Genomic DNA, 144,179 nt, shown 5'->3' with positions numbered 1-144,179 from the left:
AGATGATACCAAGATAGGTGGATTAGCAGATAATTTGGAATCCGTTATATCATTACAGAAGGACTTGGATAGCATACAGGCTTGGGCAGATTTGTGGCAGATGAAATTTAATGTCAGTAAATGTAAAGTATTACACATAGGAAGTAAAAATATTAGGTTTGAATACACAATGGGCAGTCGGAAAATCGAGAGTACACCTTATGAGGAGGATTTAGGAGTCATAGTGGACTCTAAGCTATCAACTTCCCAACAGTGTTCAGAAGCCATTAAGAAGGCTAACAGAATGTTAGGTTATATAGCACGATCTGTGGAGTAGAAGTCCAAGGAGGTTCTGCTCAACCTTTATAATGCACTGGTGAGGCCTCATCTTGAGTACTGTGTGCAGTTTTGGTCTCCAGGCTACAAAAAGGACATAGCAGTACTAGAAAAGGTCCAGAGAAAGTGACTAGGCTGATTCCAGGTCTACAGGGGTTGAATTATGAGGAAAGATTAAAACAGCTGAGCCTTTACAGTTTAAGAAAAAGAAGATTAAGAGGTGACATGATTGAAGTGTTTAAAATTATGAAGAGAATTAGTACAGTGGATCGAGACTGTTATTTTAAAATGAGTTCATCAAGAACACGGGGACACAGTTGGAAAGTGAGTAACCCAACTTCAAGTGTAAAAGAGAGAGACAATTGTAACATTGTCTGCTACAACTGCCGACAAAAAGGACATATAGCAAGAGTGTGTTCAAACAGCCAAAGTGAAGGGTAGTCACTATGGTGTAGCTGTTGTAAGATCTCGACACACAAAGACACAACATGTAGGTGTATAAAGAGAGACAACACAAAACAAGAAGTAGATGACAACGGACACACATTCCCTTTAAAAATAAGCGATGGCCAATTGAATGGGTTAATACCAAAAGGACTAATGGTTGATACTGAAGCGACATACCGTATAATTACGGACATCAGAAAGTTCAAAGGTTTTCCATTAAAGCCACAGAAACATTTCATGGATGACAACGCTGAGGAATGCACTGTACATACCTTCATACCCTCAGGACATCTTCTCTGTGTAAGTGGTGACAAACAGTGGAACATCAGTCAACTTCCAAAAAGGCAAGAATGAACTCACTCATAAGAATGGTACCAAGTTCATCATTAACAAATACAATAGACTTTACTACCTGAGCTCTTTTGTTGAGAATTTTAATAGTTTAATGGATGTTATGATTTTCAAACTTGGCATGACATCCTGGGACACTGTAATTACGATGATATTTTAAAACTACAAGATGTAGTAAAAGGGATGAAAATTAAGGGTAATGTTGACAAATCTAACTTAAACTGTGAAGTTTGTATTCAGGGCAGGGAAAATTTGCTCAAAGCAGAAACAGAGAGCCTGATGCCCGAGTCACAGCTACTTTAGAGCTGGTACACAGATTTGGCAGGTCCCATAGAACCAGAAGCTAAAGAAGGTTTCAGATATTCTGTGTTATTCGATTACCGTATTTATGTATTTTCTGAAAAACAAGTGAAAATAAACTGAAAAGTTTATTTCAGACACAACCCCATATGGAGATGTAAAGTGTATTAGATCTGAAAATGAGTTTATGGCAAAGAATTTTCAGTCACTGCTTATTAAGAAAGGCATTAGACATGAGATCTCAGAACCTTACTCACCATCAAAATGGGAAAGCCGAGAGAAACCGGAGAACATTATTTGAAATGGCATGGTACAAGTTGTTTGAAAGAAAGCTGCAACAGAGTTATGGACCTGCGCAGTAATGAATGCTGCTCAGATCCAAAACAGGTGCTTTAACAACCATTTAGCACAGACTCCATACTACATAAAGGAAACCTGATCTTTGTAAGATGATAGTTTTTGGGTCAGAATATTTAGCAAATGAATATGACAGGAAGAAGTTAGATTCAAAATAAGAAAAAGGGATTCTTGTTGGTCATGACAAGAACAGCCCATCTTACTCTATGTTTTATTCAGACACTTGAAAGGTCCTTAAACAAAGGCTTGTAAAATGTGTTACTAAGAGTGTTGTTAAAAAACAAATGCCGACTGATCTGTTAAATGATGATGAGGATTTGCACAGGAAAAGGTGTGCACTCCCTATATCAAAAACCAATCAGACTATAAATGAGTGTCCAGAGAAAGTCCAGATTCCTGAAATAGAAACTTTGGAGTGTGAGAACAAAGGTCATGATCATCTCAATGAAAATGGGTTTGAACAAAACCCAGAAGACAATTGTGTGTATGTCGAACAATCTGGAATTGACAAAGTGATACTCATAATATGAGTCGATGATCTCATCATCGGTACCAATGATGAAACATTACTCAATGATGTGAAGCAAATGCTCACAGCAAAATTTAAGATGAAAGATCTTGGGATAATTAAACATTTCTTGAGTACTGAATTTAAACAAATCAATGGGATGGTAAAGATGAGTCAAAGAGGTACATATCAAAAATCCTACAGAAGCTTGTGTCACACATGTGCGAGTAGAAGGCAGCTAAAGGACCAGAGTGATTGTAATACCACAACAGACCAGGGGGTGGCAAGCTGCGCTGACTGTCTTTCTCAGTTCTTTGCAGACCATTCTCGGGAAATCCTGCCAGGTTCCGGCGCCTTCGAAGACGTTACTTCCAGGCCAGATGGCATCATTTCCATTTCCACCCAATAATGACATTACTTCTGGTCCCGACGGCATCACTTCTGGCTCTGCAGGCCCAATGATGATGTCACTTCCGGTCCCCGACATCACTTCCGGTTCGGAGGCCAAAGATGACGTCACTTCCTGTAAGGGTCTTTAAAGCCGCCATCTTGCTTACATCTAGTCAGTTCTGTCTTGGACTCAAACCAGTGAACATCGTGTTCAATTTACAACCTATTTTCCACCCATGGAATAATATATGGGTGGCTGACCCAAATCTTTATGATGTCTGTGTCTCATGCTTATCACGCTTGGAATGACAGATTATAAACCAAGGTCAACGTCATGTGAACAGAAACTGGAGTATAATAATCATAATGAAACTGTAGATTCTAAGAGGTATCTGCAGGTAGTACGTGGCTTGATTTATGTGATGACATGTACAAAACCAGATTTCAGGTGCTTGCTCAGCAAACTTTTATCAGGGCGAAATGAACAACATTTAACCACATCTAAGCATGTTATGGGGTACTTGAAGGGTACTATTGATTACGAGTTGTTCTGCAAGAAATGTGGTGAAAACCTGGAACTTGAAGGGTGATGCTGATTAGACCTCTGATGTGACTGACAGAAGGAGTACAACAGGGTACTGCTTTAGTCTAACTACTAATGGTCCTTTGAATTCATGGAAGTCAAAGAAACAGTCCACAGGAGCTTTGTCTTCATGTCAAGCTGAATACATGGCACTGGCTGTGACTGCACAAGAGAGTATGTACCTTGTACAGTTACTAAAAGGGATGGACAATGAATGCCAATTTGAACCAGTAACAATCTTTGGAGACAATCAAGGGGCAATAGCTCTCTCCAAGAATCCATTTTGCCGTCAGAGATGGAAACATGTTGATAATAGATTTCACTTCATTCAATCTGTAGTCATTGAAGGTAAAATAGTTCTTGAGTATTGTCCAACAGATAAAATGATAGCAGATGCAATGGTTAAACCTGCAACGAAGTTTAAGTTGACAGAGTTTGTCAGTTTTATGTTTGGAATTTAAAGTCATAATATTTGAATACTAGCCATGTGTGCCCAACTATGTTGCACGTGTTAAAGTTGTCTGTGAAGGGCGCCTTTCATCGCACAGCATTATGATTTTTTATAAGGGAAACAAAATTAAAAAAGAAAACCCTTGGACATTGATTCGATAGGAAGGGCCTACTCAGAATCACTGTCCGAATAGTAATTATGTGGTGGTGTAGGAGCATTTCTGCTTCTGTCCGTTCACAGTCTGTGTCGTTTTCATGAGGCTATCGTTTCCTCTCACGATGTCTTCTCAACCTTTCTCCAATCTCACAGGTTGCTTTGTGGCAATTCAAAGAGTAAGGCAATATACACGGAGCAATGGTTATAAAAGAGGGACGACGTGATGGCAGAAACCCTCTGAACTTCACAATGATGCGTATTATTTGGTGCGATGTACTGTTTTCCTTCTCATTTTTATCGCTTAATTTCTGAACGGGTCCTTCACCCGACGTTACTTTCTGGGCTTTGCCGAGACCTGCTGAAACTTTCCAAAAGTAATTTTACAAAGTCAGTCCTGAAACGAAGGTGACATCACTCCCGGGTCTGTAACTGCGGGTCTACAACTGCGGTGACGTATGGTGCTGTGGCTCTGCAAGTAGATGCTTCTCGGATGGCCTGCTCTCGATACAGTAGCTGCAGAGCTGTGCCATACTCATTCAAGTTGTTAATGACTGGTTTAACTGGACTTTGGAGGATATTCAGTGACTTGCATATTTTCATGTCTCTATCCCCTGACTTGTATTCTAAATCATCCTATTTATTGAGATACTTGGAGTGCTCTTTTGTCTTCATTCGGTGTATAGGTCAGGCCACCATACTGATTTACCACAATGTGGACCTTCAAGATTCAGGGGCATTTATACTACAGTCAGTTGAAGCCCCTTGACTACAGATGGGTGATCTCCATCAATCTAATTATGTGACATCTAAACCAACTGACTGCCCACTGATGATTTAGGTGGGTCATATTAAATGGGTGAATACTTAATGTATGTGATCAATTATTTTCGTAATTTACTGTATATTTGCAATGAATTTAGTTCATTTTGCAGGTTAGTTTTGTAGTAAAGGGTCAGGCACCTGTGCTTTACAGACAGCTACACAATAAGCCAGGAGAAGTTTATGAAGTTTCACTTGCAAACACTATGCAGCTTCTCTGAGCATATCCCAATACCCCACATTTTGTCCTTAGAACAGCTTGGTCCATCTTAGTCCAGAAGTGCTCAGTTGGGTTAAGATCGGGTCAGGATCAGGAAGGCTCATGTCCCTGGGATCATATTATTTTCTTTGTTGTTGAGCCATATTGTCATGATGGAAATGACCATCTTCAGACAGGTAGACATCAGCCTCGATGGGATGCACCTGGTCAATTGCAACGTCATGTTGAATTAAAATAATGCCTAACCTCGCTGTTCTCACAAAGAGATGGCACTAGCTGTGAAAGAGGCTCTGTAACAGTAAGAAGGATTAAATGACTTTGTATGGACAAGCCACCACATTGAACAAATCACTGACATTTTATTGTTTTGAAAAGAATATTTTTTAAAACATTGAAAGCAACAAGGTTATAAAAAATGTCTTATTTCCAAAGACATGAAAACACCTAGATTACTCGAATGTACTTTTCTCCATTGAAAAGAATTAGAAAGCATCCTACAGAAACATGTCTACTACCAGCAGACGGAATTTGAACCCACAGTCCCTGTGCTTCACTCTTAAAAGTTCTTTAAAGGCACTTTATGGTTCTTTACTGAGTTGGGTGGTTCATTTCATTCTGGGACGGTGCTTTAAAAACTTCAAATATGTGAAAAAAAACCTGAAATCTTTAATGTATGGCAGGCTACCTAGCAGGGCACTAACAGAGTAAGAAATCTTGGACTTAGCCTGTGGTATTTTATACAGCAAAAGTCCTTTAGAAATCAGGGTCTATCATTATTTAAAAAATCTGTTACCATCTATTCATGGTTAATTATTGTATGGAGCCTGTTATGGATCTACATTAATAAAGGTTCTTTCTAGAACCTTCATGGGGCTTTTGGGATCAAAAAATAGTTAACCTATGTAATCATTCTGAAGAACCACTCTGGAACCTTTAATGTTAAGAGTCCCAAAGCTTAATCTCTGAACATTCGTATTATTAGGAAAGAAGAGTAATTCAAAAGCAATAGGGAAACACTGAGAGGTTTTTAGTCCTGGTCCACCATAGTGTCTTCTTGAATGCCAATCACCACAACCCACTATGTAGCTCCTGAGGTCCCGTCCTCTGCAATGGTTTCTCCAGACCACCCTATGGATGAACAAAATAGCATAAATATAACCAGCAATAAATCTGAAAGAGCCCGGGGGCACAAAACTGATGGAGGTCAAGAAGACTTGTGTGCAAATGAATTTGCTTGTCCACAATCTCACTTAAGACGACAAGGGAAGCATCTTACCAGGCGCTGATTCCATTGGGGTCTCTCACCACTCTTTTAGCACGTTCAATGTCATCAGCAATGTCACTATTCAGCACACCTGCAGAGAGTGAGAGAGCTGTTGTCACGTGTTCACTTACTGTAACTCAACCCATTTATGAATACCAATTGTATCATATGGAACATCTTTCAGAGTAGTTGCCTGTACGGTGAAGCTATTTATTTTGTGATGAATTTGACAATGTGTTGTGGGTTTTTTTGGGGAATTTTTTTCTTGTCTTCTTAGAGAGTGAAGACTGGGGGGCTGTCAAGAAACAGGGCCTGTTAAGCCCTTTGAGGCATTCCTTGTGTGATTTTGGACTGTACAAGAAATGACTTGTTGTTCACAGGGTTGGAGCTGACCCTCCTCCTGACCCAGAAGAAGAACTATAACCCTGACTTAACAACTTGCATTTCAAATAAGTTAGTAGGTTTAACAGGTTAAAGTCACATCAGCTTGAGGAGAACATGGAAATTTCACAAACAGACAATACTAATAATCAACCGGATTAGACTCAACTTCACAAAAGAAACACAGGTACTCACGGCTGCATGGGATCCCACATCCATCTGCAGATCGGATTCTTCCGACTCTACGCCACTAGCGACTGTTAATCTGGAAGATGCCATAATCTGTGGAGCCATCTGTGTTGTGGTTTTCTGCATTGGTGTTGTAATCTAACTCCCATTTTGCTAGACAGACCCCTGTTTGGAGATGGAGACAGAGAGAAAGAGAAATGAGAATGGTCAGTCCAAAGTGCAATGAGTGAGCAACAGGATTATGAAGAGGTGGGTAGAGGATGAGATAGACCACATCTTAGGCAGGGGTGTGGAAATCAAATTTGTTTCTACTTGTCCACGGACAATAAACTTAGAAAATCCACTTGTCCGCCAGTTAAATTCACTTGCCCATAAACAAATAACAAAAGTGAAAAATAGTTTATTTTTTCTGATCTCTTTTATTGATACCAAAACTGCCTTCCATTTTAAAACTGAAAAAAGTTCTTTCAGGGAGTAGTATTTTGCCACCTTGCTCTAGAACATTATATAAAAGATTACCTTATTTTAACTGGCTAATAAACAATGCCTTCATTATAGCTACACTAGTTCTTTTTTCATATATTACAGTTACATAACAGAACACTCTCCTGATTCATTTTCTGCCATGTTCTTCAGCTTTTGTCTTGCAACATCTTCTCCCCAAGAATCTTTACTATCTCAGACAGCATGGGCTGAATGCTGTTCATTTCTGCTTGAGCTGAACTGCATGGTTCCTGGACTGATGGTCCTGCAGAAGTGGATGCTGATGACTTTTCATTTTTTATGAGTGATGTGCCTGTTGCCAGGTGACAGCCAGAATTCCACAGCTGGTCGTGGGTCAAACTCTTCTAAAGAAGCAGTATTGAACAGTCTAGCATAACGCTCAACCTCTGAGCATTCAGCTTTAGAAAACGCTTTTTCAATTGAACCAACTTTTTTCTTACTTTTAGACTCATTTCTCTATCTGACGTACTAAACCCCCAGTTCCTATCCTTTTTCTTTCTGCACATAACCAATCACCACACGATAAACGTATTTGTGAAATTAAAACTAGTTATAAGCTTAGACCTCTGAATGGATGGCATAATTAAACATGTATAACAAAATTTTTTTTAAAGTTCTGAAAACTCTGAGGTCTAGGTTTATAACTAGTTTTAATTTCACAAAGACGTTTATCGTGTGGTGGTCTAATGGCATAAAGAAAATACAGAGCGTAACACACTAATTGTGGACTTTCAGAACTACATAATTGGGCAATCTGTTCAGTATGGTTAATATTACATTGATGAATGCTGCTAGCATGAGCTGTCCAGACAGTAGTTTAAGAACTGATAACCTGTCAGCCTAGCTGGTCCAGCAGAGTATGTGTCCACTGGCTGCGTTTGTTTAGCAGAGGAACAAGCTGAGGCCACTGTGAGCACCATTTACACCTCTACACTGATCTACCAGGACATATGACAAGCAGCACTCAGGAAAGACTGGAAGGAGCAGAACCTGTTCTTCAAAAAAGAAGACAAAAAAACCAACCACTCTCTAAAAAGGGCATTCATTTAACAGTGGACAAGACTGATGCAGAATAGCCATTTACAGAAATGCCTCCAAAAAAATCTGTAAGGCCAGTGACAGTACATCACATCAAGAGTACTGAGATCAAAGTGAGATAAAACGCATTTAGGGGTCCATGGTAATGTACAGTTTTCATTAAAAACAGTGCACTTAGGCTTTGAGGGGTGTAATTGTGCATGGTAGTGTGGCGGAGGAGATAATTGGTGGAGCATCTACTCACATGCAGACGTGTGCGGTTCAGCTGATTTCCTCATTAATGCTCCGGAGTCTGTAATTAGGGCACCTGCACCCATAGGGATAATAGGAGCCTGAACAGGATATACTGAAAAAAATACAGAGTTCAGAAAACAAAGAAGGAGAAAGAAAGAGAGCTGGGGATAACAATGACATGAAAATAAGAAGAATTAGGATCGTGGCTGTGCAAGGCAGGCAAGCAGTCAGGGAGTTGCTCTGGAAGAAGCAAGCAGATGGCACTTATGTGGTAGGGTCATTTGTGCTCCTTGGGCACATTCAACCACCCTGAGCAACTGCCGCTGAAGGCAAAGGGATGGTGACAGGAGAAGGGAACAGGGCTTCTGGGGTTCCCAGGGAAATTGGCAGGAACTTGGGCCGGATAGAAGGTTGACTGCCCTTGCTGGAGGACATCTCCTCTCGTTGAAGAGAGCAAAATGGGTGAGCAGAAGAGTCTTTACCTTTAAAGGGATGCATTGAGACTCGTAAATGGTTTTCACTCAATAGATCCTGACTGTATTTTAACCTTGGATTTCAACCATTTATAGGATTATTTGTTGTTGTTTTAACCTCTGCAAACACTGTTTGTATTACGGATTATTTATTAACTTATTTTTGAAAGACTCCACTGCACTTTTTGAAAACTGTTGTGAATAAAAGAAGAGTAATATTTTGTACCTTGCTCTGCTTTTATGTGTTCTCATTGCCCAGTCCATCCTCAGTACATGAGTATCGATGTACCAGGTTTTAGTGAAATATGCCAGCTGTGGGCATCCTGGGCACAACACAGAGATGAGGTAAATAAATTTTCTCGCAAAAGGAATTTAAATTAACAAGTTTACACCGTCACCAATATCTTTTTATTTATTTATTTTATCCTACCCCACTCTGTCCTCTAAACATACTGGGATGAGCTCATTTAAATGCCAAGGTTTAATTTGCCTGCACTGCAGCTGTTACTGCCAGCATAGGTTCCACTTTCCTGTGAACCTTCAATTAAAAAGCGGGTTCAGAGAGTGAATGGCATCACTTCTGCTATCACATATTCATGCATTTTTAGTGTAGACACGCTCTATTATTCCACCTTAAAATATGTTTTAAAATAAATAAATAAATAAAATATGTCACTTGTCAAAGACAGGCTTTAATATTTGAATTAAAAAAACATTTTAAATAAAATATCAGGAAAATATACACTGATGCTTAGATATAAAACAGAAAATCTCCCCATCATGAAACCCATTTTGTCCAGTTTGGGATTTTGGGGGCTAGGGACTATGGCCAGCAGCCAAATCATCTGCACTTCTGATCAGGTCATCCACATGAAGCTAATCATGTTCGGCCCCAGCCAAGACCAACCAGGAAAGCTTAGGTTGCTGCTGAAGAGGTGTTGGCATTGGCGTCCGCAGGTTGGATCTTACCCTAGAAACATTTTGGACAATTTCAAACGAGACAGATGTGCTCGATATTTAATTTTGAGTTGAATAATTCTATGCTTTGCACACACAGAGCTTGTGTGAATTCTGTGCATTGCTACCTTCCACTCCTTTTCTGAGATGTTGAGTGACAGATCCTTTTCCCACTGTTTTCTTGGATCTTTGAAACGGAGGGACTGTAAAATGGTTTTACTGTATATACTATAGAAATGCTGTCCGAGTCCTCGAGACTGAGCAATATTTTTTCCGGTACAGAGGTAGGTGGGAGGTGAGGAAAATTGGGCAGGTTTTGTTTAACAAAGTTTCTACTTTGAAAGGAGTGAGAGAAATGTGTTGCTGGAAAGTTACATTTGGAGTGTAATTGTTCGCAGGATGCAAAGATGTTGTCTATGTACAGATCTCTAAGTAATTTAATCCTGAATGTTTTCCAAAAATTAACAACTGCATATGTTTGAGAGGGTGGAAAAAGGTGCAGAGGTGCCACAGATAAAAGCTTCTCTATCTTAAAATACTTCCTACATGGTTTCCATATTCTGAGTGAGTGAAGCACAATTGAGTAGAGACTCTTCCTTCTATCCGTCTCTCGGTTCGTCCTTCCACCTCCCCTCCCTCTAAGGCAAGCTTCATCCACCTCCTCCCAACTCTGGCTTCCTGAATGGAGTGAGGCGGCTCCTTTGATATGTTCTGTGAGTGTTCCAGGTGGCTCATCAATATTACCTGGAATCACTTCCAGCTGTGGTGGAAGTCCTCTATAGGGCTGTGTAGCTCCCTCTGGTGGCCCCCACGGAACCCAACAGGGCCTCACGACACTCCAACTCCCATGGTGCCCTGCTGGAATCTGTGGTGCCACAGCCATCCAGGAGAGCTGCCCTCTAGCATCCCAGGGGAGGTATTGCTTCACTGATGCTCTCTTCTCCAGTCCTTCCATTCTGTTGGCGACCTGGCCAGATAATGGCCATGGCCACCCGTCACAGTTGTCAAAGTCCAATTTTAATTCTGTCAGACAGCTGCTTGTATGTGAAAGAGAGGATTGAACAGAGCATGTATGTTGCAGACATTACAGGGGAACTCCTGGATCCCTCTGGGGCTGGGTGGTCTACTGTTGGGTCTAACTGCTGTCACGCACGCGCGAATAGGAGACCGCGGATGGACCTTAATACGCTTCGGAAGACGTTCGTAGGCAGGGAGAGGCGGGGTACTAACCTTTCTCCTTTGCTTACTTCCAGGAAAAAAGACGCTCCGCCACCATAAGCCTCATTCCCATGCAGTACGCTACTTTCACCCTTCCTCCGCCATCTTTCTTGACGTCATCAGTCCCATCCTCCCTCACGGTTCCTTCCCAGCATTCCTCCACTTCCAGTTCCTCCCTTATAAAATGGCCGCCGACGTCTTGCATGCCGTCGCGCATATGAACCTGTTCTCTGTTTATGTTTGACAAGTATTTTTTTGAATTGTGGATTGTTCTGCAATATACGGGGCCGGAAACCCCAAACCTTTATGCTGTTTACTTTTGCATCGTTTACACTGCTTAAAATGATTTTGCTCTTTATCATCCACTGCTTCATTTCATTTTGATATTTGCATTGAATATGATTGAAATATTTGCCATGTGGGAAGCCAAAGACTATTAAATGTGTGCAACTTTATTTTTATTCCTTCCACTGTAGGTTTATGAGGGAACTACAGTGGTTTACGCAACAGGTATCACCCAAACTTTACCCGCCCTATAATTCAACTTGAACCTTACTTATACTATACAGGGTCCCTGGAGTGCTGTGTCTATCCTGGCACCATTGGGTACAAGGCAACATGCTACCCCAGTCAGGGTGTTAGTTCATCACATGGTCTTAAATGCTACCCTTTTGATATAAATGAATAAGATGTAGAGGAAGCAAAGGAGATACTTCACTAACTGTTCAATTTCTCATGGCTGTGATATTTCCTGAATAATTAATTGATAGAGCAAAGAACTAATGGCATCAACATACAGAAAAAATGTTACATTTACATTTGCATTTATTCACTTAGCAGATGGTAACATAAGAGGTCAATATAATCAAGTAAACATTAGTCTGGGCCTGTTTGGAAACAAGTGGTACAAGACAAGGTTACAAAATTGACAATCACAAGTGAAGAGCTCTAAACCACACAGCACAAAGCAAGACTAGTTACTCTATTCTTAGCTACTAAGAACGAAGCATCAAAACCATTATCAATTAGAGAGATACTCACAGAACAAGAGAGCCTTCAAACTCTCCTAAAACACTGTGAGGGAGTCAGCAATTTGGCTGGAGGTGGGCAGCTCTTTTCACCAACTGAGAGCTACAAATGAAAAGAGTCTGGATTGAGATTTGATGCCATGTAGATATGGTATCAACAGACATCATTCACTAGCAGACCTGAGTGGGCTATGAGGAGCACATGACCTATGAGTACTTTGGGCTGACCTACTGGCTACTCTGTAGGCAAGTATTAAGGATTTGCAAGCTGCTACGGGGAGCCAGTGTTGTGACATATGCCCGTCTTGGCTGGTTCAATACAAGATGTGTCACTGCGTTTTGAATCATTTGCAGTGGCTTGGTAGTACATGCAGGTACCCCAGCCAGTAAAGACTTGGAGTAGACCAGTAGTGACAAGACCGATACCTTCACCTGAAGTTGTGCTTCATACCTTGTCAGATATGGTGTGATCTTGCGTATGTAATACAAAGTGAATCTACATTATTGATAGACAGTTAAAATGTGGTCAGTGACGGAGAGCTGGTCAACAACTATCCACCTTGGGCTGTGTACTGACTTGGTAGGCGTTGGCAATAATGAGCCAAGCTTTATAAACACAGGGTGTGAACTCGACAAACTTGCCCAACTAGCTCACCTAAACCAAGTAATAAATGCAGTCACTAGTGACTGGGCTACAGGGCAATGGCGTTCTACCGGTTCTTCCTAAATACACCCTTAAGTGAGCAACATAGACTCTGTTTTCCCAGCAAGCATCTCTTTCCTGCTACATGTTGGCAGGGGTGCTTTTGAAACAGAGGTTTAGGCACTCCCACACCTGCCAGTTTGCCCATCTTCTATCATCCTGGAATGACTTTAACTTGTTCTCTCTCCTCATGCTGTGATACCCAAGTCTATAGCCTTTTTGGGATTCTGTGCCATGTTAGTGTTTACTGCCCCCTAGTAGCCTCTACCTTTCCACACTGCCAGTGTGACCCTATTTCTTTATTTGGTTCTTCACACAGAACTGCTCTCAGGATTCTACAACTCTGTCATTTGCATTGCTCTTTGTCTTTCAGGCACCCTTCACACCAAATAAAGACAGACAAAAGTAAAGAAGGTGGGTTTAATGTCTGTGTTTTGGAATTTTATTAAATTAAAAAGGAAGAGATTAGGAATATACTCATTTATGCTAATTATAATGTTTTTGCTGTGTAGGATTGGATGTCTTCGATGCCTGTTTAATGTAATATACTCACCAACTAAATCAAACACCCCAGAAATATTATTATCATTGGATGCAGAAAAAGCATTCGACATGATTGAATGGAAATACCTTTTTACTACATTGGAGAAGTTTGGGTTTGGCCCGAACATTTGTGCATGGATCAAATTACTGCATACTAACCCAGAAGCTTCAGTTTGTATCAACAACATTTGCTCAGACTACTTAAAACTAGAACGTGGCACTAGACAAGGATGCCCCTTGTCACCGCTGCTGTTTGCGATTGCCATTGAACCACTGGCAATACATTGTCGAAATACTGATCAGATAAAGGGGATTAGCAGAGAAGGACTGGAACAGAAAATCTCATTATATGCAGATGATATGGTACTGTATATATCAGACCCAGAAAATTCTGTGCCTGCAGTCTTAACAGCACTCACAGAATTTCAAAAGATCTCTGGATTTAGAATTAATCTGAATAAAAGTGTACTCTTTCCGGTGAATTGTCAAGCATATAATATTAGATTAGATACCCTACCTTTTATCATTGCAGAACAGTTTAAATACCTCGGGGTAAACATAAAGCTCTTTATTAACAAAATTTCACCGTCTGCATGGAAAAAATTAAGCAAGACTTGCATAGATGGTCAACCCTTCATCTCACTCTAGCTGGAAGAATTAACACTGTTAAGAGGAGTATTCTTCCTAAGCTCCTTTTTTTATTTCAAAACATTCCAATATAGATTAATAAATCATTCTTTAAGCAATTAGATTCAACAGTAACCTCATTTATTTGGAATTCAAACCATCCACGCATCAAAAGAGCTACCCTACAAAGACAAAAGGCAGAAGGCGGCATGGCTCTACCTAACTTCCAGTTTTATTACTGGGCAGCAAATATATACAGGTGATAAGAACCTGGACACAAATTAAAGAACATACACAGGCTTGGTCTGCAATAGAAGTAAAATCCTGGAGTACTTCTTTGCATTCCTTGCTCTGCGCTCCAATAAACACACGTTATCAGCAATATACTAATAACCCAATTGTGCTCCACTCACTTAGAATCTGGAACCAATGTAGAAAGCATTTTAAGACGGAGAAGCTTCTATCTGTGGCACCTCTGCAAGAGAACCACCTCTTTCAACCTTCGCAAACATATGCATTTTTTAATATCTGGAAAAATTTGGAATTAACTTGCTTAGAGATCTTTATATAGACAACGTCTTTGCATCCTATGAACAATTACATTCCAAATTTAACATTCCAGCTACACATTACTTTCACTATCTTCAAATCAGGAACTTTGTTAAACAGAACCTTCCAGATTTTCCTCATCTTGCACCCTCATCCATGCTGGAAAAAATATTGCTCAATCTTAAGGACTTAGACTCCATCTCGACAATATATAAAATCATTTTACAGTCCCTCCTTTTCAAAGATCCAAGAGGACACTGGGAAAAAGATCTCTCAATTAATATATCAGAAAAGGAGTGGAAAGTAGCAATGCAGAGAATTCACTCGAGCTCCATATGCGCAAAGCATACAATTATACAACTCAAAATTATATATCGAGCACATCTGTCTCGACTAAAACTCTCCAAAATGTTTCCAGGGCATGATCCAACCTGCGAACGCTGCAACCAAGTCCCAGCCTCACTGGGTCACATGTTCTGGGCCTGCACCAAATTAACATTATTCTGGACAAAAATTTTAATTACCTCTCAGACAGCCTTGGACTCACAATCCCTCCTAACCCATTAACAGCTGTGTTTGGGGTTCTTCCAGAGGAGCTTAAAGTGGAGAAAGACAAACAAATTGTGATTGCATTCACTACACTCTTGGCACGCAGACTTATTCTGATAAACTGGAAGAACCCAAACTCTCCTCCTTTAAGTCAGTGGGAAACCGATGTGTTATATTATTTGAAATTGGAAGAAAATCAAATACTCAGTTAGAGGATCCGTACAGACTTTTTTCCAAACATGGCAGGATCTAATCAGTAATATTTTAAAATAAGCTCATAAAGCACAGAGAATTTATTAATTTAGGTATGTTTACAAGCCTTAAATTTCACGCCGTTTGGTTTGCTCTCTCTCTCAGGGTGGGGATCGATTTGTCCTTAACTCAATTTTTCTTTTTGTAAAAACTTGATTGATTTGTATGGATTGCAATAAAATGAATTAAAAAAAATAAAAAAAAAGGATTGGATGTTACTATTCCTTAGTCTCCTACCTGAGACAAACTAAACTCTGCAAGATGGTCTATGCTGTTGTAACCTTTGATGATGTAAACACTAACAGTTCCAACAGTTCCAATGTTGTTCCTCAGTGGAATCACTCCTTCAGCATATAGTTTCTGCAGGATGGTTAAATGAGTGGTGGCATATTGTGGGTTTTCAAGTGGGCACCCTCGTTCCTTGATTGTTCAGAGAATGTCTATCCCTTCCTCCCTCCATTTGCTGACCAGCTTAACCATTCAGAATCACACAAAGCAATCTATATCTACTAAATATCTCAATTATACTTTAGCCTTTATTCAATTATTAAATAAAAGGTAAAATAAAATAGGATGAATATATGAATATATATTTACCAACTCATTTGAAAACTGTTGTCAATTAACACAGATCTTAATGATTTTAATTTTGTCGACCTGTTAGATGGTTCCCAGAGACCCAAACACAACGTAAATGTTAATATTAATATTTCACAGAAACGATCCCTATTGTTTAGTTTGATGTGTGACACGACGTGATGGCAGAAACCCTCTGAACTTCACAATGATGCATATTATTTAGTTTGATGTACTGTTTTCCTTCTCATTTTTTTCGCTTAATTTCTGAACGGGTCCTTCACCCGACATTACTTTCCAGGCATTGCCGAGACCTGCCGAAACCTTCCAAAAGTAATTTTACAAAGTCAGTCCTGAAACAATAGAAACGTCACTTCCAGGTCTGCAACTGTGGGCCTACAACTGCGGTGACGTATGGAGCTGTGGCTCTGCAAGTGGATAGTATTGGGCCATCCACTAAAACTGAGCAATCATCTTCTCTATAGCATCTGGAAGGCAAATAAGAACCTGTATGTGGAGGAACCCCCCAGGAACCGAGAAGAGGTGACGTGCTGGGGAGCTAATTGAGGTGAACGTGAACAGCTTAATAATGAAGTGGAGTGGTGGCAATATGTCTCTAGATGCTCAACAGAATGGTGAACAATTATCACAAAGGCATGTGATGGTGGACAAGATGACGTGATCCCTTACTTGCCCTTTAATGTTTTGGAGGCATTGCCCATGAACTTTAACAGCAGGGAAGTTGGCTTAGACACTCTAGGGTTAGAGTTAGTAAAGCAATACATACGCCCATTCCCTACCTACTTACAAGCTGTCTTGCTTATACTCTCTAACTTTGAAGTTACCTTATGACAAACACTCCATCACCTCTAGCATCATCTCAGTGCAGCAATGAGACCCTTCACATGCCTAGTCTATATGATGCCCTGTACAATGGCACCCTTGCACATAGCTCGGGCTCTGAGCTCCTGGGGTCACACCCGAGCCACCTTGCTGAAAGAACTGAGTGGCACAGACACAGCAGTTATAGAAAAACATAAAAAAAAATATTTATTCCAATGCATGCCAACATTTCAGCCCAGTTTCATGCATTAAATTCTCAACAAAAACAGTCTGCTCAAGTAAACACTCCAAAATAAGGTGTAAAGAAAAGAATAATAAATAAAAACAGCTGAAACCTAATCTGACTCCTTTCCCCTTACTTAAGGAAAAAGGATCTCCACTCTGCACAATGAAGAACAGACAAATATCTCATCACATCATTGCCTGTTTCTGCCTCCACTTTATTTAATATTAAGATAAGATTTAAAAAAAAAAAAAAACTTCACTTGTCCCCAGGGGGAAATTTGGCTTTTTACAGAAGCTCTTTAAATAAATAAATACATAAATAGATAGTGTGGCAGATGGCTGGGGCTCATGTTGAGGAGGTTGAGAGTGTGTCTCATAACAGACCCTGCCCTTTTAATTAGCTTGTTGATTCGGTAGGCCTCTTTTAAACTGTTACCATCCTGGCACACCACAGAGTAGAAAAATCACTCTGTCCATCACAGAGTTGTAGAATATGTGAAGGCTGTCTCTTCCTACAGTCTTTTAAAAAAAATAGCCAGCTCTGCCCTTTCTTATATAGATCTTATATAGATATATATATGTGTTGTGTGACCAGTCCATCCTGTCATTGATGTGGACCCCCAAGTACATGTAGGAGTGGACCACCTCTACGTAGAAGCTCTTTGCTGCGGCAAAAAATAATAACCAGTTTGTTGGTGTTGCTGATGTTAAGATGCTGAGAATTGTCTTTGCACCAAGAAACAAACTTCTCCACTTGACTCCTACATTCTTTCTCATCCCCCTTTATCAATATAACCCTTTGCATCCATTTTGGGGATGTGCCCTCCCTGAGAATATGGTTATTAGAAATTGCAGCTTTTCCTAAACCAAATATATATATATGCAGTATATCACATTATAAAATAAAATATTGCATCCATTGCTAATGGGATGAAGAAACAAATTAATAATAAATTAAAGAAAGATTACTCTTAGCTTCTTTTAATATTAGCTGGACATTCAAAATAATGCAATTTTGAAGGAAAGCCATGTCAGTCATGGGGTTTCTGCAGATAGCATTGGCTACTTTGAGAGTCAGTTTTTGTCTTATATCCATCCTTAGGTGAATGCTAATGTTCTCATGGTCTTTGGTTCCAAAATCAGAACATGCTCTTGCCAAACATGGACTACAATCTTTTGCTGGCATAAGTTAAATGGAGTTAACAAACAGTAACTGTTTCTTTTTCCTTAATTAGCAGCCAAACAATAATGAGATACAAAATGAGCCAAAACAACTGGTGACCATCACACAATATCTGAAAATAAAGAAAGGTGAAGGTCTCAGGAATGTCGATCTGCTCAGGTCCACAAAACATTTTAACAGAGATCTTAGAAAAGAGAAAATCAACAAGCCAAAGAATGAAAGAACGGGTTTAATTAACAACAAGAATCCGCACCTCATTAAGCATCTGGTTTAGCCCTGACTTAGTTGGTCTTCTCTTGGCTCCCTCATTTCACATTTCATTTCTCTTTGGGTGCCATTTATGGAAAGAAATTAAGCAATTCAGAGGAATGATGCAGAAATTCAGGGAAACAATTAAATTAAAATGAATTCATAAGAAGTTAATTAGCAGCACAAACAGGGCACTCGTTATAAAAAAGGGTTAGAATGAAAACCTGCAGCTACGGTGGTCCTCCAGGACTACAGCTGGTGACCCCTGGTACAGACAATGATAGTCAGTTTGTCCTTCTCCACTTTAAGCCCATCTGGCAGTGCACCAACCACAGCCTTTAATGACTTAGGAGTGATGGGACACCAAGGCTGTCTGATAGGCAAAGACTTTTGTCCAGAATGATGTTAGTTTGGTGCATGAGCAAAACATGAGGCTCAGTGAGAAGGAGCTCGATAACAACATTCACAGGTTAAATCTTGGCCTGGATATATTTTGGACAATTTTAAACAAGACAAATGTGCTCGATAAAGGATTTTAAGTTGATAATTGAGTGCTTTGTGCATATGGCGCTGGAGTGTATTCTGTGCATGGCTGCCTTCCACTCCTTTTCTGAAATTTTAAGTAAAAGATCCTTTAACCACCGTACCCTGGGATCTTTAAAATGAAGGGGCTTTAAAATGTTTTATATATTACTAAGACGCTGTCTTCAAGACTGATTAATATTTTTTTCTGGAATAGAAGTGGGTAGGAGGTGAGGAAATTTGGGCCCGTTCCTTATAGCAAAGTTTCCATTTTAAAAGTAGTGTTAAATTTGAAGCATAATTGTTCATAACATGCAGAGACATTATCTATATACAATTTCCTAAATGTTTTAATTCTGGACGTTTTCCAAACTTTAAATACTGTGTAGGATTGAGAGGGTAGAAAAGGTTGATTATCATTAAGAGGTGCAGCAGATAAAGCTTCTCTGCCTTGAAGTGCTTCCTGCAATGCTTTCTGTTGGATAGGACTTCTTTGTTGTTTTTGCCTTTTATAAGAGGGAATTTTATTTTTGCCACCTACACAAAGGTTTCAACTCCCAAGGTTTCAACTTTTCTTCTAAATGGTGGCACATTTCAATCACCCATTCTGTGCCTGCTGTGCAGTGCTGTTAGGATGACAGAACTTGGAAGTCAAAAGCTGCCCTTTTGATGGAGACGGGACAGAACTTGAGGTGGGTGCAGAAGCAAAGGTATAGGTTGGTCTGTAGGAGTCTGAAGTGGGCTGACTGAATTTCTTTTTTTGTGGTTTCTACATTGTCTATGTCATGGTAAGCAAAGTTTTAAACCTTATATTCAGGAAGGTGCTGGCAGCAAGACTGTGAAATGTTTCAGTGCCAAGAAATCTCCTTTTACATTGCAATTCCATTTGCTCCGAGCTCAGTAGCACCAGTTGCTCTGTGAAGCAGTGACACAAGTGAAATCCCTTTTGACAATGTCACATGTTTTTCACTTGACACTTCATCTGTTGTCTCTTCAGAGGGTCTCAGAGCCACAGCTGTCAGGTGGATCATGGGATGTTCTTCCTCAGTTAAGCAGAGATAAGCTGAATTCCACCTAGCTTTGACTGACTGAATTCATTTATGCCCTGCCAGCTTCAGTTGCATTTGAATTTGTTTAAGTTTTTATGTAGCTTTTCTGCCATAATGGCATCGCATTTGTCCACAAGCTGCAGAACCTCATTAACAACTTTAATGGCATCTTTAACAACTAAGTTTAAGATGTGGGCAAAACAAGGATAAAGCTTCCAGCCAGCCTTGTGCACTGCAGATACCATATTTGCTCCATTGTCTATGACAACGCCTTAAACTTTCTGAGTTATGCACCATTCACTTGTGAGTCTTTTATGCTCTTCACTAATGTTATCAGCAGTATGCTCTTCATGAAAACTACTGGTCTCTAAAACAAACTCTTTCATTTGCCAGTTGTCAATGAAATGACAGGAGACAGTCAAATATGCCTCTGTAGACCATGATGTCCACGTGTTTGTTGTAAGAACCACACTGTGTGCACTGCAAAGCTGCCCGTACTTTTCCTTGACACTCTTTATACATATCAGCAGTTGTATGTTTCATTAAGTGCTTATGGCTTGGAATTTTGTCGCAGGGATCTAAAGTATTGACAAAAGCTTTGAAACCGTTATCTTCTACAATGGAGGCTGGCTGGAGGTCCTTCACAATCATCTTTCCTTGTAATCTCTGCAGCTCTTGGGGAGATATCTGAATGAAATATAGAAAACACATATGTAACTTCTTCATTTCTCAGAGGGTTCTAGTACACTTTTATTTTAATTGCTGTTCAAATTGTTTTTTATTTTACCTGTTTAACAACTTTACTTATGCCACAGTAAAGTATTATTAAATGTTCACGTACTGCCATTTACTACGTGTTTATATAAGGCAACGATAGTTATGAAACTCACATCTATAAAGCTTTTACTTTAAAACACTTCCTTTTAAGGCAGAATTAAAGGATGCACTCAGAATTAAACCACTGTGCTCCCCTATTAGGAGATCTGTACAGGGGATTCAAAAATGTTGCCAAATGTGTCTGTGTTGTAACTTTGTGCTAAAATCATTTAAATTATTTTATTTCCTCATTTTTATCTTTCATTTTATGTTGTGGATTTTGTTATACTCCAAGATGATTTCTGCTATTAGTTTTGTTTTAGGGATCCTAAAAACATTTTGAGTCTTCTTTAAATGCCATTTTGTTTTCTAATTGATGCCACCATTTTGTACAGTTTTGTAGTAGTGGTTGCTGTGACGTTGACATGATCGACATCTGGGGTTACTCTGCATGTATCATTAAGGGTCCAGGGCATGATGGTCAGCTCCATACACTTCCTGGTATCCCAGACTGGATAACAAATGCTTCCTTGTTAGTACGGGTTTTCATATTTGATTTTCTGCTTCAATAAAATCCTTGCTTTAATCTCGAAATGTCCACTTTAACCTCGTAGTTTACTTTATCATTAAAGCAGATGATCGTAAACGTCATCCCAGTTTTAAATTGCTACGAGTTTCTTGGACCTGTCAGCAGCGGTAAACAGCAATTGATCACCACACAGAACAAATTAAATGTATGATATTCCAACTCTCTGCATATTTAGAATCTTTAGATTTATACTTGATATCGCTTTCATGATGAAATGCATTAAAGTGTGTATGTTACATTTTACATATAATTTCGTTTAAATAATGAATACTGCTAATTACACACATGGTGGTGGAGTGGTAGCACTGCTGTCTCGCAGGGAGTTATGTTGTATTTCCTGCTTGTATTCCACACTGTGCTCCGGTTTCCTTCCAAAGATATGCAGATTTGGGGATTTGGTGCCGCTAAAATGACGCTAGTGTATGTGAGTGCTTGTATTCACCTTGCGATGAGCTGAGGCCTCGTCTATGGACTGTTTCTCACTCGTGCCCAATATCCCTGGATTGATGGATTTAATCAATAAACATCCTTTTCAGTGATATTGTGGTAAGGTGTCATCGGAATTTAATAGGTGTTCTAGGCAATTCACAAAGGAGCGGAGAATGTCAGAGAGAGAGTAAAGTAAACAAGGAAAAATCAATAGGGCTGTTGAGCTTTTAAGTATGCAAGCACCGCGATAAAGCAGCGGCAATGAAGGGATCAATGCGAAGGTAGCCTTTCAGCATTTTTACAGGAGCGTCCATTATCTTCTAAGCAAACAGCCTCTGTGCAAAAAGCCCTCTGCTCACATCTCCTCCGTCAAGCGCCCAGAGAGCGTCAGAGAGAGAGAGAGAGAGAGCGCGAGATTAAAACAAACAATCAAAAATCAATAAGTGTGCTTTTGGACGCACCTCGATAAAGCGGCATTTCTTAGAGGAGCGTCTGTATCCACTGTGCAAACAGCACCTCTGCTCACACCCCCTCCGTCAGGCGCAGAGAATGTCAGAGAGCATATCTTATAGCATTGAGGAGTTTTAGTTAATATGTAATACGTGCTCTGATTGGGTAGCTTTTAAGCCATCCGCCAATAAGCGTCCCTTGTATGAAATCAACTGGGCAAACAAACTTACACAGAAGCCGAAAATGTTCTCACCATGATAATATCTCGCACTGCCACCTGGTGGATTCCTCCAGATTTACGTAAAGTACGCGCGCAAGTATGAACACTACAACGCTTGCGTGGCCGGAGCGTCTGCTGCAGCATGCGTCGCGTGAAGTATAACTCCGGCCTTAGGGTGCGTTCACCCCCCCTTTTCACAACAAGAGTGGCAGAGATGCGAACTGGTTGGCCCCTAGTATTTTTAATAAATTCAATAAAAAAAATAAAAATAAAAAAAAAGTTGTGTTTCTCTGATCATGTGAACAGAGGATGGGAAGTTATTATTCTTATATATAAACATCTACATGTGGAAGTGTGTGTGTCTGGTGGAGTCAGAGTAAGGGCTCCACCTGCGAGGAAATAGAAAACTCGCTTAGCCACTAATGACACAAGTGAGGCCAGCATGTCAGCAAAACAAAACCTCAGAAGAAAGACAAAGTCGCTTAGCCACTGACATCGGCAAAATGGTATCCGTTTTACTTCTCCTCCTGCCGCTAATGCATAAGCAATTTTGAGCACGTTGGCAAAATGAATCCTCCTAGGAGAGAGATGCCCAGAGCAGTTCCTTTCAATTACCTGACATCTCTACATTTCAGTTTTCTTTCCTGACAATTTCAATAGTTTCTAGGACCCTGGGCTTTTTACAGGATGGGCTTACACAGCTAGTATGGTATATTTAACTGATGAGAACAGGGCACTGTTCTGCTTAGTGGAGATGAGACACAAGTAGTTTAGGTGGACCGTCTCCGGAAATGATGGTTTGGTATCCCTTTCATCTGCAAGTTTCTAATGTAGCTTACTAATTTTACAGCACGTCCACTGGCCTCTTTATCTTTTAGTTTGTTTCTATATCACCTTTCACAAGAAAAAGGACCTGTGGGGCATTTCCTGTTGTTATGAAAATGCACAAGCCAGAAACTTCTAAGACCTCCAGCAAAAGAAGGAATTTGTGTAAATGTTAAACCTGAAGGTGAAGTACATCTGCACCATTCTCAAAAAGAAATCTATATTTCAGTAAAGTAGAGGTGTGGATTGGCCACTGAAGAGGACTACTGTGGCTAGCCTTCTCACATCCAAGGACCTCGGGTCATTATGGCTTATTGATTGCAGAGTAATGGGCAATAATGGAAAAAGTATTCAAATAAAAATGAAATCAATAACACAACAAAGAATGCAGAAATGGAACGGTGTCTGAATACTTTCAGAATCCACTGTATATAACCTGTATATCACTTACAACTAAATCCAAAGAGTTTAAAATTATATCATCATCTTCTAAATGAGACCCCTAGTTTGCATCAGGCTTTTAGTAGCGACTGAAAGGTTTGGTCAGCAATGTGCAAATTGTTAACAATAAAAGATGTGTAAAAGAGCCACAGCTACTCCGACTGTATTTGCAAAACTATGAAGATACTTTGTGCATAAACAGGTGTACTTCACTTTACTAAAATACCTGTATGCATTGGAATAATTGACAAGCATTTTTTAAATGGCTCAGGGGTTTCCCTGCATGAAGGGTGAATTTGTGACAATGCAAAATGCTTATATAATGACATTCTTCCAGACTTTGTTCCTCCTCTGCCTTTAGCCAGTAGCAGAAGGTCACATTTGGCTGGCAAATTTTTTATCCAAGATTGTCTGCAAATAAAGTCACTGCTAAACTGTACTTATCACTCCCCATCAGCTGACTTAGCGGAATAAACTAATGGAACTATTAAAAAAAACTAGCCAAACTCTGCACAGAGATGGTATGAGGCCCTCTAACGTTGTTATAATTTGTTTAATGAAGCACACTGCTTTGTCGTCTTGTCCTAGGGTGATCCTGTTGTTCTCCTTTATACTGTTTATTATTTTAACCTTAACAGAATGCCCCAAATTCCACACTCTTACCACACTGTCAGGTATAGCAGTTAATCACTACCCTTGCCTTTTACATCTGTAACCTCAACAGGCAGGAGAGAAACTTAAACATTATATAAAAGAGAGTGCTCCAAAGAAAAGAAAAATAATGTGTGAACACCATACAGCTCTGCTACTTCTTGACATTTCCAGATGGCCCATTTCTTATGATGCTTGAAGTGTCAGCAGAAAGTCAGAGGATTCTTGACTTGACTTTTCTGTTTTTCTTTCTTCTCCCTGATCAGCTTTTTTACTGATCTTCAAAGCCTCTTTTGGAATGATGTGGTCATCCTGTCTCTAAGACATCTTTGAATTTATTTTAAATTTAATTTCTTTGGTCCAGAAAAGTGTTTTCAGAGCTCATACACTTCTGCCATTAGAGTCAGGAAACTAGCATGGTGTACTTGTGTAACCGGGAACAGGGGCTATAAGAAGAGGTCTTGGGCCATCATGCAATGTTCAGACAACTAAAACAATGGTACTAAAATCAGCTGCTTTAGCTCACGCTTCTCACTTATCAACAAGAATATGCATTGCCAAGCAATATGTTAGACTCACAATATCATACAGCTAATTACACTTTTCTACTTAAACTAATTAACACCAGATTTCAGCTCGTTCTCAAGGAAACATAGAAGCATTAACAGACAAGATACAACTTTCATTAGCTAGTGTCACAGATGGCCAGGGTTCTTGTCCGGCCAAGAAGCCTCTTCATTGTATGGACCGGGGGAGCAAGCCTGGTCAGGACAGTACCTCCCCCGGAACGCTAGTTGGTGGCCCCGCTGGGTAGCATCGGGGCCACGGGCATGGGATTTTGGAACTCGACCCTGTTGGGGTCCTTGGCCACCACCACCAGGGGGCACTGCAGTGGTTCCTGAGCCCATGTGGGTGGTTCGTCTGCCACACCTGGAAGTGCAGTCAGAGGTGGGTCGTCAAACACCCGGAGCACTTCCGGGTGGGCTATAAAAGAGCAGCCACCACACTGAGAGCCAGAGTCGGGAGGAGGGAGACAAAGCTTGCCAGAGAGGAGTGGAGGAGATAAAGAAGAGAAAAGTATTGTTGTGTTTGTGCCATGTGGGAATGGGGAAGGCATTGTCCACAGGTGAAGGAAAAGAAATAAAGCATTTATTTGTTTATCAGTGCGCCTCCTGCGTCTGGCTGTGTCGGGTTGAGCGCTCATATAGCACGTTTGTCACACCAGGTACTGTAACAGATTGTTTAACATAATAGGGTGTTTCCGAATTACAAGGAAAGAATCAAACATTAAAAAGCAAAATTAGATATATTTGGAAACTTCCACTTTTTAAACATTACAGCCAAAAGAGGAAGAAGAAATAGAAGAAGAAGTAGAATTAGGATCAAAGTTATGCTCATTTCTCCAGCACATGCCTACTATAAAGACTGAAATATTATCTCGGAAAGCTCTGCTTAGTGGGAGGCATGTGACTAAAAATGTACTGTCTGAAAATGAGCATGCACATTATATTTTCCTTAAAAGATTAGTTAGCTCCTTAAAAACATGCGGACTCAAAAATGTATTTGAACAAAACAGAGTTTTTTCCAGTAAACTTTGTAGCACACCATACTAGACTAGGCATCTATCCATTCATTTTATCTACAGTCAAGACATTTGATAAGATACAATAAATATGTAGGTAAAGAAAGTGATGATAATGGATATACAGGGGAAGAGAAAACGAGGAAGGCCAAAGTGGAAGTGGATGAATAAAGTAAAAGAAGATCTGAAGGAAAAGGGTCTGACTGGAGAGGAGGTGCAGGACTGAGCTGTTTGGAGAAGGTTGATCAAGCAGATCAACACCACATAGAAGTGGGAAAAAATAAAAAGTGAAAGAATAAGAAGAAGTTTAAATATTGGGAGGAAAACATCAGAAATAATCATAAAGTTGTTTTTCAACATAATTTTTGGTAACAGCATGGAAAAAAATCAGACAAAATCTTAACAGATGGTCTACCCTTCATCTCACATTAGCAAAAGATGTAAATAATGTTGAGATTTACATCCTTCCTAAGCTTCTATTTCTATTTCAAAGCATACCTATATACTTTAAATCATTCTTTAAGAAACTAGGCTCAATTATAACCTGATTTATCTGGAATTTGAGACACCCAAACATTCAAAAGGTGACTCTACAGAGACCTACAGCAGAAGGTGGCATGGCACTACCTAACTTTCAGTTTTATTACTGGCTATTTCAGTTTTAATACAAGCTATAAAGCACTTTATACTGACACAAACTGATGAATTTACACTAGCCTAGTCAGCAATTAAAATGAAATCTTTCTGTACTTTATCCACCCTGCTTTGTGTTTCAGTAAATACTAACTTTCATCAATGTACCAATAATCCAGTTGTCCACCAAACTCTTAGAATTTGGAACTGATGCAGGAAGCACTTCCAGGCAGAAAAGCTGTTATCTGTTGCTCCTCTGCACAATAATCACCTTTTTCAACCTTTCCAAGCCTACACAGTGTTTAATTTTTGGAAGATATTTGGGACTAAGACACTTAGAAAACCGTATATAGATTACATATTAACATCTTATGAACAAATTGAACTTCCTAGCAACACAATTTTTCCACTATTTTCAAATTAGAAATGTTGTTCAAAGAAGTATACCCTATTTTCCACATTTCCCACCCATTTTTATTCTGGAGGAAATACTGATCAGTCTTGAAGACTCAGACAGAATCTCAAAATTATATGAAAACATATAAAGAATCTTCTTTTCAATTAATCATGATTATGACTTTTCAATTAACATCTCAGAAAAGCAGTGGATGTCAACCATGCATAGAATAAACTCTAGCTCTATATACGCCAAACACTCAATAATTCTACTTAAAATCCTTCATCAATCACACTTTCTTGTCTCATTTAAAATTATCTAGGAAAAGATCCAACCTGTGAATGTTGCAATCTAGCTCCAGGCTCACTAGGCACATGTTTTCTGAGTGCTCCAAATAACATAATTTTGGAGAAAACTCAGCCTTGGTGTCACAATCACTATTAACCCTTTAAAAGGTGTATTTAGTGGGCTCCCAGATGGCTTAGAGTGGAGAAGGACAAACAAACTGTAATTGCCTTTACCTCACTACTAGCAGGTAGACTTATCTTGCTCAACTGGAAGAATCCTAACTCACTTCTTTTAAGTCAGTGGATAACTGATGTTCTATACCATTTGAAATTGGATAAATCAAATTCTCGCTTAGAGGATCTGTCCAAAGCTTTTTAAAAACATGGCAAAACTTTAGTAAAAAAAATTAGACTAAGTATTAATTTAGGGGGAAACAGATGTTTTCCTTTATTTATTTACCAGTAATGGCACATTTCACTTGACTTGAGCATTCCTAGTTTTCATACTCTCTCTTTACGTTTACCATTCGTTTGCTCAGAGGTTGATACGCTTGCTGCTTCCTGAGCAGCTCTTCTTTTTTCCACCCTAGCGGCCCGCTTCTTCCCTTCTTTCGTCAGCATCTTTTTGTGTTAAAACTGATTAAGTCAGTGTTTGTGTTGCAATCACTTAGTACGTTTTTCTTTCATTTATCTCTGAAGCTGGCACTTAAGTCTTCAATCTGCCTCAAGAATGATTTAAAATATGAAGAGGTAGGGGAAGTGACTGTGAAGGTAGTAGGGAGTGAGAATGGCGCCTATATGCATTCACCACACAGCCGCCTTGCTGGCTGCTGCCGACAGTTGATTCTACAATAAAATAAAAATAAAAAGAGGAATAACCTTGGAGGTCAATCATCACCCCGAAAGCGGATAGTAGACATTACGTAATATATGTGTACCACATTTCAGGTCATTAGGTCAAACAGTTTGCGAGCTACATGTGATTTAAAATCGTGAACAGACAAATGAACAGCCACAGTAGCGTATTATATATAAACATTTATCTTATTTTAAAATTTAAATGGCTTTCCACTCTTCCTCTTGGGTAGGGGGTTTAATCCTTGCTTGTTAGGTTTTGTTGTTGTTTGTTGTAAAAGCTCTGCTAATTTTATTTGCATGATTGTATACTATACTTTCCTGAAATAAAATTATTCAATAAAAAAGGTTACTTTGTTCTTTTTCTATTCCTAAGTGAGTGCTTCTCCTCCTAACCTACCTCCAGAATCCTGTCACTTATTTTTCATATGTGACATCTACATTTAAGTTCACATGAGGAATTCTAAAGAATTTAGGAATTGTTTTGGATCAGTGGTATTCACAGCAGACCTGATCCATCCTTTAACACACCAACAAACTGACTCTGCATCCCAATTCTTCATCCATCTTTCTGGACGCTCCCTGCCAGTAAAGCTTTCTGCTCCACACTAAGAACACCTGCATGGCCATGGAGATTTAAACATTAGTCATTTTCAGCCTTTGCACATTAGGCATCTCCACTAACTAATTAAGTCCGGTGGGTCAGTATGTCCCTTGCACACAGCATGAAATGGCATCTTTTCAACACCTGCTCCACTTCGGTCAGTTGACTGTCTTGTTATATCTACAGTAGACGGATCAATTTGTCCTCATATTAGATGACAGACTTATTTATAGAGCAAAACACAATGACATGACACAGTCAAAGAAAAAAAAGAACATAGCAAGGACAATATGTTCTGAAAGCAATCCGTTAAACTGCACTCAACTCCCATCCAACTTATAGAACTATGCAACAAGAGAGTCCCATCTAATTTGGTTCTTCATAGAGAATAAAACAGCAAATAAAATAAAAAGTTTCTGCACAAGCCCAGGAAGCTCACTGTTGATGAGTAAAATCTCTACTTGGAACAATTCCTTACTGGTAGACCAGCAAAATTACTAAGCACCTCAGACAAATTTCAAGTGTCACAATAAAAGGGCCTGAAGACTCGTGGCAACGTGATATTTCAATGCTTTATTTCTAATAAGTTTGTGAAAATGCCTGAAATCCTTTTGTCATTCTGACTGTTGCTTGATGTGGGGAAAGAATGAATGTTAATTATTTTTACACAATGGTGCTACATAGAAAACTATGAAAAAAGTGAAAGCATCTAATACTTTTTGAATCCACTGAATGTGTTAAACTATTTTGCATATATACCATATGTATAGATAAATATGCAAATAATTATAAAACTCACAAAGAAAGCAAAACAGTACATGCCACTGAGTAAAGCGGTTGTAAAAAGCACACATTTGGAAGTGCTTGGACTAAAAGGTTAGCTTTAAAATTATTATTCTGTTAATTTTATATTTAGTACCTTACACATACTAATTTGTGCCAGACAGATGTTTTATTATAATAGTACTTCTTAGTACCTAATAAACACACACACAAACATATATAACAAATGAATAAAACTAGACTATAGGTACAGTATATGTAAACAGTGTCATGGATGGGCTGCAGGACAGACGTCATAGCAGCTTGTTTTGTGAAGTCTAGGATTTCTCATGAGCACCCTGTTGATACACTGAAGTCATCACTAACCTCTGATTGCGCCATATCTGCTACTGGAGCCTATTGATACACTCAACTACTCATTAATCTTTGACTAGCCCTTGTCTGATACGAAAGGCACTAATTGAGAACAGGCAACAAACAAAGACCAGTGAACCCTGAGTTATTTGGGGCTACTCTAAGAATAATTTAGTAATAATAAAATAGTTTTGTTATGTCAAAATATCCTTTTTAATGCTTTATTAATAAACATTACAAATACAATAAACAAATAACAGTAAAAAAAATAGTATTGTTTAAAACACATATGACAAATAAGACAAATAATGTAAATTCCTGCAAAACCAGGGGTGTTTAACTCATTTACATAAAGAATTTGACATAATTGAGTGTGTCAATAGTTCTTTCAGCTTGCTTATTTTAAATATTTTGAAAAGTTTTTACATAAAATTCCATTTCTATTGTAAATTGACTGCGTGGACTAAATCATTCAATTTTATAAATGTGGTATTTCTCCATAAAAAATAATACATTTATTATAAATCCCTTGTCCACATCTGGGTATGTAAAATAAAATTCATCCATCCATCCATTATCCAACCTGCTATATCCTAACTACAGGGTCAGGGGGTTCTGCTGGAGCCAATCCCAGCCAACACAGGGCGCAAGGCAGGAAACAAACCCCGGGAAGGGTGCCAGCCCACCGCAGTGTAAAATAAAATAAAACATCAAAATAATTGAAAGATATCTTAAGATTCAAAGAAATTTGTACAAAATATTCAAGGTCCTTCCATAACATTTTGGAATGAATAAATTGATAAAACAAATGCATTATACAGTAGTTTCTTTATCCATATTACAAAATATGCAGTTCTCATCTAGGCTGAATTTGAACCTGGGTAATATTTGCTTAACAGGGTAAATGTGTTTATGACACTTTCTTAATTTTATTGGTCATATAATATATACTTGATATCATCCAGCATTTTGCTAATTAACATTTACAACTTTAGTGTTCCAATAGGTTTTTGCAGGTAGAATATAAATTATTGAACATATATTTCTTATAAAATTATTGTAACATTTCTTATCTAAAAAATCAGCACCTCCCCATAATATATTACATGTCAAATGACCGGTCAACTGCCTGTCTATTCCATGACTGCCCTTTGGCAAAGTCAAATCCCCCCTGGGGATGGCATCAAACACTATTGTGTATTCTTTACGTGCAACTGGAATGTGAAAAGTTTTCAAAAACTCTTCACAAGATAATAAAAAAATCATTCTGATTTAATAATTGTCTTACCAGTATAATATTATTGTCAAACCGTGTTTGAAAAAAGATGGATTTATTTTTATATATTATATGTCTGTTATTCCAAATTAAAATAAATGTGGGGAATATTGTGTTTACAGGCCACTGTCCAAGATATAAGTGCTTTGTTATGGAAATTCAATAACTTATCAAGTGTTCTTTTAGAATCAGAAATTGCATTTTAATAAAAACTCAAGTCCACCCAGGTTCTCAAAAGCAAATCTACAGGTGATATTCAACATACTGTTTGTATTTTTTAGAAAGTTTTTTTTTTATTATTATTATTTTTATTAATTTTATTACAATCCATACAAAGCAATCAAGATTTTACAAAAAGAAAAATTATGCTAAGAACAGATCGATCCCCACCCCTGAGAGAGAGAGCAAGCCAGCGGCGTTAAATTTAAGGCTTGTAAACATACCTAATTTAAAAAAAATTCTCTGTGCTTTATGAACTTATTTTAAAATATTACTGATTAGATCCTGCCATGTTTTGAAAAAGTCTGTACAGATCCTCTAACTGAGTATTTGATTTTTCCAATTTCAAATAGTATAACACATCAGTTTTCCACTGACTTAAAAGAGGAGAGTTTGGGTTCTTCCAGTTTATCAGAATAAGTCTGCGTGCCAACAGTGTAGTGAATGCAATCACAATTTGTTTGTCTTTCTCCACTTTAAGCCCCTCTGGTAGAACCCCAAACACAGCTGTTAATGGGTTAGGAGGGATTGTGAGTCCAAGGCTGTCTGAGAGGTAATTAAAATTTTTGTCCAGAATAATGTTAATTTGGTGCAGGCCCAGAACATGTGACCTAGTGAGGCTGGGGCTTGGTTGCAACGTTCGCAGGTTGGATCATGCCCTGGAAACATTTTGGAGAGTTTTAGTCGAGACAGATGTGCTCGATATATAATTTTGAGTTGTATAATTGTATGCTTTGCATATGGAGCTTGAGTGAATTCTCTGCATTGCTACTTTCCACTCCTTTTCTGATATATTAATTGAGAGATCTTTTCCCAGTGTCCTCTTGGATCTTTGAAAGAGAAGGGATTGTAAAATGATTTTATATATTGTAGAGATGGAGTCTAACTCCTTGAAATTGAGCAATAATTTTTCCAGCATGGATGAGGGTGCAAGATGAGGAAAATCTGGAAGGTTCTGTTTAACAAAGTTCCTGATTTGAAGATAGTGAAAGAAATGTGTAGCTGGAATGTTAAATTTGGAATGTAATTGTTCATAGGATGCAAAGACGTTGTCTATATAAAGATCTCTAAGCAAGTTAATTCCAAATTTTTCCAGATATTAAAACTGCATATGTTTGTGAAGGTTGAAAGAGGTGGTTCTCTTGCAGAGGTGCCACAGAAGAAGCTTCTCCGTCTTAAAATGCTTTCTACATTGGTTCCAGATTCTAAGTGAGTGGAGCACAATTGGGTTATTAGTGTATTGCCGATAGCGTGTGTTTATTGGAGCACAGAGCAAGGAATACAAAGAAGTACTGCAGGATTTTACTTCTATTGCGGTCCAAGCCTGTGTATGTTCTTCTATTTGTGTCCAGGTTCTTATCGCCTGTATATTTGCTGCCCAGTAATAAAACTGGAAGTTAGGTAGAGCCATGCCGCCTTCTGCCTTTTGTCTTTGTAGGGTCGCTCTTTTGATGCGTGGATGTTTAGAATTCCAAATAAATGAGGTTATTGTTGAATCTAATTGCTTAAAGAATGATTTATTAATGTATATTGGGATGTTTTGAAATAAAAAGGAGCTTAGGAAGAATATTCATCTTAACAGTGTTAATTCTTCCAGCTAGTGTGAGATGAAGGGTTGACCATCTATGCAAGTCTTGTTTAATTTTTTCCATGCAGACGCGAAATTTTGTTGATAAAGAGCTTTATGTTTACTTGTGATGTTTACCCCGAGGTATTTAAACTGTTCTGCAATGATAAAAGGTAGGGTGTCTAATCTAATATTATATGCTTGAGAATTCACGGAAAGAGTACACTTTTATTCAGATTAATTCTGAGACCAGAGATCTTTTGAAATTCTGTGAGTGCTGCTAAGACTGCAGGCACAGAATTTTCTGGGTCCGATATATACAGTACCATGTCATCTGCATATAATGAGATTTTCTGTTCCAGTCCTTCTCTGCTAATCCCCTTTATCTGATCAGTATTTCGACAATGTATTGCCAGTGGTTCAATGGCAATGCAAACAGCAGCAGTGACAAGGGCATCCTTGTCTTGTGCCACGTTCTAGTTTAAAGTAGTCTGAGCAAATGTTATTGATGCAAACTGAAGCTTCTGGGTTAGTATACAGTAATTTAATCCATGCACAAATGTTCGGGCCAAACCCAAACTTCTCCAATGTAGTAAAAGGTATTTCCATTCAATCATGTCGAATGCTTTTCTGCATCCAATGATAATAATATTTCTGGGGTGTTTGATTTAGTTGGTGAGTATATTACATTAAACAGGCGTCGAAGATTTGAAGATAAGTGTCGGCCCCTAATAAATCCAGTTTGGTCTTGTGATATTACGAGGGAGCACTTTCTCCATCCTTCTAGCTATGATTTTAGAGAGTATTTTAACGTCGTTATTCAGAAGTGAAATTGGTCTGTATGATGCACATTGTAATAAGTCCTTATTTTGTTTTGGAAAGACAGTGATTAGTGCTTGGCGAAAGGTTTGTGGAAGAGATTGGTTATCTCTGGCTTCTGTAAATGTTGCTAATAGGAGGGAGCTAGCTGAGCGGAGAATTTCTTGTAAAACTCTGCAGGGTAGCCATCAGGGCCTGCTGCTTTTCCACCTTGGAGTGACTTTATAGCATCTAGTAATTCTGATAATGCAGAGGTTTATCAAGTTCCTCCACACTAAAAGCGTCAATTTGTGGTATCTGTAATGTATCCAGAAATGCATTAGATTGTATATTGTCTTCTTTAAACTCAGTAGTATATAGGGATTTATAGTAGTCTCTGAAAGTGTGCATTATATTTTTGTGTTCGATGATTTTATCTCCATTCGTGTTAGTAATTACGAGATTGCTTGCACTTCTTGCTTGTGAATTTGTTGAGCTAAAAGCTTATTAGCTTTCTCTCCATGTTCATAATAATGATGTCTGGATTTGTAAATTAGTTGTTCAGTTTCTTTAGTTGTCAAGAGGTTTAATTCTGAATGTAGAGCCTGCCTCCTCTTATGTAGAGTCTCGCTTGGTAGTCTGGCATGTTCTTCATCTATTTTAGTAATTTCGCTTTTTATCTCTGCTACTTTCTTGGCTTCGGATTTATTTCTGTGGGAAAGATATGAGATAATCTGTCCTCTTAAGAAGGCCTTAAGAGTTTCCCAGAGTATTCCTGCAGAGATCTCAGGGGATGTATTTGTCTCTAGAAAGAATTTGATTTGTTTGGATATAAATTCAGTACAATTCTCGTCAGCTAATAGAAGCGGTTGAGCGCCATCTGGGGTGAGTGTATGGGGCTTAGTAATTTCAGCTCCAAGATCATAGGTGCATGGTCAGAAATAACAATAGCATCGTATTTACAAGATTTAATCTTAGGCAAGAAGTTATTGTCTATAAAGAAGTAATCAATCCTTGAGTAGCAATGATGTACTGGTGAGTAGAAAGAATATGTTCTTGAATTTGGGTTTAAAAACCTCCAGGGATCTGATAAGTTGTGATCAGTTATAAACTTTGTAATTATCTTTGCGTGTTAGATTGTTCCCCTGTGGAGGAAGTCCTATCTAAAAGTGGATTTAGAACACAATTAAAGTCCCCAGCCATTATAACTTTATGAGTGTTCAGATTGGGAATGGATGCAAATAAATTTTGTATAAATTCCTTATCATCAACATTAGGTGCATAAACATTTATCAAAATCATTTTACAGTTAGATAAGTCTCCCATGACCATCACATATCTCCCTTCAGGATCCAATACTACATCTGATGCTACAAATGGTACTGTTCTATGTATGAGAATTCCCACACCTCTAGTTTTCTTCGTAAAACTAGAATGGAACATTTGGCCAGTCCAGTCTTTTGCAGCGGAACTGATCCTTGCTTAGTAAGTGGGTTTCCTGTAAAAATACTATTTTAGCATTTAGACCTGTTAGGTGAGAAGTACTTTCTTTCTCTTTAATTCGTGATTCAGGCCTTTAACATTCCAGCTTACGAAGTTAACTGTCCCATCATGGAGACACTGATTCTGAGTTTTTGATGTCATTTTATAGTCTTAACTGGAAGTGAGAATAGTTTAGGTCTTAATTTCCTATTTCCCCAAGAGTTGTTGCCATGCAGCTTATTATTACGTTGATAGTTATAATTATAAAGATTTCTGAGGATAGATTAGGTATAGATCAAGCCTGCTCTCTTTCTCTCCCCTTAACCCCCACCCTCCCTTTTTGCCTCCCCAAGTGAGGCTAAAACCCACTTCACAGTCCCAGTCCTCTGACATACCCAGAGACAGAGCACGTCCAAAGCAAAACAAGCCCCATGCAGTGGCGCTTTAGGTTAAAAGATAGAGATATCTGTTACCAATATAGTCTTTAAAAGAGAGAAAAAAAAAAAAAAAAGAATTTTGCACTTAAAATATATATATAGTCCTCAGCAATTTTTTAGAAAGTTTTTATCTATTTAATGCTAAAAACATAAAATTATTAAACATTAAAATATAAAACATTCAGTCCACTTTGGCCCTGTTATATTAGCAAGAATTTTTTTCAGATAGTGATATTTGTTTTTCTAGATAAAATTAGAGTATAAAGAAGTTTATGCAGATTATTTATTACAGATTGGTGGTCTCTAACAATATTGTTGTATAAACTGACCATGATGTGCCTTCCACTTTTAAAAGAAACACACAACCCTTAAAGACAGGTCTCTGATCAACTTTGTTTTTTTTTTAATATTTTCCATAATGGGAGTAAAATTTAACTTTGTTCTTTCTAAGTGATCTTTACATATCTAAATTCCTAAATGTTTTGCTTTTTGTTTTACTGAAAAGTCAGTACAAGTAAATTCAATTTTACAATTCTTTAATGGCGAAATTTCACATTTTCCAGTATTAATGGTTATTCCTGACAAAGATGAGAAGATTTTCATTCTCTAAATTGCTTTTACAACCTCCTGTTCATTTCTTTAAAAAATTGTGGCGTCATCCGCTGACAAATTTTAACTTCTCTCCAAACCGATTGATACTTTGAAAATGATACTAATATGAAGGGCCATTGTTTGCATTACCAATAAAAATAAGAGTTGGCAAAGTGGACAGCCTTGCCTAACATCTCTTTTAATATCAAATCTTGATGATGATCCATTAGAGAGTTTAATTGAACGATTGCAATCACTATATAAAGAATGGGCCAAAACCAAAAAAGCAATACCTTAAAAATAAACCTGTTGTCAATCGAATTAAACGCTTTATAAAAATGTAAAAATAATAACGCACTGTCATCCTTAACCAACAAACCGATGAAGAGCAAAAACTGTGGACGACGTTTTCCCTTGCCCGGACGCGGGTCACCGGGGCCACCCTCTGGAGCCAGGCCTGGAGGTGGGGCTCGATGGCGAGCGCCTGGTGGCCGGGCCTGCACCCATGGGGCTCGGCCGGGCACAGCCCGAAGAGGTAACGTGGGTCCTCCTCCCCATGGGCTCACCACCTATGGGAGGGGCCAAGGAGGTTGGGTGCAGTGTGAGTCGGGTGGTTGCCGAAGGCGGAGACCTTGGCGGTCTGATACTCGGCTACAGAAACTGGCTCTTGGGACGTGGAATGTCACCTCTCTGAAGGGAAGGAGCCTGAGCTAGTGCGCGAGGTCGAGAGGTTCCGGCTAGATATAGTCGGACTCACCTCGACGCACAGCTTGGACTCTGGAACCAATCTCCTTGAGAGGGGCTGGACTCTCTACCACTCTGGAGTTGCCCCCGGTGAAGGCGCCGAGCAGGTGTGGGCATACTTATTGCCCCCCGACTTGGAGCCTGTGCATTGGGGTTTACCCCGGTGGACGAGAGGGTGGCCTCCCTCCACCTTCGGGTGGGGGGAAGGGTCCTGACTGTTGTTTGTGCATATGCTAGAACAGCAGTTTGGAGTATCCACCCTTTTTGGAGTCTCTGGAGGGGTTGCAAGAGGGCATACCTTCTGGGGATTCCCTCGTTTTGCTGGGAGACTTCAATGCTCACGTGGGCAATGACAGTGAGACCTGGAAGGGCGTGAATGGGAGGAATGGCCCCCCCGATCTGAACCCGAGCGGTGTTTTGTTATTGGACTTCTGTGCTCGTCATGGATTGTCCATACGAACACCATGTTCAAGCATAAGGGTGTTAATATGTGCACTTGGCACCAGGACACCCTAGGCCTCAGGTCGATGATCGACTTTGTGGTGGTGGTCGCCGGACTTGCGCCATATGTCTTGGACACTCGGGTGAAGAGAGGCGGAGCTGTCAACTGATCACCACCTGGTGGTGAGTTGGCTTCGATGGTGGGGGAAGATGCCGGTCAGACCTGGTAGGCCCAAACGTGTTGTGAGGGTCTGCTGGGAACGGCTGACAGAGTCCCCTGTCAGAAGTAGCTTCAACTCCCACCTCCGGCAGAACTTCAACCCGCCCCGAGGGAGGTGGGGACATTGAGTCGAATGGGCCATGTTCCGTGCCTCTATTGTTGAGGCAGCTGACCGGGCTGTGGCGCAAGGTGGTCGGTGCCTGTCGTGGCGGCAATCCCCGAACCCGTTGGTGGACACCGGCAGTGAGGGATGCCGTCAAGCTGAAGAAGGAGTCCTATAGGACTTTTTTGTCCTGTGGGTCTCTGGAGGCAGCTGATAGGTACCGGCAGGCCAAGAGGAACACGGCTTCGGTTGTTGCTGAGGCAAAACTTCGGGCATGGGAGGAGTTTGGAGAGGCCATGGAGAGCGACTTTGGACGGCCGAGGAGATTCTGGTCCACCGTCCGGCGTCTCAGGAGGGGGAAGCAGTGCAGTGTCAACACCGTATATGGTGGGTCGTGTGGGAGGAGTACTTCGAAGACCTCCTCAATCCCACTAACATGCCTTCCAATGAGGAAGCAGAGCCTGGGGACTCTGAGGTGGGCTCTCCCATCTCTGGGACTGAAGTCACCAAGGTGGTCAAAAAACTTCTTGGTGGCAGGGCCCCGGGGGTGGATGAGATACGCCCGGAGTTCCTTAAGGCTCTGGATGTTGTAGGACTGTCTTGGTTGACACGTCTCTGCAACATCGCATGGACATCGAGGACAGTGCCTCTGGATTGGCAGACCGGGGTGGTGGTCCCCCTCTTTAAAAGGGGGACCGGAGGGTGTGTTCCAACTATAGAGGGATCACACTCCTCAGCCTCCCTGGAAAAGTCTATTCGGGGTTCTGGAGAGGAGGGTCCGTCGGATAGTGAACCTCGGATTCAGGAGGAACAGTGTGGTTTCCGTCCTGGCTGCGGAACAGTGGACCAGCTCTTCACCCTTAGCAGAGTCCTGGAGGGTGCATGGGAGTTTGCCCGACCGGTCTACATGTGTTTTGTGGACTTGGAAAAGGCATTCGACCGTGTCCCTCGGGAATTCTGTGGGGGTGCTCGGGAGTATGGGGTACTGGACCCCCTGATAAGAGCTGTTCGGTCTCTGTACAACCGGTGTCAGAGCTTGGTCCGCATTGCCGGCAGTAAGTTGAGCCCGTTTCCAGTGAGAGTTGGACTCCGCCAGGGCTGCTCTTTGTCACCGATTCTGTTCATAACTTTTATGGACAGAATTTCTAGCGCAACCAGGGTGTTGAAGGGTCCGGTTTGGTGGACTCAGGATTGGGTCACTGCTTTTTGCAGATGATGTTGTCCTGTTTGCTTCATCAGGCCGTGATCTTCAGCTCTCTCTGGATCGGTTAGCAGCTGACTGTGAAGCGGCTGGGGTGAGAATCAGCACCTCCAAATCCGAGCATGGTCCTCAGCGGAAAAGGGTGGAGTGCCCTCTCAGGGTTGGGGGAGAGATCCTGCCCCAAGTGGAGGAGTTCAAGTATCTCGGGGTCTTGTTCACGAGTGAGGGAAGAATGGAGCGTGAGATCGACAGGCGGATTGGTGCGGCGTCCGCAGTGATGCGGGCTCTGCATCGGTCTGTCGTGGTGAAAAAGGAGCTGAGTCGTAAGGCAAAGCTCTCAATTTACCAGTCGATCTACGCTCCTACCCTCACCTATGGTCATGAGCTATGGGTAGTGACCGAAAGAACGAGATCGCGAATACAAGTGGCTGAAATGAGTTTCCTCCGCAGGGTGTCTGGGCTTTCCCTTAAAGATAGGGTGAGAAGCTCAGTCATCCGGGAGGGGCTCAGAGTAGAGCCGCTGCTCCTCCGCATCGAGAGGAGTCAGATGAGGTGGCTCGGGCATCTGATCAGGATGCCTCCTGGACGCCTCCCTGGTGAGGTGTTCCGGGCACGTCCAACCGGGAGGAGGCCCCGGGGAAGACCCAGAACATGCTGGAGGGACTATGTCTCCTGGCTGGCCTGGGAACGCCTTGGGATTCTCCCGGAAGAGCTGGAAGAAGTGGCCGGGGAGAGGGAAGTCTGGGCCTCTCTGCTTAAGCTGCTGCCCCCGCGACCCGACCTCGGATAAGCGGAAGAGGATGGATGGATGGATGGATCCTTAACCAAAAATCCCTCGAAATGCTCTGTACACGCAATGTTGCATATTTGACTGCATTTCTTTAATTTAATTTACCTTTCAAAGATAACGGACAAGCAAAATGACACCTTTCAGTTAGCCAATAAAAGGTAGGTAGGTAGATACTTTATTAATCCCAAGCGGAAATTAATTTTGCTTGACTTTTCTCTACATTCATAAAGGCTAACACGGTACAACACCCTAGTACTAAAGATAACGGATTAAATTTGACACAAGTCCATTAATAAGTTGTGAGTGATAAATCATTACTCCAAACGAATTGTATGATTGTGATTAAGTAGATAGAGATAGTGTATCTTCGTTGATGCTGCGGATTACATACAACTGTTACGATACTGTCAGATCCGCGCTTGTTATTTTTACAACACGAGTCATCATCCGATGTGCCTCTTCTCATTCGCTCTCTGCCTATTTAACGGCGCTGGACATGTTACAGCAGCCAGGGACAAATCACTTAAAGAATGAGCTGGCATTACATTATTAATAGCAGGTGCACCTATAAAAACGGCATCTCGGCACAGTCGCACGTGCATTTCCCAACTAGTGCAGCAAGAGGCAATCAGTCCTTTTAAGGATAATGAGCCATGTAAAGAGCAGAGAACCTGTCCGTCCTGGAGCTGGGCGCCGATGCTAAGCATACTTGTCATTCTTTTCGTAACACCATATCTAGAATTTGCTGGTATGTTTTTCAAACATTTGTCCATAACGTTCGTCCTTAAATTAAACAAAATAGTGTTAACTAGGGGTCCGATTAGGAATAGAATTAGAAGTATAGGTCTGACACTGGACTGGTGTAAAGTGCTCTCAAATATGACATTGGGACATTACGCTTAAGACTTTGTACTTTTAAACCCTGCGTTTCTGGGTTCAAGTCCTGATACTGACACTGCGTGGCCATGAGCAAGTCACTTCACCTGTCTAGACGGCACGGTGAGGGATCGCTGGGTATAAGAAATGTAACCAGTAGTAACTAAATGTTATGTTGGAGAAGGGCATCAGTCGTAAATGGGAACTATTTTGAAAAAACTGTGAAAAAGTACATTCGCGGGTTGCACGCAAGCATGTAGCTAGGAGCGAATCAAAAGACGGCAGAATACGTACTTAACATCAACCTTGTGTTCATTACAAGGGTAGATTGTGTTAAATAGCAATAATTACCTCCAAGTTCTTTCGCAATGTACTGTGCGGAAAAAAATACTACGCAATTTAAACGCAGATCCTACCCACGTTTCTGCATACTCCATGACTCTATCGAGAAGGGTCCGGCTGCAGGTCAAAGACTCGGCCTTCCACAGTCCGTAAAAGAGAAGGAGAAGAGCTGCTGTACAGTTTTTCAAATTCGAAAAAGAAAAGGAACTGAAAACGTTTTCCACCACGGAACAATGGCACAACAGAACCAGGTATGGACTCACAGAATAAAAAGCTCAGTATATTTAAAGAAACTTTAGATTCATTAAATAAAACTAATGATACTCTATAGCGAATCCAAGTGTTCTCTGTTTATCGTTATTACTGACATATCCTATTTTAAAGCATATCGTTTTAATTATTTTTTACCTCTTGTATTATTTCTTTTTAATATTTGCCATATTATTTAATATATGTTAACTTTTTAACTTATTTATGAGAGGTTATGTAGCGTATCTGCAATGTTTGTGTACAATATGAAAGGTATTTATGTTTATCGTCGTCATTAATGTTTGTTAAATATCTTATTTAACTTTATTTTTCTGTAGTTAAGTTAGCTATTTGTAAAAGCACGATAGCGCCTTCTGCCAAATTAATATTACATATTATTTTTGTCTTAATTTCCACAATCACATTTCTCCATGAAGGCAGAGAATATAAAACCAACTTTGATTACATTGATTAAAATATCAAAATGAATCCAAGTGCCCTCTTTGTAAAAAGCGAAGAGACTACAGCATCCTGAGTCATGAAGGCCACATTGTCAAGTATGCAGGTAATTATGCCAGCAGTGTGTGCTTGCAAACAATACTGACGTTTAGATTTCTGAACTGGAACTTTTTTCAATAAAGTTTTAAAAGCTGACCTAATCCTGCATTTTCCGTTGTTTGGCAGGATTTTACTATTTACAGATGTAACACAGGGTGTGTAAAAAGTGGCCATTTCCATTGTTGTTTTTGTTTAAAAGTCATTGTCAACAGTTTACTGTATGTCAGTATTTAATATTTGTCTTTGATTAATTTTTTACCCCTTGTATTATGGCCTTCTAAGTCAGATGAATAGCCATGACTGTGGAATTTTCATGTTGATGGTATGACCATTTTATATTGTAACTAACTTTTTTTGTTTGTCTGTATTTAATTTTGTGTCCAGGTTTCCAAATGACCATTCTGTGGTTTCTCTGTATTTCGTCCTCGAGGACCCTTCAGTTTTAATGAGGTGTGTCTCAACTTTAGTCCTCTCTTCTTTCATTGTAGTATTTATAGAGGGAGGATTATATCTGGTTGTTGGTTCCCATTTTTGTCACCTTCTACAATTTGTGTTGGATATTTGTGTTATGTTTATTTCATTTTATTATATTTGTATTTATTTTAATTGTAGCATACTCTCCCTAGTGGTTTTGATGTTTCACAAATGCCTACCTTTTAAAATCCAGATATTTTAAATGTATATTTATAATGGTTTGCATAAATATTTTTGTAACATTAAACTCCTTTTAACACTTCACTCTGCTCAGTCCTCTTTAAAATGACATGCCGGCTTTGAGGAAGAGTTGCTGTAGATTGTCGCTTGAGAACTCCAGTCCCAAGAGGTAAATGAAATTTAAATTTCCTTTAATAACTTATTCAGTTCTGCGGTAATATGGCAAATATACTTAGCCATATTGTAAATCAAAGACAAATAGTCAAAATGTTTACCATTATAAACGTAGTGCTTCTTTTTGAAATCACTGTAGTAACTGCTCACATTGGACTGAGCGAGCAAACACCCTTCTAAATGAAGGCCAAAAACCAAACAAAAAAATTAGAAGGTACAGAAATAATGGACAGCCAGGACAGGGTCATTTTTCTGCTTATTCTTTTGGTTCTTTAACATTTCCTTAAGAAAATATTATTGTTTCTGTTTTCAGGTTTAGACTTTATTGAGCCGTTAATGAGAAGACTTGCACTATATCTGAAAGGAAAAAAAAAAGTCTTGCTATTCTGTTCCATAGCACTGTGTTCATGCAGGTTTCAGATCTTTACTTTTAGAAGAAACATTAGCCTCCCTTCTCCAACATCCAGCACAGAGCACTGATGAGCAGGTACAGACACATCATTCTATAAACTTCCATAAGAAAGATGAATTACATTTTGTTGATGCTGGCTTACAATGCCTATGGTATAGTGAATAAAATGTATAAAAAGACTTTTAATGCTTGTCTCAGATGCATACTGTTAGTCGTTAAGCAGTAGGAGTCAAAGCCTGTTCTACATCTTCTGACAAACTGTAGTGCTAGTACAACTCTTAAAACTTTTGAAATGCATTGTGTACTTTGTTAATATTAGTGTATGGTAAGAAACATTGAAGACTTGTAGAATCTGTGATCGAAAGCAGTAATGTTAATAATGTATAACAAATTCAGAATATACAGTACATTTTTTTCTTTCCTTTTCTTACATTCCTTGTAAATGTGGAGGAAAAGGCTATAAGCTTTATAATGACCATTTAAAGAATTTTCTTTTTTGTTTTTTAAAATAACATATTACAGCAACATGGAATCCTTCAGCACCTTGCCGAGGCAGAGAAGTGGTGTGCTGATAATAAACCTGTGTTCAGGGGGCACATCTCACTCCCTGCATTACTGTCAATGGACAAAGATGACATTGAGGAGGCCCTTCAGAAATTAGATTTGCTATCTGAATTTCCAGAAGAAGAGGAGACAGAATATGTCTTTAGACCCTTCATCATTCTTTTTTTCACAGATGGAAGACATGCATCTGTTTTTAGATAACGTGTGAGGAAACAGGAAAATGACTGTTTTGTGAGAAAATGTAACAAACATACGTGTCCCTCATTGTTCAGGTACAACCTACAATTCTTGTTCTACAGTGCATCCGGAAAGTATTCACAGAGCATCACTTTTTCCACATTTTGTTATGTTACAGCCTTATTCCAAAATGGATTAAATTCATTTCTTTCCGCAGAATTCTACACACAACACCCCATAATGACAACGTGAAAAAAGTTTACTTCAGGTTTTTGCAAATTTATTAAAAATAAAAATCACATGTACATAAGTATTCACAGCATTTGCTCAATACATTGTTGATGCACCTTTGGCAGCAATTACAGCCTCAAGTCTTTTTGAATATGATGCTACAAGCTTGGCACACCTATCCTTGGCCAGTTTCACCCATTCCTCTTTGCAGCACCTCTCAAGCTCCATCAGGTTGGATGGGAAGCGTCAGTGCACAACCATTTTAAGATCTCTCCAGAGATGTTCAATCAGATTCAAGTCTGAGCTCTGGATGGGCCACTCAAGGACATTCACAGAGTTGTCCTGAAGCCACTACTTTGATATCGTGGCTGTGTGCTTAGGGTTGTTGTCCTGCTGAAAGATGAACCGTCGCCCCAGTCTGAGGTCAAGAGCGCTCTGGAGCAGGTTTTCATCCAGGATGTCTCTGTACATTGCTGCAGTCATCTTTCCCTTTATCCTGACTAGTCTCCCAGTTCCTGCTGCTGAAAAACATCCCCACAGCATGATGCTGCCACCACCATGCTTCACTGTAGGGATGGTATTGGCCTGGAGATGAGCGGTGCCTGGTTTCCTCCAAACGTGACGCCTGGCATTCACACCAAAGAGTTCAATCTTTGTCTCATCAGACCAGAGAATTTTGTTTCTCATGGTCTGAGAGCCCTTGAGGTGCCTTCTGGCAAACTCCAGGCGGGCTGCCATGTGCCTTTTACTAAGGAGTGGCTTCTGTCTGGCCACTCTACCATAAAGGCCTGATTGGTGGATTGCTGCAGAGATGGTTGTCCTACTGGAAGGTTCTCCTCTCTCCACAGAGGACCTCTGGAGCTCTGACAGAGTGACCATCGGGTTCTTGGTCACCTCTCTGACTAAGGCCCTTCTCCCCCGATCGCTCAGTTTAGATGGCTGGCCAGCTCTAGGAATAGTCCTGGTGGTTTTGAACTTCTTCCGCTTCATCTTTACGGATGACGGAGGCCACTGTGCTCATTGGGACCTTCAAAGCAGCAGAACTTTTTCTGTAACCTTCCCCAGATTTGTGCCTCAAGACAATTCCTTTGACTTCATGCTTGGTTTGTCAACTGAACTGTGAACTGTAGGACCTTATATAGACAGGTGTGTGTCTTTCCAAATCATGTCCAATCAACTGAATTTACCACAGGTGGACTCCAATTAAGCTGCAGAAACATCTCAAGGATGATCAGGGGAAACAGGATGCACCTGAGCTCAATTTTGAGCTTCATGGCAAAGGCTGTGAATACTTATGTACATGTGCTTTCTCAATTGTTTTATTTTTAATAAATTTGCAAAAATCTCAAGTAAACTTTTTTCACGTTGTCATTAAGGGGTGTTGTATGTAGAATTCTGAGGAAAAAAATGAATTTAATCCATTTTGGAATAAGACTGTAACATAACAAAATGTGGAAAAAGTGATGCACTGTGAATAATTTCCGGATGCACTGTATATTATATATATTCTTTGACTTTTTTGTAATAAATGTTGCAAACCAACTTCATCTTTACAGTCCATTGTCTCAGATCTGCACTTCTTAGTATTATGTATTAAAATAATGTTTTATAAAGCAGGGTAAGGCAATTTTTATTTTTAAAGCACATTTACAACAGCCAGAACTGAACCAAAGTGCTATACAAGAAACGGTAAAAGAAGCAGCTCAAATTTACAGTATGTACACATCACAACCTGCAAACATAACCAACCATTACATAAAAGATAAACTCAAAATACCCATAAATACATATTTATAATCATGAATGTACATAAGTTATACAAACAATGTCATCCTCTTGCAGGGTCAAATGGCAGCAAGAAGAAATAAGACTGTAATGGTGACTTAAAAAATGGTCGGTGTTGGAGCAGACCTAATATAATAAGGTGAGCCATTCCAGAGAAAAGGAGCAGCCACAGAAAATGCCTAATTCCTTCTTTGCTTCAGCCTCAACCTCGGTACCACTAAGAGCATCTAGCTAGTAGACCTCAGGGCTCTTGTTGGCACGTACAAGTGAAGAGGTTCTGAGAGGCAAGATGCGGCTGATTCATTCAAACATTTGAAAACAAAAACAGAATTTTAAAATCAATTCTGAAACGGACCAGAAGCTAAAGAATGAAGCAAGGTCAGTATTGGTAAAATATGGCCACACTTACCAGAGTCATTCAATAAGAACAGCAAAGTTGTGGAATAGTTGTAGGTGTCGTAACAGGGCCCGACCAACACCTACATACAAAGAACTGCAATAGTCCAAATGAGATGTTGTAAAAGCTTAGATGGCCTTTTCAACATCACTGAAAGAAGGAAAAGCCTTAATTTTAAAAAGTCTCAAATGGAAAATGCTTCATTTAACCTCACAGTTTATCTGTTTGTCGAGTTTGAATGAGCTGTCAAAGATCACGCCTGGGCTCCTAACTGAAGCATATAATACGTATATGGCAAGGGGTCCAAGAGCAACATCAGACCTTCTGAACTTTTGGACACCACCATCACAGTTTTATTGTCATTTAGTTTAAGAAAATTAATTGCCATCTAGGGTTTAATATCATTCAAGCACACGTGGAGGGTCTGTATTTTCTCCCTTTGACTTTAGTGGAAAATAGATTTGAGTATCATCAGCATAGAAGTGAAAGGAGAAGCCATACTTCTTAACAATGGAGCCTAAAGGTGACATGCATATCAAAAAGAGAACTGGTCCAAGGATGGAACCCTGTGGAACCCCACAAGTAAGAGGAGCTACAGAGGATGAGAACTCACCCAAATGAAGAGAAAAGCTCCTATTGCTTAGATAAGATTTAAACCATTTAAAGGGCATTACACCTTGGATGCCTACTACTGTTCAAGACGGGATATAAGAATCAAAAGCTGAGGTAAGATCTAGCATTACAAGAATGGCAGAATCTCCAGCATTAGTGGTTGGGAAGAGGTCATCCTAAACTTTTAACAAGGATGTTTCACTGCTGTAAGAACATCTATATCTGGATTGGAAGTTTTCCAGAATGCTGTTTTCATCCAGAAATGTTTGAGTTGGGACAGCATTTAAGATTTTAGAATAAAAACAGTAGTTTAGAAATTTGCCTGAAATTTGACACATTAGAGGGTCCTGGCTTGTTTTTTTTAATAGGTTTCTGCATCACAGTGTGTTTCAAGGCAGCAGGAACACAAACAGATCAAGCTAGCATTTATTAAGGTAACAATACTTGGTCTGACAGAATAAAAAAAAACCCTTAACTAATAGAAGGGGACACTGTCCAGGGGGCAATTTGTAGGATTCAGGCGTTGCACCAAATCAGACAACAGAGACGATGATACAGGTTCAGAGTGGCCAAAGACAGCTGAACACACTATGGGAAGAGATGAATCCTTAGCAAGCAGTGAGACCGATGACCTAATGACGGTAATCTTATTTACAAAAAAATGATATCTCCATTTGGAGAGTAAGTTAATTGGGGTATGCGAGAAATGACAAATTCCTAATACAAGAAATTGTATATGGCGATTCAAGGATTTAAAATCACTAAAACACTGATTTGTAATTATTGCATCTACCCAAAGAAAACATTTTTAAAGTTAAGATTAAAATGTTAGTTTAGTTCCAAAATAAATAAAAAAGATGGTTTATGGAAGTGCAACTTTCAATAAGGCAAATTTTTACATTTCTTTAGAAAAACAAACGATATAATATCTATTAAGCTATTTAAGAGATTTGCTTCACTTTTTTCATAAGTACATACTTATAAGTTAGGGTCCCAGGGAGAACAATTATGCGTTGAAATTTAAAACCAGGAAAACGTTTGACAGTTTAATAACTCCACTTGAAATTTATCAACATTACAGCAGAAGCGTAGAACAAAATTAAGAAAACACAATTCAAGACAGACAATGGAAATGAAGGTACCCATGAACTGTATAGTAAGCTGGATCATTTAAAATATAATAAACAATATAAACAATTTTAAAAGTTTCTTTTACTGAGAACTCCAAAGTTTACACCTTCATTTTCATGCCTGTTGATTGTCATGTTGTGTTATTGATCATCATTTATTTTGTAACATAAAAGATTGTCATTAACGGAATTTTCCTTTATTGAACGAGGTTCCAGAAATAATGTCAGACAATGTCAGTATTGTAAAAATAATTTCAAATATTTTGAATGATAGAATTCACTATAACAGCAGTTTGAACAACCACATTCTTATTTAGTATGGTGTTTCCTTAACTAAAAATATGTTGTCCTCTTTCTTTTAACTAATGAATCCTGAGTCATAAATTATAAAACTGTTTTTTTGTTTATAAAAGTAAATACGACAGTAATACCATAAAGAGAAACTTGCATTATTTCCTCGTGAGTGGAGGAAGTCATATTAATATCGTCTTTTAGGGTTACAGGGTAAATCTATGTTACTAGTTTTTCAACGTAGAGAAAAGCCAAGCAAAATGATACGTTGCTCAACGAAACTCATTTTGCAAGGTGTCATTTTGGTTGGCTTTTCTCTACATTCATAATGGCTAACACAGTACAACACCCGAGTTTTTCAACGAAAGCGACGTGAGAGAGGACGGACGCGAATGCTGGGGGCGTGGTGTGGAAGGCAGGAGGCGTGAAAGCCAAGACTGAAACGGATATAATTGGCCCTTGAGTTCCTGTTTCTTGCCCCTCCCATTTCCGTTGAAGACTACGTAAACAACCAAAATTGTTCGCACGCAGAACCGATATATTTCGTATGAGAAACCGACATAGTACAGACATACAAACAATAGAGTTGAAGCGCAAAACCGACGTTACCCACATGAAACCAGTATAAGATGTGCATGAAACTAATACAGTGCATACACAAATATTTGCGAAAGGGGAGGTAATTATTACTATTTAACAGAGTCTACCCTTGTAATGAACACAAGGCTGAAGTTAGGTACGTATTCGGCCGTCTATTTATTCGCTCCCAGCTACATGCTTGCGTGCAACCCGCGAATGTACTTTTTCACAGTTTTTGCAAACTAGTTACTTATTCAAAAGGCAAAATATTTCACATTCACGACTGATACCCTTGTCCAACATAACATTTAGTTACTACTGGTTACATTTCTTATACCCAGCGTTCCCTCACCGTGCCACCCAGACAGGTGAAGTGACTTGCTCATGGTCACGCAGTGTCAGTATCTGGACTTGAACCCACAAACGCAGGGTTTAAAAGTGCAAAGTCTTAACCGCAATGTCCCAATGTCATATTTGAGAGCACTTTACACCAGTCCAGTGTCAGACCTATATTCCTAATTCTATTCCTAATCGGACACCTAGATTACACTATTTTGCTTAATTTAAGGACAAACATTGTGGACACGTTTACAAAAACATACCAGTAAATGCTAAATATGGTGTTACGAAAAAAGTGACATTTATGCTTAGCATTGGAGCCAAGCATCAGGACTGATTGGTTCTCTGCTCTTTACATGGCTCGTTATACTTAAAAGGGCTTCTTTCCTCTTGCAGCTCATTCTTTAAGTGATTCATCCCTGGCTGACGTAACATGTCCAGCGCCGTTAAATAGACAGAGAGCGCATGAGAAGAGGCACATCGGATGGTGACTCGTGTTGTAAAATAAGAAGCGCGGATCGGACAATATCGTAACATTTGCTGTCGTTTTTGCGGGTGAGTGTTTTTCAAGAAAATTAGAAATAAATTGAGGGTGCATATGTAATCCGTAGCATCAACGAAGATACACTATCTACATTATCACAATCATACAATTAATTTTGTTAGTTTGGAGTAATGGTTTATCAGTCACAACTTATTAATGGACTTGTGTCAAATTTAGTCTAAGGTTATCTTTTAAAGGTAAATTAAATTAAAGAAATGCAGTCAAATATGCGAAATTGCGTGTACAGAGTCCTTTAACTGAGATCATTTCGAGGGATTTTTGGTTAAGGATGACAGTGCGTTATTATTTTTACATTTTTATAAAGCGTTTAATTCGATTGACAACAGGTTTATTTTTAAGGTATTGCTTTTTTGGTTTTGGCCCATTCTTTATATAGTGGTTGCAATCGTTCAATTAAACTCCGTAATGGATCATCATCAAGATTTGATATTAAAAGAGATATTAGGCAAGGCTGTCCACTTTGCCAACTCTTTTGTTTTCATTGGTAATGCAAACAATGGCCCTTCATATTAGTATCATTTTCAAAGTATCAATCGGTTTGGAGAGAAGTTAAAATTTGTCAGCGGATGACACCACATTTTTTTTAAAGAAATGAACAGGAGGTTGTAAAAGCAATTTAGAGAATGAAAATCTTCTCATCTGTGTCAGGAATAACCCTTAATACTGGAAAATGTGAAATTTCGCCATTAAAGAATTGTAAAATTGAATTTCCTTGTACTGACTTTTCAGTAAAACAAAAAGCAAAACATTTAGGAATTTAGATATGTAAAGATCACTTAGAAAGAACAAAGTTAAATTTTACTCCCATTATGGAAAAAAAATATTTAAAAAAAAATGGTTGATCAGAGACCTGTCTTTAAGGGTTGTGTGTTTTTGTTTTAAAAGTGGAGGGCACATCATGGTCAGTTTATACAGCAATATCGTTATGACATACCAATCTGTAATAAATAATCTGCATAAACTTCTTTATACTCTAATTTTATCTGGAAAAACAGATATCATGATCTTAAAAAAATTCTTGCTAATACAACAGGGCCAAAGTGGACTGAATGTTTTATATTTTAAAATGTCAAAAGCTGTTTTTAGCATTAAATAGATAAAAACTTTCTAAAAACTACAAACAGTATGTTGAATATCACCTGTAGATTTGCTTTTGAGAACCTGGGTGGACTTGAGTTTTTATTAAAATGCAATTTCTGATTCTAAAAGAACACTTGATAAGTTATTGAATTCCCATAACAAAGCACTTATATCTTGGACAGTGGCCTGTAAACACAATATTCCCCACATTTATTTTAATTTGGAATAACAGACATATAATATATAAAAATAAATCCATCTTTTTTCAAACACGGTTTGACAATAATATTATACTGGTAAGACAATTATTAAATCAGAATGATTTTTTATTATCTTGTGAAGAGTTTTTGAAAACTTTTCACATTCCAGTTGCACGTAAAGAATACACAATAGTGTTTGATGCCATCCCCAGGGGGGATTTGACTTTGCCAAAGGGCAGTCATGGAATAGACAGGCAGTTGACCGGTCATTTGACATGTAATATATTATGGGGAGGTGCTGATTTTTTAGATAAGAAATGTTACAATAATTTTATAAGAAATATATGTTCAATAATTTATATTCTACCTGCAAAAACCTATTGGAACACTAAAGTTGTAAATGTTAATTAGCAAAATGCTGGATGATATCAAGTATATATTATATGACCAATAAAATTAAGAAAGTGTCATAAACACATTTACCCAGTTAAGCAAATATTACCCAGGTTCAAATTCAGCCTAGATGAGAACTGCATATTTTGTAATATGGATAAAGAAACTACTGTATAATGCATTTGTTTTATCAATTTATTCATTCCAAAATGTTATGGAAGGACCTTGAATATTTTGTACAAATGTCTTGGAATCTTAAGATATCTTTCCATTATTTTGATGTTTTATTTTATTTTACATACCCAGATGTGGACAAGGGATTTATAAATTTATTATTGATAATGGAGAAATACCACATCTATAAAATTGAACGATGAAGTCCACACAGTCTGTTTAAAATAGAAATGGAATTTTATGTAAAAACCTTTCAAAATATTAAAAATAAGCAAACTGAAAGAACTACTGACACACTCAATTATGTCAAATTCTTTATGTAAATGAGTTAAACACCCCTGGTTTTGCAGGAATTTGCATTATTTGCCTTATTTGTCAAATGTGTTTTAAACAATACCATTTGTTTATTGTATTTGTAATGTTTATTAATAAAGCATTAAAAATGATATTTTGACATAACAAAACTATTTTATTATTACTAAATTATTCTTAGAGTAGCCCCAAATAACTCAGGGTTCACTGGTCTTTGTTTGTTGCCTGTTCTCAATTAGTGCCTTTCGTATCAGACAAGGGCTAGTCAAAGATTAATGAGTAGTTGAGTGTATCAATAGGCTCCAGTAGCAGATATGGCGCAATCAGAGGTTAGTGATGACTTCAGTGTATCAACAGGGTGCTCATGAGAAATCCTAGACTTCACAAAACAAGCTGCTATGACGTCTGTCCTGCAGCCCATCCATGACACTGTTTACATATACTGTACCTATAGTCTAGTTTTATTAATTTGTTATAAATGTTTGTGTGTGTGTTTATTAGGTACTAAGAAGTACTATTATAATAAAACATCTGTCTGGCACAAATTAGTATGTGTAAGGTACTAAATATAAAATTAACAGAATAATAATTTTAAAGCTAACCTTTTAGTCCAAGCACTTCCAAATGTGTGCTTTTTACAACTGCTTTACTCAGTGGCATGTACTGTTTTGCTTTCTTTGTGAGCTTTTTAATTATTTGCATATTTATCTATGCATATGGTATATATGCAAAATAGTTTAACACATTCAGTGGATTCAAAAAGTATTAGATGCTTTCACTTTTTTCATAGTTTTCTATGTAGCACCATTGTGTAAAAATAATTAACATTCATTCTTTCTTCGCATCAAGCAACAGTCAGAATGACAAAAGGATTTCAGGCATTTTCACAAACTTATTAGAAATAAAGCATTGAAATATCACGTTGCCACGAGTCTCCAGGTCCTTTTATTGTGGCACTTGAAATTTGTCTGAAGTGCTTCTCATTTTATTGATCATCATTGAGGTATTTCTCACATTTTTTTTTCCAGCTATGGTTAATTCAGTCTGGATTAGCGAACAGCACACACCTGTCTATTGTCACTTGGCAAAAACCAAGTCATGAGGTCAAAGGAATTGCCTACTGGGCTTACAGGATTCGGTCAAAAAACAAATCTGGGGAAGGCCATAAAAATCTTTGCAGTATTTTTTAAGGTTCCCAGTAACACAGTTGGTTTTATTATTCTTAAAAGGAAGACATTTGGAACAACCACAACTCTTTCTAGAGCTGACAACCCAGCAAAAGTAAGCAAAAAAAGCCCATGGCAAGAGAGGTGACCAAGAACCCAATGGTCATTCTGGTTGAACTCCAGAGAACCTGTGTGGAGATGGGAGAAACTTCTAGAAGTACAACTGTTACTGCAACATTCCTTGAATGTGGGCTTTATTTGAGAGTGACCAGGCAGAAGCCTGTCCTCAGTAAAAAAAAATGCAAGAAGTTTGTTTGGAGTTTGCAAAAGGGCACCTTAAAGGCTCTCAGACTGTGAGAAGCAAGATTCTCTGATCTGATTAAACCAAGATTAGTGTTGTGTCTGAAGGAAACCAGGAGGCGTTCATTACATGTGCAATACCATTCCAACGTAGAAGCATGGTGGTGGCAGCATCATGGTGTGAGGTCGATCTTCAGCAGCTGGGACTTGGATGGGTTGAGGGAGAGCTGAACAGACCAAAGTACAGAGGTAGCATTAATGAAAACTTTCAGAATGGGCTGAAGGTTCAACTTCCAAAAGGACGATGACCCTAAGCACAAAGCAAAGACAACACTTAGCAAAATGTAAAAAAGTGAAGGGGTCTGAATACATTTTGAATTCACTGTATCAAATTAACAAAGGTTTTTAAATAGGGTCAATAATAACAATAACAATAATAATTCTAAACAGGTTTGGCACAATTGTGTAAATGTCAATGACTTCTGAATATATTTTTGCAAAAACAGTTTCAAATACTAGATATAGTTCTTTCCTAGTCATACATAACTAGCACAATTCCTCACAGAAAGACAGGCTGCATGGCTAACTGTGCTATATTGCATTATATAGTACATTTAAGGCTTGTGAATACAGGTTTGGTACAACTGAAAATAACTTTGTGGCCTGTAAATGTATTAATGCTGAAACACATTCTAACACTACTGTAGAAAAAATACTTTCCTACTAGGAAATCTCTACTTGGAACAATTCCTTACTGGTAGACCAGCTACATTACTAAAGGTACTGCATTACACTCTGCAGTGTTTCTAAGGCATATAAACACTGGTTTGATGTGATTGAGTACACAGTTGAAGTCAGAAGTTTACATATACTTTGGTTTAATTCTTTAAAACTCACTTAATAACACCTCCACAGATTTTTATATTAAACTATAAATCTGGTATATCATTTAAGACATCTATTTTGTGCAGGGCAAAATCATTTTTTTCTAATAATGTTCACAGACGATTGTTTAACTTTTTATTTTATACTGATGCTTTGTAAATGTTATTAAGGTAAAAAGAAGCCTTTGTTGAGGTCTTACTAAAGAACAGTAAATTACTAATTTTATTAATTTTAATTTTTAAGAGTTGGTCTCGTCCGATGCGAGAGATGGACATCTGAAGTGGAGCTCCGCTAGCAGCGGTGTTATTTTTCATATTATTTGCTTATTATCCTGAGATATCTTGTATTTATTCAACCCGAGAGGGACTGCTACAGTATATGTAAGCACATATAAACATGATTGCTATTACTGCATTAAGACTTGTTATGCTTATGCTGGACACATTTTTAACACCATCCCCCAGGTTTATTATCTGGGTGTATCATCTTAATGCACTAAAATTGCTGTAGACTATATATGTATATATTGTAAGTGCAAAACTTCTTTTTTTTTTTTTTTTAAGACTATATTGATAATAGATATCTCTGTCTTTTAACCCTAAAGCGCCACTGCATTGGGGCTTGTTGTGCTTTGGACGTGCTCTGTCTCTGGGTATGTCAGAGGACTGGGACTGCGTGAAGTGGGTTTTAGCCTTACTTGGGGAGGCAAAAAGGAGGTGGGGGTTAAGGGGGGGAGAGAAAGAGAGCAGGCTTGATCTATACCTAATCTATCCTCTCAATCTTTATAATTATAACTATCAACGTAATAATAAGCTGCATGGCAACAACTCTTGGGGAAATAGGAAATTAAGACCTAAACTGTCTCACTTCCAGTTAAGACTATAAAATGACATCAAAAACTCAGAATCAGTGTCTCCATGATGGGACAGTTAACTTCGTAAGCTGAAATGTTAAAGGCCTGAATCACGAATTAAAGAGAAAGAAAGTACTTTCTCACCTAACAGGTCTAAATGCTAAAATAGTATTTTTACAGGAAACCCACTTACTAAGCAAGGATCAGTTCCGGCTGCAAAAAGACTGGACTGGCCAAATGTTCCATTCTAGTTTTACAAAGAAAACTAGAGGAGGGAATTCTCATACATAGAACAGTACCATTTGTAGCATCAGATGTAGTATTGGATCCTGAAGGGAGATATGTAATGGTCATGGGAGACTTATCTAACTGTAAAATGATTTTGATAAATGTTTATGCACCTAATGTTGATGATAAGGAATTTATACAAAATTTATTTGCATCCATTCCCAATCTGAACACTCATAAAGTTATAATGGCTGGGGACTTTAATTGTGTTTTAAATCCACTTTTAGATAGGACTTCCTCCACAGGGGGAACTGCATCTAACACCGCAAAGATAATTACAAAGTTTATAACTGATCACAACTTATCAGATCCCTGGAGGTTTTTAAACCCAAATTCAAGAACATATTCTTTCTACTCACCAGTACATCATTGCTACTCAAGGATTGATTACTTCTTTATAGACAATAACTTCTTGCCTAAGATTAAATCTTGTAAATACGATGCTATTGTTATTTCGGACCATGCACCTATGATCTTGGAGCTGAAATTACTAAGCCCCATACACTCACCCGCAGATGCGCCTCAACCCTTCTATTAGCTGACGAGAATTGTACTGAATTTATATCCAAACAAATCAAATTCTTTCTAGAGACAAATACATCCCCTGAGATCTCTGCAGGAATACTCTGGGAAACTCTTAAGGCCTTCTTAAGAGGACAGATTATCTCATATCTTTCCCACAGAAATAAATCCGAAGCCAAGAAAGTAGCAGAAATAAAAGCGAAATTACTAAAATAGATGAAGAACATGCCAGACTACCAAGCGAGACTCTACATAGAGGAGGCAGGCTCTACATTCAGAATTAAACCTCTTGACAACTAAAGAAACTGAACAACTAATTTACAAATCCAGACATCATTACTATGAACATGGAGAGAAAGCTAATAAGCTTTTAGCTCAACAAATTCACAAGCAAGAAGTGCATAGCGCAATCTCGTAATCACTAACACGAACGGAGATAAAATCATGAACACAAAAATATAATGCACACTTTCAGAGACTACTATAAATCCCTATATACTACTGAGTTTAAAGAAGACAATACACAATCTAATGCATTTCTGGATACATTACAGATACCACAAATAGACGCTTTTAGTGTGGAGGAACTTGATAAACCTCGGTGTTATCAGAATTACTAGATGCTATAAAGTCACTCCAAGGTGGAAAAGCAGCAGGCCCTGATGGCTACCCTGCAGAGTTTTACAAGAAATTCTCCGCTCAGCTAGCTCCCTCCTATTAGCAACATTTACAGAAGCCAGAGATAACCAATCTCTTCCACAAACCTTTCGCCAAGCACTAATCACTGTCTTTCCAAAACAAAATAAGGACTTATTACAATGTGCATCATACAGACCAATTTCACTTCTGAATAACGACGTTAAAATACTCTCTAAAATCATAGCTAGAAGGATGGAGAAAGTGCTCCCTCGTAATATCACAAGACCAAACTGGATTTATTAGGGGCCGACACTTATCTTCAAATCTTGACGCCTGTTTAATGTAATATACTCACCAACTAAATCAAACACCCCAGAAATATTATTATCATTGGATGCAGAAAAAGCATTGACATGATTGAATGGAAATACCTTTTACTACATTGGAGAAGTTTGGGTTTGGCCCGAACATTTGTGCATGGATTAAATTACTGTATACTAACCCAGAAGCTTCAGTTTGCATCAACAACATTTGCTCAGACTACTTTAAACTAGAACGTGGCACTAGACAAGGATGCCCTTGTCACCACTGCTGTTTGCATTGCCATTGAACCACTGGCAATACATTGTCGAAATACTGATCAGATAAAGGGGATTAGCAGAGAAGGACTGGAACAGAAAATCTCATTATATGCAGATGACATGGTACTGTATATATCGGACCCAGAAAATTCTGTGCCTGCAGTCTTAGCAGCACTCACAGAATTTCAAAAGATCTCTGGTCTCAGAATTAATCTGAATAAAAGTGTACTCTTTCCAGTGAATTCTCAAGCATATAATATTAGATTAGACACCCTACCTTTTATCATTGCAGAACAGTTTAAATACCTAGGGTAAACATCACAAGTAAACATAAAGCTCTTATCAACAAAATTTTCGCGTCTGCATGGAAAAAATTAAACAAGACTTGCATAGATGGTCAACCCTTCATCTCACACTAGCTGGAAGAATTAACACTGTTAAGATGAATATTCTTCCTAAGCTCCTTTTTATTTCAAAACATCCCAATATACATTAATAAATCATTCTTTAAAGCAATTAGATTCAACAATAACCTCATTTATTTGGAATTCAAAACATCCACGCATCAAAAGAGCGACCCTACAAAGACAAAAGGCAGAAGGCGGCATGGCTCTACCTAACTTCCAGTTTTATTACTGGGGCAAATATACAGTCGATAAGAACCTGGACACAAATAGAAGAACATACACAGGCTTGGACCGCAATAGAAGTAAAATCCTGCAGTACTTCTTTGTATTCCTTGCTCTGTGCTCCAATAATAACACGTTATCGGCAATACACTAATAACCCAATTGTGCTCCACTCACTTAGAATCTGGAACCAATGTAGAAAGCATTTTAAGACGGAGAAGCTTCTATCTGTGGCACCTCTGCAAGAGAACCACCTCTTTCAACCTTCACAAACATATGCAGTTTTAATATCTGGAAAAATTTGGAATTAACTTGCTTAGAGATCTTTATATAGACAACGTCTTTGCATCCTATGAACAATTACATTCCAAATTTAACATTCCAGCTACACATTTCTTTCACTATCTTCAAATCAGGAACTTTGTTAAACAGAACCTTCCAGATTTTCCTCATCTGGCACCCTCATCCATGCTGGAAAAATATTGCTCAATCTCAAGGACTTAGACTCCATCTCTACAATATATAAAATCATTTTACAATCCCTTCCTTTCAAAGATCCAAGAGGACACTGGGAAAAGATCTCTCAATTAATATATCAGAAAGGAGTGGAAAGTAGCAATGCAGAGAATTCACTCGAGCTCCATATGCGCAAAGCATACAATTATACAACTCAAAATTATATATCGAGCACATTTGTCTCGACTAAAACTCTCCAAAATGTTTCCAGGGCATGATCCAACCTGCGAACGTTGCAACCAAGTCCCAGCCTCACTAGGTCACATGTTCTGGGCCTGCACCAAATTAACATTATTCTGGACAAAAATTTTAATTACCTTTCAGATAGCCTTGGACTCACAATCCCTCCTAACCCATTAACAGCTGTGTTTGGGGTTCTTCCAGAGGGGCTTAAAGTGGAGAAAGACAAACAAATTGTGATTGCATTCACTACACTTTTGGCACGCAGACTTACTCTGATAAACTGGAAGAACCCAAACTCTCCTCTTTTAAGTCAGTGGGAAACTGATGTGTTATATTATTTGAAATTGGAAAAATCAAATACTCAGTTAGAGGATCTGTACAGACTTTTTCAAAACATAGCAGGATCTAATCAGTAATATTTTAAAATAAGTTCATAAAGCACAGAGAATTTATTAATTTAGGTATGTTTACAAGCCTTAAATTTCATGCCGTTTGGCTTGCTCTCTCTCTCAGGGTGGGGATCGATCTGTTCTTAACTCAATTTTTCTTTTTGTAAAAACTTGATTGCTTTGTATGGATTGTAATAAAATTAATAAAAATAAAAAATAATAATTTTTAAATTTAATTTTTAATTTTAATTACTAATTTTAGGGATATATTGTATTTCATGTAAAATTGTTTATTGTATCATTAAAAATGTGGGAAATGCTTCAATTTTATGCTCTGAAGCTTTATGTATCCAGTTCATTAATGGAGGTGAATTTAATACATGATCAGTAGATGCAAATAATACTCCAAGGTTTCCTGCATTTTCATTTATAATTTTTGAAAAGTAGGACCTTCTTTCAAGTTGAACTTTTGTGTTACATTTACTTATGTGAGTCTTTAGCACTTCATAATTGACTGTCAATTTAGTTTCTGTTCGTTTTTGGTTACTATTCCTGCTGTTTCTTTTAAGTACATAAATTGAGTTTTCCGAGGTATTTTAATAAGTGACCATTTCGTAACAGTTTTTAAGGGCTACAGTATGTTAGTGTCAGCCCTCAGCTTAGTGTTCCGATTTTCCATCTTAATGTTTACATTGCTGGCTGTATTAGGATAAACATTAAATTTAGACTGACCATACAAAATATTTGCAAACCTACAATCAGATGCATCATCAGAATAATAATGTGCTGCTTTTTCATTCTAGCCACAGATACTTTTATGTTAAGTAAAATGCAGAAGTGGTCAGATATATCAATTGTCAAGAATTTGCATCACTTCAGTTTTAAAACCTTTTGAAAGAACTATATTCAGGATATGTCCTCTTGAGTGTGTGGGCTGGGTAACATGACTGAGATCAAAAGAATGCAGCAAATTAATAAACTCTCTTACATTTGGATGACATTGTTTATCTATGTAAAAATTTAAATTCTCTACTATTAGGAATCAGAATTAGTTCATATAATAGTTTACTGTATATGTTTTGAAGGATGATAAACAGTCATTAAGAGAGAATGCAGTCCACCTTGAACTATAGTACGATACTCAGTTTAAACGATTTGAGAAAATACTTGCTAAACACCAACTTACATCCTTAATTAACAGAATAAACAAATTTATAATTCAGAGGGGCTGCTTCAATTAGCCACATTTCACACTATAGCATGGAAAAGGCGCTATATAAATAAAATGTATTACATACAGTACACCCCCCAAAATTCGTGGGGTTACATTCCTAGAGCACCCGTGAATTGAGAAAAAACGTGAATTTTGGATGTGGTTAAAAAAATGCCTATTTTCATAGTTTAAACCCTAAATATGCCCCCAAAACACTTTAATTTAAAAAGCAGAATAATACAATACCTAAAATAAAGAATGTAAAGTTATACCTGTATACTGTACTGCTGTGTCTCCGGCAGTGCTAGAATGTAAAATACAGATGTTACCGCTATATGTACTGTAATTCATGCAAGCGCGTTTTTATTGCTAGAAGCCTTAGACGGTGCAGCTCGTTTCACAATTCACAAAGAAAAAGTGAAATTTTAATAGAACAATTTTTTTTCCATGCAAAGTGCATCACAATTACTGCAACACGGAGCATTTTACACACTGCTAATAAACTGTAAAAATTATTTTCAAAACTACTGGAACAATATGTACAAAGTGCAACTGACACCATGGATGTAAATCACTGAGCCAACTGCACTTAAACTGGCTGCGTGCAAGCAGACAGATAAGTGCAGATGCTTGCAGGCTAGTCTTAGGGCGGAGTTATATTTCACGCTCCTGCTACACAAGCGTTGTAGTTTTTATACTTGCGCGCGTACTTTACGTAAATCTAGAGGAATCCACCAGGTGGCAGTGCGAGATATTCTCACGGTGAGAACATGTTCGGTTTCTCTGTGTTGTGAATTGCCTAGAACACCTATTAAATTCCGATGACACCCTACCGCAATATCTCTGAAAAGGATTTTTATTGATTAAATTCATCAATCCAGGGATGAGTCCATTCCAGCAAGCACTGGGCACGAGTGAGAAACAATCCCTGGACGAGGCCTCAGCTCATCGCAAGGTGAATACATGCAGACACATACATTGGCGTCATTTTAGCGGCACCAAATCCCCAAATCTGCATATCTTTGGAAGGAAACCGGAGCACAGTGTGGAATACAAGCAGGAAATACAGGCAACATAACTCCCTGCGAGACAGCAGTGCTACCACTCCACCACCGTGTCACCCCCATGTGTGTAATTATTCCCCCCATGCAGTGGCGGTTTTTGATATGGGCGACATGGGCCGTTGCCCAGGGCGGCATCGTGGGGGGGTGGCATCGGTAAAAAAAATTTTTTGGCGCGCACCCATGCTGCCCTGACATCATGCCAGCGCATTTTTGGGATTGCATGGGCACCAATCGGTTTTCTATTGCCTATTTGCGGGGAGTAAGGGCGCCCTCCATATGCGAGGTGCGCCTGCTGCTTGCCGCACAGGGAGGAGAGGGGCTGGGTGGCGGGGATTCTCTGGCTGGCTGGAGCAGCATCTAATAACCAGCTCGCAAAATAAAACAAAATAAAAACAAACAAACACAAAAGCACCAGACATTATGATATAGACTTATAATTTGCAATGATGTGTTTTCTAAATTCTATCACACCCATATATGCGGGAAGTGAGTGTGAGGTTCCCTCGGTGCGCCTGCTTGCTGCTGCTGCTGTGCTGAAGTCTCACACACAACCTGTCGAAAGGAGAGGGGGCGGGGTGCTTCCAAATAAAGCACTTTTCATTCATAATATTGTCAATCCAAGCCCATTATGTCACAATTCATTTTTCCTGGGTTGTGCGAAATCGCAGAAACCCCCCCCCCATACTAACTGATTCTGAGCACTAAGGTGTAGGTCTATTAGTTTACGTTGTGTTGATACTGGAGTGCAAAATTAACACCGATGGAAGATGGACAAGAAAAGGTCAAAGCCATCAGGTGCTCAGTTTAGAAAAAAGAGAAAAGAAGAGGAGGAGAAACGAGCAAAAGATAAAAGTAAACAGATGTGTCATTGGATAATGGCAGGTATTATGCATGACATGTATCCTGAAACAAGATAACATTAATTAGCAGGGATAGGGAAAACTTCTGTTTACGTTTGTTAGCCACTTGGCTATGATAGTAAACAGTAGACAGACAGTAGACACTGATGTGGCTTATTGAATCTTTTGGACCGTGTTCAGCATAATATTAATTAGCCATTAATTGGAAGAGGTATATTGTTGATTTGTCTCCTATTCTCAATGTATGACGAATTATAATGGCTGTTTGTTAGCCGTTTGCATACTATGCTACGCTAAAACCGGACAATAGTATTCTGTTGTAGTCTAGCTGACTTAGCAAAAAAAAAAAAAATCCCTTACATTATTAGGCTACATTATTTAGGAAAGTTATCTTACTGTAATTACAGAGTAATGCATTACTTCCAAACACTGATGTTGTGGTAGCCTATTCAATAAAATACTTGTTATACATATAATTCTGAATATTTGATAAATTGGGCAAAATTATATGTTTGTTTTAATTATGAAAATGATGCCTGCATGTATCAGAGTTTTATATTGGGTTTCTATTCAGGGGCACTTCTGAAATATTTTGGAGCACCCTCTGCCACTGCCCAAGATGAAGAGCCGTCCACCTCCTCAGCCACATATGTGTCTCCACAAATGTCTGAACCCGAGAATGAAGACCCAATTGCGGCCACTTCAGGTGTGATTGTGTGTAGCCCGAGTGTGTGTGTGTGTGTGTTGCATAATATTTTGCAAAGACTGCTCCGCCAATATGAATGCTGTGTATTCCAAATAACTTGTGTATACTAATGCAAATGTATGCTCATAGAAATGCCTGGAGCTGAACACCCTGAGGATGAGCCCCTGCCTACGGACCCTGCAAACTGGCCTTCAGATATCACTGATAGCATTTGAATATAGCTGGTTTGCAAAGGACCAAGTAAGGTAGCACCTGACTTTGTTTTCCCTAGAAATGAGGGTGATGGAAGAAGTTGCCACCACCAGTATATTAAGAATACACTAGTTAGCGGTGAAAAGATGCCTAGAAACTGACTAGTATATTATGAGAAAAACAACAGCCTTTTTTGCTTCTGCTGCAAGCTGTTTTCTAAAAGACACATCAATTTAACAAGTTCTGAACTGACAGATTGGAAGCATGCCAGTTCTCTTCTCACCTTACATGACAATAGTCCTGAACAACATAACTCCATGAAAGCATGGAAAGAACTGGTAGTGAGGATTACAAAAGGTGAAACAATTGACAAACAAGAGATGGCACTTCTGCAGGCTGAGAAAATAAGATGGAGAGCGGTGCTGACTCACCTCAATGCTATCATTCAGTCTCTTGCAATCAGAAATTTAGCACTAAGGGGACACACAGAAACATTGTTTTCTCCATCAAATGGCAATTTTCTAAAAGAAGTTGAACTCATGGCAAGGTTTGATCCCATAATGCAAGAGCACATTAACCGTGTCCAGAAAGGCACTTGCAGTCACACCAGCTATCTCAGTCACCATGTACAAAACAAACTCATTGAGTTGTTGAGTAGCAAGATCACTTCAACAATGGTTGTTGATGTCAAGCTGGCAAAGTTTTTCTCCATAATTCTAGATTGCACTCAGCTGTCAGTTGTGATTTGGATTGTGTCATTACAAGAGAAGCCACATATTAAGGAGTATTTTATAGGTTTATTGGAAGCTAACGAATCCACAGGGAAACATTTCGCATCTATGATTTTAAACAGGCTGGAAGAGCTGAAAATTCCCTTTGAGGACTGCACAGGTCAGTCATATGACAATGGGGCCAAGATGAGGGGAACAAACAAGGGCATTCAAGCCAGGCTCCTGGAACTGTGGAGCTCATGCACTGAATTTGGTTGTGGCAGATGCTGCATAGGGATCTATTGATGCCACAAGTTACTTTGGGATTTTGCAAAAACTTTACAATTTGTTTTAAGCCTCCACTCAGAGATGGGCCATCCTGAAAAAACATGCTAACATTACACGGAAGATGTGGTCTGAAACAAGGTGGGAAAGTAAGATCAACAGTGTTGAGCCCCTGAGGTACCAAGCATCTGCAGTGAGAGAGACTTTGATTGAGGTGAGAGACCACACCAAATACTCAGTCATAAAGATTGAGGCCCAGTCTTTGTCTGAGGAGGTGAGATCATACAGATTCAGCATTTGTACAGTGGTGTGGCATGACATTCTGAACCAAACCCACCATGTGAGCAAGCTCATGCAGTCTCCCAACATGCATGTGGATGTAGCGATCAATCTCCTCAAAAAGACAGAGAGAGGTCTCCGCAACTACAGAGCAACAGGCTTTGCATCTGCACAAATGTCAGCCAAGGATATGTGTGAGGACATGAACATAGAGGCTGTTCTGCAACAAAAAAGACTGAGATCTACAAAGCGGCACTTCTCTTACGAATCATTTGATGAACCATTGAGTGATGCCCCAAAGAAGCTGGAGATGACCTTTTTTAATGTTGTTGTTGATGCTGCAGTGTCTTCCATCCAAGAGAGATTCACCACATTGGAAAATGTGGGAGAGAAATTTGGAGTACTGACATATTTTCCAAATCTCTCAAATGATGACCTCACTGAACAGTGTAAGGCCCTCAGTGCTACTTTGCTTTTTCAGGACCAATCAGACTTGCATGCCAGAGAGCTTGCACAGGAGATTAATAATTTGCCTGACTTACCATCAAAATCTATGACCTCTCTTGAGCTGCTGAACTTTGTGCATGACAGTGAACTCTCAGAAATATACCCACATTTGTGGATGGCTCTGAAAATTGCAGTTACTCTGCCTGTAATTGGGACTTCAGCAGAGAGGAGCTTTTCAAAGCTGAAGCTTGTGAAGACATATCTGAGGTCCACTATGTCTCAGGAACGCCTCACTGGCCTTACCATCATCAGCATCAATCATGCAATTGCTGACCAGATTTCAAATGATGACGTTATTGATGACTTTGCATCAAGAAAGGCAAGAAAGGTCCTGATTTAGATGACAATTATTTCATATCAGTGTGTGTTGTGCGATGTGCAATCATGTTAATTGTGCAATTTAGGAATGCCTTATTTTAATTGAATCTGCCTTTTGTACTTAATATAATAATTGTTATATGTATGTCTTATTTTGACTTCTGTGTGTGCTTGTTTTATATTTAAAGTTCTATTTCTTCCAATTTATATGTAAGTTATATATCATGTTTATCTGGTTAAATTCAGCATGGGTTCGACAACAGTGTTTACAATAAAATATGTTAATGTACAATCTTTAATATGTTGTATTTGTTTGTGGGTGTGAGGTGGGGGGTGGGTGTGGACCAGAGGGGGTGTTCACCCAGGGCACCAAACAGGCTAGGATGGCCCCTGCCCCCATGTTTGTAATTATTAACAGTATTCATTATTTAAACGAAATTATATGTAAAATGTAACATACGCACTTTAATGCATTTCATCATGAAAGTGATATCAAGTATAAATCTAAAGATTCTAATTAATTTGTTCTGTGTGGTGATATATTGCTGCTTGCCGCTGTTGTCAGGTCCAAGAAACTCGTAGCGATTAAAAACTGGGATGACATTTACGATGGTCTGCTTTAATGATAAAGTAAACTATGAGGTTAAAGTGGACATTTCGAGATTAAAGCCAAAATTTCCACTTTAATCACAAAACACATGTTTTCACCATGTCCCTTATTTTTTTCTCAGTGGCTCAAGTACAGCACTATACATTATGTTGCTGTTGTGAAGTTGCAAAAAAAAAAAAGACGGCACAAAAGATTGTATGTGAGACTTTCAAAATGTATCATTACGATCAGGAATATGCAATGCTTGGATATAAAAGCACCACGAATGCATCTGTATGTCGGCATTTTGCTTCACCACATCGAACCATTCATCAAACAGCGAAGCATGCACATCGATTCCCGTAGGATCTGCCTAGAGGCTTTCTGTCACATGTAGATAGTAAACAGAGACTCTGACGTCACGTTACGACTTTTAGCACACTGCGCCCTCCGACTTTTTGCTGGTACTGCAACTCGTGCACGCATCGCGTTAATTTCTGAGGATCTGCTCAGAGGACGCGTGAAATGAACGCTGGGAACGTGTGGCAGCCATGATGCGGGCGCGTACGCGTTCTGTTAAGTATAAACCGGCCCGTACTGCAGTTTAAACTTCATTCAAACACTTCAAACAAACATGTCTCATGCAGTTTGTTATCGATTAAACAAAAGACAAACATCATAGGGGAGCGAACAAGCGCCCCCCCCCCATGCTTGGAGGAAGAGAGAGAAATAAAGCAATCAGCCAAAAAGGACACGTGCTGCTTAGGCTTTTAAGTAAGCATAGCGTCACGCAAGAAGCCGCAATCGAGAAGACAGTGATTTATTTATTTTTATGCTGAAGATTCCAAGGACGCACCCAGCCTTGAGAGACAAAAACAAAGCAAACTGGTAATCAAACAGCAAATAAAGAATGTAAAGAAAACAAATGAAATAAGAAAACAACGATACCACCCCTGTTCCCCTTATGGCGATTACACATTAAATACAACAAAGCACAAACAAAACACACACGGTAAATCATGAAAAACAACAATGGGTGAAATGTAATGATGAAAATGGATAGTTCAGAGATCTGCGCATTGAATGTGAATGTACAGATAGTCCTACCGGTAGTTCCTGAAATGGTGAAGACGGGTTCAGGAGCGCTCCTTTCTTTGCAGGATGGCCATGAATCCACATGTGTCCTCATGTACACAGGCAGACAATCCAGACGCACAAAACAATCCAGGACAAAATGAATAAGTACAGGTAACCCAAAAGAAGGCAAACAGAGAGGAACTTGAAACACAAGTTACAAAAACTTTTTTGCTTTTGGTCACCGGCCCCCTTTTTAAAAGCCGCGCTGACATCCTTTGACCAGCACCCTCAGCAGAAGACCAATCAGAGCCACTGCAGCGACTGCTGGGAATTGCAGTTTCAAATTCTATTGGCTACTTTCACCATCCCAAGTCGGTTTTCTCTACAGCTGCTTCCTGTTCTCTCTACAGTACGGTATTGCCACGAAAAAAGCCATAAAAATTGCAGAGGATATTTGCAGTTTCTGCTAACAATTATTAGTTAGGTTCTAAGGAAAAATCCGCGAATGACTGAGGCCACGAACTCTGAACCGCGACTTTGCAGGGGACTACTGTATTATTATTATTATTATTAAAATATAAAGTCTTTTTTCCTATCACTGATAAAATCATTTATGTAAAACATCTTGCTAGTTAAAACTCTGATATTAAAAAATTTAAAGCCAAAAAAGAGTCTCAAAGGAACACAGCTGCTTCTAGGTTTTAGGACAACTTAAAGTGTCAAGTTATTCACTTTTAAACTGCTATGTCTACAAATTTTATTAAAGGAGCAATACAGTGCTTCTCTTTAGGTAAACCCACTGCAGATTTCTCATATTTCATAAGGTTAGTAGTCATTAACGTTGTATTACCTTTGAGATATTTTCTGACTCTCACACAAAATGTCCTGGGGCCGCAGGTATAAACGGTGCGTACGCACAAAAATGTTGCGTGAGAACTTTTCCACGTTCAAATTGTGATGTATAAAACCTAAACTTGGCGTAATGCCACGCACATTTCCATGGTAGCTCATACCCTGTCGTACACAAGTTCTGCGCTTAGTTTTGCAGACTGGTAGCACCCAGCGTCAAAGCAGTGCTACTGTTCCTGTGTGGTTACCATTTCTTTTTTAGATCCACATCTCTGACGCGGCTTTATAAATACACTGAAATTAACCGCATATTGTTTATTAGTTTGATGCATCTGATTGTAATTAACCAGTAACAATATAATGGTTCACAGAATGGTCAAACTATTCCAAATACCATAACTGCTTTAGTGTTGTTACTATCACTTTGCCTTCTTCTTCGTCTTTCAGCTGCTCCTGTTAGAGGTTGCCACATCAGATCATCTTTTTCCATATTACTCTCACTGCATCACTTGGAGTATTTATATCACTGTATCTGAGTGTGAATCACAGCTCTACAGCAGCTGATCGGAAAGAGAATTATCGGTATACAGCATCAAGCAAATGCTGTCTCAGCCATGCTGTCTATTGAAGTGCTCTCATAAGGCAAACGCTTCAGAGCCTTTCCTCGCGTTTCAGAAACAGTTTCATCCCAAGAACTCTAAACGCACTCAATCAGTACATCAAGTGCTCCTTGTAGAACTGTTTGGACTTATAAGTACAATTACCTCACTGTAAACTTGTGATACAGTTAATAATATTGCACAACCTGAGCCACCTTATAAAGCGCGTATTTACATATGATGATGATATTTTTAAGATGGAATGCAGCAAAATATATTTATTATATTATACAGATAAAAGTTTAACTTAATTTAAATAATCTATATTGTTATTGATTAAACATGTGAGGACACGGTACCGGAGCGCTAGTGAGCCGCTGGCGCTCCATTCACGGATTGTTCCTGCCTCGCGCTGTATTCTTGCAGGTGCTGATGCGACACTGGAAGAATAGATAGATAGAATAATTAAACACGTACTACGAAGATATTTCAATGTTCCTTAAAAGTTTTGAAGAATCAGCGTTCTAAGCTTAAAGAGCTGATTATATAGCGATTTGGTATTTGGAGAAAGAAAAGTAAGGACAAGAATTGAAGATTAGTACTTTCGACAGAGACAGTACTGCTACAATAAAGTGTTTCATCGAAGGTCGTGTATGGCGCAGCAAGCATCTTGCGTGAGATATGAACAATCACTGCGCCACCGTGTTCCCATGTTTAATAACATGCTTTTAACTCCTATCATCATGAAAATGATATCATTATACATCTCAGTATTTTAATTATTAGATTAAAGTTGACATTTCGTGCATTTTTCCCCACTGTGTGCCTTTTTTTTTGCTCTGTACCCTAATAAGCTTTCATATGAGACTCAAGACGGTGGGCTACGACTCGCCTTTTCACTGCGACTTTGATATGTGACAACTTTTTTATTTCGGGCACTGTGCAACTTTGTGAACTTGAGCTTTTGAGTTTCTCCGACACGCTGTGTCACTCGATCAACTTCCTTTAGTTGTTTATACCACTGTTTAAATCAACAAATAGTATGTTTTTCCTTGCCTCCACTTGGTATTCGCTGAAATTCTTTTTTCCCTCGTGCTTTTGCCATTGCCTTTTCACAGAGAGCTGAACTTAAGGGCTGTTTATATTGATTTGCATATTCAAAGAGGTGTAATTCTGGGAGGAGTTGGGGTGAGGCAGCAGGCACGTGCATTAATTTTCACAGTGACCGGGATTTATGTAGCAGAAGAACGTGGAAGCTGGCGTTCGCACAGATTTATGCATCTGGATTTTTGTGTGTAAGCACATTTCTGCTTTTGTGCTTACGTCATGTTATAGTGCAAATTCTATGCACAACGTTATGCATGAGGCCTCTGGTCTTCCATGTAGATGAAGTCTTGCCTCTTGCAGAGGGCTCCCGTAGGTGTTCAGGTCCAGCAATAAGCTATAGGCTTTGCCCGATCTTCTCAGAATGGAAAATGATAATTCTTGCATTCTTCATGATTTTTCAAAGATATACTTATGTGCTTTTATGGTGGTGAAATATGTTTTGAGTTTGTTTTTTTTCAGTTAAGGTGAAAACAGTCAAATTTTTATATCTGCTGCAAAAGCAAATATTATTACAAAATCATAATTTTTCAAGATGCGATTAATAATATGCCATTAGCATAATTTTTAATGATGTGTTTTAGTGTTGCTTCTGTATAAAAAAATAATTCATAAATTGATGTCTGGACTGAAGTTGTTCATATTTTTGATTTGACGTGTGTTTATGCTATTTCAGGTTGGAAAACTACTAACTTGAATTTCAGTAGCTTCAGTTTATTATGTTCCATTCAGAGTGAGGTGAATTGGTTGATGAAGAAATAAAAATAATGTTCCCTTCTTTATGCATGTATTCATTTTTATTATTATCCACGGTTTATGTTTTGTTGATTTGGAAGTAATATGTACGTTGTTTGTTACTGAATACCTCCATTGGCTTACAGTCTCATGTGTACTGAGGTAGTGGAGGTGAACCAGTGATACATAATATTCCAGTGAAATGTCAACAGTGATGTGTTGTAAGCTTGGTAATTAAAACAGCGCAGTTAAACGTATGCTTGCATCAAGTAATTGATTAGGATGGAAGGTTTTTATTGAGTTTTTATTTATAATTGATATGTTTATGTAAATAATATCTTGTAAAATACATTTTAATAAGGCATCTTTCTAACTTGCTTTCAAGTATACATCCACAAACAGTATATGTTTTAGGAAAATGTATGTTATTTTAAATTTAGGACTTTAGTTTGGATTAATTCATTTGCAGTTACTTAAAAATTCTTTAAAGGAAGATATTATATATGAAAATAGCCACATTCGTATCTTCCTTGACTTCTCTCCAGCAACAGCTATTAAACGCGCAGCCTTCTATAATATTAAACAGCGGCTACGGCAAGCCAGTGTCAAATATAGCCTCCTGTATCCAGCAAAACTGAAAGTGGAATGGCAGGGTCAATTCTATGTCTTCGCTAGCAAGGAAGAAGCAGAAAATGAATTAAGAAAGCTGATCCCGGGACTATTCTGATACATAATTGTGAGTCATGGCGGTAAATGATAATGCTAGGATTAATAATCTACTGTCTGATCTATTTGTTTTAAAATACGGGTTTTTTATCAGCATATATTCTCATATATTCTTATTATTACTTACTTATTACTTATTATTACTTAGTATTACTAGGGCGCTAAATGTTTATGTTTTATTGTGCTTAATTACGTTTTCCTCCTCTTTTTTTTTTTCTCTTTTTCTTTTCTAATTATTTCATGTGTACCCTAAATGAGACTGTTCAATATCATACCCTTGGTTTACTGTTATTGCTATTACTGCATTAAGACTTGTTATGCTTATTTTGGACACATCTTTAACACCATCACCTGGGTTTATTATCTGGGGTATCATCTTAATGCACTAAAATTGCTGAAGATTATATATATATATATTAAGTGCAAAATTCTTTTTTTTTTTCCTCTTTTAAAGACTATATTGGTAACAGATATCTCTATCTTTTAACCTTAAAGCGCCACTGCATGGGGGCTTGATGTGCTTTGGACGTGCTCTGTCTCTGGGTATGTCAGAGGACTGGGACTGCGTGAAGTGGGTTTTAGCCTCACTTGGGGAGGCAAAAAGGGAGGGGGGGTTAAGGGGGGGAGAGAAAGAGAGCAGGCTTGATCTATACCTAATCTATCATCTCAATCTTTATAATTATAACTATCAACGTAATAATAAGCTGCATGACAACAACTCTTGGGGAATAGGAAATTAAGACCTAAACTATATTCACTTCCAGTTAAGACTATAAAATGACATCAAAAACTCAGAATCAGTGTCTCCATGATGGGACAGTTAACCGTAAGCTGGAATGTTAAAGGCCTGAATCACGAATTAAAGAGAAAGAAAGTACTTTCTCACCTAACAGGTCTAAATGCTAAAATAGTATTTTTACAGGAAACCCACTTACTAAGGATCAGTTCCGGCTGCAAAAAGACTGGACTGGTCAAATGTTCCATTCTAGTTTTACAAAGAAAACTAGAAGGGTGGGAATTCTCATACATAGAACAGTACCATTTGTAGCATCAGATGTAGTATTGGATCCTGAAGGGAGATATGTGATGGTCATGGGAGACTTATCTAACTGTAAAATGATTTTGATAAATGTTTATGCACCTAATGTTGATGATAAGGAATTTATACAAAATTTATTTGCATCCATTCCCAATCTGAACACTCATAAACTTATAATGGCTGGGGACTTTAATTGTGTTCTAAATCCACTTTTAGATAAGACTTCCTCCACAGGGGGAACGGCAACTAACACCGCAAAGATAATTACAAAGTTTATAACTGATCACAACTTATCAGATCCCTGGAGGTTTTTAAACCCAAATTCAAGAACATATTCTTTCTACTCACCAGTACATCATTGCTACTCAAGGATTGATTACTTCTTTATAGATAATAACTTCTTGCCTAAGATTAAATCTTGTAAATACGATGCTATTGTTATTTCAGACCATGCTCCGATGATCTTGGAGCTGAAATTACTAAGCCCCATACACTCACCCGCAGATGGCGCTCAACCCTTCTATTAGCTGACGAGAATTGTACTGAATTTATATCCAAACAAATGAATTCTTTCTAGAGACAAATACATCCCCTGAGATCTCTGCAGGAATACTCTGGGAAACTCTTAAGGCCTTCTTAAGAGGACAGATTATCTCATATCTTTCCCACAGAAATAAATCCGAAGCGAAGAAAGTAGCAGAGATAAAAAGCGAAATTACTAAAATAGATGAAGAACATGCCAGACTACCAAGCGAGACTCTACATAAGAGGAGGCAGGCTCTACATTCAGAATTAAACCTCTTGACAACTAAAGAAACTGAACAACTAATTTACAAATCCAGACATCATTATTATGAACATGGAGAGAAAGCTAATAAGCTTTTAGCGCAACAAATTCACAAGCAAGATGTATGCAACGCAATCTCAGTAATCACTAACACGAACGGAGATAAAATCATCGAACACAAAAATATAATGTACACTTTTAGAGACTACTATAAATCCCTATATACTACTGAGTTTAAAGAAGACAATATACAATCTAATGCATTTCTGGATACATTACAGATACCACAAATTGACGCTTTTAGTGTGGAGGAACTCGATAAACCTCTGTCATTATCAGAATTACTGGATGCTATAAAGTCACTCCAAGGTGGAAAAGCAGCAGGCCCTGACGGCTACCCTGCAGAGTTTTACAAGAAATTCTCGCTCAGCTAGCTCCCTCCTATTAGCAACATTTACAGAAGCCAGAGATAACCAATCTCTTCCACAAACCTTTACCAAGCACTAATCACTGTCTTTCCAAAACAAAATAAGGACTTATTACAATGTGCATCATACAGACCAATTTCACTTCTGAATAACGACGTTAAAATACTCTCTAAAATCATAGCTAGAAGGATGGAGAAAGTGCTCCCTCGTAATATCACAAGACCAAACTGGATTTATTAGGGGCCGACACTTATCTTCAAATCTTCGACGCCTGTTTAATGTAATATACTCACCAACTAAATCAAACACCCCAGAAATATTATTATCATTGGATGCAGAAAAAGCATTCGACATGATTGAATGGAAATACCTTTTACTATTTTGGAGAAGTTTGGGTTTGGCCGAACATTTGTGCATGGATTAAATTACTGTATACTAACCCAGAAGCTTCAGTTTGCATCAATAACATTTGCTCAGACTACTTTAAACTAGAACGTGGCACAAGACAAGGATGCCCTTTGTCACCGCTGCTGTTTGCAATTGCCATTGAACCACTGGCAATACATTGTCGAAATACTGATCAGATAAAGGGGATTAGCAGAGAAGGACTGGAACAGAAAATCTCATTATATGCAGATGACATGGTACTGTATATATCGGACCCAGAAAATTCTCTGCCTGCAGTCTTAGCAGCACTCACAGAATTTCAAAAGCTCTCTGGTCTCAGAATTAATCTGAATAAAAGTGTACTCTTTCCGTGAATTCTCAAGCATATAATATTAGATTAGACACCCTACCTTTTATCATTGCAGAACAGTTTAAATACCTCGGGTAAACATCACAAGTAAACATAAAGCTCTATATCAACAAAATTTCGCGTCTGCATGGAAAAAATTAAACAAGACTTGCATAGATGGTCAACCCTTCATCTCACACTAGCTGGAAGAATTAACACTGTTAAGATGAATATTCTTCCTAAGCTCCTTTTTATTTCAAAACATACCAATATACATTAATAAATCGTTCTTTAAGCAATTAGATTCAACAATAACCTCATTTATTTGGAATTCAAAACATCCACGCATCAAAAGAGCGACCCTACAAAGACAAAAGGCAGAAGGCGGCATGGCTCTACCTAACTTCCAGTTTTATTACTGGGGCAAATATACAGTCGATAAGAACCTGGACACAAATAGAAGAACATACACAGGCATGGACCGCAATAGAAGTAAAATCCTGCAGTACTTCTTTGTATTCCTTGCTTTGTGCTCCAATAAACACACGTTATCGGCAATACACTAATAACCCAATTGTGCTCCACTCACTTAGAATCTGGAACCAATGTAGAAAGCATTTTAAGACGGAGAAGCTTCTTTCTGTGGCACCCTGCAAGAGAACCACCTCTTTCAACCTTCACAAACATATGCAGTTTTAATATCTGGAAAAATTTGGAATTAACTTGCTTAGAGATCTTTATACAGACAACGTCTTTGCATCCTATGAACAATTACATTCCAAATTTAACATTCCAGCTACAAATTTCTTTCACTATCTTCAAATCAGGAACTTTGTTAAACAGAACCTTCCAGATTTTCCTCATCTTGCACCCTCATCCACGCTGGATAAAATATTGCTCAATTTTGAGGAATTAGACTCCATCTCTACAATATATAAAATCATTTTACAATCCCTTCCTTTCAAAGATCCAAGAGGACACTGGGAAAATGATCTCTCAATTAATATATCAGAAAAGGAGTGGAAAGTAGCAATGCAGAGAATTCACTCAAGCTCCATATGCGCAAAGCATACAATTATACAACTCAAAATTATATATCGAGCACATCTGTCTCGACTAAAACTCTCAAAATGTTTCCAGGGCATGATCCAACCTGTGAACGTTGCAACCAAGCCCCAGCCTCACTGGGTCACATGTTCTGGGCCTGCACCAAATTAACATTATTCTGGACAAAAATTTTAATTACCTCTCAGACAGCCTTGGACTCACAATCCCTCCTAACCCATTAACAGCTGTGTTTGGGGTTCTTCCAGAGGGCTTAAAGTGGAGAAAGACAAACAAATTGTGATTGCATTCACTACACTGTTGGCACGCAGACTTATTCTGATAAACTGGAAGAACCCAAACTCTCCTCTTTAAGTCAGTGGGAAACTGATGTGTTATATTATTTAAAATTGGAAAAATCAAATACTCAGTTAGAGGATCTGTACAGACTTTTTCAAAACATGGCAGGATCTAATCAGTAATATTTTAAAATAAGTTTATAAAGCACAGAGAATTTATTAATTTAGGTATTTTTACAAGCCTTAAATTTTACACCATTTGGCTTGCTCTCTCTCTCAGGGTGGGGATCGATCTGTTCTTAACATAATTCTTTTTTTTGTAAAAACTTGATTGCTATGTATGGATTGTAATAAAATTAATAAATAAAATAAATAAATAAATAAATAAAATAAAAAAAAATTCTTTAAAGAAGGTAAGATGAAAAACAATCATAACTCATAAGAATCAATCAAAAATAATTACTTACTGTATATTTTTGTGTAATAATTACATAATTAAATGGAAGCTTCATTTACCAAATATAGATGTATTTAATTCTAGCTTCTTGTTGTTTTCTGTGACACTTGAAAGAAATGGGACACCAAAAAAGTAAACTTTGAACATTTTACATTAGGTAAAGAAAAAATATCTTTTTAATACTTAAATTATGCAAAAGAAAAGGGGTGTTTTAATGAATATATGTTTTCTTTCCAAATGTATACCAATTTAAAAATTTTAAGATGAATTGTAATCCTGTGTAAACTATAAAAATATTAAAATCACAGTGAACATTGTCAGATACTGTATATTCTTTCAGCATGTTTTTATGTATGTATTGATTATTGGTGGTCCATTGCACTGAGCTCAAAATGTTAAAATGCAAAATTTGGTATTTCAAAATATATTAGTAACAATCACAAAGTCATAAGGATTTCAGTTGTGAATTTAAATAAAGGTTGGTAAAAGCTACAGTTGAAATATGTTTTTACAACTATTTAAAAGTCTTTTTAGTAATTAATTTTATTTATTTTCTGATTTATATGCTGTTTTTCTCATTAGGCAAGCAACATGGGCTATGATATAGAGCGCTTTGTTGGCTATGTGAATGAGGGACTTCTGTGCTGCATTTGTCAAGATGTGCTGGAAAACCCACTTCAGGCACCTTGTGAACATGCCTTCTGCAGTACCTGCATCCACGGCTGGTTGGTGCATCACCATAACTGTCCTGAAGACAGACAATCACTTGATGTTTCAGCATTGCAGCCTTTATTCAGGTAGCTAAAACAACAAGACATAGTCTTTACATCTCAGCAATTTGAATTTTCAATTTAATACTCATTTTTCAGCCCAGTATTGCACTGTATATATATACAAAGCTAAAAACTCCCTGAGGACATAGCTTTCCTTCTGCGTAAACTTTTCTTCACCATTGCCTTCAACATTTGTATTATTTGTATTTGTATTATTAATTCAGCACACTTTTACCTTTGTTTTTTAATTTTTTTAAAATGCTCTTTTAAATAGGTATATGAAGAATGACTTGAATCAACTGCAGATCCGATGCATAAACAGAGAACATGGATGTAATATGGTTTGTTCATTTGAATCTATAGATCTGCATGAGCGGGAGTGTGAATATAGATGGATTCCATGCATCAATGCCCGTACGTATCAATAGGACATTTTCAATTACGGTCTGTACAGTATACAAATTGAGTGTCTATATAACAATGTCATTTATATAATTAATGTCATTTTATAAAGACTTTAATAGTTGTAAGCAATTAAGTATCAAAGTATAAATATCCAGATTACAGTAGTTAATACTCTTAAATATTGCACTTAGTTTTTAATTACAGCAAATGCTAATATAAGCTAAAGCTACTGAATGTCGGTCTCTAGTAATATCTAAGTAATTGTGTTTTCCTTTTAAAGGTAACAGCTTAAATTATAATACATCTGTTTTAGATTTCCCTTTTAACAAATTCTGACTTCACAAATTTCTTTTAAAAATGTTATGAAATGTTAGATTTTCCATATCACATTCTATTTTTTTCTAGATGTAAATTTGAGTACTAACTGTCACTGACAGACTGAGGAGATCGTTCCTCCCCTACACTATGCCACTCTTCAGTTCCAACCAGCGGGGTAAACGTTAACATTATACAGAGTTATAGTCTGTCTGTTATACCTGCATTGTTATCACTCTTTAATTTAATATTGTTCTTTATCAGTATGCTGCTGCTGGAATATGTGAATTTCCCCTTGGGATTAATAAAGTATCTATCTATCTATCTATCTATCTATCTATCTATCTATCTATCTATCTATCTATCTATCTATCTATCTATCTATCTATCTACCTCATACAATGAACAGATTTTTCTCATCCTATACTATTAATCTAATAATTGTACTATAATATAACCCTTACACCAGACAGGAACACTCCAAGTTATTTCATAGGCTTCTTTTTCAATATATACCATATTAATAAGGACAAGCCAGCAAAAGCATAAAATTAATAGAAAAACAAAAATAAAAAATGAAGAGCTTAATTTAGACACAGGTTTGCAGTTAAAATGTTATTTTCCACATTTGACCAACAACACTATACCTTTAATAAAAAATACAGAATAGGATATTCAGGGAGAACAACGCATATTTTAAATAAGTAACAAAATTATGATTTTTGCTAGCAAATCCATTCTGTGTTATATTTCAAGAGTGTGGTTTTCCAGTGGTATGTATACTTATATTACAATTAGTTATAGCCTTCAGGAGGTAAATTTAAAATTAAAACATTAAAAATGATTAAGTCAGTCTAATCAGCAGTTATATTGTAAACAACTGAAATGAGTTTTCAGTATTTGTGCAGTTATGTGCTGCATTTGGCAACAACATTTTCAAAAAAGTTTTTGTATAGCATGAGATCTGAAACCACTTGGACTGATTTTTCCATATCGAGACATGGAATATCTTAATTTTTACCAGATTTGTATTACATGTATAGATTCATTAAAAACAGTAATTAAAGTTTTTGATTCACACACTTTCTTAATGTCTTTTATGAATTATGCTTACCAAATGGAGTATTCAAATGCTACCTGTGTGCTGTGTATATTATGCTTATGTGTGGGTATTTCAGTTCGCTTAAATGAAGAAAATTTAAATTCACACCAGAAATAAGTTGTGTGATACTCCTTCCTCTGAAATTTGTTATAAGCACATGTTTAAATTACATGGAATATTACTGAGGCAACTTACAGAGTAATGGATTTTACAGATGTTGTAGCTCTTAGTGCATGTTAGTCAGACATGTAACTAAGGTTTTCAGTGTTTTCTGTACAAGTGACAGAACTACAGCTACTGCTGCTACTACTACATACTGATGGTTAGATATCCATTTTTTTATGTACAGCAGATATTCACATGCTACATAGTAAAATTAGGAACTATGATTAACCTTAAACATATACTGCTGTGAGCACTTATACTTTATTTGAGTGTGGTTTGAAACTGCCCTAAAAGTTATTATTGAAAACAAATGTTAGCTAACAAGGCCTCTGGCAGCTGTACTGGCAACTTATATGTTTTATATTCTAATGTTCTTATTAACTAGAGAGCTCTACATAAATGTCTCAGAATGAAATAAAGCATAAACAGTGTAACAAATGAGGAGATGTGATCAGAGATGGAAAATAACTAATATGTATTTAAATGTGCAATTACCAATTTGTATTATACACATGTAAGTATCCATAAGCCACAATCAGTTAAAACTGACTTACTCTCATAATGAAGTTATCTTAAAGGTGGACACGCCTAGGCATACACTAACATTTCATTAAGAACTAAAATTAATAAAGTGAATGTTAAACTGGATTGTAAGGGTTTGAAAATATTATATTTAACTATTATACAGTTTCATCCCTTGCAGTCTATATGAAAATGTCTTCTTTATAAGCTGGAATGAACAGATAGATCGATCGATCAATCTTTAATTGTGATTTGGGGGAAATTAGGGAAAATAAAAATACTAATATTAATAATTTGCTATATGTGACTGAAAGATTAAGTGTCTATATTTTAGTTTTTACCCCACTCTTGAAACTTATCTCTGGGTACAGGAAAAAAAAAACATTTTTCAGTTTAGGTTAGAATGCTAGTGGCAATGCAAAACAGTTTATTGACTAGGCTATGTAAAATTCAAAACGCCTAATGACTTCTAATTTAGAGGTCCCCATACATTCCTGTTTAATGAAAAATACCGGTTATTAAAATTGCAGTTGACTTCATTCAGTCTATCAGTTTTACATGACTAAAATAAAATAAAATAAATTAAATGACAGATGACACCTTGCATTCCTATGTGTTTAATGAGTGGAACAAAGTTTCAAATAGAAACAGCACTTTTGAGCTTGGAAAAAATGGACAAGAAGAGACAATGAAGAGATGTCATTGAAAAGCGTGTTCAAAACAAACACATTATGTAATAACATTACAGAAGGGAGCAGAACTATGAACTTATACTGATCGATATGCAATTGAAAATACTTTTTTTTCTAGCAATCCTAAAGTTATCTATCCTTTGCAAAGATGTGTTTTGATGTTTATTAATTTAATTAGAATTCTAATCAAAACCACTAGCTTAGAGTCAATCTTTTTAAGAATATTTAAAAGCTGCTTTGAGCTATCATGTGAGTTCAGTACCCACATTACAAGAAGTGAGGGTCAAATGCAATGCCAGTCGAGGGACAGGCAAGAGTGGGGTCGGCCCAGGCACAGTAAATATTGGAAATGAAGGCGTGGGATGTGATTTTCAGGATATCAAGTCATAGCCAAGTGTTGTTGGGTATTCAATGTGGGAATCTAAGAGGTGCATCTCTGCTGTTCACAGATTATGCTATCTTCCTGGCCTATCTGACTGATTTCCAGTGTGCTGTAGAACAGGCAACAGCTGAGTATGATGTGGTTACGATTAGAATTAGAACATACAAATCTTAAGTTATGGCCCTATTTAGAAATACTGCAAGCTCCATTGCAGGCAAGGATTGTGCATCTGACTGAAGGAAAAGACTGACTAACAACTCCATGCAGCAACAGCAGTTTTACAAATACTGTATTGGGTAATGGTGGCTGTCAATATGATGTTCAGTCTGTAGCAATGCTGTTGTCTATAGTCAAAGGCTTGGTGTAGTGACTGAAAGAATGAGATTTGGGAATACAAGCAGTTGTGTTGAGGTTCCTTTGTGGAGATTCTGGCTAACACTCTATGATGGTATTAGAAGCATGGCAGTACCATGGCTTGTCCGGAGGAAATATTTCTCTCAACTGTATACACACACGCACACACACATTACATATATATATATATATATATATATATATATATATATATATATATATATATATATATATATACATGCATACACACACACACACACACACACATACTGTACATATATATATATACATATATATATATATATATATACAGTAATCCCTCGCTATATCACGCTTCGACTTTCGCGGCTTCACTCTATGGTGGATTTTATATGTAAGCATAATTAAATATATAACTCTTTTCGCTGCTTCGCGGGTTCTGCGGACAATGGGTCTTTTTACTTCCTGTACATGCTTCCTCAGTTGGTTTGCCCAGTTGATTTCATATTGGCGGATGGCTGAGAAGCTAACCAATCGGAGCACGCAGTTAAGTTCCTGTGTGCTGAATGCGGTGTTAACCAGGAAGTCTCGTCTCGCTCATTCAGCATCTGTAAAGAGTTAACTTTTGTGCTCTTTTGTGTTTATCTTTGTGCATAGTCAAACCCTTCATTATGGCTCCAAAACGATCTGCTCCTGTTACTGCTTCAGGGGCTGTGCCCAAGCACCAACGGTAGATGTTAACGATTGCCGAAAAGGTAAATTTTTTGGATTTGTTGAAGGAAGGGAAAAGCTACACCACTGTAGGACGCCATTACAGCATCAATGAGGCTACGATTCTTTTTATTTAAAAAGTAGGAAAGGAATATAAGATCTACGGCCGCAGTGTCCTTTTAACCAGGGTGCAAAACGAGTTGTAAGTGGATATAATAAGGCAGTAGTCTGGATGGAATCTGCTTTAGGGATTTGGATTGAAGAAGAATAACGGCGGTGCTACACAGTTGCCTGAAGTGGCTCCTTTAGAAGGGCTGTAACGCTCTCCTTTGTTGTGCAGTAAAATTAAACTCATCATTATCAGACAAGTCCATCGTGTCATTGTTGGTGAGTAACCATAATTAATTTTCTACTGACAGTACTTAGTACATGTACGTACGTTTAGTGTCACTGTACACACATTTACTTTATACAATTTTTCTTGCATTGTACGTATTTATTGCTGGTGGCCTTTCTATTGTAATGGCTGTAACATATGTGATATCAGAGACACTCAATATTTAGGTTTTACTGTATATAAACAGTGTGTTTACATACATAATTTTCAATAGAGAATACAAAGGGATTATGCTGTATAACTGTGCAGGGAATATTTATAGACAGTGTGTGAGAGTTTATAAGGGCTTAAAATATATAAAAATAACCATACAAACATATGGTTTCTACTTCCGGATTTTCACCTATCGGGGGTCTGGAGCGCAACCCCGCGAGAGAAGGATTACTGTATTGTACACATGCATAGTACATTTTAAAAAATGCAATCACTTTTATTATTAACGTTTTACTAAACTCTAACGTAGCACAAACATTGTAATCTATACTAATAAAAGGCAAAGCCCTCACTCACTCACTCACTCACTCACTCACTCACTCATCACTAATTCTCCAACTTCCCGTGTAGGTAGAAGGCTGAAATTTGGCAGGCTCATTCCTTACAGCTTACTTACAAAAGTTGGGCAGGTTTCATTTCGAAATTCTACGCGTAATGGTCATAACTGGAACCTATTTTTCTCAATATACTGTAATGGACGTCACCTCCCACATAATCATGTGAACTGACTGTGACCGCAGTACGTAGAAAACAAGGAAGAGCTTCGCGATGAGAAGTAATAAGTCTCAGGGACTGAACCTAAAAAAGGTTGCCATTAATTTCAGGCAAGATTGCTTTTCTACTGGACAACTATACGTTGCATTCTCAAGAGTAAGCTCACGCAGCTTCGTCATATTACAACCAGAGTGCTGAACTGACAACGTGATATATAAAGAGAACTATAATAATCGTAATAAACGAACAATAAAACACCGGAGAACCCGTGGATTAAATAAAAAGGCAGCATCCTTGGTAAAGCAAGGAAAAAGGTTGGCTTTATATGTCGTTCGTTTATAAAACAGCGGAGAAGCTGTGTAAAGGCTACTTCACAAAAAACCAGCGGAGCGCCTTATATTGTCAGGCAGTCAGCTAAAGAAGGGAATTGGTAAATATCTATAATCGTGATAAACGAACAAAAAATAGCGTACAAGCCGCGGATTAAATAAAGGAGATGGGTACCTGAATAGTAAAGTAAGTCTCGAATAGCTATACAATAACTATAACAATCGTAATAAATGAACAATAAAACAGTACAGAACCGCGAAGCAAGGAGAAACGACGGCCTTATATGGCGTTTGTTTATAAAGCAGAGGAGAAGCTGTGTGAAGGCAGCTACAGAAAAAACCAGCAGAGTGCCACACTCTGAATGTATTCCTCGCATCACCATTATACCCTCTGATCTCCCATTTCAATTCAAATGCCTCGAATTTCCAGTAAGGCTCTGCTTCGCGATGACAATAAGTTTCAGGGAGAACTATAGTAAACGTAATAAACAAACAATAAAACAGCGGAGAACCCGTGGATTAAATAAAAAGGCAGCATCCTTGGTAAAGCTAGGAAAAAGGATGGCTTTATATGTCATTCGTTTATAAAACAGCGGAGAAGCTATGTAAAGGCTGCTTCACAAAAAACCAGCGGAGCGCCTTATCTTATATGAGCAGGCAGTCAGCTAAAGAAGGGAATCGATAAATATCTATAATCGTAATAAATGAACAAAAAATAGCGTTCAAGGAGCGGATTAAATAAAGGAGATGGGTTCCTGAACAGTAAAGTAAGTCTCGAATAGCTACACAATAACTATAACAATTGTAATAAACAAACAATAAAACAGTACAGAACCGCGAGGCAAGGAGAAACGACGGCCTTATATGGCGTTTGTTTATAAAGCAGCGGAGAAGCTGTGTGAAGGCAGCTACACAAAAAAACAGCAGAGCGCCACACTCTGAATGTATTCCTCGCATCACCGTTATACCCTCTGATCTCCCATTTCAATTCAAATGCCTCAAATTTCCAGTAAGGCTCTGCTTCGTGATGACAATTTTCTGCCACCCCCAGCAACAGCTGCTCGCATCCCAAGGGAGATATATATATATATATATATATATATATATATATAGATATAGATATATAGATTATATAGATACATATATAGATAGATATCTAGAGATACAGATATAGATATATATTTATATATATATCTATAGATATAGATATAGGTTCTTCGGGATTTTGCTATATACAGTATATCTATATATGTAGATACATATATATATGTATGTATGTATATATATATGTAGATATGTATATATGTGTATATATATATGGATATGTATATATATGTGTGTATATATGTAGATATGTATATATGTAGATCTGTATATATATGTATATATATGTGTCTGTGTGTATATGTATATATATATATATATATGTATGTGTATATCTATACTAATAAAAGGCAAAGCCCTCACTGACTGACTGACTGACTGACTGACTGACTGACTGACTCACTGACTGACTGACTGACTGACTCATCACTAATTCTCCAACTTCCCGTGTAGGTAGAAGGCTGAAATTTGGCAGGCTCATTCCTTACAGCTTACTTACAAAAGTTGGGCAGGTTTCATTTCGAAATTCTACGCGTAATGGTCATAACTGGAACCTATTTTTCTCAATATACTGTAATGGACGTCACCTCCCACATAATCATGTGAACTGACTGTGACCGCAGTACGTAGAAAACAAGGAAGAGCTTCGCAATGAGAAGTAATAAGTCTCAGGGACTGAACCTAAAAAAGGTTGCCATTAATTTCAGGCAAGATTGCTTTTCTACTGGACAACTATACGTTGCATTCTCAAGAGTAAGCTCACGCAGCTTCGTCATATTACAACCAGAGTGCTGAACTTCCTTACAAAAGTTGGGCAGGTTTCATTTCGAAATTCTATGCATAATGGTCATAACTAGAAGCTATTTTTCTCCATTTACTGTAATGGAGTTGAGCTCGAAAGCCGTGGAGGGCAGAGTTTCGTGTGACATCATCACGCCTCTCACGTAATCACGCACTACGTAGAAAACCAGGAAGAGCTACAAAAAGCGCTGAAGAAAACATGCATTATATAATTAAGAAGGCAGCGAAACAATTAGAAGCGAGCGAAAGTGACATATAAAACCATATACAGCGGCTCACGTGAACTGACGCAGTGCGCAGACAAAAAGCAACAGTTCCAAAGAGTGCTGAACAAAAACACGCTACGCTCAAATAGACAAACCACACGCCGTGGCGCAATAGTAGAGCCTTTGCCTGTGGCGCAGACGTCCGAGGTTCGATTCCTGAGAGGGGATGCACTAAGTATGTACGCGCGCTTCTTGATTCATTTTAGCCTCGCATCCCCTTGGTTTGAGACGTATGAAAACACATGCAGTTAACGCAGAAAGACAGATCACCAATTGAAGCTTTATGAATAATGGATACTTTATTCGCGATCAATGATTGTTTTGGTAAAGCCATACTCAGTGTATTCATTAGATGAACGGTAAAAAAGTAAGGGGAGGGTAACTTACTGAGGCACACAGGCAAAACCACAATAGCACGCGGGCTCGATGTACTGTAGTGCGCGTCAACTCGATCTGAATTGCATGATCACATTCGAAAAAATATTTCTTTTCAAGTTCTATTTAGTCCATATGTGTCAAACTCAAGGCCCACGGGCCACATCCGGCCCGGCGTGTAATTATATCCGGCCCAGCGAGATCATTTTATATACTGTATTATTGTTATTAATGGCCCGGGGATATGAAGCGCTGGTAACACAATAAACTACAGATCCCATAATGCAGCGCTTCAGCTGCCTTGCCGAACACTTACCGCGTAAATCAAGTCTAGCTTATGATGCTGCAAGTTATTGCGAAGCTAGCCCACACGATGCCAAAGAGAAAAGGTGATTCTGAACATAGAGCCTTTAAAAACCGATGGGAGGCTGAGTATATGTTTACTGACATTGCCGGTAAACCCGTGTGTCTCATTTGTGGAGCTAATGTGGCTGTAATTACAGAATTTTATCTAAGACGGCACTATGAGACAAAACATCTAGATAACCTGAAAGACCTGAATGCAATGCACAAGATACAGAAAGCAGAAGAGTTAAAGAAGAATCTGACACTTCAGCAGACGCGTTTTACCGTGCAAAATCACAAAGTGATTTCAAGTGAAGCTACTTTTATGGGAGACACAAATGCACCAGTGCAACTTGCCCCACTTTCCGTGTTCCAAGTAATGTTGAACCAAGTCGGCACTACGTTGTTCCCAAATACGCACTTTGCTGATAAACTGAACGCACTGCGCACTGAGTTCGCACGGCGCTTTGGTGGCTTTGAAGAACAAAAAAAGAATTTTGAGTTGTTTCGCAACCCATTTGCCATTGATGTGGAAACTGCACCTGTGCAGATTCAGATGGAGGTGATTGAGCTGCAGTGTAATGGCACACTGAAGGCAAAGTATGATACTGCACAGCCCGCACAGTTTATTCACTCCATTCCCGCACAAATGCTCCAGCTCCGTCTACATGCGGCTCGAACCTTGTGTATGTTTGGTACTACATATCTGTGTGAGAAGCTCTTCTCAGTGATGAAGACTAACAAAACAGCACACAGGAGTCGCCTCACTGATGAGCACCTGCAGTCCATCCTGAGAATCTCCACAACACAGAACCTCACACCAAACATAAACGAACTTGTTGCCAAAAAAAGATGCCAGGCTTCCAGCTCTCATAAAATGACATATGAGCAAAGACAACTGAATGATTTGATTTGTTATTGCTGAAAAGAACAAATTTTATTTATATTTCTAGGTTTTGTTATGCACCATGTTCATATTTTAATTTGTATAATTTTCACAGTATATTTTTATGGAGAGCAAAATCTTTTGGGATATTTAAAATTTAAGTTTTTTTTTATATAAAATTACATAAGAGTAAAGAAATTTGAATGTTTGTTCTTTTAACGTTTACTTTATTTCTAACTTGTATAATTTAGACAGGATATATTTGTATGGAGAGCAAAATATTATAAGTTATTTAAGGTTTGAGTTGATTTATTCCGGAATAATATTCTGTCAACTAAATAAAAATTCCTTCTATTTAAAATTTAAATAGAACTTGAACAGAAACGATAGTTCATAATATCCACGAAGACTTGCACGTAGGAGCGGGAGTCATCCGTTTTAACAAACAGCGTATTGCACTGATACGAAATAGCCTGCCCATTTAATTATTTAGGAATGGATAAATAAATTAAGATTTTGTACAAATAATGTTTTTCATTTTTCTTCCTTCATGGATTCTGGCACCCCCAGCAACAGTTGCTCGCACCCCAAAGACTGTATATATGTATATATGTATATATATATATATATATATATATATATATATATATATATATATATATATGTGTGTGTGTGTGTGTGTATATGTATATATGTATGGATGTATGTGTATATATGTATGTATATATGTGTGTGTATATATATATGTGTATATGTTTATATGTATATATGTATGGATATGTATATATATATGTTTATATGTGTGTGTATATATGACAGCAACACTCATAACAGTGACAAAACAATTACATTGACAATCATGTTACGTTATTTTCAAAATGTTTCCTTTTCTTTTTCATTACTTCTTTAACACACTACTTCTCTGCTGCGAAGCGCGGGTATTTTGCTAGTATATGTATATTTATCTGTATGTATGTATATATGTATATGTATATATATGTTGATATGTGTATATATCTATATATATATGTAGATGTGTATATGTATATATATATAGATATGTGTATGTGTACATATGTGTATATGTTGATATATTTATATGTATATGTATATATGTTTATATGTGTGTGTGTGTATGTGTGTATATATATATATATATATATATATATATATATATACTAGTAAAAAAATACCGACTTCGCAGCGGAGAAGTAGTCTGTTAAAGAAGTAATGAAAAAAAGGAAACATTTTGAAAATAACGTAACATGATTGTCAATGTAATTGTTTTGTCACTGTTGTGAGTGATGAGTGTTGCTGTCATATATATATATATATAGATATATATATATATATATATACACACACACATATAACCATATATATATACATATCCATACATATATACATATAGACATATACACATATATATATACACACACATATATACATACACATATATATACATATATATTGTGATGGATGGCCGGACATTTATCCCGGCCAATACCCCCAAGCCGCCAGGTGGAGCCCTCCTTGCAGCGTGGAGGTCCCCAGAAGACCAGCAGGGCATCATGGACATTGGAGTTTTTATGCAAAGCCCTGCTGGATGCCGTGGGGCCACAGGAGGAGCTGCAGGGAGGACCGAGGGCTTCTTCATGCCCTGTGACCCGGAGGTTCGTCACAGGAAGAGCGACGGACTTCCGGGTTGAAGAAAGGACTATTTACCCTGACCCGAAAGGAATAAGGACTTGTGAACTGTTGGGCAGAAACACTTCCGGGTCAGGAGGTATAAAAGGACTATGGGAACTCACAGACAATGAGCTGAGCTGGGTGGAAGGGTGGCAACGTGTCTGGGAGCTGGAGGATTGTTTATTGATTGTATTGGTGATTTATATGAGTATTGTGGTGGAGAGTGTGCTTTGTGCACTGTGGCGACAAAATAAAGTCAACTTGAGGACTTTTACCTGGTGTCTGGAGTCGTGGACAGGGGTTCAAGGGAGCGAGAGCGCCCCCTATCATTCACAATATATACATATCTACATATATACACATACATATACATACACACATACATACATACACACACATATATACACACAAATATATAAATATATACATACACACACACATATACAAACATATACATATATATACATATACACACACATATACTGTACATATATATATATATATATATATATATATATATATATATATATATATATATACATACATACACTCTTTGGGGTGCGAGGAACTGTTGCTGGGGGTGGCAGAATCCATCAAGGAAGAAAAATGAAAAACATTATTTGTACAAAATCTTAATTTATTTATCCATTCCTAAATAATTAAATGGGCAGGCTATTTTGTATCAGTGCAATACACTGTTTGTTAAAACGTATGACTCCCACTCTTACGTGCAAGTCTGCGTGGATATTATGAACTATCGTATCTGTTCAAGTTCTATTTAAATTTTAAATAGAAGGAATTTTTATTTAGTCGACAGAAATATCTTTGGTAGGAATGTAAGTTAAATGTAGGTGTGGACACTTTTTCTGTGTTGTTTCTTGTGACTGAAGACAGAGAGATGTGATTAAAGTTAGTAAAAATCTTTTATTAATACACACCAGGCAAAGGTAAAATGACAGAGAAGCACAGTCCTAGGACACCTGCCCTTCGTCTGCCTCGAGGGGTCGGTATCCCAAATCTTTTATAGGGCCTTTGTCTTATGACTTTGGTTGCACAAGAATTTCAAACCGTTACATCTTGCAACATTTTGCTTGGATCAGCATTTACCACATCCTTTAAGTTCATCAGTTGGTCACTTGTGGTTTTTTGTTCGTTAGGAGAAACAAGAAGTTGCACTTGCACTATAAAGACAGGTTCTGCGTGGCTCTATCATGTATACCAGATTGATCAAACTGATCAAACTATTTATTATTTTTCCACATTCCCCCCTTTTGAACAATCTGGGTATGACAAGGAATAAAGGAAAGTTAGACAGCGGAGGTAAAAAGTGGGGAAGGAGGAGGAGAGGGGGAAGGGGACGAGGAAACTGAAGAAGCAAATTGGAGTATATGTTCCTCATGTAGCATATAGGCCTTTGCCATAGAAGCAGTGAAATATTTGGATATTATATAGCGAATAAAAGGAATAATGCAGCAGCCAACAAGGAGAAGAACAATAAATACTACTGCCAAAGAAATAAATGCTGATTTTAGCCATTGGCCCCAGGACCCGAAAGTGGACGTAAACCACTGATCCCAAAGGTTAGGGATGCCAGAGTTAGCGGCAAGTTCATTAGAAAGGGCAGTGAGACCGGCTAATGCACGAGTGATAGAGCCATCAGGAGCAGTATTATTGGGAATGTAGGTGCAGCAAGTGTCTCCAAACATTGCACAGACACCACCTTTTTCTGCTAAAAGCATATCTAGGGCCAACCTGTTCTGCCAGGTCATTAGAGAGTACGATCCAACTGCTCATGAATTCCTTCAACGGCATCTTTTGTGAAGTTGAGGAATCGTTGTTGGTTATAATACAAATAATTGATCCAATCGACATTTTTATTGATGGTGATCTGAGGTATTATGGACTCAAACCCAGCAGCTACCTGATCACTGGCTTTAAATTTATCTGGGACTCCTCTGGGGACTCCTATGGAATCGATATATACTCCTGGGCGTGTAGGGAGAAACTGGAAGAAGAATCTGGGAGAGAACGGGTTCGGCGGGAAATAGTGGAGAGCTGGGAATAAGAGGGGTGATACGGAGAGTGTGAAGAGGGTAAGGTTAGTGATCGGAAGGGCATGACCAGCTGTATAGGGGCACAAGTGCCAGACCAATCGAAAGGCAAGATATCAAATAGTTTTGACCTGCGGCACATCCACCAAATATCAGACCTAGGGGTAGTTTGGGAAAGCAAAAACTTTGAAAGAGTGGAATTAAAAGAGGAGGAGTCAACATGGAAGGTCTGGGAGCAGAAGGAAGAAGGTAATTCTCCTACCCAAGCAGTTCCATTTGATTTAAAGCATGTGAAATTACCTTCGTGAGATTGAAACATGGGGGTAATCATATGATGGGTGGGGGGGAAAAGGGAAGATAGATTAGCACATTCAGAATTAGTGGGGATTTTGGGGCTAGTAAACAAGTAGAGAAGACAAGGTAACCCAGTGGGGTCAGAAATGTTGGATAGTGGGAAAGGGACTGTAGCTAAATGAGCAGCTGCACAAGCGTAGCAATGTGAACGGTTAACCTGCTGAATAGATTACCCACTGCAACCATCTATTTTGATCCCCAATGTCTGAAAGTGCTGGTTAAGGTATTTAGATGTTAACCTGTTACAGTGGTATAGGTGTCCTAATATATATATATACATATGCAGCTAAGACATAAGTTCCTGAATCATGCAGAGAAGGATTCTTCAGAGTAATGATTAATGGATTACAATGATTCTCGGCACACTCATGAGGGCGTGTCCCTTTAAAATAGAGAATCGAGTTTTCAGGCCATGCTGTGTAGCCTGCCAAGGTTCATAACCCCAGTCATTTGGTCCTGTATTTGCAAACACATCGCTCCAAAATCCACATTCAGAGTCCTCTGAGGAGGAACCTGAATCAGAGTCATACCAAGGATAGCTTACACAAACATATTTGTCAGGCCATTCCCATTGTTCCTGTCTGCCAGTACAGGGGGCAATTGCACAAAAATCAACCTGGTATGAGGCAGTTTTCTTCCACCTGGAAAGTCAGTGTCACCCGTGAAGTGGATAATGGAATGGAAAACAATAAGATTATGTATATTAAGGGTGCCATCTTTTGCAGTGTGAAGCGTGAATCCAGGCGGGCAATCCTTCAACCTTTACGGCGTGTGGTGTAGACAGAAGAACTTGGAACGGTCCTCTCCACCTAGGCTGATGCCAATGTTTCCTCCGGGTATCTCGAACCAGAATCCAGGTGCCCAAGGGAATCGGCGAGTCTTCAGATGGAGGGCTGGTTCTCCAGGCCTGATTAACCTGCTCGTGGACTTCCTTCAGGGATGCTCGGAGACCTGTAAGACTAGAAAGAAGATCATTGTCCACGGTATGCAGGTTCACATTTCCTATAACCATGCCAACGGGCATGGGTCGTCCGGTCAGAATTTCAAACGGCGATAGTCCCAATTGTCGGTGTGTCCGTCCCCTCAATCCCATTAGGGCCAGGGGCAGAGCGTCTGGCCATGATAAATTGATTTGTTCACAAATTTTTGCAAGCTTAGCTTTTAGTGTGCCATTGCATCGTTCTACGATACCCCCACTTTGTGGATGATATTTGCAGTAATGATGTACATTGATCTGCAGCCAGGTTGTTAATTCATTTATAATGGAATTCACAAAGTGAGTACCATTGTCTGTTTGTAACTTTTGCGGGATGCCCCATCTTGGAATAATTTCTTTAATTAGTGCCTTAGCAACTGTTTTAGCATCATTGTGCTTAGAAGGGAAAGCTTCTACCCATCGGGAGAACACATCGACAATCACAAGGCAATATCGGTAACCTCTAGACGGTGTTAGTTCAATGAAATCCATTTGGAGGTGCTCAAACGGACCCATTGGGTTAGGAGTAATGGCGGGACTTACATGTGTGCCTTTTCCTACATTAAACCTTTGACACAAGGCACATCGCTTACAGAATTGCTCTGCGTAGGTGGAGAAGCCTACAGCTTCCCAATGCTTTTCGACATCTTGAACCATGGCGTCTCTTCCGGCATGGTCGAGGCCATGGGCTATTTTTGCCATTCCTGGAAAAGAAGCTTTTGGGAGAAAAGGTTTGTTAGTTTGCTGGTGAGTCCAAACTCCATCAGAGAAGGACCCTTCTTTGGACCATTTTTTCTTTTCGATGTCCGTGGCTGCACTCTGTAGAGAAATAATTTGATTATCAGGGTCCTGGTCATTTCTCTGTTGAAATAAAGAAATTGGTGTGTTGCAGTATGCAGCCTTTTTTGCAAAATAATCTGCCAGTTCATTTCCTCTGCTGACAAAATCCTGCTCTCCTGTGTGAGCCTGACATTTAACAATCGCTAGCTTTGATGGTTTAGTTATGGCGTCTAAAAGGGATTCGATTAACTTTTGATGTTGGATGGGCTTGCCAGTACTGGTCTTGAATCCCCTCAATTTCCATAATGCCCCATGATCATGGCAGACTCCAAAAGCATATCTGGAATCTGTATAAATTGTTATGTTTTTTCCTTCAGACAGCTGGCATGCTCGAGTGAGCGCTATTAATTCAGCTGCTTGTGCACTTAAACTTGATGTAATTCGATTTGCTTCCAACAGGTGGTCCCCTTGGACCACTGCGTAACTAGTTGAAGGTGCACCGTTCTCTAATCGCAAAGAGCATCCATCCACAAAAATAATTTCTCCGGTTTCTAAAGGTGTTTCTTGTAGATCTACTCGTGGTTTCACTACTTCTGCAATTTTTTTCTGACAATCATGCGGTTCACCATCGCTATTATTTGGGAGTAACGTAGCTGGATTTAAGGTGGAGCATCTTTCAATCGTAACATTTGACAAAGTACAGAGTACATTCTGATAGTGTATTGCCCTAGCAGTAGTGAGATGTGAGGTCTTAGCCTGTAAGTAGTATAGAAGCGTCACTATTATACATCATCAGATTTTGACAGGTGTATGTCCCGCCCCCCTGGCATTTCCGGTACCCACCTGCTGCCACCTGGTTAATGGGCATTTCCCCCCGCGGTCTGATCTCTGCCTGTTTTCGTGTGCGCTGTTTGACCGGCATCGGACCTTTTGTCAGTCGTGCGCAAGGAAAATGGTCGGCCGATCTTAGCCTTGATGCTAAAACTGGGGCTGATCATCTTTGTGATCCGAGACAGACCTTTGGGAGCCTGTAAGGTGTCATAAAAGGTAAGTCATCAATGGGGCGGAGCAGACATCCTGCTCCTATCTGCTTGCAGCGCCCGGGGTGTGTACAGAGAGTACAGAGAGCGTGATTGACAGACCCCGGCGAGAGGATGTACAAGAAAACTTTAGAGAATCTATTACACACCCAAGGAACCTGGCAGTACAGCCCAAAACACCCCTTGAGCATCCCGTTACCTTGCCCACCTTGTAAAACCATGCCCTTTATAAAGCAAGGCATATTTCAGATACCAAAAGTGTTTTAAAACAACGTTTTATTCAATGATTCAAAAAAAGATGTCAAAGTGTCTTAAAAACAACAAATTTTATTGAAGCAAAATTCCACATAAAGCAAAATAAGATCTGGTCTTCACTTTGAGTTACAAATTGTTTGCTATACATTAAAATTGTTTAAACTATGACTAAAAGCTGGAGAAACAGCCGTAAAATAATCACAAAAGCTTAATTGTATAGATTTGCAATTCACTTGAAAAGAAAAAAAACACAAGAAAATGTATACATATAGGGTGCATAAATGAAAATTCAAAACCTGGTCCAACAGTGAGTCGGTAATACACCTAAAATAAAAATGTTTAAGCCAGCAAATATACTTTATATATTTATATTTCACTAAATTATGCAAACCTATTTTCTGTTTGGAACAGAGCCGACCACATAAAGCTGGTCTTCACAGGCTGAATCAGTTTTGCGTATGCATCAATGGGTATCTCTCCCTGCTCAAATTCAGCTATAACATCATCCACATCAATCTTGATAGCTTTACGAAAACAAGGGAGATTGTACATTTTAAACAAAGCACGCACACAGGACACAAATCTATCTTTTCTAGCCCTTTTGAGCATAAATAAGCTATGTCTATATGCAATAATTGGTTTAGTATATTACAAAATGTGTCCATCTGGTATGTATTTTTCTCTTGACATTCCATACATTTTTCCACTAAATGTTCAACAGAGCTAAACACATAAGCCCAAATGACTGAGCGACCAATATGGTCATAATGAATCTTTATTAGATATAATAAAAGGAGAAAACCTTCTATAGGTTGCATTACGTGTCACGCTGGGCAGGGACCTGGTTTTCCTTGTTCTAGCTGCCGAGTCTTGGTTCCTCTGACAACAGAAACAAAACACAAACAGTTAGCCGACAGAAAATATAACTCAAACAGATCTTGTTTAGCATGGATAATGCAATTTGCTTAGGTTTCTGTAAATTAATGTTGGTTTTAAAAAATAACAGTAATGGTGATTAGAGACAAGTTCAAAAGCTGCTGTCCGAATCTTGGACTTTGTTGCATGGTCTTTTGTATAAGCGAAAGTGTTTACTTCAGCAACAAACTGCTTCAGACAGTTTAGTATGAATTTTACTCTGTTTCACAATTCTTAAGCCACACAAGGCTTTAACCAAATAAAACACCGTGTGTATTAATCTTTAAATACTGATCTGTCGACAGATGCTGGAAACACAAGGGTGTATTTCCTCAGGATCACATTCTAGTAAAAGACAAGTGTGCCCATCCTGAGATTCGAACCCAAACGGCATGCTAAACAAGACCCAGTTAATACATCTTACACAGGTGCAGAACACGTAAGCTACAACAGACTTTACATAATGCTTCATTAAAATCAATCCGGCTCTGTGACTGCGATGGCTGACAAGTGTTTGAGAAAATACACAGGTCTTGAGACTTCCGCCTTGAAGTTGAACAATCTTTCACACTGTGCTTAAATACGTCACTGGCCATCGTCACTCTATGGGGGAAAAAAAGAAAAGAAATGTCAAGCAAAAAACGTGTTGGAATGGATGAGTGAACAATACACTTACAGTATGCACAAACAAGCACAGCTGAGGTTCAAGAGAAACAGAACAATTGTTTCAATGATCAATTACCAGTAGCAAGTAGATTTAGCAGAGATGTCTTATTACTCAAAATTCAATGATGGATATAAAATTTATCCTCACTTGTATCAATGTGCTCTCAAAATATGCTTGGGCTGTGTAAATAAAAGGCCAAGACAGTTTCTCTGGGTTTTAGTTTGATCTTTAGACAGGTCGAGTTCCTAAAAGCTACATACAGGCCAAGGCAAAAAATTTATAACACATTGGTACAAAAACTTCTAAGACAGAACAATATTGTACATTTGTCACGAACAGCGATGTAAAGGCCAGCATAGTAAAACGGTTCAAAAGCACCTTAAAATCCAAAATGTGGAAATATTTTACATATGCCAATACTTTTCGGTATATAGATGTCCCGTCAGACGTTCTGCAGAGTTATAACCACAGTTTACACACCACGATTAAAACAAGACCTGTAGATGTGACTCCTGAAAATACTGAGTGTTTGGAAAACAATCTATGGTAGGGCCGGGCAAAGAAAATCTACTCCGTGCACTTTGAAAATAGGTGATCATGTCCGAGTTTCAAAATTAAAAAGTGTATTCGAAAAGGCTATGAGCAGTGGTTTATAGATGAGATATTTATTATCGTTGACTCTTTTAAAATGAATCAAACCTGTCTATAAACTAAGGTTACCCAGGTGATGAAATTAAAGAGAGATTTTATGCAGAAGAGTTACAAAAAAATAAACCCCGATGCTAACCAGGTGTATACCGCATCCAGAAAATTCTAACCACTCACGGGCAGGCGTGGTAGAAACAAGCATGTGTTGGCAAAATGGCTTGGTTGGGACAAGAAATTTAACAGTTGGGTCAAGACTTCAGAAGTGAAAGACAAGGAGTTGAGAAACCAAGAAAAAATGTCTAAAGTCAGAAGTGCATTTTATATAACACTGCTGAGTAATTCATCGGCCAGAACTTTTCCCAACACAACAGCATCATTAACCATTCAGGTAGCCAAGACAATAAACAGCCCAGAGACTGGGAAGTGGCACTGGTGGAACTGACTTACCCAAAATGTTCAATTCCATCACCCAGGAAGCACCATTTACACTAATGAATGAGGAAACAAGAGAGTATGAAGTGACAGACCCAGAGACAGGATGTACCAGAAGGTTTTAGAGAGAGAATCTATTACACACCCAAGGAAACTGGCAGTGCAGCCCAAACACACCATGGGCATCCCATTACCTCAGCCACCTTCCAAACCATACCCTTTATAAAGCAAATCATAAAGTAAACACCAAGGTGTCTTGAAAACAATAACTTTATTGTATATTTCAAGGACACACAGTTTGCATCCTTTACCTCATGATCTAACCCAACCCATCTGTTATAACAGGATACATAAAGGGAGAGAAAAAAAGGATATCAAAGTATCTTAAAACAACAAGTTTATTGAAGCAAAATTCCAAACATAGCAATTAACACGTAGTCTTTGCTTTCAGAGTTACACACTGTGTGCTATACATATATATATTTTTTACATGTATGAATAAAGCAGGAGAAACAGCAGGAAAATATTCACTGATACATACAGTATATGATGTGGGCATCATAAATGTTTATGTTGGTGTAATGCACTCCTAGACAATAATGTTTTGTACTGTATGTTGCAAACTTCATTGAAAAGATTCCTTGAGCATTCTGTTCATAAATTTGTCAAAAGAGACTTTGGGTAAATTACAGTATGAAACTGCTTAGGAAAATTATACAAACAAGCTTGTGTGAATGAGATCAGTAACCCATTTGAAAAGAAACAAAAACACAATTGTATACAAGTATGAGAACACAATCTAATTGCAAACCAGGTCCAAACCTATCAGTGAACCAATAATACCCCTAAATAAAAGTGTTTAATTCAGCACATGTTTAATATATTTGTATTTCACCAAATTATGCAAGCCTATTTTCTCTGTTTGGAACAGAGCCGACCACTAAAAGATGGTCCTCACAGGCTGAATCAGTTGTGCATAAGCATCAACGGGTATCTCTCCCTGCTCAAACACCGACAGAACATCATCCTGCACCTTTCTCTTGACAGATTTAAGAAAACAGGGAGATTACACATTTTAGCATAGCACAGACACAGGACACAAGTCTAGCCTTTCTACCCCTTTGGAGCATAAATAAGCTAGGTCTATAAGCCCAAGAACGTTTTTAGACAGGCATAGATCCAAATTACCTGTTTAGATTTCTCTGGTTCATGTTCTACCGACTGGTTATCTTCTATAATGATGACACCGGTCTCTGCTTTAGCGGTATGTTTTGTTGTTGCAGAATCCATGTTTTGCTTCTTTCTAGTAAAAGAAAACAGATAATGGTGTGTCTCGGGATGGACCAGCAAGCTCCAATGCCACGAGGGACCAGCGAGAACGCTCGACTGGCCAAGCGACACAGGGACACGGGTAAGCTGGGATCGGCAAGATCCGATGCCGCGACGGACCAGCGAGGGCACTCGCCTGTCCAAGCGACACAGGGACTATGGTTAGCGTAGCCAGTTAAAACCTTGCAAAAGTGGTGGACTCAGCCAACCAACTTAAGCTCGGTCAAAAGAAATGTTAGCTGTAAAACAAGCGTTGGTGTCTCCTTTCTGACTTGGACAGCGGTGGACTCAGCCGACCTGCTAGGTCTCTGTCATAAGGAGATGGCTACCAGTGCTTGGTTTTAATCAAAGGAGAGACAGAAAATAAAAGGAGAGGAAAAAAAAAAAGAAAGAAAGAAAGAAAAAAAACACAGCACAACTTACCCAATTCTTATTACTGAGGAGCCCGGGCCTTTGGGTCCAAATATCTGTACTTAAATATGCTTTTGGGCGAGGCTTTTACAACGCTGGGGCCAATCAAAACGTTTTAAGAAAAGATTTTTTAAGATAACCCGCCAACATATTTTTAACCAATCAACAAACACATGCCGCATGTTAAGCTAGCCAATGGAATTACACCATGCTGGTTCGGGCGTGTGCTGAGTGCATCCAGCGCTTCCCAAATTCAGAACCGACAATCAGGATACACACCAGGCAGCTGTGATGTGAATGGTCTCATATGGCTAAAAGGCAATATGGCGCGACTGAATAAATGTGTGAACTGGTCTGTCAATGAAAACGGTGTTAGCATATGAATTTAACAGTAACAGACAAAATCTTTGTAATACTGCACATGCAATGGTGGCGCACTCACTCTAACCCAGGAGATCTGGTTTTGCGATTGGGGACGAGAGCAAAAATAAGACGGGTCTTTTTATCTATCTATCTATCTATCTATCTATATTATCATGATTAAAATATGAATGTGTGTTATTCTAACATAGCCCCATAAACAATTAGTAAAAAAAAATGGAATGCTTTTCTTGTCATTCTTAATAAACACAATTTAATTTATAATACGCCTAGAAGTTGGTAAGACACGCTAGGGCTAATGGTTTTGTAAATAAATAAAAATCCGGTAACGCTTTAATATTTATATATAAGTCATGAATGTGTGTACACGTTTAATTAGTCTTTTCATTCCTGGCATGATTAACTTGTACCTTTAAAAAGAAGAAAATGCATTATTTTGGTGCATAGCACCCATTTATTAAGTAACTAGGATATGTTAAGGAAAAGAAGCAGCGTTGCTACTCTCTGTATTGGCCCGTGGCATGTATAGAGCTGTCGCTTTCTAAATCAGCACATCGGGGTTCGCACCTGGACAGTACAATATGACATTGACTCTTAAAATGTGTATGTTATTATGACCTTACATTACGGTGTGTCATTCTTTTATAGACACATAAATGAAAAGGTAAAATGGAATTCTTTTGTCGTTATTCTTAATACGCGCAATTTAATTTATGATAGGCCTAGAAGTTGGTAAGTCACGCTGGGGCAGACGGTCTTGTAAATAAATAAATAAATAAAACCCGGTAACGCGTTAATATTTATGTATATATAGGTCATGATGGTGTGCACGTGTAATTTGACTTTTTATCCCTGGCATGATTAACTTGTGCCTTAAAATAAGAATAAGAAGAAAAAATGAACCAGAGCAGCGCATGCGTGTGTTGTCCGGTGGCGCACCCGTAGAGCTGTCACTTTCTTAAGATAGGGGATCTGGGTTCGAGTCCGGCAGACAACAAAAGTAAAACATTGACTTTTCAAATGTGTATATGATTATGCATTACTGTATGTTATTCTATTATAGCCAAGTAAACTAAGTGGTCAAATGGAATTCTAGCAGGAGTTTGAAATGAGTAATAGATTTTTACTCGAAGGCAGATAGGAAGAGCATGCCAAATTTTAGGGGCCATCACACTGAAAGTTCTGCCACCCATAGTTACAAACCTGTATTTAGCTACGGTGAGTAAATTAGCGTCACGATGATCTTAAATCCTCACCCAGGGTAATCCGAAACACGTTTCTAACGGTTCAAAATCCTTATAAATAATTTTTCTTTACAAAAGTAACACTCGTCAGGGGGACACTGGAATCTGTTGCTGCTCTTTAAGATGAGGCGAGTGTAGAGGGCCTTGTTGGAACATTCTAGATGTACTCTATTACATAAAATGAAATGATAAAATTCATTGGAATATACGTTTCATCGTCTGTCTATAAGTGATAACGGTGGAACATTCCAGAGGTATTACATATAATAAATGATGCAATTTAATTGTAGCACCTGTTTTACAGTTATGTTTCACCATGTGTCCATAAACGATAACAGCTGATTACGTCATGTTTGGTGGTTATTGGTCTATTATATATAACATGGACGGAATTACACATTAAATATTTTATGCATTTTGCATTATGGAGCATTATGGCTCGCTTCTTAGATTCGGATGAAACTGATGATCACCTTTCCGATTGCCACAGAATTAAGATTTGTATATTATATATTCATGCATAATTAGTGAAAAAAACTTACTTTGTCCCGGTCTGGAGATTGCTCCCGAAGGGGATATAATGCTATTTGTATGTACAAAGTCAATTTTAAAATACCGCCACAATATTTCTTACCAGGATTTTCAGCACGTGAGAAATTGCTTGAATCTCTATTGATGACTGTCTCGCCAAAAAAGAGCACCATAAAGCAACCCTTACGTCTTAACGACATTATTAGTATGACAGATCCCAGGTACGAAAACAAAACAAAACAAAACAAAACAAAAAAAATAAATAAATAAACATTTGTTGTTTAACGAATCCTTTCATTGTTAAAACCGATCTGGATGCTGTATTTGTTCAACCAACAAGCAGTGGGGCCTGTGTTCAGTCCAGGGCCACTGTTCATTGCTTGGAGCTCAATGCGCCGCAGCGATAACACCCTTGCTGGCCAAGGGCCTCATAAATGGGCACACGGTAGAAAAAGTGGATATCTTTTGGTTTTCTTCACTTAAGGATATAAACTCGTGAAATCGTAGTAATATATTTTTTCTCCAGCGCACACCTTGCAATATAAAAGTGCTGCAAACACAATCTTATTCGCTGTTATACAATACTGACACGTACATCCGTTCACTCAGTTCGCCGATCCCCGAAGGGCCCCAATAATCACACACGCCCATCCTCTTTTTCTACGCCCTAGCGTGTCTTACCAACTTCTAGGCGTATTATAAATTAAATTGTGTTTATTAAGAATGACAAGAAGAGCATTCCATTTTTTTTTTTACCAATTGTTTATGGGGCTATGTTAGAATAACACACATTAATATTTTAATCATGATAATATAGATAGATAAATAGATAGATAGATACTTATATACACACTTAAAAAGACCTGTCTTATTTTTGCTCTCGCCCCCAATCGCAAAACCAGATCTCCTGGGTTAGAGAGCGGCTTCCCTATGAGTGCGCCACCATTGCATGTACAGTATTATAAAGATTTTGTCTGTTACTGTTAAATTCATATGCTAACACCGTTTTCATTGACAGACCAGTTCACACATTTTTTCAGTCGCGCCATATTGCCTTTTAGCCATATGAAACTCTTCACATCCCAGCTGCCTGGTGTGTATCCTGATTGGCGGTTCTGAATTTGGGAAGCGCTGGATGCACTCAGCACACGCCCGAACCAGCATGGTGTAATTCCATTGGCTAGCTTAACATGCGGCATGTGTTTGTTGATTGGTTAAAAATATGTTGGCGGGTTATCTTAAAAAATCTTTTCTTAAAACGTTTTGATTGGCCCCAGCGTTGTAAAAGCCTCGCCCAAAAGCATATTTAAGTACAGATATTTGGACCCAAAGGCCCGGCTCCTCAATAATAAGAATTGGGTAAGTTGTGCTGTGTTTTTTTTCTTTTTTTTTCTTTCTTTTTTTTCCTCTCCTTTTATTTTCTGTCTCTCCTTTGGGTAAAACCAAGCACCGGTAGCCATCTCCTTATGACAGAGTCCTAGCAGGTCGGCTGAGTCCACCGCTGTCCAAGTCAGAAAGGAGACACCAACGCTTGTTTTACAGCTAACATTCTTTGACCGAGCTTAAGTTGGTTGGCTGAGTCCACCACTTTTGCAAGGTTTTAACTGGCTACGCTAACCATAGTCCCTGTGTCGCTTGGACAGTCGAGTGTCCTCGCTGGTCCGTCATGCATCGGATCTTGCCGATCCCAGCTTACCCGTGTCCCTGTGTCGCTTGGCCAGTCGAGCTTCGCGCTGGTCCCTCGTGGCATTGGAGCTTGCTGGTCCATCCCGAGACACACCATTATCTGTTTTCTTTTACTAGAAAGAAGCAAAACATGGATTCTGCAACAACAAAACATACCGCTAAAGCAGAGACCTGTGTCATCATTATAGAAGATAACCAGTCGGTAGAACATGAACCAGAGAAATCTAAACAGGTAATTTGGATCTATGCCTGTCTAAAAACGTTCTTGGGCTTATAGACCTAGCTTATTTATGCTCCAAAGGGCTAGAAAGGCTAGACTTGTGTCCTGTGTCTGTGCTATGCTAAAAATGTATAATCTCCCCTGTTTTCTTAAATCTGTCAAGAGAAAGGTGGATGATGTTCTGTCGGTGTTTGAGCAGGAGAGATACCGTTGACGCTTATGCACAACTGATTCAGCCTGTGAGGACCAGCTTTTAGTGGTCGGCTCTGTTCCAAACAGAGAAAATAGGCTTGCATAATTTGGTGAAATACAAATATATTAAACATGTGCTGAATTAAACACTTTTATTTAGGGGTATTATTGGTTCACTGATAGGTTTGGACCTGGTTTGCAATTCGATTGTGTTCTCATACTTGTATACAATTGTGTTTTTGTTTCTTTTCAAATGGGTTACTGATCTCATTCACACAAGCTTGTTTGTATAATTTTCCTAAGCAGTTTCATACTGTAATTTACCCAAAGTCTCTTTTGACAAATTTATGAACAGAATGCTCAAGAAATCTTTTCAATGAAGTTTGCAACATACAGTACAAAACATTATTGTCTAGGAGTGCATTACACCAACATAAACATTTATGATGCCCACATCATATACTGTATGTATCAGTGAATATTTTCCTGCTGTTTCTCCTGCTTTATTCATACATTTAAAAAATATATAATGTATAGCACACAGTGTGTAACTCTGAAAGCAAAGACTACGTGTTAATTGCTATGTTTGGAATTTTGCTTCAATAAACTTGTTGTTTTAAGACACCTTGATATCCTTTTTTTTTTTTTCAAACTGGTGCCCGAAATTCAAAAGATGTTTTAAGCACCTTTTTACTTTTATGGTTGGGTTTGGAAGGTGGGGGTAAGGATTCCGATGGGTTTTACATTCCGTCTGGGTTTTTTTCTAAAAAACTTTAATCCCTTAAAAAAAACAAACGCATGCTGTTTCCCTTCCTGTGTAAAAGAGGCCTGGGAAGGATTTAAATTTTTGGGGAAGTTCACCGGCATCAGTTTGGGCGTCTGTAAAACTGCTGTAACCGTTTTAAACTTGGGTTTTGATTCGGGGGAAGTCCCCTTTTCCCTTTTCTTAGAAATTTCTTCGGACATAAACCTTGGGTTTTACTTGCTAAATTGACTATTTAATTTTTCGCAAACTTTTCATGCTTGTTTCCAGGCCGATGGTTAATTTCTGGCTGGGCACCTGGTTAGATCAGGGTTTATTTTTTATCTTCAAATTTGCCTAATTTCATTACTTATTTAAAGTTTGATTTTCCATAAAATAAATTTCTTCAAATGACTGATAGCCTTTGGAAAATTTTTTTTTACTCACAAATTCCCAGTAAGGATATTTTTTGCCGCCTTTACTTGCTTTTAAACACAAGAGGGTCCCAGGTGTTTTTTTAATGGTTTTAAAACTGTTTAAACTTGTGAGTCTTGCCGTTTTTAACCGAAATATTTCTTGTAAAATTTCATTTAGATTTGTGCTTGCCCTTTTTCTAGTTTTACACGCTGTTTGAAAATTAATAATGTTTGAGGGAGTTGGTCCCATGTTTTATTTCCTCCTGGTTGCTTGGGGCTAAATTCTAAAACTTTGGGCCCAAGTACCTCCGTCTTGGCCCTTTTTACAATATTTTGGAAATTTTAAATGGGTTAATTTTTTTCCATTGGGCTTTGGTTTTCTCCTTTAAATTTTTGTAATTTTGCTTAAAAAGGGGTTTTTGAGCTCAGGGCATTAAGTTTCGCAATTTGTATTCCGCAACATTCCAACATTTTTACCATTCTTTTTTTCCCAAAGGCTCGTGCAATGGGAATTTTAGGAAAACTTTTTTAGGGCCCAAACAAAAAAATTTTAAAAAGGCCGGGGGTTTGGGGTTTTAAATCCTTTTTTTAAAGGGGCCGAAATTCGGCTTTTTGCCCTTTTTCTTCCTTTTTTGGGTTTTAAACCAAGGGGTTTAAATTTGCATTGTCCTTGCTAAACAATTGTATAATTTTCTAGGGCCCTTGTTGTTTTTTTTTGGGTGTGAAAAACTTGGGGGAACAGGTCCCTGGGTTAAGGATCCCTTAAGGGTTTCTTTAAATCTTCATAAATTTATTTAAGTGGTTCCTGGTATTTGGGCTTATGTTTTTTAGCCTTTGGGAAATTAAGAAAATTGCAATTAGAAAAAACAAATGGAACTTTTTTTTGGTTAACAAACAATTTATTGCTATTTTTGCGCAAGGGGGGATGTTTTGCGAAGGGTGAAAAGCAATCATCCTGACGGGGCCGAAGATGTTCGGTAGTATAATTCATTCTTTTGGCGGGAAGAGGACCCATGGACGCAAAAGATACGTAAAACGCCATTAAAGGGGCCCTTGTTCCAAAAGAAAATAAGGTATAATTTAGTAAAATTAATAATGTAGTGCAATTTTAATGGGTGTAACGATGGGGGGGCCGTGGTTTTTCTTTGTCAAGTAAAATTCTGGTTTTTTTTTGGGAATTATGTAAATGGTTTTAATTTTCAGGGGTGTTTCCGTTTACTCTTTTTTTCTTTAAAATTTGCCCTTGAAACCGACTTTTTGCTTTGGAATTTTGCAATAAAATTTTTTTAGCCTGACATTTTTTTGATTTGAAAAAATGTTTTAAACACGATCTTAAATCCTTGCTTTTAAAAGGGTGGTTTGGCAAGGGGGGGATACGGAGCTGGGGGTATCGTTGGGTGAAACTCGTTTTTGACATCCCGGCGGTTCTCACTCTGGCCTCTGTCACCCGCGCTGCAACAGGCGCCAGCGGTGAGATTCCTTGACTTACCTGTCAAAATCTGATGATGTATAATAGTGACGCTCCTATACTACTCCTGTACTAAAATAGAATGTACAGCGTGAGGTACCTTTACTGTTAGGGGGCTCATGAGCACTATATCTGTACTGGCTAGCACAGCTTCTGTTGTGGCAGCCACAGCCCTAAGGCAAGGCGGAAGTGCTGCAGCCACTGGATCCAATTTTTTCGAAAAATATGCTATTGGCCTTTGTTTATCCCCATGTAATTGTGTTAGAACTGCACTCATATATCCCCCCTTTTCGGCCCACGAACAAAGTGAATGGGCGATTATAGTCCGGTAAGCCCAACGCCGGGGCCGAGGACAGTGCGTTTTTCAAGTCACAGAGAGCCTTCTCAGCCTGCTCGGTCCATTGCACCTGACCAGAAAGAGGAAGGCCAGGGGTGTTTGCTAAATTTTGTAACGGCTGTGCTCTTTCAGTGAAATTCAAAATCCATTGCCGGCAGTATCCTAAAATGCCTAATACAGACATAACCTGTTGTTTTGTGACAGGTCTAGGAAGATTTTGAATGGTGGTAATGCGATCACTAGAAAGAGCTCTTGTTCCATTTGTGATGTCATGACCCAGATATTTTACAGTTGTTTGAATTAATTGCAATTTAGCCTTTGAAACTTTATGTCCATTGTCCCCCAGAAACAGTAGTAGTTTTTTAGTATCCTGTGTACAATCTTCTTCTGTAGCGCTGCATAACATAATATCATCTACATACTGTATTAATGTACTACCTCGGTCTGGCCAGAACCCTTCTAAACTTTGAGCAAGCGCTTGTCCATACACACAAGGGGCTTCAGTATATCCCTGAGGCATGACAGTCCATGTCCAACGGCGGTTTTGGAAAGTAAAGGCAAACCAAAATTGAGAATCAGGGTGTACAGGGACAGAAAAGAAAGCATTGGCTAAATCAATCACGGAAAAATAACGAGCAGAGGGAGGGACTGCAGAAAGAATAGTGGAAGGATTAGGAACAATAGGGGCCATAGGAAAGATTGCAGAATTCACTTGTCGTAAATCTTGAACAAAGCGCCATGAACCGTTAGCCTTTTTTACAGGTAAAATAGGGGAATTGACGGGGGAATATCTAATCGGAATAATCGCACCGCGTTTCACAAGATCAGAATGTACGGTGGAGATGCCAGCCTCTGCTTCAGGAGACAGAGGATACTGGGCACGGTGTGGGCGGAAGGAAGATTTTGGGTAGATCACCAGAGGCTCACAATGGGCTATCCTTCCATAATCATTTTTACCCTGAGACCACAAAGAGTCAGGAAGCGCTGAGAGCCAAGAAGGGGAAGTAGTTTGCAATGAAAAAGCAGAAAGGGAAGTGCGGCACAATGCACGGTGCACTAAAAAATCAGTTTGAAGCACAACTTTAGTTATTAAATGATCTGAGGTATCCAAAACACCTGGAGCAACATGTAACCAGTCTGTTCTATTAAGACATTGTTCTACCCATGGTCCGATTTCCGCCCAATGTACAGTGCTCGATTTAGCTAAAGAAATATGAGGTACTGACCCACCAAGATAAAAAATATTCTGTGAATATGTAAGTTGTACAGATGCAGCAGCTTTTGTGGAGGAAATGAAAATGCAGGGGATGTGAAGGGTTTCGGGGCAGGTACCTGAAGAAAGAAAAGATTCCAGCCAGGGGGTGTCTACTTCTGCGGGGAAATATTGAGCAGTGCAATGTAGGGTGTCAGGGGCTTGGAGATTGGGAAACAAGCAGGAGGGAAATAAGTGAAGGGCTTTAAGAAGGATGGTGTGTGGGGAAACATTTAAAGTCCATGCTGCAAAAGTCTGGGCGATGGGCAATTTGGGACATTAGATTTGGGGTGGTGCAGAAAAATCCTTGATTAGTCATGGTGATTGAAAGAGAAAGTTTCGTCATGAGATCTCGTCCCAGTAGATTGACAGGGCAGAGTTGATTAATCAGGAATTGATGTGACAAAGAAGAGCCTCCTGATCGTTGTTGAACCTGAAGTGGTTTCGAGACTCGGAGAACATGTGGTTTTCCAGAGGCTGTAAGGACAGTGACAGTTTCGTTCGAGGCAGGGACCATAGCCAAAGAGAGAGTGGAGCGGGTGGCCCCGGTGTCCACAAGGAAGGCAGTTTCGGTGCCATTTATGAATAAAGTCAGTAATGGATCGGTTTCAGAGTTATGAGTCAATAATGGTAATTGAAAAGAATGGCTGGGGGTCCCTGCGCTGTCCTATGTCCAGTACTGCTGGTCCGGCGAAGCAGGAAAAAGAGAAGGTGGTGGAGGAAGAGGGAATTGTTGGCGCTGGGGGCATTCTTGCCGGTAATGCCCAGTCTCTCCACATTGGTAACATCGGTATGAAGAGTCACCTGACTGATGTGCAAGGGAATTATCAGAGTCTGTGGTCCGAATCTGAGAGAATCCGCGTCCTCTACCTCTTGCACGGCCTCGGGTACGGGGATCGAATCCACGTCCTCTGGATTGAGGTCCTGCAGTGTAATAATTTAGCTGAGCGGCAATAAGTTTAGTTTGTGTGTCAGACTCTTTTTGTTTCGTCTGTCGTTCAGCGTGTTCTGCATGCCGCTTGACTTCCTCAAAAGCGGCAGACTCCCATCCGATGCAGAAGATTCGGACCTTGGACTGTATGTCAGGTCGCAATCCTGATACGAAAGGAGGAACAGCCGCCTTTAAGCGATCTTCGCTTCGTTCGATGCCAGAGTGAGTGGCCATTAGATCCTGTATGCGCAACCCCCATTCATCAACTGTCTCGTCCTTTCTTTGTTTAGCTGCTGAAATTAAGGACCAGTCTGTTCCCTTTTGAATTTCTGTTTCAGATTTTCCTTGAGTCCGCCCCACTGTGTTTGGAAATCAGCCTCTCCTCCCTGTCCTTCTCCCCGATGTAAAATCTCCCTCCAGGTCCAATTAACCCCGTTGTGGGTCCCGTAATTAACAGATGCCCAGGTGGGTCCCAACTTGCGACGCAATACTTGAGTCCATTCTGCTGCGTTTGGTTTGTACATGCTATCAAGCTGGTCGAGTTGTTCAATGAACTTGTCTCCACCTTTCACTTTAGGATCATACAGTTCTGCCACTACATCCTTCAATTCAGTTATGTCCCAAGTGCGGTGTATCATTACAGTGGTGGGGTTCTGGGGGCTAGCTGGCTGGGACGGGTCATGACGAGGGTTTGGAACTTCCATTAACGGGAAGGAATAGGTCGGGCCTGCAGGTTTGGGAGAAGAAGTAAAGACAGGGGAAAATAGTGAAGAGGTTGGGGGGGCCGAGGCGGAAGGAGGGCCATGACTACGGGTATGTCGGGCAATGGGCGAACGGTGGAAGTAAGTCTGATTTTGAGTTTGGGTCAGGAGGGGCTTTTGATCTTTCTTGTCTGACCCCTCATCTTCCTCGGGACGAGAGGGATCATAATGATATTGTTCATCAAAGAATGCTGCTCCAGATTGTTCATCAGGAATTTGGGCATTTAGGGGATGTGTTGGGGCAGGTGGTGGAGCTTGGTACGGAGGGGGGGAAAAAATGACTGGGTACAGCGGATCCCTTGGACCCTGTTTTTTTTTTTAATTGTATGGGATTCTGATTGAGTGGTCTCTTTCTGAAGGGCTAATAAAAGCTCGTCCTTCTCCTTTCGGGCCTTTCCCTCATTAGCTCTCAATACCTCATTCTGTTTCTGCATTGCCTCTAAAGTCCTATCCTTAATGACTAATTCCCATCGATCAAACATATCTATTCGATACGGCCCACCATTACAACATCCTTGTGTATTTCTGCATAAAATTTTTCTAATTTCCTGAATTTCACTTGCGTCTCCTGTCCCTTCTAACGGCCAACGCCCTCCGCTTTGCTTATTCCACTTCTTACACGCCTTTTTAAAATCTAACCCCGTCTTTTTCTCTATTAATTTTCTAGGTGACCCATTTTTTCTCGGCGTCTGTTGATCCCCCGAAAATAATCCTTCTAGCATTAAAGACTTTGAACCCTCGGGGTGCCGATTGGCAGGCTTGCTGTTATATGTTCCCATTTTTTCCCTTGCTTTTTCCTCCCGATTGCTGTGACAGATTTATTCCCTCTTGTCGTGTCCTATTCTCACTTCTGTCTTCAATGAACACACAGCCTCGCACGCCAACTGTAACCCTCCTCACCGCGTCCACAGCAAACATCAGACGCTAAAAATTATTGTGAACACATTTGAGAATACAACTCTTCTCTAGCGTTTGCTTCCATGGGTGCATAGATAACTCAACCTCCTGGCCACGGACCATACTGTTTTAAAATACACCAAATCTCTCCACTATACACTAATACTTCTACCTCTCCAGGATATGGACAGTTGTATGTTTTTGACACAGCGCAAGCTACTGATACCCTGACATTGCAGCGATTTTCGTCGGAGAAGATGGCGAAACGACTGCCGAAAAGGACATTTGCATCTATCCCATATGCAACTCCTGTAAACAGATTTCAATATGAATTGCGATCCTGTGGTTTGCCCACTTTTATTCCCTTACGGAGACATTGGCTGGCACAAAGATTTACAACATGTTCCTGATAAAAGAACCGCCAAGCCAATAAGGCTTACTCAATGCCAATTTTATGCGTACAGATTAGCAATGAGGAATACATTTAGTATTTTGCACTCCAGCGGCAAACTATTCCAACAGTACGTCGTAGATGCGTATGTTAAAACAGAGGGCACGCGTATCAACTATCTCAGATTACATCAACAAGATCTGCACGTGGAACAATAATAAAGGACTATCAGACGCACTGCAAGCAAACGCTGAATATAACAACGTACGTGTAGGCAAAATGATCATATTACCATCCACATTTCCAGGAAGTCCAAGATACATGCAACAAAACTATCAGGATGCCATGGCCATAGTACGTAAATTCGGAAAGCCTGATTTATCACTTTCACATGTAATCCTACTTGGCCGGAAATTCTATATGCACACTGTGTCTTTCAAGAAGTATTTATTTCTACCTGATTTCTGAATTCCTTTCTCACCGTTTTCCATTCCTATTCTTACACCGCCGTATGCTACGGCGGGCATCGCTAGTACTGTATATTTCGTTTTCTGAATGTAAATGAAAAACTATTTTCAATTAACATAAGTTTTGTTGACATGTTATATGGTTCCCACAGACCAGAACACAACGTAAATGTGTTAATAGTGTATTACACAGAAACCACTTGGACTGATTTTTCCATATTCCCAATGATGCGTATTATTTGGTTTCTGAATCGGTCTTTGACCCGATGTTACTTTCTGGGCTTTGCCGAGACCTGCCAAAATATTTTTACGAAGTCAGTCCTGAAACGACGGAGACGTCACTTCCAGGTCTGTAACTGCGGGTCTACAACTGCGGTGACATATGCTGTTGTGGCTCTTCAAATGGATGCTACTCAGTGAGCCGGGTGTTCATATCTTTTTGTTTGTACAGCTGCTGCAGCCGGGCATGGCCCATCACTAGGGTGATCCACCATCCACAGAGGTAGTAACGGTGGGTCTTCACCGCCCACTTAATTGCTAAACATTCCTTTTTAATTGTTGAATAATTACGTTCCCTGGGTAGCAGTTTTCTGCTGAGAAATGTGATGGGGTATTCACCCCTCAAAGCAGTATGAGAGCACTGCTCCTAAACCAAAAGCACTGGCATCGGTTTGTAGAATAAATTCTCTCGAAAAGACCGGACTGTGCAGAACCGGGAACAAGGATAAAGCGAGGATTTTAGGTCTGAGAAAGGGCTTTGTCACAGGCAGCAGTCCAGACAACATTACAGTTCTTTCTGCCCTTTGTCAAGTCAGTGAGAGGGCAGCCCAATGCACAAGATCCTCCTCCATACAGCTATGAGCCTAGTGGTCAAGGGGCGCCAGTTTCGACTGTGGCAAATTGACCCAGACCGCCCTATACAAGAACACATCCAGGACTTAGTGGACCTGATTTAAAGCTGGATCCGCGGGAGCACTTTCAAGCGCATTGTGGAGAAGCTCACTATTGATGCAGTCCTGTTGGGGACAGACAAAGAGTTAAGCACGGTGCTGTGTCTGGTGCAGAGGAAGCAGAGACTGCCACTCAGAGAGAGTTTGCTCTCCTGCAATGAGCCGATTTTGCATTCAAACAAGTCCATGTCACAAATTACTCTTACTATCTGGAGAGAGAGGACACAAAGCTTAAAGTACCACTTTTTAATTAAAGATGGTTTCTTGTGTCGGGTGATTTCTGATTGCATGGGTGACGGGTAGATCAAACAATTGGTGGTGCCAAGTGGGCATAGGGAGATAGTTTTAAAAATTGCTCTCAGTCATGTTTTGTGGGGTCATCTTGGCAAAGAGAACACAAGGAGATGCTTTTCAAAATGCCTTTATTGGCTGAATATGGGATGGGACGTGGAGCAGCTTTGCAGAGCGTGTAATGACTGTCAGATTGTTTCTACTCATAGACCCATTAGGGCTGCCCTCTTACTGACGCCTATTTTGGATGTTCCCTTTAAGAGGGTTGGGTTAGATATTGTGGGCCCACTTCCCAAGAGTAAAAATGGTTGCTTGTGTTGGTTGGCTATGCGTAGGGATACCCAGAGGTGGGTGCTCTACAAAGGGAGAATGCACAGACTGTAACTAAAGCTCTTTTGGAAATGTTCACACATATTGGCATCCCACACAAAATTTTAACTGACCAGGGTATGCTGTTTATCTCTTGCATCATGAAGCAGCTGAGTGACAGCCTGGCAATTAAGCGATTGAGTACCACTGTTTATTATCCGCAGACAAATGGCCTGACTGAACAATTTAATAAAAAGTTGAAACAGATGATACGGCGGGTGGTCCATGATGACCTGACCTCCTGGGATACCATGTTGCCTTTTCTCCTGTTTTCTGTTCGGGAGACCCCTTAGCATCCACCAGGTTGATTCTTTTCGAACTGCGGTTTAGCCAGCGACCAAGCAGGGTATTAAACATTTTTCAGTAAAAATGGACGGTGGTTTGCGAGGCACCTTGCGGGGAAAGATTCGTCGATCGAAGAAGGAGCAAAAACAGCAAAAAAAGCAGTAGTAGAGGAGTGTATTCCAGTGAATTATAAAGTCAGAATTACTAGTCGGCAGAAGCCCATTGCTGAAAGAGGCCCTGGTCACATCAGCAGCAGTCGCTCAAACTGAAGTCACTGTTGGTGATGACTAAACGGATTCCCAAATGGTTGCTGACACTACTTGGAATGAACCATGATGTTTTTTTGGCCTTGCCTGGCCGAACGGAAATTGTAGAACACAAGATCGTAACTACGCCAAGTGTTACTATACATATGCCCCTATATCGCCAGCCAGAGGCAACAAGGAAGGTGATACATGAGGAGATGCAAAAAATGCTCAAAATAGGTGTTATCTGCGAGAGCAGAAGTGAGTGGTGGAGCCCAATTGTTTACGGTACTTGAACAAGATTTTGAAGTTTGATGCATACTCAAAGTTGTGTATAGATGACTTGTTGGAGAAACTCGGGCAAGCCTTGTATATCTCCACCCTGGATCTCACGAAAGGGTACTGGCAGATTCCCCTTGAGAAATCTAGTTGCGAGAAAACTGCATTCACCACCCCAGATAGGCTATTTGAGTTCACCATACTCCGTTTTGGCTTCCATGGTGCCCTGTTGACTTGGACCAGATCCTGCATCCTCATTCCAAGTACGCTGGAATGTATCTTGATGATTTGGTAATTTTCAGTAAGAACTGAAGATCTCATCTTGTCCGCCTGCAGGTAATCCTTGACAGTTTGAGGATGGAGGGGTTGACGGCTAACCCTAAGAAGTGCTGAGTGAGTATGCCAGAAACCCATTATTTGGGATATTCCATGGGGAAGGATCTGTTCAAGCTTCAAATGGACAAGGTGGGGGAGGTGCTTGCTTATGTATACTGTATCTCAAAACACAGAGGCAGTTTTTTGCCTTCCTCAGACTTGTGTGATACTACAGGTGGTTCATTCCCAATTTTGTGCACCAGGCCGCCCCCCTCACTGACTTGGACTGATGCCTGTGACAGAGCCTTCTCAGACTTTATCATCATTCCCTGTTCTGCGAAATCTGGACTTATTCTGCAGACAGATGCAAGTGCTTTTGGTTTAGGAGTGGTGCTGTCACAATGTTCTGAGGTGGAACAACACCCCATCACATTTCTCAGTAGGAAACTGCTTCCCAGGGAGCAATTACTCAACCATTGAGAAGGAATTTTTAGCGATTAAGTGGGCATTGGAGGACCTCTGGTACTACTTGTAGGGGAGGCTGGGACTGCTTCAGTGGCTCTACAAACATAAGGATATGAATGCCCGGCTCACTCAGTGGTTTATTAGTTTACAGCCATTTGCTGTTGATGTTTCCCAATGTCCCGTGGCTGAGCATGTTAAGGCTGACATTTTCTTGTGCCTGGCCGAGCCCAGCTTGGGCCGGTCGCTTTGCCAATACTGGTGTGGCCAAAGCTGAGGGGGAATGTGAGATTTCTGAACTCATTTGTGACCCTCCCTAATGGGGCAACACGGGTATGTTCAGGGTTGTTTGTCCGTTGCAGAGTTACCTACAGGTTCACAGCGGCACAGAGACAACTGCAAGGTCACCGCTTCTGAACACAACATGCCTGTCAACCGACAGGTGATGCAGGGTACATTATAACTTGGACACTGACCTGGCCCCGACCCTGCCCATTTGCTATGTCTGTATGTAGTACTGTGGTAGCTCCCACTACAATAAATAACCTTGCTGTTCTTCTTTTGAGTTGAATAAAGCTGGTCTTCCCAAAGTACTTAGACTCAGTCTAGTCTTTGGGGTGCAAGACAGCGACTCATGCATCACAATATACATATATACACACGAAATCATGGGACATATCCACTCCTCCAAGACGTTAAATGAATGACATGTAAATGCAACACAGACATTTTCTTTGCACTCATTATGATGTTGGCACAGTATGATGAGGCCAAGAAAAAGCTGCATGCAATGTTTTTTTGTTGCCATCCTAATATGCAGCCAACCGAACGCAAGTTTAGAAAGCCCGTGTGGACAGTCTGATTCGCTGCAATGAGTAGAAAAATGGCATTCAATCTGCACTCACCTTACGCTACAGAGGCAGGAAATTGCTCAGTTCAGACATCCGTATGGACATGGCCCAAGTGCTTTTGGTACAATAAGTTTAAAGTCAGTACTTGCACACACTTGCATATTATGTGAGTGTGACCATGTATTTCAATTTTAACAAGGTTTACGGCAGTGAAGCCTACTCATTGCTTGGCAATGGTTTTGTAAAGGTTTTTTTGGTATTTGTTTACTCTTTATTTTCCTGCCAGTATTTTCCCCATTACTCTATTCCATCTGCCAGTCAGTTACTGTATTCTAATCTATTGCTATTACTTTAGATTTTGTCAGATATACTAATGTACTAATACTGTTCTCCTTAACAATGCAGGGAGTGAGGGAACTTCTTTATCTTACAGGTTACTTTTATACTGTATTGTAGTTTGTGCAGTTTTTACAGTGTGCCTGGTTTCTATAATGTAACCCAGATTTGTGATATGAATATTGGTAGTTGTCAAGTTTATTGTTGTGTACAGTACATAGTACAATGAAATTCTTAATTCCACATGTCATCAGAACAGTAAATATGCAAGTATATACATAAGCACACACACTGTTGGTTATGCTAAAATATTTGTTCTTGTTATTGACTGTCCATGAATCTATTGCTGCAAGTATCACTGGTCATGTACCATTACAAATGTGTTTATACAGGATATTTCAGGTCTTGAATTATACTGTTTATAAATGTTATATACAGTCAGGGTATTTTGTGGGTCACTCATTCCATGAAAATGATTTGTTTTGCAGCCTTAGCCAATTACCTAAACCAGGGCTCTCAATGTCAAACCACAACACTCATGCAGAGCATCAGAGGCAATACAGCCATTTTACTAATCACCAGTAATATAAAAGAAAACCAGAATGTTATCAGTAAAAATAAAAAAAAACATTTTTACCCTCCTCTTTCCCAAGCTATGCAAATAGTTAATTGTTAGTGTTTCCAGATAGTTGCCTATGCATCTGCTCAATCACATTGGTAATATTTGGTTGAAAGGCTGAAGTAGTATTCACCAGGACTTGTGCATGGTGAGCATCCCTTAGTTTAGATCTGTGCTTTGATTTGTTAATTTTCATAGTGGAAGACAATATCTTGCACAATATCTTGTGTGCTTTTCAAAAGACATATCAACTTCCTGAATACTTTAGATACAGTTAGGTCCGTAAATATTTGGACAGAGACGTTTTTCTAATTTTGGTTCTGTACATTACCCCAATGAATTTTAAATGCAACAACTCAGATGTAGTTGAAGTGCAGAGTGTCAGCTTTAATTCAGTGGGGTCAACAAAACGATTGTATAAAAATGTGAGGCAACTAAAGCATTTTTTAACACAATCCCTTCATTTCAGGGGCTCAAAAGTAATTGGATAATTGACTCAAAGGCTATTTCATGGGCAGGTGTGGGCAAGTCCATCGTTATGTCATTATCAATTAAGCAGATAAAAGGCCTGGAGTTGATTTGAGGTGTGGTGCTTGCATGTGGAAGATTTTCTGTGAACAGATAACATGCGGTCAAAGGAGCTCTCCATGTAGGTGAAAGAAGCCATCCTTAAGCTGTAAAAACAGAAAAAACCCATCCGAGAAATTGTTACAATATCACGAGTGGCAAAATCTACAGTTTGGTACATCCTGAGAAAAAAAGCAAGCACTGGTGAACTCAGCAACGCAAAAAAAACTTGGACGTCCACGGAAGACAACAGTGGTGGATGATCGTAGAATCATTTCCATGGTGAAGAGAAACCCCTTCACAACAGCCAACCAAGTGAACAACACTCTCCAGGGGGTAGGCGTATCGATATCCAAGTCTATCATAAAGAGAAGACTGCATGAAAGTAAATACAGAGGGTACACTGCAAGGTGCAATCCACTCATAAGCCTCAAGAATAGAAAGGCTAGATTGGACTTTGCTAAAGAACATCTAAAAAAGCCAGCACAGGTCTGGAAAAACATTCTTTGGATAGATGAAACCAAGATCAACCTCTACCAGAATGGTGTCAAGAAAAAAGTATGGAGAAGGCGTGGGACAGCTCATTATCCAAAGCATACCACATCATCTGTAAAACACAGTGGAGGCAGTGTGATGGCTTGTGCTTGCATGGCTGCCAGTGGCACTGGGACACTAGTGTTTATTGATGATGTGACACAGGACAGAAGCAGCCGAATGAATTCTGAGGTGTTCAGAGACATACTGTCTGCTCAAATCCAGCTAAATGCAGTCAAATTGATTGGGTGGCGTTTCATGATACAGATGGACAATGACCCAAAACATAACAGCCAAAGCATCCCAGGAGTTTATTAAAGCAAAGAAGTGGAAAATTCTTGAATGGCCAAGTCAGTCACCTGATCTTAACCCAATTGAACATGCAGTTTACTTGTTGTAGACTAAACTTCGGACAGAAAGGCCCACAAACAAAAAGCAACTGAAAGCCGCTGCAGTAAAGGCCTGGCACAGCATTAAAAAGGAGGAAATCCAGCATCGGGTGATGTCCATGAGTTCAAGACTTCAGGCTATTATTGCCAGCAATGGGTTTTCAACCAAGTATTAGAAATTAACATTTTTTTTCAACTTATTTAAATTGTCCAATTACTTTTGAGCCCCTGAAATAAAGGGATTGTGTTAAAAAAATACTTTAGTTCCCTCACATTTTTATGCAATCTTTTTGTTCAACCTACTGAATTAAAGCTGAATGTCTGCACTTCAACTACATCTGAATTGTTTCATTTAAAATTCATTGTGGTAATGTACAAAACCAAAATTAGAAAAAAAAACTGTCTCTGTCCAAATGTTTATGGACCTAACTGTATCTCTGAAAATGAACAAAGTAGTTTTCAGAAAATCTGTCTGATCCTGGTTTGGTCTCCTTTTGCACCCCTGAATTACAGCTTTAGCTGACTGTTCAATGACAGTCAATAAGTTCAATCTGTAGGTGATTAGAAACACTGTCTACACTGACAGAGAAAGTGCCTTCAAACAGTTTGAAAGTGACATTATGTATTCTGGAAACTGAAAACAGCTGGTCAAATTCCTCTAAGACCAATTCTATAGTAGCAGTATACCCTTCTCTGCCCAATGACTGTTAATATTTTCTACCAAGGATATTCATGCTGGGAAGTAAGAAAGGTTGTTCTCTGAAAGTTGTCTTCTCCAAAGTTTTATTTTGATGGTGAATGCTTGCACTGTGCTGTATTATTACTGTAATCACCTGATATGGACATTGAAGCTTAAGATTTAAGTGCATTTAGTTCCTGTGTTATGTACACAAGGAAGTAGAAATACATCAGCCAGCAGTTATCTACAAGTTGTGAAACATCTTTTCTTCCCTCTTTGATAAATAGTTAACTTTTTAACACATTTTCTTTGTTTAGCCAGAGCACCTCAGTGAGGTAAAGGATATCTCAATGGTAGCACAACAAATGAGCATGACATAAAGCCAAAGGAAAGATGCGGACTGGGAGAATTTCACAAAGCTATTGTTACACCCTGCCCCCCCCCTCATTTCAGACAATTACTGTGGAGAAAAGTGCATGAATTTAATTTAAAGGATAATTAAATAAGATAAAAAAGTTTTACCTACACTTTAAATATTATGTTTCTGCCACGTGCCAAACCCTCGTGGTAATAATTCCTCAGTTTCTGTGTAGCATGACAAAAGTCTGCTTAATTTTGTCTTTAGACAATCTGAGTCTCTGCTGGAGACCCACTGATTTTTCTTTAGATCATTTTTGATAAATGTCTGATTGTTGGCACAGAGTGTTCAGAGGTACGTCCAGTTTTAATTTTGTAACAATTTTCTAGGAGGCACTCAATGACTTTTTTTTTCTAATGTAACTTTCATAGAACCTGCCATCTAAAAGTGATTACAAAGCACTTAAGAAAAATAATGAAAAGCAACAAGACTACCAAAGCTATACTGCTGCAAAGAAATACCTTTTAGACAGATATAAACCCTCTTCACACCTTGAAGCTAAGTTGATATTGTTAATAAGTACCATGTGCAATATGTAATATTTAATGGTAATATAGCTACAGTGTGTTGTTCTTTAGATATACAGTACAGTTAGTAAAAGTGTTTTCCAAATTCCACTATTACAGTCCTCAGTCTAAACATTACACTTTACGGCACGGCTTGCGCATGCTGATTCACAAATTAGAGTATTGTGTTTTCATTTCAGTTTCACGTTAGTTGATCTTAATAAGAATATTATGGAAATACTTTGTTGTTCTGCAGAGATTCATTGAGGGTTAAGTCTTCAGGACTGGTTTAAGCACGTCATTTTTCCAATTTGTATTACACAAGTTTACATATGAGAAAGGATGGGGGAAAAAAAACAAAAACCAAAATAGGATTGAATTATATAATGTCCCCTTTCCATTTTGAACTATTGTTGCAAGTTCCCTCTCTGGACAAATTGTGTTTTTTTAAAAATAGCTTTAGATATTAATGTCACATTACAATGGTACAGTAAATGTCAGTGACAGCTAGTAGATCATAGCCGGATGGCGCTTAAAATGCCCCAAAGCAGAGATTAGCACAAAGTACTTAGAAACCAAAATCATAGATGTGTATTGTAGGAAGTGTCTTCGTCCAGTATTTTCTGGTGAGAAATATAACAAAAAAAATCAGCAAGAAAAAAGATATCATAAAAAGATAACAATCCATAGAAATAATATGTAACAATCAATCAAAAACAAACTAATAGTATCCAAAAAAAAGGAGAAATTTGACAAATAACTAAAACTTTCATTCACTGTAGTTAGGCGATGGCTCTCAAAATGCAAATAGTCCAACGCTGCCAAATAAAAAGAATAATATATTACTCTGTAGCAACCAAAAATTTCTCTTTTCCGATTGCTGAAGCACTCCCCAAATCTAGGAGGCACACTGGCTTAACAAGGTTGAAATTTAAACAGCCAACAGCAGAAAAAAACTTTGCAATACACACAATAGCAACACTTATCCTCACTACTGACTCCAGGGTTGCCAGGAAGTAGAGTCAAAATCCCCCCATCAGCAAGCCAATTTCCCCCAATTCCAAAAACTATTTTACGTTTAATAAATACTGTTTCTAAAACCTGAGCACTGTTTAGAAGTAAAGAAAAGGTTTATCACTAGTACAAGTACACTTAAACTAATAAAGAATTCTTTCAGACTTTCAATATCCATGCCTGTTTTTGCTCTACATTGTGGTTATTCACTAATGATGGGCACCTTTTGTTATTCAAATCATGTTAAAGTATTTACTTGATAAACAATCATGCTAATGACAAAAAAGCAGTGAAATTATTCTTTAATAATATTAAAGTTTACTGAACATACTGCACACAATTCCTTCATCTTTTTTTTTTTAACTTGCACTGCTTTTTATCACTAATTAATATTGTTTTCATCACTATGCTGCTGCTGGAGTAAATTAATTTCCCCTTGGGGATTAATAAAGTATCTATCTATCTATCTATCTATCTATCTATCTATCTATCTATCTATCTATCTATCTATCTATCATAAGAAACCTCATTTTAAGCATGTGAAGCAATGCTTTGTGTTCTGAAATGAACCAATGCATTTTAAAATGGCATAAATGAAGACAGTTTTCAAATTAAAATATAATAATATAACACAATACACTTTCTCAGTTTAACTTAGAAGCTGAAGAGTTTGAAACACTTTTAAGAGGTAAACATTAAGACCCTGATAAATTTTTTAAAAATAAGCTAACTAACCAGTTTAAATATTTCTTCAAAAAAGATTGTTATTGTAATGTTGCTAATTTTAGTTATAATGGACAATACATATGTTAGTAATAGAAAATGGTGCAAGCAATCTTCTGTGGACGAAATGGTACATACTGTATTTCAGCTGTACATTTTTGGAGCATCTGATCACTTGGGACAAAAGCTCCTGCAATCTTGGTTCTTCCACTATTAGCCATACTTTACATGTAAAAGACTATTTAGTGTTTTAATTTGAAGTCCGTTCCTCAACTTCATCTTCAAATTATTAACAATGCTTAATGTTCTCTCCACTGTTGCATTAGATATAGGTAGTAGCACAAAGATAGTGCAAGTGAAGGCAAATGGCTAAATCTTGGATTTCCAGAAGATTCATGGTCCTTACATATTTCAAACCAGAAACATTCATCATTTGTTTCAGTTTAATCTATGTCCTTGCATATCACATTGAACTCTTTTGCCAGACATGTAATTGGTATCTTTATCTGTGAAAGAGCCTCTTTTGGATGAAGCATATCAAGCTTCTCCAGCATTGTCAGATTTTCTGGCAAGCGACTCTGTAGTTAAAGAGCTAATTTCCCAAGCATACACTGTAAAAAATAATGCGTTAAAAGTACTTAAAAAAATAAGGTAACAAATACAAGCAATATTTTTGAGTAGATTTAATATACTGCACTGTTGAGTAAACTTAATTTATTAATTTACTCAAATTTACCTAAAATACATGAGTTTGATTAAATATAAGTAGTGGCAAAAATGGTTTTATTTTACTCCAATTTTCATTTGAATTACAGTACTAAAAAAATGAGTAATAATACAACGCTGGACAGTAATGACTGTATGACAAATACATGCTAAAATTCCATATATCTATTTATTTGAACATACTACAGATAGTCACAACAACAGAGTTATATTTTCAAAGGAAAATTAAATCCGATGTCTGAGGATAATTTTCACTGAATTACTGACATTCAAATGTCAATACAAATTTTCTTTTCTTTTTTTAAACTTACACAAAAAGTATATCTCAATCAAATAATGTCCCAGGAATGAGTGGTAAACGGGAAGGAAACAGAGAGTGAAAAAGTGAAATCCTTTTCCACTACTTTTCAGTATGCGATAGCGAAAATCCTGAAATAAAATAGGACGTAGGAAATCAAACATCGCTAAATAAATCATAGTGTTAAAAATTAACCAGAAAATACATTACCTGTGTAGAACACTAATTAAATAAGAGGTCAAATAATACCGTGACGGTTAGGCAAACGTCTTTTTGTGTTGTTTACAGATCTTAGTTTAGGACAAACGCCATAGCGTTCTCAAACTTATCTCAAAGTTTTAAACGGTAAAAAAAAAATAAAATATGAACATACGTTAACTATCTGAGAAATGTGCTTGCTTTTTAAAGCAAACCAGAGAGGTAGGTTGTTAGAAAGACGCTACATTGCTCGCCACGTTTCCCACATGAAGGGAAAGGTTTCGTGAAAACAACGAATGCTTACGTCTGTAACTATACGAAATGAAATACTAGTTATTCATTACGGAATTAATATGCTTTATACTTACACATTCGTAGTAAAATAGCTCTTATTATGGAGAAGCGTTACAAATGAATGCGTTGTTGTAAAGACCAAGAAATCGATGTGAGAGGAAGTGCTGTGTCATTAAATTTAACTTAAATGTGTTGAATTCACTTCATAGTTTTTTTATTTAGAATAAGTTATAAAAAATGTTTACATTTTAAGAAAAATAAGTTCACATTATTCTTAATTTGTTTTATTGAATTAGAATTAAATAATCAATAAAAAGAGTAAAACCTATTTTTACTAAAGTAATGATTATTTTGCGTATAGCTATTTTTTTGTTAGTATTTTTCACAAATGCAAGATTTATTTTTTACAGTGTAGCTTTGCACCTTTCTTTCACTGTCTCAACAGCACACTTATTGGGAAGAGAGTCAGCACAGCAGGAAAACTCATAACCAAAATAATACAGTAGATAGCTGCTGCTGGCATAAGATAGTTTTCCAAATTGAAAGTAACTAGATCTGAAGTGCAAAGGTTTTCTAGATAATTTGGATTAACTATTAGTTTCAGCACAGAACGACAGTACATGCTCAAGTGCAGGAAGAGATTAGATTGTCTGGCTGTGACTGCTGGAAATGGCTGATTTGTTTCGTTTAGCCCACTGAGGGTCGATTTTAGGAATATCAAGTAGAGCTTATTATATGGATGAGTCATCAAATCACTTAGAGGACTTGCTGTGTAACACTTCTGTGTGTCCCTTGCTATACTTAAATGAAGTTTTAAGACATCACACGGTGTAAAATCTTTTGCCCCCACCCCATTTCCCTCCAATGACTCCGATTCCTCCTGACCTGGCAACCCTGAATCTGACTACCGAACTAATGATATTGAGTTTTTAAACCATTTTCGCCACAATCGTCTAAAGCCATTGGAGTCATACCATTCTGAGAAAAAGGGGGAATCCTCCCATTATGATCACTTTAAGCTTAAACATAAACCAAATTGCATATATTGGACACATCCACGGGGATTATTTCAGCATTTTTTAAACAACAGAACAACACAAAATCCACGAATGACTAAAGTAAAACTCCCCCCACTGACGCACTTCCGCTGCTTTCCCCGTTTTCAGTTTGGCCGCTCTTGCCTGCTTTTTACCTTAATAGGGAAGTAAGTAGACGCTCGCGCGTAGAAACAAAAAAAAAACAAAACTGCCCGCCAACTACAAAAGGAGAAGACTCCGCCAAGCGATAAGTAAAGCCATTTTATGATATTTAAAAAGCTGATTATTGTTAGAAATATACATTAACGGTAAGCGTCTCGTAAAAGCTTTTAAAGTTATTGTTTTTTCAGTACTATATTTGCTAAGTCCACACTATACTGCAGGGCTATTCGATTACAAAATCTGTTGGACCAGATTTTCAAATCAAGACATTTAGCTGGACCAAACATTTTCAGCGGCCGGTAAGCAGCAGTTAATAAGTAATTTTAAACCAAAACAAACAAATGTATTGAATAATAAATTCGTGTTTATTCATTATTTGCCTTTAAATTTTGGTCACATCTGACACAGGCACATCAAAAAGTGCATTAAAATAAACAATAAAAAAGCTGTAACTGCAGAGAATCTAAAGAAGTAACAATAATGGTCTTCCTCTTTTGAAAAAAAAAACAACACGTTTTGGTCATAGCTGACCTACACACATCTCAAAGTATATAAAACAAAATAGTGCATGGCAAGGCTATTATAATTTTGCCTTTTTATATTAATTTTTATTTTTTTTCTAACCTTAGTAATTATGGTACAGTTAAAGAGCTACTGTAGAGTTTAGTTTTTGTGTCACAGTGAGACAGAACTGTACACTTGGAACAGGTTTTGGTATAATATGAGTATAATGTTGTTAGTGGAAGCTTACTACACTACATGACACAGTTGTTGGTTTTGTTTCTGTCTGATAAAAACAAGCACATTCAAAACCATGTACTGAATATGAACAATTTTACACAATTTTATAATTTTTAAAATGTTTTCTATGTCATTTGTGCTGAACAAATCTGCACTGACTGTTGGCACTTTTTTCTTTTCATTTTATTGCCCAGAATGGGCCAATTTGTAATAAAATGTAGGTGAATTGTAAGGTGTGAGGGTTTTGTTTACTCTAAATGTCTACAGCACACGACATATCCTGCTCCAACGACAACATGCTTATAATGGATGCCTTCTATATTGCATTGAAAAATCTCAAATACTGGGCTTTGTTATTTTCTACCAGCCATATTGATCTCTGATTCTATCTCAGGCAAAACCATTTATAGACAGAATTTTGCCACCTGCAGGCCTGAAAAGATATCAAAAATCCAAAAATAGATTCTACTGTGTTCTGAAAGGTGTGACCATAAAAATCACAGGGGCTTAGAAAGAACAAAGCTCTTATGCTTGAATCAGTGTGCAGACCCCACCTAGCTGTATTGAGTGAAACAAAGAAAAACAAGCATGTAGTGTCAAGGTTAGGGGCAGTGAGACTTAAATAGCCACATGCATAAGAACAGTAAACCCATAATGAGCAGAGCAAGAGCAGGTAATAAGAGTATGTACAGGGACAAAATGACAGAGACAGCATCTAAAATTAAGAACAATATATACATTATCTAAACCAGTTAATCCAGAGCAGAAACCTGGAGCCTACCCCAGCAGGTTTGGATGCAAGGCAGAAAAAGTCCCTGGTATGCAATATGTATGATATGGCTGATGTTAAGAACAAAAAGAATATGATATTTCAAAAATCTATTTTGAAAGAGAGAGAAACATTGAAAATGGGGATAGATGGGGACAGATATTTTAAAACATAATTCTGCTACTGGATTATTTTCACAATATCAGGTATTTTGAGCTGTGAATATTAACTAAAAAAGAAATTAATAAATATAGCATAAATACTAAAACACATTAGTATGTTTAGCAGTAATATTCTGTCAGGGTGCTTCTGTCAAAATGTCAATCAAAAATGATTGATACTTGATGGTCCGGCCCCTTTCCTCTGATTGGTGGGTTTAATTGATGTGCCCTGCCCCTGGTCGGGTGATTAGTGAATTACAACCTGTCCCCTCCCTAGCCCTGCTCAGACCCCAACCTTAATCTCACCCCCACCCTCCTGATTGGTCAGGGTTTGTGTTAAGAGCAGTTTGAGGGATGCTGCCTCTGCATAATCAAACCCTCGCCCCCAGTCTGTCAACACCTGTTAGGGACAATTTAGAATCGACAAATGCACCGGACCTGCATGTCTTTGGACTGTGGGAAGAAACCCACGCAGACACGGGGAGAACATGCAAACTCCACACAGTGAGGACCCGGGAAGCGAACCCGGGTCACCTAACTGCGAGGCCGCCCTGTTTTAGTGAATAGTTACATATCTATTATATGTGTTAGCACAGTAATTAGAATTTTACTAAAAATTGTGTGGGTTATTCTTTTTTTTAGGTAGTCCATGCTACATATGGCAACTATCATTGAACACTGCTTTGCCCTTATTTGTGAATAATCACCCTTTGTTTTAGTAGCATTCAGGGTGAAAGGGATGTAAGTTTGTGCTGTGATTCCAAAAATCAAGAAGTGTCTGCATTCTTCTTGAATACAAGTCAGAGGACCAGGGTTTGTGCAGTGATCATTGTCAAGGTCAGAGTTAAGCTAAACATTATTATTCCAAAATGAAACATTTACTTGCCCATATCCATATCAGGAAAGTATCACAAATATAAGACAGTAAAAAACTAAGTCACAGAGGAAATTAAAAAACATATTAAGACCAGATCAACAAGGGATCACCCCAAGCTCACAGCACACTGCAACTGAACCTACGTGTTCTTCAGAATATTATTAGCTAAATTGTCCTCCTCTATTTAGCCAGTTCCATGGGGTTGCAAAGAGTTGGGGAAAACATTATTTAACATCTGCTAGTATTATGCTAATTAACATTAGCTTGCTATTGTTATGACCTTGTCTGGCACTAAAAGTTGTTTTTGTGTTCCTCCTGATTTCAGGAAGAACATTAAATATTGGAGTTAGGAATATTAACTAGACTGGTAGTCTTGATTGTAATGGAGTTTGGCATTTGTGCCAAAATGAAAAAAACAAATAAATAAATCAATAAAGGTAATTATGAAGTAAATAACCACATGAAAAAGTGAGTTATTACAATTTGAAAAATGCCAATGATATATAAAAAGATTGATAGGTGACAAAACCAAAATGAAAAGAAACCTTTTGAAATAAATAATAAGCTTTTTTGACACATGCAATCTGGAATAGTCTGAATAGGAAATATGTCTTAAAGAGTTAATTTATAAATAAAACTTGCAAATGTCAAATTAAAAATATTAAATATTAAAACTGAATAACACACAGAAGTAACATTTAATGATATCAATTAGTGTTAAGTATTATCAAACACTGTTCTGTTTTATAAGGTTTATTTATTTATTTATTTTAGTTATAAACAAAATTATTGGCTGCATTTTGCTTTGAAATTAACAATAGTTTGATACAGCTTTAAGAATTAGAATGCAAGACAAACTTATACACTTAATAACAAATGTTGCTGTTTCAGTAGGGTTATCTTGTATCTCTGTTTATTTTAACCTTTTGACAAGAAACCCTTAGGCCAGGGAAATATACAACATATATTGAAAATGAACAGTGCCAGCATGCTAACTAAAAAAGACGACCCATCTGGATATGATATTTTAGAATATGTACCTGTTCGGTAACCACATGAGACTGACAAACTAAATGGTCTCCACTTAATTGTCAAACTTCCTACAGGGTACTGCGGATATTGTAATGGAGAGTGCAAAAGATTCTATAATATTTATTCTTTAAAGGTCAATAGGACAGAGATATAGTGCATGTGTCTGCAGTGTTAACCAGTCACAGTACATTATGTTCAAAATTCACCTATTGTTTTTCAGAAGAGACAGGACAAGTGCTGCCTGTGTTCTCTTTTCTCTCTTCTGTATTAACTATTAACAATTACCATACTCCTGATACATTAGTCTTTTTTATGCAGAAGTACATTTTACAGACCTGAAGAAGATACATTTTTCCACTTGACAGCTACAACCTTTGGCTTTTTACCTAAAATCCTTTACCTTCAAAAGTTAAAAAACACAAAACGTGCATCTGAAAGAAGGAGGTGCTGCGCGTGCTCGACCTCACACAGCAGGGGTGGGGGGTGGACGCGTGTAGAGCCTGTCAGTTTGCAGCAGCTGATGTGAATCAGGTTTCTGATCTCAGAAAAAGGCACACAGATACATTGCTGATGCTGGAAGCTTGCCTTTCTGCGAGAGGACTTTCTGTGAAATGGGAAAGGATGTTTTACTGCAGTAGCTGTAAGTGGTTTTGATTAAAAAAAAAAAAGGTTTTCCTTTTTTCACAAATTATAAAGCAAAGGTTAGATAGATAGATATTTTAATCTCGTGATAATGTTAAAATAATAGATAAATGCAGGGGCATGATCCATATCAATCAGGGAGACCTGGCTAAGTATGAGAAGGAACATGTCTGAACATATCGATTAGGCCTTGGGTTCATGGCAAGGTAGTTCTTTTGATATAAAGGGCCTCGGGAGAAGGGGCAGGGAGGGGGAGTGGTGCCAGCCAACAAAGAGGTGTTGACAGACTAGGGGTGGGGGGCAATGCAGAGTCAGCATCCATCAAACTGCTCTTGACACAAACCCTGAACCAATCAGACGGTTGGGGGTGAATTAAGGCAGGATCAACACCCATCAAACTGTTCTTGACACAAACCCTGAACCAATCAGGCGGGATCAACACCCATCAAAATGCTCTTGACACAAACCCTGACCAATCAGGAGGGTGGGGGTGGGATTAAGGCAGAGTCTGGGTGGGGCCAACACCCATCAAACTGCTCTTGACACAAACCTTGACCAATCAGGTGGAGGGGTGGGATTAAGGCGGGGCTATTGAGGGGACTATTGGGCGGGGCTATTGAGGGGACAGGTTATAATTCACCAATCTCCCGACAGGGTGCAGGGTGAACTAATCAGAGGAAAGTGGGCGTGGTCAACAAGTCATCAATCATTTTTGATTGACATTTTGACAGAAGCACCCTGACATAGTACTACTTAGCATTTCATCAATTGGCAGACTGTCTTCTCCTGCCTACCTGTAGTTCAGTAGAGACATTGCCAACTGACATTGCTAATCCAGGAACAGCAAGAGCGGACTCTTCGTTTTTTTTTTAATCTTTATTATTATATTTGCAGTATTGTACTTATATAGTTGTAACCAAAGACTAACAACAATATCAGCTATATAGAATTGCCACATCTAAACTGACAACTTGTCTGAGCTGTTGCCTTCGTTTTTTGGATATAGGAGCCACTGCAGTCATGGAGTACGAAGAGGAACAGGAGCAGGAGGTATATAACCCAGAGGTGAGTGCAAAATGTTGGTAGCTGTCTGCAGTCCATTAACGAATCTCGATTTTGGCTTTCAGTGCTGTCACTTTTCTTTACAATGCTGTTATTTAAATACTGAAGACCTTACTCTGGCAGTGTGTTCTTGTAGTGAGTATACAGTGTATATGGGTTTGATTTACATCTGATTACGTTTGGCTTGCTGGATTGTTTTATCTTGTGTTGTATTGTGAAGTTATCTTTCGGAAAGTGTCGTATAAGTCCTGTTGTAACCACTAGGGACACCACTGAGCCCCAAATCACAGACACTGCAATACAGCACATGTTGATGTGATAAAATGAAGAACATTTATTCACATGCACAGTGCTTCTTCACAATCCTTTTCAACAATTATTCCTAATAAATTCAATTAACTAAACAATACTTACTCCTGTCCATCTTCCGCTGAATGTTGCCTGCTGCCTCTGGACTCTGACTCAATGATATGAGGCAGTGGGCTCTGTTTTATGCCAGACCCTGGGATGATTCCAGTGCCACACCTTTTCTTCCAGGAAACACTTCCAGGCCATAACGGTAATAGGGAGGTCCTCCCCTGACATTGCCCCCTACTCACATATGGGACCTCAACAATGCTTTATTTCTGGACTCAATATCCTAAGCACCCCTGTGGGCGTCCCGACTGGGCTGAAATGTGAAGACCACTGCCACCTGATGTATGAGGGATGAAACTGCTCTCTATTCCCAGCTATCGCTGGTCTGTCCACAAAGTTATTTTCTTATCCAGCTGGCCAGTTCACCTTTCTTGTTTGGCCTCCCATCTGGGTAATGAATGCTCTTCCTTCCCGATCAGGATGCTTGTTCTCCTCTTAAACATTGAAAAGACAATAGGAGTAAACTTAAATAATTATTAATATGGCTTGATTGGCTCTTAGAAGCACAAAATTCAGCAGAATTAAATTTTCAAAGGCACGTTAAAGTAGGTCAGCAGTTACTTTATAAGTATGTGTGTAATTATTTAAAAATCTGAATCTGCACTCATAAGGTAGACAATGTAATCAAACGTGTGCCCTATTATTATAGTGTACAGTAATAATAATAATCTTGTTCCCATGAAGCATTTTACTATGCACATGCTGACCAGCAAACAAAATGACTCTGTAAGTCATAACTGGCCTTTCAAATTAAAATCAAGTGGAATATGTTTTATGCATTGCAAATGAAGGACTAAAGCATTTAATCATTTACAATGTTAAGCGTTTTCTTTTAATGTCCTTATCTACCATTGTCACAGTTTGAGAAATGATCTGTAGTCAAAGGAGCACCTTTTGTTGGATTTAATTAGTGGTTTTCTGTAAAGATGCCTTTGAAGTGTTTTTATTTATATCGTCTTTTGGTTTTCAATTAATTTGTACAGTATATTGCTGTCAGAGGGATTATTAACAGGACTGTTTCTTGATGGGCTGTTCACTATTGAACTGCTTCTTTTACAGTAGATAATAAAAATGTTTTCCTTTGTACTGCTCTGTTTAGTGAATTTATAAGTGCTTGCTCCTTTTTTTCTGTAACTTTTCCTTGCTAATACTGTAGTGTGTGAAGGATTTAACTCCCCAGGTTGCTGTGCAGCGCTGCATCTAAAAATCTTTAAAATCATTTAAAATATTTTTTGGATGTTCAGGTTAAAAATTCTTGTAGTGCTTATTTAATGATTTCTTTTAAAGCTGGGACATTTTGGGGTTTGAATGATGCTGCCACGTGTATGTGCACTGGTACAGGAGTTAAACAGAGATGCTTTATTTGAATATTGCCAGCTGTCGTGATTGTTTGCACTAGCTGTATTTATAGTGATACCGTTAGAAGAAAATAAATGTGCTTTTGTTAATAAAAGAGTGTATTTAGGGTCTACGAACATTGTCTACCACTTGTTTTATGGGCTTCCCGCTCAGCCATCATGAATCACCCACAGGCACCCAAGTAACAAGTTGACATTGTTTGTGGGCTGTCCCCTGGTCTGAGGTGGAATATAGGATCAAGATGTCCAAGATTAACAAATTATTGGTGTTCTACTGAGATCAGCTGGCATTTTTGGAACACAGAACACCTCTGGAAGACTTGGATGTTCCACCAATCCTCTTGGCAGCAGTACTGCAGGCAGTGGTCTTGCCTGACCAGACTCTTCATAAACCCCAGTGGCTAAGACATTCCCTTTGCTGGCAGCAGGATTTTATTAGACCTGAGGTGGTGTTAAAGATGCCTGGGCCCTCATGACTGGAGGCTACACTGTGCTTGGAGAATTTGAAATTCCAGCTCAGTGCTGCTGAATTACACACTTTTTTGATGATCATTTTAAAACTGCTTGTAGTGCTTGTTTTATGATTTCTGTTAATAAAGGTACTGGCTTTAACTTGGGGTTGGGTTGGTTTTGCCTACCACTACTGACTGATGTTGCTTGGTATCTGTGTTCTGATACTACTTAAGAGGCAGTAAGTTTATTATTGTTTTCCCTTTTTACATTAGCTTTTATTTCTATATATTTTCTGACCTTACTTGGAAATTCACTTTAGTTAGTTTTCCTTCATCGTGTATTTTTAGTTTTAATTTAGTTTTTATTTTACAAAGAGATTTCTAATTTATTTTTATATATATATTAGTTTCAGTTTTCGTTTTAGTAGTTATGGTACATTTAAAGAGCTGCTATGGTGTTTAGTTTTTGTGTCACAATGAGACAGAACTGTACACTTAACGGATTTGAGTATAATATGAGTTAAAGTTTAGTGGAAGCTTACTACACTACACAATACAATTTACTATTTGGTTTTGTTTCTGTCTGATAAAAACAAGCATAATCACAACCAGGTACTGAATATTAACAGTTTTACACAATTTTATAATTTTTAAAATGTTTTCTATGTCATTTGTGCTGTACAAGTCTGCACTGACGGCACTTTTTTCTTTTCCTTTTATTGCCCAGAATGGGCCAATTTGTAATGAAATTTAGGTGAATTTTAAGGTATAAGGATTTTTTACTGTAAACATCTACAGCACACAACATATCCTGCTCCATCGACAATGTGCTTATAATGAATGCCTTCAATATTGCATTCAAAAATCTCAAATATTGGGCTTTGTTATTTTCTACCAGCCATATTGATCTCTGATTCTATCTCAGGCACAAACAATTCATAGACAAAATTTTGCCACCTGCAGGCCTGAAAAGATATCAAAAATCCAAAAATAGATTCTACTATGTTCTGACAGGTGTGACCATGAAAATCACAGGGGCTTACGAAAAACAAGGTTCTTATTCTTGAATCAGTGTGCAGACCCCACCTAGCTGTATTGAGGGAAACAAAGAAAAACAAGCTTGTAGTGTCAAAGTTAGGGGGTAGTAAGCTTTGAATAGGCCATGCATGAGAACAGTAAACCCATAATGAGCAGAGCAAGAGCAGGTAATAAGAGTATGGACAGGCACAAAATGACAGAGACAGCATCTAAAATTAAGAACAATATATACATTATCTAAACCAGTTAATCCAGAGCAGCATCACTGGAAACCTGGAGCCTACCTCAGCAGGTTTAGATGCAAGACAGGAAAAATGCCTGGTATGCAATATGTATGGTATGGCTGATGTTAAGAACAAAAAGAATATGATATTTCAACTATCTATTTTGAAACAGAGAAAAACATTGAAAAAATGGTGACATTTTAAAACATAATTCTGCTACTGAAATATTTTCACAATATCAGGTACTGTATTTTGAGCTGTGAATATTAACTAAAAAAGAAATTAATAAATATAGCATAAATACAAAAACACATTAGTATATTTAGCTTTTCATCACTTGACAGGCTTTCTTCGCCTACCTACCTGTAGTTCAGTAGAGACATTGCCAACTCGGGAATTTTACAAGGTTTGTATCACTTTGTTGTTTAACGACGTTTTTAAAACAAAAGTGATTGGTCAGCAACAATATGCCATTCTTGTATGACAACCTTGTCAGTCTCAATCAGTGCTGTTTTATTTTCAAAAATTGGGAATGGTCTCCCCTAGACTTTCTCGTGTACTCAGATATGGGAATGGATATTTGAGGAGTAAACCGCAAGACAATGATTATATTATGTACATTAAACAACCATTAATAACAAATCAAATCAAATTAATAATATATTGAGCAATTATTATAAAAGTAAAGTTGAATAAATCAGACTCTGCAGCTGCATGAATAAAAAAATATCAAGTATGTGTTCAGGTAAAGTACCACTTCCGGTTTTTGGGTTTGGCCCAAAAGTTAATACAGATCTACAATCTTGGTGTAACGACCACATGCCAAATGTCATCCATCTATCTAGTTGTGTTTTTGAGTTATCTCGTTTACACACACACACATACTTAATTCCAAAAAACTGTATTTTAGAATAGAATAGATTCATCAAAGTCTCGGTCGAATTTTTTTCATGATTACTATACTTTCTTATACTTCGTATACTTAGTATGCAAAGTGGCAGTTGAATTACTGTCAACAAAAAGCAGCCACCTGAGAAGTAAAAAGAAACGTTAGTCACGTATTATTTGTAATGTGGCCAGTTGTGATTGTCTGCTCTAGTTGCACTGCTACCGTTAAAAGAAAATAATCATGCTTTTGTTATTAACGTAGTGTTTATTTGCCATTATATTTTTAGAGTGGTTTTGGGAATAACCCTTAAAAATCGAATCTTTCATTCTCACAATAGTCATAAAACATGTATGACTAATTGGTTGTCTAGAGCAATTAAACTTTAGCAGATTCACATTCAAAAAAATAAAAAACTTGGTTAAACCAGTTTTGCTTAGGCAGTTGATATGAAATATTTTTGATAAAGGCCTAACATAAAAATAACACAATTTCAAAATTTTATAGATTTCTTCAGGTTTTCCTATAAACTTGTGCATAGCATACACTACTTTCTCATTAATATAAACTTACATAAATCTCAAGGATTCTTACCCTTTAAAGTAAACTTGTGTAACTGCCATGATCCTCTTAAAGCAGCAATTTAATTATCCCAAAGCTTTCTTTACCAGTCAAGTTTACTCATGCAGTCTTAATGTTTTATCATTATTTAAAAGTGAGCCTGAAAAGCTGTGCAATATCCAAGTAAAATATGGTATGCCAATACCTTGTTCTAGTATAGAGCTGCAGGGAGAAAGAGCATACTTACACTGCATTGATAAAAGGGGTGAAATTAGTCCTGAATGAAGCAATCTGTCACAGGACATATCTGTCCTCATTTTAAGTATCCTATATAGCAGTTAATAAATGTCCAGAAAGAAATGCTTGAGGATCCAGGAACAGTCTGATGATCTTCTGATGGCAGGACATACAGAAAACAAAATGATTATCCACATGTACAGTATGCAGGAGTGTACTGATGCAACATTAGCACATCAAAAAGCCATTAAGAAAATCCAGATCTAGCAGAGCCTATATGCATGAAAGGAAAAGTGTGCTTTGAGACATCATTTCAACATTGTATTTCAATTCCACTTTTTGTAAAGTGGAGAGTTCCACAGAAACTGAGATGCAAAGGTAGCATTTTTCTAGCAGACAAAAAAGTGAGAAACCCAGCATTGGAAGATTTCATTTGCCTAGCAGGTTTATTCTGCATAAGCATACAGGTGTTAAACTTTTGGGATGGACATAACTCTTATTTTAAATGGAAAAAGTAAAGTTCTGCAGTACCTGATATATCAAGTGGTATAAGAATTATTCTGTGGCCTGTTTATACAATTGTATTGAAGTAGATTATGGGATCCAAAATTCATCCTAGATGAGTCGACCTTTTTGAAGTGTGAGGACATTAGGTTATGTGGTGAAGGTTTTTTATTTATTGCTATAAATCATTTATTTTAAAAATAATGCAATTCATTTGTGGGTTAGTATGGCACCTTTACTCACATTATTATTAATAATAAATGTAATTAATATTTTAGATTATGTGATATATTTTAATAAAAATATATTTGGTTCTAGTGTGCAGAATTGATCAGTTAAAGCATTTCAAATTACAAAGTTTTTTAATTATTTGCTGATTACTTGTTTATCACAGGAATGTTTGCTTCTGGATTAGATCATTTGAATTCACTATAATTTTATTAAAATCATCATATCTCATGCTGAGTTTGATTGTACTTTGAATGTCTTAGGCCTGGGTGATACAGACTTAAATTGATATTGTAATTATTCTGAACCAAATGCAATATTCAGTGTTTCTCAATATGTTCTCAAAACACTTTAAACCCTTATGCCTTAAGGGGTTTTTGCTGTTATTACACCTAAACAACAAACAGAAAATGAAAGGCTATTACTCTGCTTATGTAATTAAGGAGGAGCTGCAAATGGCTTAAAGAAAGTCTTTAAATGAGAAAAAATCCTTGTTTCACACCAATATCAACTAAGTATGACACAAACAAATCAGACATTTTTGGAACTTCTCTTTAAAGAACTGAATTTTACAGTACATAACCTAGGCATATTATGAAGCACAATCCCAGAATCAATTTTATTTTGTGACCGAATCTGTCAGTTACCACTGCACCAAGTTTAGATTTCATAACACCTATCATTGTAAAGTTATACTGTTTGGTACCAGGTGTTCCCCTTTTTGGCAATATTTTGTGTCTCATTTGGAAAAATTTAGCCTCTTGCACCTAAACAATCACTGAAACAAGTGTTGTGAAAATTAAAAATGGGCAAGTTAGCAATCTGAATGACTTTGAAAAGGGCCAGATTGTGATGGGTAGGTGACCTTCCAAAACTGCAGGGGTCTCATGTATAACGCCGTGCGTAGAATTCACACTAAAGTGTGGCGTACAAACAAAAGTGGAAATGTGGGCTCAAACAAAAAAAATTCAGATGTACAAAACCATGCGTAAGCCAACTTCCATGCACTTCAGTTCCAGAAATCCCAGTCAGTGTGAAAAACTAATGCACGTGCCTGCCTTCCAACCCTGACTCCTCCCATTATTTTGTATATTGTAATATGCAAATCAACATTAATATCACCTTCCATTCTGTGTTTGGTTAAAAGACAATGGTAAAAGCACGTGGAAAAAAAAATTTCAGCAAATGCAAAGGAGAGGTAAGGAAAAACTTACTATTTGTTGGCTTAAGCAGTACTATAAACAACTAAAGGAAGTCGCTCGAATAATACATAGTGGCGGAGAAACTCAAAGGTCGAGTTTAGAAAGTCGCATAGTGCCTAAAATAAAAAAAACATATGGTCACATATCAAAGTCGCAGTGAAAAGGCGAGTTGTACCTCACCGTCTGAGTGTCATATGAAAGTTTATTAGTGTATGGAGAAAAGAAAAAAATAGGCACACATTGGAAGAAAAACGTCTAAATGTACACCTTAATCTTGTAGTTTATTTTGTCATTAAAGTAGAATGTTGTTAACTTCATCCTAAAATTGATGTTTGTCAAGTCCCATCATAACTAAACCAGTACGTTAAATGCTTCATATTCTATGTGTGTGAATCACTTTGTTCTTCTTAAATGGGAGTTCTCTTTCACACGCAGGAGCACAAAAACACTGATCGCTGCACAGAATACATTACATTTATTATATTGCAGTTCTATGAACATTTTCAAATTCTAATATGTATACTTGATATCATTTTCATGATAAAATGCATTAAAGCAAGTATTAAACATGAAGCCAAAGTGGTAGTGATGAGCTGGTGCCCCATCCAGGGATTGTTTTTGATTATTTCTACCTCCTCCTGCTGGGGCTCGTGTTACCATGGATGAAATAAATTATTGCAGCAGTACTCTGTCTGTCAAACGTATTAAACCGCCAATTTTGGTCCTTCCATTTACTTTCTCCACATAACCAATCACCACAGTATAAGCTCTGTAATAAATGTAAACCCAGCTGGAAGGTTAGAATGACGATTCTTCAAAACTGTTAAGGAACATTGAAAAATCTTGGTAATACATGTTTAATTATTCCATCCATCTATCTATCCATCCATACAGGGTCGCGCCAGTCCCAGCACGCATACAGCGTGAGGGAGGATTAATCCCTGGACGTGGAGCTAGCTCTTGAAGTGAATTCCTTTATTTTCATTTTATGGTACATTGAGATTCAATATGCAAATCCTCCATAAACTTCTTTTTCAAAAAAATAATAATACAATAAAAACAATGAAATATACACTATTCAAGCATAAGTATAATATACATATAGTGAGCATAGTTCAAATGACTCATAAAGTGGCTCAGGCGGTGCAATATTAAAGATGTAGAGTTTACAGTGAGGTAATTGTAATTATAAGTACAAACAGTTCTACTGGGAGCACTTGATGGACTGGTTGATTTATGTTTATAGCTCTTGTGATGAAACTGTTTCTGAGCCATGAGGTCCATGCGGGAAAAGCTATGAAGCGTTTGCCAGATGAGAGAAGTTTAAATAGACTGTGTGTATGGCTGATTGAAATCCATGCAGATGCTGGTGGGTTTCCCAAGGCTACAGGGTGTTGTATTAATGTCCTCCAGGGATTTCCGATCAGCTGCTATATGGCTGTGATTCCACAAACAGATACAGTGGGTTAACATACTCTGAGTGGTACACTGAGAGTAACGACGTTAAAGCAGCTGTAGTAGTTGAACTAGTTTGGCCATTGTGTGCACTATTATACAGTATTGTTGATTACAATCAAGTGCTATACATTTGTAAACAATATGCCATTAATTTTGATAAACTTGATAAATCCTGTGTCATTGATGCGAATCTGAAAAACAGGAGATCACGCAAACAGTAGCACTGCTTTGACGCTGGATGCCACCATTTTGCATAACTGCAACAAGTGTGTTTGAAAGGTGAGGGGCTTCGGTGAAATTGTGCATGGCTTTACGCCAAGCTTAGATTTTATACATGTCAAAGAGTGCGTGAAAACAGGAATACGCAACATTATTGTGAGTACACACCGTTTATACATGAGGCCTCAGGACCTGTACATGGTGAGCATCCCTTAATGCAGATCTGTGATTCGATTTAATTTTCATAGTGGAAAACAGTATCTTGTGTGCATGTGACTTGCTCAGAAGACGTATCATCTTTAAGAGGGTAGATATCTCCAAAAATAAACAAAATATTTTTTAGAAGAATCTGTCTGATCCTGCCTTAGTCTCCTTTTGCACCCCTGAATTGCAGCATTAGCTGACTGTTCAATGACAGTCAATCACTTCCATTTGCACGTGATTAGAAATAAGGCTGTTCGATATAACGATATATATCGGATGACAATATGAAAACGTCTATCGCTGCACATTACGCTATCGTTTGTTTCGTGGTGTCGCAAAATAAACTGTTTACGGCAATATTTTTTTCATTGTTTTGATGGCCACCACGTGGATGCAGACACACTAGCATGGCTGATGAATACGAGGCAACACTAGGTAGCTCCACACAGAAGGACCTTGTTCCTAAATGAGGGGCTACCTCTGTAGTATGGAGATGGTTTGGATTTGAAGAGTCTGACACGGACCAGACAACGGTACTGTGCAAATTATGCTGCAAACCGATCGCTACCACAGACTCCAACACGACAAACCTCTTCTACCACCTCCGCAAAAAGCACGTGAGCGAGCATGCAGAGAGTTTACAACTGAGAGGCAGGCCACGTAGGATATTACAGTTGTAAAGGTACTATTTAAACGAGCATGTTAAAAGCTTGGAAGATTAATTGCTACCAAAACAATTTGCTTAAGGCATAATTTTCCTGCAGCGTTGCTGTCAGCGTTAATCTTGTTAAAATTACGCTTTACGCCACAACTGCATTAACATCGGCAAATTTCCGTTAACGAGTTACGCGGATCGCCCGTGCTTGGGGCTGGACGGCATCAACACGCTAGCGCCGCCCAGTCCCACGCACGGGCATCAGCTGTAACTCATTAACGGAGATTTGCCACACTACGATGTGCAAATTAACATTTTACTAGAATGTAGCCTAAAAATATTATATTTAATATTATATATTTAATATATTTTTGTCGTAAGCCTTATTGCTGCTACAGTTTGAAGTACAATGTTTACATTTGGTTTTGACAGTTAATGTTAGACTTGTATTTATTTTGTTTAAAGGGTTTATTGGCCTTATATAGTTTAGTTGTTAGTGCTTTGATCCTTTTATATTTAATATATGTTGTGAGAGTTATTGCTGCTACAGTTCACATTTTGTTTATGTCAGGCATTTTATATAGCAGTATTTTATATTGGGCCTTTAGTAATTTGTTTTTGAAAAGTGTTTTATATTTGATACATTAACATTTTATGTTTACATTCTAAGTCAAACATTTGCTCAAATGTTCTAAATAAAAGAACAGAAATAATTACAAATTGAGTACTTCTCATTTTTGATTTTTTTAATTTAAATGAAAAAAAAAGGAGTGGTGATTGTATAAACTATTCACTGAAAACAAAGAAAATGTACTATATCGTGATATCGGGATATGAAATGAAATATCGGGATATAAGATTTTGGTCATATCGCACAGCCCTAATTAGAAACACTGACAGAGAAAGTGTCTTCAAACAGCTTAAAAGTGACATTGTGTTGCCTGACAACAGTAGATCAAAGGGTATAGTGCTACCACTTCTATGGTAGCAGTATACCCTTCTCTACTCAATGACTATGAATATTTTGTAACAAGGATAGGCATGCTGGGAATTGAGAAAAGTTGTTCCCTTAAAGTTGTCTTCTACAAAGCTTAATTTTTTTATTTTTTTTATTTTATTAATTTTATTGGAATCCATACAAAGCAATCAAGTTTTTACAAATAGAAAAATTAAGTTAAGAACAAATCGATCCCCACCCCTGAGAAAGAGAGCAAGCTAAACGGCGTACAATTTAAGGCTTGTAAACATACCTAAATTAATAAATTCTCTCTGCTTCATGAACTTATTTTAAAATATTACTGATTAGATCCTGCCATGTTTTGAAAAGAGTCTGTACGGATCCTCTGAGTATTTGATTTTTTCCAATTTCAAATACTATAACACATCAGTTTCCCACTGACTTAACACTAGAATTACCAGAGCCTACGAAAAAACTCGTAATTCCATCCCACCTTAAATTGCTTCTTAAATCTCTTCACACCTCTCCGCCAGCGTCCTTTGTCTTTGTCTAAATGTGCTGATAAAGAGAAGCTAGGAGCAGCCGGCTATTCCATCCCCCCACCAATTTAGAATGTGCACAAACTTCTCTCAGCTCATGCCTTGATTGAGTATCTGGGAGTGAAGTGGAGTTTTAGAGTGGAAATAATAGATCGTTATTTGGAACACACGCATTTCATGTCTGTTCCGTTTCTACAGTAATCTGTGTCAACACATTGTTAAAACAGAAACGTTTTTTATATTCTAGTAGTAGATGACAAAATGTAGGCATAAACTATATAATATATGAAGCCTGAAGTCCAAATATCAAAGAAACATTTTCACAAAAGATACAAATATAACACAATTGCGCTTTTATTCAAAAATATAACTACAGAAACAAAAAGCCGCCTTTACATGCGACATTGACAGTCATTTATTATAACTACCTCCGTGGTGCAATAGAATCAGTTCTCGCCTTCGAATCAAAAGGTCGCGAGTTCGATCCTGCACCACTCCGTTTTGAGAAGTAAACTGCTCTTAGTCTTACTATTTTAGAATAAAAGCATACATTTGATTTCAGTCTGCAACAGCTAGTGCAATTTATGATCCTTGTAAAGGTTAGCTCTTTTTTTTTAATTCACTTTTCATTCTCTCAGTCGCGTTCAGAATCAATCCATACAACCCCATCTGACACGGCTGTTTTCACTAAAGACGCGCTATAGCTCTGCAGTGTCCCACGATGCATACTAATGCCCCCCCGAAAAAAAAGGGTTCTGACACACAAACGCTGGCGAAGCTGCCTTCTTCGTATCTCACCGTCACTTGATTTTCTTTTATTCAGTTTTATTGAGTGTTCCTGCCAGTCCCCGCATGTTGCTGTATGCTGTTTCTTTTGTACTCCAGGACATGCAGAGGAAAGAATGGTAAAGAGCAGTATCTTCGGCGCTATATGCAATCATCAGACACTCCCCATCTGCCCGTGTCGTTCAAACACAGGAACATATATTGGTGTAAAAGTATAACAAAAGTGCACTTTTATTCAAGTGCACTTTTTCCATCGCTTTTTCCTGTAAGAAGCAATGTACACACTTCTCTCTATGCTGTGGTTTCTATTACACACCTGAAAGAAAGAGACAATATATGTGAAAATATCATCGCACTAATGCAATATTATTTGAAAACGAACAGCGTCAGATCGGGTGTGAATTTATGCAGTAACTGGAAATTCTCTGATGTGAGACCTTCTCCCAGGGAACAAAGTACAGTGTCAGGTGCTCATTCAGTGTAATAGGAACCATAGCACAGAGAGTTGTGTGCACTGCAACAAGTACACATGTCGTAAATGTAGGAAGGACGGTCCTTGGGTGTGTGGGAACTGTTAATATTTGAATGTGATGATTTTATATAGCACGAAATGAAAATCAGCACTTCTTAGCATTGCACCATGCAAGCTGTCGTATCAATCGCCTACTGTAACTTGCTTTCTTTTTTCTTCGGCCCCTCTGGAAGAACCCCAAACACAGCTGTTAATGGGTTAGGAGGGATTGTGAGTCCAAGGCTGTCTGAGAGGTAATTAAAAATTTTTGTCCAGAATAATGTTAATTTGGTGCAGGCCCAGAACATGTGACCCAGTGAGGCTGGGACTTGGTTGCAGTTCGCAGGTTGGATCATGCCCTGGAAACATTTTGAAGAGTTTCAGTCGAGACAGATGTGCTCGATATATAATTTTGAGTTGTATAATTGTATGCTTTGCGAATATGGAGCTCGAGTGAATTCTCTGCATTGCTACTTTCCACTCCTTTTCTGATATATTAATTGAGAGATCTTTTCCCAGTGTCCTCTTGGATCTTTGAAAGGGAGGGATTGTAAAATGATTTTATATATTGTAGATATGGAGTCTAAGTCCTTAAGATTGAGCAATATTTTTTCCAGCATGGATGAGGGTGCAAGATGAGGAAAATCTGGAAGGTTCTGTTTAACAAAGTTCCTGATTTGAAGATAGTGAAAGAAATGTGTAGCTGGAATGTTAAATTTGGAATGTAATTGTTCATAGGATGCAAAGACGTTGTCTATATAAAGATCTCTAAGCAAGTTAATTCCAAATTTTTCCAGATATTAAAACTGCATATGTTTGTGAAGGTTGAAAGAGGTGGTTCTCTTGCAGAGGTGCCACAGATAGAAGCTTCTCCGTCTTAAAATGCTTTCTACATTGGTTCCAGATTCTAAGTGAGTGGAGCACAATTGGGTTATTAGTATATTGCCGATAACGTGTGTTTATTGGAGCACAGAGCAAGGAATACAAAGAAGTACTGCAGGATTTTACTTCTATTGCGGTCCAAGCCTGTGTATGTTCTTCTATTTGTGTCCAGGTTCTTATCGCCTGTATATTTGCTGCCCAGTAATAAAACTGGAAGTTAGGTAGAGCCATGCCGCCTTCTGCCTTTTGTCTTTGTAGGGTCGCTCTTTTGATGCGTGGATGTTTTGAATTCCAAATAAATGAGGTTATTGTTGAATCTAATTGCTAAAGAATGATTTATTAATGTATATTGGATGTTTTGAAATAAAAAGGAGCTTAGGAAGAATATTCATCTTAACAGTGTTAATTCTTCCAGCTAGTGTGAGATGAAGGGTTGACCATCTATGCAAGTCTTGTTTAATTTTTTCCATGCAGATGGAAATTTTGTTGATAAAGAGCTTTATGTTTACTTGTGATGTTTACCCCGAGGTATTTAAACTGTTCTGCAATGATAAAAGGTAGGGTATCTAATCTAATATTATATGCTTGAGAATTCACTGGAAAGAGTACACTTTTATTCAGATTAATTCTGAGACCAGAGATCTTTTGAAATTCTGTGAGTGCTGCTAAGACTGCAGGCACAGAATTTTCTGGGTCCGATATATACAGTACCATATCATCTGCATATAATGAGATTTTCTGTTCCAGTCCTTCTCTGCTAATCCCCTTTATCTGATCAGTATTTCGACAATGTATTGCCAGTGGTTCAATGACAATCGCAAACAGCAGCGGTGACAAAGGGCATCCTTGTCTAGTGCCACGTTCTAGTTTAAAGTAGTCTGAGCAAATGTTGTTGATGCAAACTGAAGCTTCTGGGTTGTATACAGTAATTTAATCCATGCACAAATGTTGGGCCAAACCCAAACTTCTCCAATGTAGTAAAAGGTATTTCCATTCAATCATGTGAATGCTTTTCTGCATCCAATGATAATAATATTTCTGGGGTGTTTGATTTAGTTGGTGAGTATATTACATTAAACAGGCGTCGAAGATTTGAAGATAAGTGTCGGCCCCTAATAAATCCAGTTTGGTCTTGTGATATTACGAGGGAGCACTTTCTCCATCCTTCTAGCTATGATTTTAGAGAGTATTTTAACGTCGTTATTCAGAAGTGAAATTGGTCTGTATGATGCACATTGTAATAAGTCCTTATTTTGTTTTGGAAAAACAGTGATTAGTGTTTGGCGAAAGGTTTGAGGAAGAGATTGGTTATCTCTGGCTTCTGTAAATGTTGCTAATAGGAGGGAGCTAGCTGAGCGGAGAATTTCTTGTAAAATTCTGCAGGGTAGCCATCAGGGCCTGCTGCTTTCCACCTTGGAGTGACTTTATAGCATCTAGTAATTCTGATAATGCCAGAGGTTTATCAAGTTCCTCCACACTAAAAGCGTCTATTTGTGGTATCTGTAATGTATCCAGAAATGCATTAGATTGTGTATTGTCTTCTTTAAACTCCGTAGTATATAGGGATTTATAATAGTCTCTGAAAGTGTGCATTATATTTTTGTGTTCGACGATTTTATCTCCGTTCGTGTTGGTGATTGTGAATTTGTTGATCTAAAAACTTATTAGCTTTCTCTCCATGTTCATAATAATGATGTCTGGATTTTTAGATTAGTTGTTCAGTTTCTTTAGTTGTCAAGAGGTTTAATTCCGAATGTAGAGCCTGCCTCCTCCTATGTAGAGTCTCGCTTGGTAGTCTGGCATGTTCTTCATCTATTTTAGTAATTTCTCTTTTTATCTCTGCTACTTTCTTGGCTTCGGATTTATTTCTGTGGGAAAGATATGAGATAATCTGTCCACTTAAGAAGGCCTTAAGAGTTTCCCAGAGTATTCCTGCAGAGATCTCGGGATGTATTTGTCTCTAGAAAGAATTTGATTTGTTTGGATATAAATTCAGTACAATTCTCGTCAGCTAATAGAAGCGGGTTGAGGCCATCTCTGGGGTGAGTGTATGGGGCTTAGTAATTTTAGCTCCAAGATCATAGGTGCATGGTCAGAAATAACAATAGCATCGTATTTGCAAGATTTAATCTTAGGCAAGAAGTTATTGTCTATAAAGAAGTAATCAATCCTTGAGTAGCAATGATGTACTGGTGAGTAAAAAGAATATGTTCTTGAATTTGGGTTTAAAAACCTCCAGGGTCTGATAAGTTGTGATCAGTTATAAACTTTGATGCTGTTCCCCCTGTGGAGGAAGTCCTATCTAAAAGTGGATTTAGAACACAATTAAAGTCCCCAGCCATTATAACTTTATGAGTGTTCAGATTGGGAATGGATGCAAATAAATTTTGTATAAATTCCTTATCATCAACATTAGGTGCATAAACATTTATCAAAATCATTTTACAGTTAGATAAGTCTCCCATGCCCATTACATATCTTCCTTCAGGATCCAATACTACATCTGATGCTACAAATGGTACTGTTCTATGTATGAGAATTCCCACACCTCTAGTTTTCTTCATAAACCTAGAATGGAACATTTGGCCAGTCCAGTCTTTTTGCAGCCGGAATTGATCCTTGCTTAGTATTTGGGTCTCATGTAAAAATACTATTTTAGCATTTAGACCTGTTAGGTGAGAGAGTACTTTCTTTCTCTTTAATTCGTGATTCAGGCCTTTAACATTCCAGCTGACGAAGTTAACTGTCCCATCATGGAGACACTGATTCTGAGTTTTTGATGTCATTTTATAGTCTTAACTGGAAGTGAGACAGCTTCGGCCTTAATTTCCTATTTCCCCTAGAGTTGTTGCCATGCAGCTTATTATTATGTTGGTAGTTATAATTATAAAGATTAATAGAATAGATTAGGTATAGATCAAGCCTGCTCTCTTTCTCTCCCCCCCTTAACCCCCCCTACAAAGCTTAATTTTGATAATAAATGCGTTCACGGTGGGGCAGTGGTAGCGCTGCTGTCTCGTAGTTAGGAGACCCGGGTTTGCTTCCCGGGTCCTCCCTGCGTGGAGTTTGCATGTTCTCCCCGTGTCTGCGTGGGTTCCTTCGGGTACTCCGTTTTCCTCCCACAGTCCAAAGACATGCAAGTTCGGTGGATTGGCTATTCTAAATTGGCCCTAGTGTGTGTCCTGCGGTGGGTTGGCGCCCTGCCTGGGATTGGTTGCTGCCTTGCGCCCTGGGATTGGCTCCAGCAGACCCCTGTGTTCGGATTCAACAGGTAGGAAAATGGATGGGTGGATGCTTTCACAGTGCTGTATGTTACTGTAATCAGCTGACATGGACCTTGCAACTTAAGATTAAATGCATTCAGTTCCTGTGTTATTTACACAAGGAAATAGAAATACAACAGCCAGTTTTTATCTGTAATTTTTGAAAATATTTTTCTGCCCTTTTACATAACTATTTTGATTTCGGA

At 38.4% G+C, this 144,179-nt stretch overlaps 1 protein-coding gene and 1 pseudogene across 1 annotated transcript; one reads left to right on the top strand and one right to left on the bottom strand.

Annotated features, from left to right (window-relative positions):
• Positions 1-1,412: 1,412 nt before the first annotated feature.
• Positions 1,413-9,005, bottom strand: LOC120515501 (annotated as a pseudogene).
• A 40,699-nt stretch (positions 9,006-49,704) lies between these two features.
• On the top strand, positions 49,705-129,642 carry LOC120515500 (E3 ubiquitin-protein ligase NRDP1-like). Its single transcript, XM_039736561.1, has 5 exons — positions 49,705-49,763; positions 76,069-76,283; positions 76,534-76,673; positions 127,336-127,394; positions 129,451-129,642. Exons 2-5 carry the CDS (start codon positions 76,078-76,080, stop codon positions 129,640-129,642), a joined length of 597 nt encoding a protein of 198 aa, XP_039592495.1. The 5' UTR covers positions 49,705-49,763; positions 76,069-76,077.
• The last annotated feature ends 14,537 nt before the right edge of the window (positions 129,643-144,179 follow it).

The sequence above is a fragment of the Polypterus senegalus genome, chromosome 15, assembly GCF_016835505.1.
Source record: "Polypterus senegalus isolate Bchr_013 chromosome 15, ASM1683550v1, whole genome shotgun sequence".
Classification (NCBI taxonomy): domain Eukaryota; kingdom Metazoa; phylum Chordata; class Cladistia; order Polypteriformes; family Polypteridae; genus Polypterus; species Polypterus senegalus.
The sequence above is the reverse complement of the archived record's forward strand: the minus strand, read 5'-3'. Positions and strand labels throughout refer to the sequence as shown.

Bases quoted from the DNA above. Each gene is read 5' to 3' on its own strand.
- LOC120515500 (XM_039736561.1), top strand. From the start codon at position 76,078: ATGGGCTATGATATAGAGCGCTTTGTTGGCTATGTGAATGAGGGACTT. The intron at 76,284-76,533 runs GTAGCTAAAACA...TCTTTTAAATAG, and splicing joins GCATTGCAGCCTTTATTCAG to GTATATGAAGAATGACTTGA. The intron at 76,674-127,335 runs GTACGTATCAAT...TTTTGGATATAG, and splicing joins GATTCCATGCATCAATGCCC to GAGCCACTGCAGTCATGGAG.